The 112,717-nt window shown below is 47.7% G+C and overlaps 6 protein-coding genes, 1 long non-coding RNA gene and 1 pseudogene across 8 annotated transcripts; 4 read left to right on the forward strand and 4 right to left on the reverse strand.

Moving 5' to 3' along the window:
* The first annotated feature begins 12,469 nt into the window (after positions 1–12,469).
* Positions 12,470–21,450, forward strand: LOC120710153 (glycylpeptide N-tetradecanoyltransferase 1-like). The gene is made up of 7 exons (XM_039995817.1): positions 12,470–12,697; positions 14,736–14,941; positions 15,463–15,547; positions 16,497–16,580; positions 17,072–17,372; positions 17,474–17,521; positions 19,663–21,450. Exons 1-7 carry the CDS (start codon positions 12,548–12,550, stop codon positions 21,042–21,044), a joined length of 2,256 nt encoding a protein of 751 aa, XP_039851751.1. The 5' UTR covers positions 12,470–12,547; the 3' UTR covers positions 21,045–21,450.
* A 2,666-nt stretch (positions 21,451–24,116) lies between these two features.
* LOC120707792 (probable magnesium transporter NIPA9) lies at positions 24,117–34,021 on the forward strand. 2 transcript variants are annotated; one of them, XR_005689102.1, is made up of 10 exons: positions 24,117–24,480; positions 24,589–24,687; positions 24,788–24,917; positions 25,062–25,150; positions 25,363–25,419; positions 25,488–25,546; positions 25,720–25,840; positions 26,515–26,663; positions 27,256–27,550; positions 33,908–34,021. XR_005689102.1 is itself a non-coding variant. In XM_039992799.1 (9 exons), the coding sequence occupies exons 1-9, from the start codon at positions 24,370–24,372 to the stop codon at positions 27,470–27,472; spliced, it is 1,032 nt and encodes a 343-aa protein (XP_039848733.1). In that variant the 5' UTR covers positions 24,117–24,369; the 3' UTR covers positions 27,473–27,566. The 2 variants fall into 2 exon arrangements, 1 of the variants encoding a protein (XP_039848733.1); XM_039992799.1 differs by lacking the exon at positions 33,908–34,021 and having other exon boundaries at positions 27,256–27,566.
* A 4,895-nt stretch (positions 34,022–38,916) lies between these two features.
* Positions 38,917–44,090, forward strand: LOC120707793 (casein kinase 1-like protein 2). The gene is made up of 14 exons (XM_039992800.1): positions 38,917–39,329; positions 39,452–39,492; positions 40,044–40,113; positions 40,192–40,340; positions 40,685–40,780; positions 40,882–40,952; positions 41,379–41,440; positions 41,527–41,590; positions 41,657–41,741; positions 41,817–41,943; positions 42,047–42,126; positions 42,219–42,276; positions 42,357–42,493; positions 43,343–44,090. Exons 1-14 carry the CDS (start codon positions 39,254–39,256, stop codon positions 43,643–43,645), a joined length of 1,419 nt encoding a protein of 472 aa, XP_039848734.1. The 5' UTR covers positions 38,917–39,253; the 3' UTR covers positions 43,646–44,090.
* Positions 44,091–44,934: 844 nt separating this feature from the next.
* On the reverse strand, positions 44,935–49,444 carry LOC120707794 (probable cytokinin riboside 5'-monophosphate phosphoribohydrolase LOGL1). Its single transcript, XM_039992801.1, has 7 exons — positions 49,205–49,444; positions 48,977–49,074; positions 48,834–48,864; positions 47,880–47,979; positions 47,706–47,776; positions 47,492–47,635; positions 44,935–45,301 (listed from the first exon to the last, which is right to left on the reverse strand). The coding sequence occupies exons 1-7, from the start codon at positions 49,331–49,333 to the stop codon at positions 45,185–45,187; spliced, it is 690 nt and encodes a 229-aa protein (XP_039848735.1). The 5' UTR covers positions 49,334–49,444; the 3' UTR covers positions 44,935–45,184.
* Positions 49,445–55,453: 6,009 nt separating this feature from the next.
* LOC120707795 (protein IQ-DOMAIN 1-like) lies at positions 55,454–58,127 on the reverse strand. The gene is made up of 4 exons (XM_039992802.1): positions 57,631–58,127; positions 57,303–57,530; positions 56,463–56,576; positions 55,454–56,377 (listed from the first exon to the last, which is right to left on the reverse strand). The coding sequence occupies exons 1-4, from the start codon at positions 57,928–57,930 to the stop codon at positions 55,706–55,708; spliced, it is 1,314 nt and encodes a 437-aa protein (XP_039848736.1). The 5' UTR covers positions 57,931–58,127; the 3' UTR covers positions 55,454–55,705.
* Positions 58,128–72,259: 14,132 nt separating this feature from the next.
* LOC120707797 (mitochondrial carrier protein CoAc1-like) lies at positions 72,260–76,397 on the forward strand. Its single transcript, XM_039992804.1, has 7 exons — positions 72,260–72,754; positions 73,558–73,643; positions 73,738–73,945; positions 74,590–74,719; positions 74,883–75,067; positions 75,180–75,311; positions 75,979–76,397. Exons 1-7 carry the CDS (start codon positions 72,587–72,589, stop codon positions 76,057–76,059), a joined length of 990 nt encoding a protein of 329 aa, XP_039848738.1. The 5' UTR covers positions 72,260–72,586; the 3' UTR covers positions 76,060–76,397.
* Positions 76,398–96,093: 19,696 nt separating this feature from the next.
* On the reverse strand, positions 96,094–100,483 carry LOC120710154 (annotated as a pseudogene).
* Positions 100,484–102,208: 1,725 nt separating this feature from the next.
* On the reverse strand, positions 102,209–102,955 carry LOC120707798. The gene is made up of 2 exons (XR_005689103.1): positions 102,632–102,955; positions 102,209–102,441 (listed from the first exon to the last, which is right to left on the reverse strand). It is a non-coding gene; the product is annotated as an uncharacterized LOC120707798 (long non-coding RNA).
* Positions 102,956–112,717: the final 9,762 nt, after the last annotated feature.

Genomic DNA, 112,717 nt, shown 5'->3' on the forward strand with positions numbered 1-112,717 from the left:
GGTGTGGTACTTCCCTATAATACCACGTCTGAAGTGCTTTTTCAAAAACAAGGATAACGCCAAGTTGATGCGGTGGCACAAAGAAGACCGTAAGGAGGATCACATGATCAGACACCCAGCAGATGGGTCCCAGTGGAGAAACCTTAACCGAGAGTATCCTCAATTTGACAACGACCCAAGGAATATAAGATTTGATGTAAGTGCGGATGGAATGAATCCGTACGGTGAGTTTGGCAGCTCTCATAGTACATGGCCCCTGACCCTATGTATGTTCAACCTTCCTCCTTGGTTGTGCCTGAAGCGTAAGTTCATCATGATGCCGGTGCTTATAGAAGGGCCAAAAGAACCTGGCAACGACATTGATGTGTTCCTGCAACCCTTGATGGATGATCTCTTACTACTCTGGAAAGAAGAAGGTGTACGTGTGTGGGATGAGTATAAACAGGAGTCCTTCAACCTCCGAGCTTTGCTTTTTGTATGCATCAATGATTGGCCTGCACTTGCAAAACTTTCGGGACAGTCGAACATGGGATACATGGCCTGCACCCACTGTTATGACGAGACCGATAGCATTTATTTGAAACACTGTAAGAAGTGCGTATACATGGGCCATCGTCGATTTCTTCCTACCGATCACCCCCTAAGAACCGAAGGGAAGCATTTCAAAGGAGAGCCCGAAACTCGTCCTAAGCCTCTATTCTGTAATGGAAAGCGTGTGTTCTCGATGATCAAGGATGTGAAGGTAGTATTTGGAAAGGGTCCCAGTAGCCAACCTGTTCCCAAGGATGACCAGGGACATGTTCCAATGTGGAAGAAGAAGTCTATATTGTGGAATCTACCTTATTGGCAAGTCTTACAGGTTCGCAACGCAATTGATGTGATGCATCTGTCGAAGAATCTTTGCGTGAACCTACTAGGCTTTCTAGGAGTGTATGGTAAGTCAAAAGACACATTGGAAGCAAGGCGCGACATGCAGCAGCTAGCTGGACGACAAGGCTTGCAACCCGAGAAGAGAGACAAAGGATGCCACTATTTAAAACCTGCCAGCTATAATCTGAGCAAAGAGGAGAAGGAAAGTATGTCCGATTGCTTGAACAGTATAAAGGTCCCGTCTGGGTACTCCTCAAATATACAGGGCATAATAAATGTGAAAGAGAAGAAAATCCAAAACTTGAAGTCCCATGACTGCCCCGTCCTGATGACACAATTACTTCCGGTTATACTGAGGGGTGTTCTACCGGAAAATGTGAGATTGGCAGTTGTAAAGCTTTGTGCGTTCATGAATGAAATTTCGCAAAAAGCAATTAATCCAAATAATCTAATAAAGCTGTAGAAAGACATTGTCGAATGTCTTGTCAGCTTCGAGATGGTCTTCCCACCTTCCTTCTTCAATATTATGACACACCTTCTAGTTCATATTGTGACAGAAATAACTATCCTGGGTCCTGTTTTTCTACACAATATGTTCCCTTTCGAGAGGTTCATGTCCGTATTGAAGAAGTACGTGCGCAAACGTTCTCGCCCAGAAGGATGCATTGCTAAGGGCTATGGAACAGAGGAGGTCATTGAGTTTTGCGTTGACTATCTTCCTGATCTCAATCCGATTGGGCTCCCCGTGTCACACTATGAGGGGCGACTAAAGCGAAAAGGCACACTAGAAAAGAAATGTAATATGAACATCTCTTGTAGTGAATTCAGCCAAGCAAACTTCACGGTTCTTCAGAATTCATCCAAGGTGGCTCCATATATTGATGAGCACATGAATATTATACGGTCCGAAAATCCACAGAAGAATTTTGCTTGGATTACACGCCAACATATAAAAACTTTTGACGGCTGGTTCAGACGAAAATTATTGGGCAACAACATAGTTGATCAAGAACTTCAATGGCTGGCCAGGGGACCATCAATAACCGTCCAGCAATACCAAGGGTACGAAATCAATGGGTATACATTTTACACGAGAGCTCAAGATAAAAAAAACACCAACCAAAACAGTGGTGTCCGTATGTGTATAGTAAACAGCAATGGAGAAAAGAACAACTACTATGGTGTCATAGAGGAGATATGAGAACTTGAATATGGACCCATAGTTGTCCCTCTGTTTCGTTGCGAATGGGTGGCTGGAGGAGGCGTAACGAAGGACCGGTATGGGATGACCATAGTCGATTTAAAAAAGATTGGATATAAAGATGAATCATTCGTTCTAGCCAAGGATGTGACACAAGTGTTCTATGTGAAGGACATGTCGAGCAAACCGAAGAAGAAGTCGGATAAGACGTCTCAAACAGACAAGGCTGGAAATGAGCCGAAACGGCACATAGTTCTTCCAGGAAAAAGAAAAGTTATTGGAGTCGAGAATATTTCGGACAATTCGGAAGATTATGACCAGATTGATGACCTTCCTCCATTCTCAGTTGACGTTGACCCCAGCATCCTTTTATCCAAAGAGGACACGCCTTACTTACGCCGCAATCACGTCCAAGGCACTTTCGTCAAAAGGAAGATTATCAATATTCCAGTAGATAATGATGATGAGTAGTACTTTTATATAAATTATATATTGTATTTTCTCATTAAGTGATGTAATGTAACGCACCGCGTCGTATTTGTCTCAATTCTCGATACTATTCGTCCAATTAGGACACAATATCATCTTCAGATAATATTATATTTTTGCATGATATAAATATTATTTACTTTCACTAATTTTGCATTACTAGGAGTGTTGAAACATTAAATTACAAACAAATAATCAAGTAATTTGCGAATTGATTACATCATTGTATAGGCTATTACTGAAAAGACTTTTGAATATTTTTGCATGGATGAAACAGAAATTTTTTCGATTTATTATGAATAATAGAAGCATACTAACATATAAACTCTATAAGCTATACATAATTGATAATGGTAGCATATTTGTTAATTTACTTCAATTGCTATTATTATTGTGTGGATGTAATTACTATAATTATTGTTCAGCTTAATAAATTAAGATATAAATTTTTATTTTATTATTCCAATTATTAAGTCTGTTATGAATAAATTTAAGAATATTAAAAATTTAGTGTAAATGGGAATCGGCGTGGCCATTTTGCAGTTGGCGCCAGATGGAACACGTTAGTGCCGGCTGGTAAACCTAGCCGGCACTAAAGTTCGAACGTTAGTGCCGGCTGGTAATCCTAGCCGACACTAATGTTCGAATTTTAGTGCCGGCTAGGTTTACCAGCCGGCACTAATGTGTGCCACCTCCCAAACAAATTACCCCCTTCGCCAAATTCAGATCGACGTCGCCCAACCCGCCCGAGTGCACCGCCGCCTTCTTCCCCGGCCGCCTTCTTCCTCGCCCGCGCCGCCGCGCACCTCGCCGCCCCGGTCCGTGCAGCCGCGCCTCGAGGTCATCCCCCGCCGTCGCGGCCGCCCGGCTGTCCCCACCGCCCCCCAGACCACGCCACCCCTGCCTCCGCCGCCGCGCGCCTCGTCGTCCTCGCGCGCGGCCTGTTTCGCGCAGCCCGGCTGCCCCCGCCGCCCCGACCACGTTGTCCCTGCCCCCGCCGCCGCACGCCTCGACGACGTCCTCGCGCGCGGCCCGTTCCGCGCAGCCCAGCCGCCCGGCTGCCCCTGCCGCCTCGAGGTCCTCCCCTGCGCCTCGTCGTCCTCCCCTGTGTAGGTTTAGAATTGTGCACCCATTTACCTAAACATTGGACATGGTAACACGTTTCTTTTTTGATTTCCATGTAAATTGTGTCATGTTTCAATGAAAGCAAACATTATTTGATAGGCAAACATCATGGCTATATTGTATTAGAGCATGACTAATATAATGGATTTATTCACCAATAGCATCTGGCGTAAGGGACGAGATGATGAGCACATGGCCATTATAGCTTTTTAATTTGTGGTAATAATAAGGTTTCATGGCCATCTGAAAGTGCTACAAGCCACCTGAAAATTACTTCTCAGCAAAATAGGAAGATCCTGATTAGCGATTGTAATTTGACATGATATGGACAGTTTGTACATGAGGCCTCGGATGCATGCGTACCCATAGACTTAAATTGATTCATGCTTCCTGCAATGAGGATTCATGCCCATCTGAAAGACTGAAAGTGCTACATGCTACATGAAAATCACTTCTGAACCAAATAAGGAAAATCGATGTTAAATTCAATTCCAACCACTATAATCTAGATCACTAAGGATATATGCAAGCTATTGAGCTGTGTATAGTGTATACAGAGTGAAGTTAACTTGGAGCCAAAATGAGAATCAGCACTTACAGACTACATCAATACTCTATTCAAGCTGGTTTAGTCTTCAGCAGGAAGGCAATAGTTGTGACTGAAGCTTCTATATGATCGAGGCTTGTTAGCTTGTCACTATAATTGATCAGATAGCATGGCCATCAAACCAATGGCCTGGCCATCTGTGGACCCACCTCCTCATTGTCTTCCCCATCCTGCATGACCATTGGAATCGATCCAAAATAAGTCTTCAATTTCTTTTTGTGTGCGTGCAGGATATTCTGGATTTTGGGAGCAGCGTTCTGAGGTAACCGCAATCTCCATATAATTTTATTGTGAGTTCGTTGGTCTGTAGTTTTGCAGCTGCTCATTATCTGTTATCTGTATACAAGATGTAGTTTGCTACATCACTTTCATTTTTCTGTAGAGATTCAACTAAACTTTTTACATCAATAGCAACTGAATGGCTAAAATTAGATTATATTTGGCCTCCTGGTTCTATCAAAATGTTCAGCTGCCCCTTAATGCAAATAATTTCCAGTTTACTTCAAATTAATAGTACATTTATCATATGTGGGTTACCTGCATTGTTTTTCAGCACGTAAACAACTACACCTAGCCTTTCTGATACATGACCATGTTTCTAGCATAATGATGCATACAAAACAGCTGCTATTGTTTTTGCTAATTCAGTGCTATGCACTTCGCTCCCCTGTTTGATTGTGAGCTTTTTAGACATGCATGTCTCCCGCCAAGAAAACTAAAATGATAACTGGATATTTGAGTAGTAGTATTCCTAAATGGGATTTTGTTTGGCCTCAAGCTGGCTCCATGAGAATGTTCAGCAGGTCCTAATGTGTTTTATCTGCCATTTTCTTCAAAGTTAAAACTAATCATAAACCAGCTGAAATACGACTGAATTGTAAACAAAAAAAAAGTTGATGAACCAGCCAAGTTTAAGCAACTGTAGGGCATGGTGAATTGCGTGATGCCTCCAGCGTCTGTATGCATGTGTGTTTACATGGATGCATTTGCACTCCCTGTACTAGGAATTTTGTCTTCACTGCATGCTTGCTGTTGCTGAGATGCCCATCCTTGTGCTGATGTGCTAATCCAAAGCTTGGTGTGTTCATCCTCTCTGCCCCCACGGCTTTGAACCGCAGTCAACAGAAGGTAAGCAATCCCCTACTTTTCCATTTACAATATCTGATAAATTTCAGAAGATCTTAGATTCTGTATAGCCGATTCGGAGAATTACAATGCCTGGTTAGAGATCTGTTAGTGCCAAAGCATATCTTAAAGATCAGAAAATCTTGAGTGGTAGAGTGCACGCACAGTATGTAGCACAAGGAGAAAGGGAGATAAAACCATATAGTTGAATGCCCAGTACTAAGATGTTTTCCATAGTAAAGGCATTATAGTACTGTTTATGCTCAATTCTTGGTACAAATTTCTCCTTAATTCAGCCATGATTCAAACAAAGTATGTGGCTTGCTGTTTTTTTATTGTTTCAGGTAGTGGAAATGGATCCTACGGACAACCAAGACGAGTTAATGCACGACCTCATTCGTGATAGTACTCAGTACGTAGCTCCAGAGTTTGATGAGGACGAGAACGATGGCAGCCAATTTTTAAACTTGCATTATCATGGCGACGAGGACCAAGATATTAGTGGGAAGGAAGAAGAAAATGTCGAGGAAGCCGAGGTATAAAAGTTCAGTGATTCTTTCAGGCATCAGGATAAACGTTTTCTCAATATATATTGTTTGTGACACATGCGGCCCAGCTGCGAACTATTTGTGTTATGTTGCTAGCTTTGTTGATGATTTCAGTCCTTGTGTACGCAGTCGTGCTCCAGCTAAAAATTCTTATGAATGTTTCAGTCAATAAGTTACCTAATATCATGATAATTTTCGATCTGGAACCCTTGCTTGCGGGTTATGCAGGTTACGCATACCTGCCGCGACATCCACTAGTTGCTAGCAACCCGCTTGATAAATTTGCGATTCTTTCAGGCATCAGGATCGACGAAGCCTAAACGGAAACGTGGCTCCAAGAGGAAGATGGTAGGATGTACGACCATCACGGAGATCAACGAAGCAACCGGCGAGCCACTAGCCCTTGGTCAAATTAAGACGACATTTGTAAATCAATTGGGATATCTTGTTAGGGAAAGCGTCCCCATAAAGTACAAGCTTTGGAAGAGAAATAAAGTCTCTGATCGACCTGAAGATATCGTGCCAGATTCAGAGAAAGATTTGTTATGGAAAGAGGTGTCGTTGCACTTCAACTTTCCCCCAGGCAAAGCTGACAAAGTAAAGGGATGGGCATTTAAGAAGATGGCAACTCAGTTCGGCTCGTTCAAGAAAAAATTAGTGGCAAACTTTGTCAACAAGGGCCTCACACCAGATTTTGATAAAGTCTGGAAGAAGCAACGAGAGTGGTGGAATGAATTCGTGAATTACAAGCACAGTGCTGACAGCATGGCAGCCTCGATTCAAGGCAAAATGAATGCTAGCAAAAAGAAAAACTTCCATAGACTTGGGCCTGGAGGTTATAAGGTTGCCATTCCGAAATGGGAAAAGATGGAAAATAATTTAATTGTAAAAGGAATCGTACCGTAAACATTGAGTTGGCCCAAACGAGTAAGGTATTACTTCTATGCTCATGGAGGCACACTAGACCCCGACACTGGAATGTTTGTGACTAGCGACGTACTAAGAGAGGCTGCCCAAAGACTCGAGGACGCAATGAGGCGTACCGAAGAAGGAACCTTCCAGCCCAACAGAGAGAATGACGAGCTGACTTACGCTCTTGGGAATGCGGAACACACTGGAAGGACCCGAGGCGTGGGCGTAGTTCCATGGAAATATGGCTTTTCCGGAGATCTCGAAACCTACCGAAGCCGATGCAGAAGCAAGGCAGTAGTGGCAGAGAAGATCCATAACCTAGAAAACTGGATAATGTCACTTGAGGCAGCAGTTGGGCAACGCGCGGACCAACCAGCTGCCAATGTGGAGATCAGCCCCTCTTCTCAGCGTCGTAGCAGTGTTGCTTCCACGGAGCACCCTAATTTGGGTGCCGATAGGCCGAGGGACCCCATTTACGACATCACCGTTAGGACTCAATGTGAGCTTCTGGTTCTTTATGGGAAAAAGCTCAAAGTTTGTGCTGAGGGTTATGCGGAAGTCCAAGAAGAGGGCGGGACAATACATTGCTAGCCGATTCCTGAAGGATTCGCCAGAGTCTTTGTTGACCGAATTACTGAAGAACGCTGGGAAGACATGGACCTCCCGATCCCTATAAATCCTGAAGAAACAGAACTACAATATGTCGTACAGACATGGATCGCGTGGCCAAAGCGCGACATAAGATTGGTGCAAGCAGACACAGATTCCGCTCGGTGCTCAAGGCAAAGATCACCAATGCCAGCTGACAGGAATCCTAGTGTTGGCCCACCTTCTCCACCGCCTGCACGGGACCCCAGCATGGATCTGCCATCACCAGCCGCACAAAGTGAGCCAATTCCGGCATCATCACCAGTTGCACAACAGAATCAGAGTCAGCGACAGAAGGCATACACGGTATCTTCGGTCCAGCCATCTCAAAAGCAGCAAAGAAAGAAGAAAAAGAAGGCTCCAGAAGAGGAAGAGGCAGAAGAATCGTTTCAAACCTTCTTGCTGAAGCGCAAGCTACTGAGGGAGGCTGCGAACAAGAAGGCAGAAATAGATCCGGTTGCAAAGGCACACTTTGTTAAACACTTCATTAAAGATCCCACCAAGGAGAAAGAAAGAGAGTCGGATTATGATCGGCAGATCAGAAAGTGCTACAGCAACCCCAAGAATCGCCTGATTAATGCAAAGACCGTTCCCCAGCTCGGAGAGCAGTCCAAACAATCGATCCCTCCGTTGATAGTGCCGCATGAAGACTGTCCCGATAAATCAAGAGATCCGTTGACCATGGCTGGGATGATATTGCAAACTGATCTAACAAGGGCTCAATTGCTTGGGGAGGCCCTACAGAATGCCCGCGGCAGGAAAAAGTTTGTACTTGGTGAATCTTTGATATGGCCAGAGTTGCTACCATCCCTACCAACGAGAATGGCCGAGTTACACAAATGGTATGCCGTGCAATCTAAAGCTAGTAAATTAGAGATGTTCCCAGCTCAAATTAAAGATGAGCATTTCTGGCGGGGGCAGATGATGTATATATCGAGTTTGCATCACTCTACGATTTATACCATCAAGATGCCCTTCACAAGTCCCTCGTCAGTGTATGGTGCATGTAAGTAGTGTCTCTCGTTTCATTATTTTAGCCTTGTGTGTTGACTGATCCCCGTTTTTCTTGTGTCCCGTAGGTCAAAAATTCAAATTTGCCGAAAGAAGAACTTCCATAACGTCGGGTTCTTCGACCCCGATATTATACACGAGAAATCGATAGCGCAAAATCCTAGAGACATAGTCAATGTTATATACAGGGGGTTGCGTAAGAATAGCATGTGTCCCTTCATTCTCTTGCCATACAACCATCAGTGAGTCGTTCTTTGTTAGCCTTTTTTTCAATCCCTTCGTATTAATAATACTATTTAATAATTATTATAATCAATATTAATTGGTTATGCGTATGTATATGCACAGCTTTCATTGGATATTGCTTTGTATTCGAATTGAGGAGCACAAGGTCTTGGTGTACGACTCGTTAAGGCAAGATATTCAAAATACCAAGATATCATCGAGGTGGTAAATACTGCATGGAGTCGCTACCTCCACAAACACATAGGCTTGCCCATAGGTGAAATCGAGCCTCTTCATTGGGTGACTGATTTTCTGGTATGAATATACTCTCAATAAATATCACAAAAATTCTATATCGTAACCCACATTTGTTCATAGTGTTGGAGACAGGGACAAGGAAACAACTTATGTGGATACTACATATGCGAGTGGATCAACTCTTTTGCAAGTGAAAAAGGGCAAATGACAGTGGAGGCATTCAATGTACGTGAGCACAATCACATCTGCTCATTATTTTAATTTTTTATTCTCATGTTTTTATCAAAAAATGTGACAGCGTTGGCGGATGAAAGAAGAACTCATTGAAATCGCTCGGATCAGGGCAATTCAAGAAGCTATATGCGGATTTCTACTCGATGAAGTCATAAATCCTAAGGGCGAATTTCATGGCGATCTCCGTATAAGCGTCGCCCAAAAAGATCCGACGACGAGGAAGCTGATACGTTACTATAGTTGATGTGCTTAATAATTTATAATATCTCATGTACTTTTGAACTCCTAAGTGTTCCATACATGACAAATATATATATAATATTAGTGTAATATGTTGTTCTAATAATACTGTGCAATGCAAATAGTACGACTATGTAGTCACATACGGTAGAAATACGCATAGCCATACGTATAAAAACGAAAAGAAAAGAAACATAAAGAAGAAAAAACATTTAGTGCCGGCTAGTTATACCAGCCGGCACTAAACTTGCTGTCAGGACTCGGGCGGGGTCGGGCACGTTAGTGCCGGCTGGTATTACGAACCGGCACTAACATACGCACGTTAGTGCCGGTCAGAGTAGCCGGCACTAACGTCTGTCACGTTAGTGCCGGCCATTTAGTGCCGGCCACAGGGACCGGCACTAAGTCGTCCTGTGACCGGCACTGATGTGCCTTTCTCCAGCAGTGACAATAATTATCCAGCTGAAATTATTCAACCATGGAACATAAAGTTGTCTAGCCAGAGGCAACCATAGTCTATACAGTAAGAAGAAAATTATATGAGTTTGTTACAAGATTACGTACACGAAACAGAAATATTGTGCATATGAGTTTGTATTCATTCCTTAATTGGTGGAGTACTAGGGCCACGTGTACTGGGCTCGTCGGATGCTGATGGACCACTTTCAACTGAAAACAGCAGTAAAGTAGCGGGTAGAGGCATGTGTAAAAGAGTATCTAGAAAGTCTAGCTAAATTTCACTCTCTATAATCTTGTTTAGCTATCCATTTAACTAGAATTCTCTCTCTGTATTTCAGTACACTCCAATAGACCAGTCAATCACATTCCATATCCCTCCATTCCCACAGCCAGAGACATGGCCGGGTCAAAATCAGCCAGCCGCCAATTTGATTGGCGAATTCCTCTTTGGCAGTGAGGTTCCGGCGAGGGAGAGAAGAGGCCGGGGAGCATCCTTGAGGTGAGGGAAACCCATTCCTCACCTAGGCTCAGCGGATGGGCGACCGAAGGCAGCTGGCGGTGTGCGGTGGTGGACAATGAGGTCGAGCTACTGCGGCGCTACTGGAAGTGACGAGGGCGCAGCGACTACGCGGCCGGGGAGGTAGGGTGAGTAGAGGAGGTGGCGCGAGCGGTGGTGAATCGGACCGAGGCGAGAGTTGTAGCGGCGGGGCCCCATCGTTGGAACGGGGATTGTCAGACCTTTTCTTTTCTTTTTCTTTTACCAAGTCGAACGGTTAACGAGCCTTTTGAAGATGCTCTAAAGGTGGTAACAAATTATGTCCGTAGTGATCTCTTCACAATCCAACTTGACTCTTATATATTTTAGCGTATAAAATTAGAGTCTGACTCTTTTAGAGCCCGACTCTTAGATTATCTAGGCTAAATTTTAAAACTCTTTACCACCTCTAGGCATACATGGTGCCAGCTGGATGGACCAAAAAAATTTACGTTGCTAGCCCATAATTTCCACTAAAGCTAAACTTGGTGATAATATTCCAGATAAATCTTCATGATCTATGTGTTCCATACAAAATTTTTGAAGGGTCTTCCAAATATCATGAAAGAGAAAACTACAAAAGTCACCTCAAATGTCACTTAGATTTAAAAATTCTACCAATAAGTCAATCTGTGGCAAATGATAACCCGCTACTTGGATCTACTGCAAAACCGCGCCCATATGCGTGTGCTTAACCGATCTACCTGTTTCCATTATGTTGGAACCACAAATGTGGACATGTCTAATTTATATACTTCTAAGAGCACAACCCTAACACATTTTGATGATTTCACTAAAAGAATTGCTGAGGGGACCTTAAACGTTGCCACACCAAGTTTTGCTATTTTCATAAGAGAAACCTATTTGTTATCATATTTGGTACATAGTCGATAGCCGAGCTCATACAACTATTTGTATTATAAGTTTACAAATTCATCTTGAAGAGATGGTCCAATTTTTTGTTTTCCCCTAAGTCAAACCCTCCACGTTCTCCCTAAGTGAAAGTGTTAGCAAAGTGGACGTTTTATTTTATTGCTAAAAAATATTGTGTAAATTTTGTTTGGAATTTATGTATGTTTTACAAACTTTCACAAACGTGCTAGTTTTGTCAAAATAAATTTACACTTTCTAAGTCAAGCAATTTCTAAGTTTTAACACTGTATTTACTCAATGTTTAGTAGGATGAGACTTTTAATTTCACAAAATTTCATAAACCAATTTTTTTATTATGAATTTTCAGCGTTGAGCGTGCTATATAAATATTGTCGCATGATTTTTTCTACAATAGATCATCGATGACCAAACTCCGCGGTGTCTTTGCATGGCGTCGATTTTGTACCACATGAAAGTTTGTCTCTATGAAAGCTTATTACAATACGATGTGTTTAATGTTTATTAGAAATTGTTGCTTGAAAGTGTAGTTTTTTTTACAATTTTTACCATTATAGCTGGATTTTTGAAAAAAATTGAAGTTATTTTGTGTCTAGCGAGACACGCATAAGATTAGAAAATTTTATAAAATTCTGAACTGGACCTTCTCAAGTAAGGATGGATTCGGATGTTAATTCGAATGTCAGATTTTTAGTCATTTTTCTTCGATTATGGACAAATAAGATATAGAATTTACTATGTAAATTCATAGTCTTGTATTTAACATTGATCTTGTAAAGATTCATGAAAACTAAACCTCAAATTTATCATATATATTCTCAAATAATAGATATAAAAATTCGAATACGGATCGGATACGGATTCGAATCTTTTTTCACCTTTTTAATTGTAGGAAGCAAATAATACATAAAAAAATCTATACAAAATTTTATTCTTATGTGTAATAATATGCTTGATAATATAACAAAATATTATCATAAAATTTTAAACATATCTATTTTAAAATATCAAATTTGTTCTAAGAATTCGGATGTCTCATCCACCTTATTCTCAAGGATCTGAACACAGATGCAGCAAATAAAAGAAAAACTAGGAGGGAAATAGAAAAACCTGCTTGTTAGGTTAGGGTTTCTGCGTCGGCTAGTTTGGACGCAGGAGACCGCAGGGCGATGGGCGCGCCGAAGCAGAAGTGGACGTCGGAGGAGGAGGAGGCGCTCCGCCGTGGCGTGCTCAAGCACGGAGCGGGCAAGTGGCGGACCATCCAGAAGGATCCCGAGTTCAGCCCAGTCCTCTCGTCCCGCTCCAACATCGACCTCAAGGTACCTTCCCCTGCATCTCTGCCGCCGCTCCTCCTGTACCCAACCCTGCTGCCATGGAGCTACCCGCCCGCGTCCTCCAGATCTTAACCCCCCGAATACTTTGCTCCTGAGTCCTGACTCGTGCCTATGGCGCTTGTGATGTTTCGTGCGCCGTCTGGTTTCTGAGCGTGTGGTGCTTTTCCCCTGCATCTCGGCCGCTCTGTTTGCTGTGTGGTAGTTCTAGGATGCTTGGCAGTTCCCCTGGCGCAGTTTCGTCGGTGGCAGATTTGAGGCATCGAAGACGAGATTTTGGATTTTGGGAACTGATAAATGTAAGCGAAGGTTGAAATGGTGGCCCTCTGCTGCGTTTTCCGATTGGATGCTGTGATGTGATTTTGTGCCCAAGGACAATGATGTTGTGGGGGTGGCGGTAGTGGATGAGCGGTGTGGGATTATATGGCGGTGTGAATGTTTTATGATATGGGCTGCATGGCACAAATTTGAGTTGTCCTCATATTCATGATTCATGAACAGTTAATAATCCTAAAATCGAATTCAGTAGTATTGCTGGTCACAGGATGAAGCAGATTTTCAGGAAGAAGCAAATCACAAGACAGATTACTTGTGATTGCCTCTTGCCCATCAATGCAGCCTTTATGCCATTGCTTATTAGGAATCTACTTTATCGAATGGGAACCATTTTCTTGCTTATCAACATTGTTTTGATTTGTTTGTGTTCCTGATCATGTGTTAATTGACTTATTTTCTCAAGTGATTTCATATATCTGATTCACTCTGTTTTATGGGAAATGTAAGCATACGAGCGCAGAGCCACTCTAGCTCTTGGGAATAGGATTCTGAGTGATAAATTTGTTGGATATCCTGGTATGGGTTCCACATTATTCCCCCCCCCCCCCAGGGATTGGTGGGTGGACAGATATTGGCCTCGATAAGTGGCTTAGGGTTTCCAACCTTTGCAATTATAAGACCTTTGATATGTTAGTGGGAATCTGGTAATACGTTCATTCTCTGCTACGTGGTCTTATCCTCTAACCCTTCCATTGCTGCACGCACACTAAGAAACATAAGAAATCCACCAATCTAGTCTGACCAATCGCTCAGGTACATCCAGCTTGAATATGTGCTGATTGGGCATCGCACATCTCGTCACCTTGATCCTCCTGCAGTCGTCATTGTGTTCCTCCTGTGCAGATAGCCCAACAGTGCACAAGAGTACATCAATTTTAGCAATAACATCAAACGAATATTGCACCACAGAATCACATATGTTTGAGCCACAGAATCACCGCGCTCCATTCAATAGAAAAAACATTGAATGATATCCTTCTCCTTGGTATGTAATTCACACGAAGGTGCTACCTTTCATAGACCTTGTTTAGAAAATGTTCTTCATCCATTAAATGTAGCAATTCTGCCATGTTCAGATTACATGATTGTTATTCTGATTATTAAGTCACATCGTTATTCTCTAGATACTAGTAGCATTTTTGGGCTGAAGAACTTTGTGTATTTCTGGTCTGGTTATTTCCCCCCACATACAGTATTATTAGTGGTGCTGCAAATTCTTAGACAAATCAAAACCAGCATTTATTTCTTATAGCAACATCTTCTCACTGGAGTGGATTTGGAAATTCAATTTTGTACACCTCTTGTTTTTTGTCCTTCCCTGAGTCCATAATGGGAACAAGGCACGGCAGCATGTGTTGATCAAATGATTAAAACTGTTCCATGAGTCTGCAAAGATGCTTCTAAAGACTGAAATCACATGATATATTTGGGACCTTTTTTAGTCAATCGACCAGCATGATTTTCATGTACATTTAAGCAAGTTTCAGGAACATGGCATATTTCTTGTGGTTTCGCCTATAAGAAATATGGATAAACATTGTAACTGTTTTCCATCTACAATCCGACAAAATTTATCTGTGAGAAGTAAGATAATTTGTTGTAGCAATGCTATCATTTGATGTATAAGAAAAGCATGGTTGTAGGTCTTTGTTTTAGTTCTCTTTTTGTGATATTCTGTTCTGTATTTCAGGACAAATGGAGGAATCTAAGTTTCAGTGCAAGTGGAATGGGTTCAAGGGACAAAACAAGGGGTCCAAGGACAACTGGACCCTCATGTTCCCCATTGTCTACCTCACAGGCTTCCTCACAGGCTTCGGTTGCCCCAGTGGCAAATAAAGTTGCTGAAGCTCCACCAGGAGCTGAGAAAAAGCAACAGGAAGTGAAACCTCATCCAAAGTTGGTCTCTCATTATTTTCACACTGAAGTTTAGTTAATCTGCAATCTTATCTTTAAATGCCTAGTTATTCTGAACTGTAGATAGAAGTTCTGATTAAAAATGCCTTGATTCAGGGGTGATTGCTTGATGACATGTTGGTTATACTTCTGAGTGAAATCAAGGATGTCTCTAATCACCTCATGCCAGATAGTTGCCTATATTCTCTGTCTTTAGGAGGAATATAACTCTATATGTTTTTTAATGATATGTCACTTGAACTTCCATTAGATTGAAGAACATCTGGGTTGAACAAAGCACTTGTGCATTGGAAATGCAAACATAAGAGTGGACATGGTTTAGCAGGAATATTTGTGGACAAACCAACCAATATGTAGAGAGAACTTAAATAAGACTGTCAAGATATAAGCCAACCCTATGGTGGGAGAGTGAAGAATGCAGCAATGATTCCCATTCCATTTTATTTAAGTTATGGTTCTGATTAACTCCGGAATCTGATTATGGTGTCCAATTTGTCTGCTAGGTATGGTGCCATGATCCTGGAAGCTCTTTCGGAGTTGAATGAGCCAAATGGTACAGAACTTACTGAAATCTGCAGCTTCATAGAGGTTGGATATCTGCACTAATTATTCTCATTTGATTTCATTGTTTTGCAGAAGTTTTAGTTGCTCCTAACCATGTACTGCTTATGACTCTGATATAAAACTGACTCGATATAACAAGAATCACAGCTCACAATATGTTGCATGATTTTGATTTGTCTGTAGGGAAAAGTTTAGTTTAGTTTTGAAGCCTCTTCTTTTTAGAGGATTTTGTTGGTTATAGTTAACTTGGATGACACAAAACACTAACTTTTTTTACGCACGTGGATCATGAATATTTAAGAAAAGTTTGCCGTCACCCAATCTTCAGTACATGTAAAATGTGTGCTCAATTCTGATGACACATTCGATAGATGCCAATGCCATGCACATGCCATTTTTTTATTTGAGCTCCATGGAAGCCTTTTGAAGTGCTGTGTTTCTACTGGAGCTGTTTTGCACTTTGGATTCTGTAGTATATGGTGGAAGTGCTTTATTCTGTACTATTATTAGGAGCAATATGGCAGTCATGCTCTGTTATTTCCATTCAATACCTGATGTACATGTATATCCTGTTTTTATGCTGTATTTAGATATCGCTTAGTATATTCCTAGAATGATGATAAATTGCTTATGCTATCATTGGGATTCTTGAGCGGGTATATTCCAACGAAGGCCTCCTGAGGCGCCGGTGCGTAATGGGGTTCTTGAGCGGGTCGATAATGTAAAGAGGGGTAGAGGTAGACCTAAACTGACGTGGGATGAGTCGGTTAAGAGATACCTTAAGGATTGGAATATCTCTAAAGAGATAGCTTTGGATAGGAGCGCTTGGAGACTAGCTATCAATGTGCCTGAACCTTGAACTTATTTCTTTCGGGTTTCATCTCTAGCCTACCCCAACTTGTTTGGGAAAAAAGGCTATGTTGTTGTTGTTGTGATGATAAATTGCTTATGCTATCATTGGTACCATATGCAGCAAAGACATCTAGTGCCAACAACCTTTAGAAGAGTGATTGGTACAAAGTTACGGCGGCTTGTAGATTCAAAAAAAATTGAAAAGGTGAATCTTCCTTCCTTATCTTAGACTATAGATTTCCCCCTTATCATTTCCTTTTCATCTGAGTCTGGCTTACCTGTTCACCTTTACAATCGGGTATTGGGGTTGGATGGCCAAGGATGGCACGATTCCAACCATATGCATGTTATAGTTTATCCCATAGATTAGGCTGAAATCCTACATGTTGTGAACACATCCAAATGAACCCTCGGTATCCCATTGGCCTTTTCACTTAGTTGACAAATGGGGCTGCATTTCATCTAGGGAGAATATTTGTGAGAATACGATGGGAGAGTAGGGAAACCTCATTGATTAATATTCACAGCAGATATTTACTTTGGAATTTGGATTCAAAATGTATTTCTTTGTACTGTAATCTTTATACTGTATATGGAGCACATGCAATATTCTGGAATCCATAATATAATCTCCGGGGCTTCTAAAGCTGTATGGAACAAGTGCTAATCTAATTACATCCTCTTATCTAAATACAGGTTGATACTAAGTCCTATAGGCTCGCCGATTCCTTTGCGACGAGAACTCCAGCTCCAATAAAAGCTTCAGCTCCAAAACAGAAGGATCCATCCAAGCCATCGAAGGTGTCAAAGAACCTAGGATTGTTTGCCACCTCCAGCCCTGCACTAGAGGCAGCCATGGCCGCAGCAGCCAAAGTAGCTGATGCAGAGGTGAAAGCACATGATGCACATGATCAGATGATGGAGGCAGAAAGGATCCTCAAGATGGCTGAGAAGACGGAGTCTCTCCTCACGATTGCAGCAGAGATCTATGATCGATGTACTTCATCTTCTTCGTTGTCCTCCTTATGTTGCCTTTCACTATGACTTCTCTCTCTTTTTTTTTTCCCTTTGTCATCTGACTTCGTGCTGATGGTTCAGGTTCAAGGGGAGAGATAACCACATTAAATCCGCCGCAAAGGGAGGTCTGAAACCTACCGGAGGCCTCTGTTTTCATGTACATGGATAGGTTGTCCTGGATTATCTGCCCATATTGCTCCTATGTTGTATAATTTAAGTGTTTGTGCTGTACTTGGGATATAGGGTTAAACTAAATAACACCAGTGCACCGCCTGACATCAATCTTTTAATGATTTGTAGAGATGTAGTCGCATCTTGCCATGCCTGCGTCACTTCATACAGTGATCGTGAATCTTGATTGCACTTTTTTTTTGTTGACATGATCAGAGGACAGGGAACGAAGAAGTGAATTGTACTGAGGAATCTTTATAGAAAAGGGTACCAATGAATTAGGGTAGGAAGGCAAACGTTTTCCCTGTTTATCATAAACTATACTACTGTACAATCTGTGCCGCGAACCACCTGTATCTTTCACTTCGACAATGTTGTGTGCTGTTTGACCCTTGTTCTACACGAGTGTGGGAATTTTTCTTTTTCACTGATGCTTAACCTGAAACCTGTGACATGGTTGATGGCCTTTGCCAAAAGAATGCTCCTATAAAGCAGATTCGCCAATAACTGCCTTGTGCCCTGCAATTCGCTTTTGATACGTTGGTTTCGACTTTCGAGTTACTTATGAATATGTGCTAGGACTGGTGTGTGACTCGACTATGTGCCTGATTGGATGGGTCAAGGTTGAGTGCTAAATTTTAATATCTATTATCACTTACGTTTGTGCAAAAGTTTTTGAGTCTTGGTGAAATTTTACGCTATCCCATTAGTACTCCTATTTGGATAGGATAGTGCTAAACTTTAACACTTCGCTAGGACATTACTACATGAATAAAACGGGTACCGCTAATTTACGGTCAACTGTACAGGAGGCTCCTGTACGGTCGATTTCCCGACAGCATTTTTTTTCTGTTTTTAGATTTTTTTTGTCGTTTTCCGATTTTAGAAATTTTTTCTAATAGAAATTTTGGAGAGAGAAAATTTTTTGACGAGAAACAAAAATTTGAGAGACAAAAATTGAGAAATTTTGGAAAAAATTTTGCATTCAGAATAGAAAAAAATGGTAAAAAAATTTTGCATCCGAAAAACAAAAAAATGCTTAGAATAAAAAAATTTGCATCAAAATCAAAAGAAAAAAAGTTTGGGTAAAAAATTTGGTCGGTAAAAAAATTGATATATAAAAAAAACCTACCTCCCCCGCCGACGCCGCTGGCCCGCGGCACCGCCTCCCCGTCGGCGGCCCGCCGCACAACCTAGGGAGGCGGATCCGCCGGCGGGTGAGCAAGTAGAGGCCCAGGGAGCGCGGGATCTAGTGCGGCGGCGGCGGGCGAGCGCGCGGCGGCCCAGGGGAGGCGGGATCTCGCGGCGGCGGGCGACGGGGGAGCACGCGGCGGCCGAGGGAGGCGGATCCAGCGGTGTCGCCGATGGGGGAGCCCGCGGCGGCCCAGGGAGGAAGGGGAGCGGGACTCAGGGGAGGGGAGGGAGCGCGGCTCCCGGGAGGAAGGGGAGCGGCGGCATCGGCCGCAGGGGAGGTGCGCGCGGCTCCAGGGAGGAAGGGGAGCGGGGCTCAAGGGGGAGGGGAGGGAGCGCGGCTTCGGGGAGGAAGGGGGGGCGGCATCGGCGGGGAGGGGAGGGAGCGCAGCAGCGTCGGGAGAGGAAGAGGGAACGGGGGAGGAGAAATGTGCGGAGAAGGGGGAAGGAAAAAATCGACCGCTAGGGGAGGAAGTTACGGTCGACCTTAAACTCAGCATTGTGGAATAAAACCCCCCTATAAATGATCTGGATATTTCTTGCTATAAGGAAGTCCCGGTTCGCTATTAAAAATCTGATGTCGGAACAGCATAAATCAGTGTTTTATGAGCGATCTTCTCTCAAAAAAATCATCGGCACAGATGCAAAGTTACCGGTTAAAATGTTACGGTACGATATTTTTTGCGACCTAGAATTATGTAAATCTTCATTGCCGTAGTTAACAAAGTGCTTTACTTAGCTTTGGGGAAGCTGAAGGCTCCCACAAGGGAAAAAAAATATTAAAACGCTTCTTTTGGCTGGGGCTTTGCTAAATTACTACTACGGTGACGAGGGACGGAGCCACGGAGGGAGGAGCCCACAAGACAAGAGATCTGCCCGCTGCCCCTCGCGTTCCCCTCCCTCCCCAGCGTCGTCGTCCCCCCCCCCCCCCCCCCCCCCCCCAACCAAATCCCCCCAAACCCTACCGCCGATCCGGGCCCAGATCGCCATGGCCGCCCCCAACAGCAACGATGCCGCCAGCGCCAGCGGCGCCGCACCCGCCGGCGAGGAGGACACCTCCATCGAGGCGCTGGCGCGGCGCGTGCAGGAGCATATGACCCTCGCCTCCAACCCCACCGCCCGCCGCCACAAGTTCTGGGAGACTCAGCCCGTCGGCCAGTTCCGCGACGCCGCCGACGCGTCGCTCCCGGATGGCCCCATCGAGCCGCCCACGCCGCTCTCCGAGGTGCGCGCCGACCCCTACCCGCTCCCCGCCGCCTTCGAGTGGCTCACCTGCGATCTCGACGATGACGCGCTCCTCGCCGACCTCTACTCGCTGCTCGCCCACAACTACGTCGAGGACGACGAGAACATGTTCCGCTTCAACTACTCCCCGGCCTTCCTCCGCTGGGCGCTCAAGCCGCCCTCCTTCTTCCGCGCCTGGCACATCGGCGTCCGTGCCAAGGAGTCCAAGAGGCTCGTCGCCTTCATCTCGGGCGTCCCCGCGCGCATCCGCGCCCGCGATGACGTCGTCCGCATGGCCGAGATCAACTTCCTCTGCGTCCACAAGAAGCTTCGATCCAAACGCCTCGCACCCGTCCTCATCCGCGAGGTCACCCGCCGCGTCCACCAGGAGAACATCTGGCAGGCTGCATACACCGCAGGGGTCGTCCTCCCGACCCCCATCACCACCTGCCGCTACTGGCACCGATCCCTCAACCCCAAGAAGCTCATTGATGTTGGGTTTTCTCGCCTTGGTCCGCGCATGACCATGAGCCGCACTGTCCGGCTCTACAAGCTGCCTGATGCGCCGCTCACCCCTGGATTCCGCCGGATGGAGCTGCGGGATGTTGCTGCTGTCACAAGGCTGCTGAGGGCCTACCTTGCAAAGTTTGTGGTGGCGCCGGATTTCGATGAGGTGGATGTGGAGCACTGGCTGCTGCCCCAGGAGGATGTGGTTGACAGCTACCTTGTTGAGAGCCCTGAGACGCATGAGGTCACAGATTTCTGCAGCTTTTACACGCTGCCGTCATCTGTGCTGAACAATGCTAACTATGCGACGCTCAAGGCTGCATACTCGTATTACAATGTTTCCACCAAAACCCCATTGCAGCAGCTGATGAACGATGCGCTGATTGTTGCCAAGCAGAAGAACTATGATGTTTTCAATGCTCTTGATGTCATGGAGAACGAGTCATTCCTCAAGGAGCTCAAGTTTGGTCCTGGAGATGGGCAGCTCCACTATTACCTCTACAACTACCGGATTCGCAATGGCATCAAGCCTTCGGAGCTTGGCCTTGTACTGCTATAGGCAGTCCAGTCAGGACAGTCCTCAGTTTACACCTGTACTTCCACAGCAGGTACCTTGTGTTGCTGGTTTAGTATGTGTGTTTTGTGATTGCAATACCCAGGTGATGATATATGGTCCTCTGCATGCTGTAGGTTGTTCACTGTGCAATTCGGTGGTTTCTCATTTTGTTTATTGGGGTAGTGATTCTCCTTGATATGATTGCCATGGCCATTGATGGGAGTCCAAGATGATTTGCGAGGAGTCTTGAATTAGAAATCATTTTCTTCATTTAAGATTATTGTTTCCCATTAGTGACATTTTGTGTGCGTGGTCCAAAATATGTATGATGGCACTGAGTTTACCAAGAAATTTTGATAGAACTTGTGATATCGATGTCATTTGTGTGCTGTGGCGTTATGGTTGCACATGTATATGTCTTGATGCCCCTGTTCTTTCAACGCTGCCCCTAATTTTGATTATTTTCGTTTTGTTTTTTGATGTTTTGTGATTCAGTAATATGCTTTGTCCACATTGTGCACTACCAGAAACGGACCAACTGTGGCCTTGTGAAATGTCATTACTCATTTGTCCTCTAGGTTGTGACATGTTTCCAACAGTAATACTCAATGCCTCATTGGTTGCAGCACTGAGACACTTTTCCAACTTAGTTTGCTGTATCCTCTTTCTACAAATTGATGCTCTAGCTTTCTCGGTTTGGAGTATGCATCATTGTCTTGTGGTGGGCATCAATGCATTTGGATAATATTAGCTGGTTAAAAGTAGCTCAGCTTATACTTGTACCCATGTCCAGCTAGATGGCTTACCTAACTATTCTACTTCTGAACTTTGCATGCAACAGTCGCTTGAAGTTGCAAGCATTCTCTTGTGGAGAATTGTAGCTCCATTTCATTGTCGCAAGCTCACAATATTTCATAAAAAACCTAGAACTTTATTCGTCGCATACTTCTAGAGTTCTAGTTATGATTTGCGATTGGCCTTTGATGCACCGCTTTGTCAAGATAACTTTATAAATGCAGTTAGGATCAGCTTTGAGCCCGTATCTTTTTGTCCTAGTGATGGATGAGATCACAAGAGACATACAAGGTGATATTCCTTGGTGTATGCTTTTCGCTGATAATGTCGTGTTAGTTGATGAAAGCTGTGCGGGAGTGAATAGGAAACTGGAGTTGTGACGGCAAGAGTCCAAAGGTTTTAGACTTAGGCCCTGTTTAGTTCCCACCCTATAAACCCCGTAAACAAAAAAACGTCACATCGAATGTTTCGACACATGCATGGAGTACTAAATAAAGTTTATTTACAAAACTTTTTGTATGGATGGGCTGTAAATCGCGAGACGAATCTAATGAGCCTACTTAATCTATGATTTGCAACAGTGATGCTATAGTAATCATCTGCTAACTATAGATTAATCATGGATTAATTAGCATTATTAGATTCATCTTGCGATTTACAACCCATCTGTGCAAAAAGTTTTGTAAATAGACTTCATTTAGTACTTCAAATTAGCAAGATTCTTTCGTAAAATTTTTTTGCGTTTCAACTAAACAGGGCCTTAGCAGGACTAAAACTGAGTATATGAGGTGTGACTTCGGCGCCACTCATGAGGAGGGAGATGTTAGTTTGGAAGGTCAAATAGTGCCCAAGAGGGATATCTTTCAATATTTGGGATCGATGCTACAGAGAGATGGAGATATTGATGAGGATGTTAGTCGTAGAATCAAAGCAGGATGGATGAAGTGGCGCCAAGCATTTGGCGTCCTTTGTGACAAGAAGGTACCTCAGAAGTTAAAAGACAAGTTTTATAGAACGGCGATTAGACCGGCAATGTTGTATGGTGCGGAATGTTGGCCTACAAAAAGGCGACACGTCCAACAATTTAGTGTTGCAGAAATGCACATGTTGCGTTGGATTTGTGGGCATACAAGGATGGATCGAGTTCGAAATGATGATATACGGGATATGCTAGGGATAGCACCAATTGAAGAAAAGCTTATCCAACACCGGCTGAGATGGTTTGGACATGTCCAATGGAGATTGCCAGATGCACCAGTGCATAGTGGTATTCTAAAGGACGACGGTAATATGAGGAGAGGCAGGGGCCGACCGAAGTTGACATGGGAAGAAATAATTAGAAGAGACTTGAAAGACTGGAGTATACCTAGAGATTTGTCCTTAGATAGGAGTGCTTGGAAAGCCGCGATTCACGTGCCAGAACCATGAATAATAGTCTTTGTTGGGTTTCAACTCTAGTCTACTCCAGCTTTGTTGATGTTGATGTTGATGTTGATGATCCTAATCTGCAAATCTGTGTGATGTTTTTTTTTGCTTAATATGATGTCTTTGTGTGAAAAGTTGTGCTTAGCGATCAGTTTTACCCACGTTTTAAGACTTCATGGTGATTCAGGAAGCAAAGCTTGAAAAGCAGTATGTCTCGTTCTGAATTCATCATGATCCAATTTGTGCGCTAGAACATCAGATGATGCTGGACCTATCCCGCATCTTACAAAACGTCAGCATCAGTTCTGTAACCTCAGCTGGGAACAGCTCTTGCAAGCTTGTCGTGAACTCGTGATTTTATATGGTTTTGAGTGTCAACTTGGGCGTAGGTTCCAGGAATTCCTCGTTTGATCCGCGTAGCTATGTCTGTGTTACCCTTGTCAGCTATTGTTCACGGAAAATCTCCCTCGACAGTTTTATCAAGTGATCTCCGTTACCCCGGCGTCAAAGATAATGTTGAATTGTTGATTGTGCTTTTACTTGTTTTTCGTTTGTTCAGTTCCAGTGGCTTGTTTGGTTAGCTCTTACTGATCTGCCATTGCGAAGTGACTTGCTACTTGCTGCATGCGCATGTCGCATGACTCAACGCAACACTCGTATCGAGTCACATTCACTGGATTCGTTGAAATCTTATGACCAGATTCGCCAGAATTCATGAAATCCGAAATGGCTTGGGCTAAAATCTGCCAAGCGGTCCCTTCCAAATCCCGAAAGCCCAAAATTTAAGCCCAAGCACCGGAAACTGTATGCGATAGAACGTGGAGGAGAATATACTCGTTGCCGTCCCGTCCCGCACACGCGACCCGCCACCGGCAGCAACGAGCCACCACCAACAGCGGCGCGGCAGCAGCTGCAAGCACGGGCGCGCGGCCGAGAAAAGCGCAGCCCTGCCACGACGATTCGGCCACCTCCCTCCCTCGTGGTCTTGCTCCTGCTTCTCCACCCCTCCAAAAAGTCCAGTAAAATAGAAGGGAGGCGACCCCAATCCCTCCCCCCAGACGCACGGCGCACGGAGGCGTTGGATCGGATCGGCGCCGGCGGGGGCGAGATGTGGGAGTCGGTGGCGCTGACGCTGGCGGGCACCGCCGGCAACAACATCGGCAAGGTCCTCCAGAAGAAGGGCACCCACATCCTCCCTCCCCTCTCCCTCAAGCTCAAGGTATTCGCCCCCGCCCGCCCCCTTCCTCCGACAGACTGCTTTCGCTCCAGATCGCGCCGCCGGGGCCCTTACGAACCGTGGCGTTCCTGCCCCTGTCCGTGCGCGCAGGTGGTCAAGGCGTACGCGTTCAACCAGCTCTGGATCAGCGGGTTCCTCATGGACATGTGCGGCGCCGCGCTCATGCTCACCGCGCTGTCCCAGGCCCCGGTACGTCTTCCGCTGTTCCTGTGCGCCTTTATGAGGCCGCCCTCGAGCGGTTCGATTGCTTGTGCTTGCCTTGCTGAGAGCTGACCGCATTGCATTGCAGGTCTCCGTCGTGCAGCCCATTGCCGGCTGCGGGCTCGCGATACTCTGCGTCTTCTCCCACTTTTACCTCAAGGAGGTCATGAATGGCCTCGATTGGGTTGCCATCACGCTAGCTGGTCTCGGCACCATAGGTGAGATATTCACAACTTGGAACCTTTGCAATTTGAGCTAGTACAAATGGAATTCAAACAGACCTTTATAGGCTCCAATGCTTCTCGATGATTTCACTGGCTGGTGTTTATGCGTTTGGCTGATTGTGTGTTCTCTTGCTTCAGGAGTTGGTGTTGGAGGCGAGGAACAGAAAGTTGATCAGATACCTCTTTTCAATATACCGTGGCTACTGCTCTCCGTTGTCATCTTGTTTGTAGGTACCATACTCTGTGCTGCATAAGTTCAAGTATTACATGAATGGCATGCACTTAAATATGTTGATATGCAATTGACTAGGCTTGTTTTGCTTCAGTTTTGTTTTCGTACTAACAATAGTTAACAGTTACATGTGCATGCCTAATTGTGTTATGCCAATGCTTCCTGTAATCTCCGTAAATAACTTACCATAGTCAATTACCATCTCAGGTACTGCTCAACACTTGGCTTCATATGTATAAAAAGCAAAGGCGTGAGCAAGAGTTGGTGAGTATTTTAAAACTCTTAATGCTTGTTTGCATATTGCAAGTAATAACGCAGCACATACCTTGCAGACTGGACCTGAAGTGATTGAGGAGATCATATATGGCTTAGAATCAGGCATCTTGTTTGGGTAATTTACTACTGCCGGTTTCCTTCTATCATTCTGTATTATAGCCTTTTCTCACGGATGAGTCTCCTCTGTAGTACTGCAGGGGGACTAGTATGATGGTTCCCCATCATTACTTACAACTACTGTATATCAGTGAAGAGATCATGCGACTAACAACATTATTACATATATAGGATTTCTTCAGTGATCTCTAAGATGGGATTTGTGATGTCCGAGATGGGTTTTCCAAAGCTTGTTGTGCCTGCTGCCATTTCTTGTAGTGTTTGCTGTAGTGCCATCGGATTTGTGTATCAGGTATGTCTAGCTTTCTGGAGATGTGCCTACCTGGTTTGTGTCATTCTATGTAACCTTCACAGATTGTATGCTATGTGCCTATCGTGTTTCTAGAAGACATGCAGCAATTAATCTCTTGTACCAATTTTTGAATCGTGGGCCCACACCTTGAAAAGCAGGGTTTTGTGAAGCAGGACCAAGGCCCGGGGGGGGGGTGTGATTGTGAAGTGGGGCTGCAAAGTGGTTGAGCAGATGAGAATTGAAATATATATAAAAGTATGGACAACATAAGCTTTCACTAGCTATATTAAGTTTGGGAGTATAGTGGTGTAACAATTCACTAAAAAGTGTATAATTAGTTTTTCAGTGAGACTGAGTGACTATTATTTTTTCTGGCAAAAATATGTACAGCTTTTATGTGTAAATTGAAATTCCATGGACACTTACCCACCTGAAATTGAAATTTAAAGGACATGGATTATTTGCAAATTTGAGTTGCTTGCCTCACTGTAGATGTTTACTCAATGCTACGTCTATTATAAATTGCACTAGTTATTGGACCTATTTTTTTCTCGAACAAGTGGACCTATTTTATGAAAGTTTTGTATTTTTTTAGGATCAGACGCCAGGACTAGTCCAATAGTTTTCTTATATTGTTCTGATTTCATTTCCTCTCATTGTTTTTTTTTGTGCAGACTCGAGGGCTCAAGCATGGGAGGGCAATTGTTGTATCTACATGTACATCAGTGGCATCTATAGTGTCTGGTGTGGTAGCTGGCATGATTGCACTTGACGAACATCTACCTAAAGCTCCCATGGCTCGGTTTTTTCTTTTACTTGGATGGTAACTGCTTAATGCTGCATTGTATTCTCCTTCTGTACTGTATGATCTTGCACTGCTTGATTTGGTTCTGTTCTCCCTGGCTTCAATCCTTTGCTACTGCATTTCATGATTGAGTTATGGATATCAATTTCATCAAATGCTGATTCGAAAGGGCAGTACTAGCCTACTATGCCTGCTTTGGGATGTTACAAGGTTTCCCTATTCTTGCTAGAATTCAATAGTTTCATGTGTTACAGATGTTCATGCATTACAGATAGGTCCACAAAATTAGCAGTTGTGAGGTAGGCTATGGCTATCTTGGGATTGATGAGTTTTTTTTACAGCTGTCCCTGTCATCTATATGTTTACTCTAATTATATATGATGATATTGCTAGTCCATTAAGATTACCGATAGGCAAAGTAACTAATGTCTTATGATGACCGTTGCAAAATATACAATGATGTCAGCATAGGACTGTAAGGCATGCCCTGTCGGAGTATTCTCATTGAACAACCTTGCTCTCTCTTCTGCTTTCTGTTTCAATTTGGATGATACAGTTTACAAGGATGGCCTACTGCTGGAGAATCTAACAAATTAGCTGTATCCTGCAGGTTCTTCATTATCACAGGAGTGATACTACTTGTTAGTTCAACCAGATTGATTGCACGTCTACCTAGGCCTGTGCAGAAGTTTTTGAAGAGCAACATGGAGCGCACCCACAGTATTAGGAGGCCCAGTTCAGCACGAGGGAAGGACCCCATCCCAACCACAACGATCCATACATCGTCACTACATCTACTTACTTCTCCAACAAAGGAGAAGGCCTAGCAAAATATTGCTGCTGTGGAAAATCTGTTTCAGCACCTCACTTGCGTCATGTCATTGTTTGATTGAGTGTTTACGTGAATTTATTGTTGGAGTATATTGAGGCCATGTGTATAGAGGCCCATCTAGAGGCTCATGTGTAGGTATTATATATACCCATCCTTCTAGAGTTGGAGGAATACATCAATTATTCCCTCCATCATGGTATCATTAGCTTAGGTTTTCACCTCTCCTCTCTCCTCTGTTGCCAGCCGCCGCCGGCTCCTCTGTTGCCCGCCGCCGCCGGCTCATGGTCGGCCGGCCACCGGCCTCCTCCTCCCTTTCCCTCTCCTCCTTCCCACCCTCCCGTCCTCACCTGGTCCACCGCCGCCTGGACCCATCGGGGTCCCCTGCCTGCTCCTGCCGCCGCCGCTGGTGCGCGCGCGGGGGGGGGGGAGGGGGGATCTCCTGCTGGGAAGCGCCCGTCGCCCTGGCGGCGCTCGATCCGCATGCTGGGGGCGCGGCGGACGTCGACTTGACGACTCCCCTGCCCTGCACGGGTGATGAGCCGCCCCTTCCTGGGCTGCCCCCTATTGGGCCGCCCCCTGGGTTTCCTCCCCGTGGGCCGGTGCCCCCTGGGCCGCCGCTGCCCCATCCTGTGGTCGCCGGGCGCGCCGCGGTTGCTGCTGCTGGAGGGAGCGCCGAAGCTGCGCAGGCCGCCACCGCCCACCGCGCCGCCGTCGATCCGGCCGTCCTGCGGGCCGCGGCACAGCTGCTGCAGGCCGCGGACGCCGATCCGGCCGCCCTGCAGGCCGCACTGCCGCTGCTGCAGGATCCCGCTGCCGCTGTGGCCCACCGCGCCGCTGATGCCGCGGGCAAGCGGCCCGCCACCGACGCCGCGCCTGATGCCGCATGGACCGGGCTCGGGATGTCGCCTGCGGATGCGCCGCTCTCCGCCGCCGCTCTCCGCGGGCCGCAGGCCGACGCCGCTCTCGCCACGGCCCTTCTCGCCGCCAAGTCGGAGGCTTCGGCGGCCCAGGAGCGGGTCCGCGTGGCTGCCCTCGCCTGGGAGCGCGAGCGCGCCGCGGCCGACGCCTCCGCTCTCCGGGTCGCCGAGGCTATCGCTTCCTCCACGCCTCCTCCGGCTAGCTGCCCGTCGACACCGAGCCAGGCGCCTCTTCCTCACGCCAGGCGTCGCCCGCTGGATCTGGAGCCCGGTACGACCCGACCGACCCCATGGTCGCCCAGCTCCACCTCCAGGCCGCCGGGGTCCAGAACATCAGGGCCCTGGTCTCCGTCCTCCTCGACCCCGCGTCCTCCTCCTACGGCCGCTGGCGGGACTAGGTTCTGCTCGCCCTCCGCCGCTACGCCCTCGACGACTTGCCGATCGAGGCGCGGGACGTGGCGTGGCTGCGCCTCGACAGCGTCGCCATGTCCTGGATCTTCGGGACCATCTCCCTGGATCTTCAGGACCTCGTCAGGGTCCACGGCGGCATCGCGCGGCAGGCCTGGGTGTAGGGTTGAAAATGGGACGGGAAAATCCCGTCCCGACCGGCTCCGTTTACCGTTTAAACCGACCATAAACCGTTTCCGCAAAAAAATGGGAAAACAAAACGGGAAAACGAGCGGGAACGGGAACGGGAACGGTTGGGGTGTTTTCCCGACCGTTTTCACGGTTCCCGTTTTCAGCCGGGAAAATTCCCGCGGGAATTCCCGTATTTGTCGTAGTCGGCTGTGTTACCTGTGTTGGAAACGTGAATTGTTGTTTGCATGTGTTCCAACGTGAATTGTGAATTCGTGATTCACTTTACCTGTGTTTCTTAGTTATACGAGTCTTGTTTCCATGTTATTTATGCATAGTTGTAATTATTTTATCGAGTTAAATGTTTGAAGTGGTTGTATGTATTTTCCCGTTTTGAGTTATCGATTCCCGATCGTAATCGGCATGCTCCCGACCGATTGATTCTGTTCCCGATATTCCGTAATACCGATTTCGTTTTCCCGTCCGATTTTCCCGTTCCCATTTCCGTTCCCGACCAAAAAATACAGTTGCGGGGACGGTTGAGGGGTTTTCCCGACCGTTCCCGGCCGTTTTCATCCCTACCTGGGTGGCGCTCGAGGGCCAGTTCCTCGGCAATGCTAAGTACCGCGCCCTCCAGCTCGACGCCACCTTCCGCACCTTCGTGCAGGGGGACCTCTCCGTCGTTGAGTATTGCCGGCGGATGAAGAGCATGGCCGATGCTCTTCACGACAGGATCCAGTGTCCGATCGGGTCTTGGTGCTCAATGTCCTGCGGGGCCTGAGCAGCACATACGACCACCTGAAGGGCTAGATCGCCCATTAGAGGCCCTTCCCCACCTTCCTGCAGGTCCGGGACGACCTCGCCCTCGAGGAGATCACCAGGGGTCTCGCGCCCGGATCGTCCTCGCCCACCCCCTCTGCGCTCGTTGCTGCTCCACCGACCTCCTCCGCTGCTCCTGCCACCTCCCTGCTCGGTGCTGCTCCCGCCGGGCAGACCGGAGGAGGGGGGCGTGGACGTCGCCGCCGAGGGAGAAGTGGTGGCGGTGGTGGCACCGGTGGCCCTGCTTCTGGGGGTACCAGTACCGGTGGGGGCCGTCGGGGCGCACCGACATCGGCTCCCGCTCCTGCCCCTGCCTCTGGAGATACGCCCTGGCCATCCTTCAGCAACCCATGGTCAGGGCGCATCTCGATGTGGCCGTTCCAGGGTCCGGGAGGGGGGCCTCGTCCTCAGCTCCAGCCGACGGCCATGTTCACTGTCGCTGCTCCTCTCTTCGCGCCGTCCTGGACTCCGCCCGCTCAGCCCAGCCAGCAGCCGACCTGACTTGGGGGGTGGGACCAGGCCCCACTGGCGCAGTCCTTCAGCACCATGGGACTGACGCCGCCGGCCAGCACCGAGTGGATCGCCGACTCGGGTGCCTCGTTCCACACCACTCCAGATGCTGGTATTCTCTCTTCTGTCCGACCCCCACACCCCGCTTGTCCTTCTTCTATCATGGTTGGTGATGTGTCTTGCCTTCCTGTCACCGCCGTGGGTCCTGCTCCTCGTCTTCCTAATGTTTTTGTTGCACCTCAAATGGTTCACAACCTTCTTTCTATTCGCCAGTTTACTGCTAACAACTCCTGTTCTATCGAATTTGACTCCTCTGGTCTTACTGTGAAGGATTCGGATTCCCGCCGTCCGCTCCTCCGATGTGACAGCCCGGGGCCCCTTTACACTCTTCGGCTTCCTTCTTCCGCTGCCTCGCCTTCGGTTTCTTTGTCTACTGCTTTTGTCGTGACGCCTTCTTCCACCACCTGGCACCGCCGGCTTGGTCACCCCGGCCGCGACATTTTGGCTCAGCTCAGCCGTAGTACCGATGTTCCATGTACTAGGGCTCCTGCTGAGCACCTCTGTCATGCGTGCCAGTTAGGTCGTCATGTTAGACTTCCGTTTTCTTTTTCTTCTTCGCATGTTGCGCATGCTTTTGATCTCATTCACTGTGACCTGTGGACATCTCCTGTACTCAGCATGTCTGGCTATAAATATTATCTAGTCATTGTTGATGATTTTTCTCATTACTCTTGGACTTTCCCTTTTGCGCGCCAAGTCTGAGACCTTCCCCACCCTCCTTCACTTCTTTGTCTGGGTGTCCATTCAGTTCGGCCTCACCGTTAAGGCCGTCCAGTGTGACAATGGGCGGGAGTTCGATAACTCCACCTCCCGGTCTTTCTTCCTATCTCGGGGTGTTCAGCTGCGTATGTCTTGTACGTATACCTCTCCTCAGAACGGCAAGGCTGAGCGGATGATTCGCACGACGAACGACGTCGTGCGCACCCTTCTGATCCAGGCTTATCTCCCCCCGCGCTTCTGGGCTGAGAGCCTCCACACCGCCACCTACCTGCTCAACCGCCTTCTGTCCACTGCTTCTCCTACTCCCACTCCACACCACGCTCTTTTCGGTACCCCTCCTCGCTACGACCACCTTCGGGTCTTCGGGTGTGCGTGTTACCCTAACACCTCCGCCACCGCTTCTCACAAGCTGGCGGCCCGCTCGACTCGTTGTGTGTTCCTCGGGTACTCCCCTGACCACAAGGGGTACCGATGCTTTGACCTCACCTCTCGCCGTGTTCTGATCTCCCGACACGTCGTCTTCGACGAGTCGGATTTCCCATACTCCACCTCCTCCACACCTTCTTCTGATCCCGAGCTGGCGTCTCTGTTTCCGACTGACCCGGTGGTTCAGCCACCGTTACCTGTCTGTCCTTTTCCTGCAGGTTTTCCCGGCACACCAGCACCACTTCCGGTGATCACTGCTGCGCCGAGCGCGGTCCCGGTGCCCGCGGTCGCGCCACGCGCGGACTCGGTGTCTCCCACGGCGCCGCAGTGGTACGCTGAGCCAGTGCAGGTGTACTGGCGTCGTTCGGCGTCGATACCGGCGCCGCCTCCTGCTCTGGAGGCTCCTGCGACGCCGACACCGGAGCCGTCGTCGCCGCCGCCTCCTCCGGCTCCCTCTCGAGCCGAGCCGGAGGTGTACCACCCGCCAGTCATGCATCGGGATCCTCGGCATATCCATCCCATGGTGACTCGGCGGATGGCTTCTCAGGCCGCGACTCTCTCCGCCACCGAGGGAGAGCCGCGGGTCTCTCCGGTACCCTCCTCTGTCCGCGACGCCTTGGCGAATCCTCACTGGCGTCGCGCGATGGAAGAGGAGTACGCGGCTCTTCTTGCCAACCAGACGTGGGACCTCGTGCCGCGTCCGTCTGGTTGCAATGTGGTGACTGGCAAGTGGATCTGGACGCATAAGCGTCGGGCTGATGGCACACTGGAGCGCTACAAGGCTCGCTGGGTTCTCCGGGGGTTCACTCAGCGGCCTGGTGTGGACTATGATGAGACCTTCAGCCCGGTCGTGAAGTCCGCTACGGTGCGCACGGTCCTATCGCTTGCGCTCTCGCGCTCTTGGCCTGTGCACCAGCTGGACGTGAAGAATGCGTTTCTTCACGGCACCTTGTCAGAGACTGTCTACTGCTCTCAGCCAGCGGGATTTGTGGACTCGAGTCGTCCGGATATGGTCTGCCGGCTCAACAAGTCTCTCTATGGACTGAAGCAGGCTCCTCGGGCTTGGTACTCTCGGTTCGCCACGTTCTTGCTGACATTGGGATTCACCGAGGCCAAGTCTGACACGTCTCTCTTCGTCTACCGCCGTGGTGATGAGACTGCCTATCTGCTGCTATACGTCGACGACATTGTGCTCACAGCCTCCAGTCAGCAGTTACTTCAGAGTGTCATCTCCTCTCTATAGCAGGAGTTCGCTATGAAGGATCTTGGTCAGCTCCACCACTTCTTGGGCGTCACTGTTGAGCCTCGCCCGTCTGGTCTTCTCCTTCACTAGCGGCAGTATGCCCTCGATATCCTGGAGCGGGCTGGGATGACTGATTGCAAGCTCTGCTCCACTCCTGTCGACACTCAGGCGAAGCTGTCTGCTGATTTGGGTGATCCGGTGGCTGATCCTACTGCCTAACGGAGTCTGGCCGGCGCTTTGCAGTACCTCACCTTCACCAGGCCGGACCTCACCTACGCTGTTCAACAGGTCTGTCTCCATATGCATGATCCCCATGAGTCACACCTTGCTGCGCTGAAGCATCTCCTCCGGTACGTCCGTGGCACTGTGGACCTCGGCCTGGTGCTTCACCGCTCGTCCTCTACTGAGCTGGTGGTCTACACTGACGCTGACTGGGCTGGCTGCCCGGACACTCGTCGCTCCACTTCCGGCTACGCCGTCTTCCTGGGCGGCAACCTGGTCTCCTGGTCGTCCAAGCGGCAGTCGGTTGTCTCCCGCTCCAGTGCCGAGGCGGAGTACCGGGCTGTTGCTAACGGCGTGGCGGAGGCGTCCTGGCTACGACAGCTCTTGGCGGAGCTCCACAGCCCGCTCGCCAAGAGCACGCTCGTCTACTGCGACAACGTCAGCGCCGTGTATCTCTCCACCAACCCCGTCCAACATCAGCAGACGAAACACGTGGAGATCGACCTACACTTCGTGCGCGACAGAGTCGCCATCGGCGATGTTCGGGTACTCCATGTCCCGACTACCTCCCAGTTTGCTGACATCTTCACCAAGGGGCTGCCCTCGTCGACCTTCTCGGAGTTTCGATTTAGCCTCAATGTAGCCGGTGGCTAGTTGTGGCTGCGGGGGGTATTAACCCTTTGTACTCTACTTGTACTCTTATCTTGTGCAGTCTTGAACACCGCTGCGTCGGTTGTTCAGACTGCGGGGGGTGTTAGCTTTCTTGTTGTCCAGTCTTGAACACCACTGCGCCGGTAGTTCAGACTGCGGGGGGGGGGGGGGGGGTTGGAGTATATTGAGCCCATATGTATAGAGGTCCATCTAGAGGCTCATATGTAGGTATTATATATACCCATCCTTCTAGGGTTGGAGGAATACATCAATTATTCCCTCCATCATTTATGAGTCTAGAGTAGCGTTTAAAGTTTGGGTCGGTTACTCATGATACTGCCCTTTATAGATCTAACAGAAGTTTGGGAAAAAAAATACTGCAGATTTTTATCACGTCTCATCTTGTCGTTTGTCTGGTTGCACAGTGCTAAACTCGTGGCTGGTTCTGTTCAGTACTACCTATTCTCCTAAAAGATTACCGATTGGAATCTCCCAAAAAAAAAGATTACCGATTGGTAGCATCATCTCTTTGTCAAATCAGATTGTTGGCAAATTTGGCAGAACCAAAAAAAAATGAAGCAGTAACCCTTCATTTTTCAACACCTCCTGGGTCCTGTCCGGCTGCCCCCTTTTTGCTTCAAAATTTGAATTCAGATTTTTTTCTGATTTGAATTTGGGCTGCAAATCAGAAGTATTGTGATAAAGGGAGATGATCTTACGAGCTTGGCCAAAAACCAGCGGCAAACCAGGCAACCAGCCGGTTCCTGAATGGTGCCTTGAACCAGAGGCAACCAGGCTGTCGTCCATGTTTGCATAAAACAAAATCTGTACGGGGCATTTGATGCTTTGTCTAACCATTTCAGCTTAAAACTTTCACGGTTCATGTGAGCGTTGGCCGGTTTCGACGGGTCCTCATTACAAAGGTTCTATTCCACTCTCTTCATTCATCCTCATTTGAGTTTTCAGGCTTGAATTGACCGAGGACAAATAAAACAAAACAAAGCATAAGATGTTTGTTTACCTCAAATAACCACTGTGTTGTAGTGTACGTGTAACAAAAAAACTTTTAATAATCTATAGAAAAGATATTTTCCTGGTCCTAAATCATCAATTAAAAAAAAGAACAAGTGGATGGAGTGGTAAAAGTTGAATGGTTGCTCTCAGCGTCCCCATTTTCCATGCTGCCAAACAAAGTGGCCAATGGCGAGTTGGTCCAAAACCGAATGTATTACAAGTGTGTTAGGAATTTCGGATCAACCTGAAGAAGATGCTTTATATAAAAAAGGGGGGGATTAGCTTGCAGATGCTTCCTTCTTGTTCCCCTTGTGACATAAGCTACAAGCGTTATCCTGAAATTGCCCAGGCCTATCACAATTGAATATGGGCATTGCTTGTGTTGGGTTAGGTAATGCTAGTACTAGATAATATAATAGGCATGGTTTTGTTTATCTAATTCAGTTGGATCAACAAGTGAACGCCTGTTACGTGGTGGACTGGTGTCAGTGCACGTCATGGCCAAGCATCAAGAAGTTTAGAGCGTTACGATGTTTCTGCCGTCCAGGGCTAAAATGGTAAAAGGTCCTGGACTTGGACTCTGCCTCGTGCAGCTTATATTACTCGTCTTCAGCCTGGTAGGGCGCCAAACCTTCTCTGCACACAAGTGTAGTGATGTGACTGTACCACAGGATTTCACTTGATCAAGATTCATGATATGATTAATGGGAATTGCGTTGCGTGTTTCCCAACGTAATGTTTCCAGCTAGCATTGCTTAGCCACTTTTATGCTGTCTTGGGTTGCTTGCACAGTCATGGTACGGGCTCTTAAGAGTGCGGTGGCAACACTACAATTTCATTTTTTTTTTCTTGGTGGACAAAGCACCATTGTTTGACTAACAATTCACTGGCAAAGTCTCCTGGTGTCGCCGCTCCCGCAAGCAGTAGCCTCTGTGGGGTGCTACTTTGCAATGCTACCATACGCTGCAGGGCGCAGGCACGTTCACATCACCGCTTCATATCACTCCAAGTGAAGTCTTGAGCAAACAAGTTTATTATAGGCTTGTTACATTTACTTCCTCATATTAGCATTTGAAGAAATCATGGACGGGGCCCTAAAAGATCATACAAAAAATATGATATAGATGTCCCTGGTTTGCTTTTGTTTATGAAGAGTAGTAACACTCAAGCTCAAAATGCCCCACCATGACGTTTTGACCAGGCCAGTGTAGTCGGAATAGCCCTCCCTCTGAAAGAAGCTCGTGATTTCATTTTCTCAGAAAAAAAGACTTATTCAAATATGACAATATCTTTGTCACGCTAGACAGTACTACCGTACCGAAAGGAAAATTGCAATAAAAGTTCGACTAATCATATTTGGTGACAATTATCGGTTAACTAAGCAAGAAAATTATTCTTCACCAAAAAAAACAAGGAAATTGATGAAGGCGAGGGACTAGAACCAAAGAAACAGAATCCAAAAGATGGCCTTTAGGCAGGCTGTACTCTGTTAAGATGGAAAATAGAAAGCTGTGCTTGCATGCTTTATGGTGAAGCGATAAGGTTGCCGAGCAAAATCTCTCTTTTCTCTGACTTCAACGTTAAGCCAAACTTGTCATATGTTTCTTCATTTTTAGTGAACACTAATAAATGTTGAATTTGTCCGACCAAACTCGTATCTATATATCTTGTATAAGTGCAACCCACTAAGAGTCATTAATAGCTATTTCTTTCACGTGGTGAAGCCACATCATCATTTTATTTCCACCCTTGCTTCTGACCTTTCGCAACCCACTAAGAGTTCTCACCTTTTTACTTGTTTTTATTATTGCCATATGAATAATTTTTATGATGCAATTAGCAACAAAACATCAAAAGAATAATGCAAGCGCTAACATCCTCATTCATTTTTATCACACTCATTCATAACATTCTATTATACTATAGTAATGCATATCACGATGGTGGAGAATCCATAACCAATTAAAAATTTCTACATTCCTCCAATGAAACATAGGTACTAAAACCATTAAACAAAATATATTCTTTCCAATTATCAACATTTCACACAACCATGTTGCTCACATTGCAGAAACTTCACTTATTCAAGAGAGTCAATACAAAGTCCAATCTCTTGCTTCATAAAATGATGTAGACATTTCCATTTCCTCCCAAAATAGAATTAAAGCATCCTTATCATAACCATTATGGTTCCTCTTTTTATCTGTTTCAGCAACTAGAACTTCTTATATGTGCATCGACTTCAATATTTAACCATTTCTTATATACAACCATGCCATTTATATCATATGCTAAAATTGGCTGCAACTTCATCACTCCATATTTTCAGCACACTCAGCTTCAAATTTTGGCCTTAAAATCCCGCAAACGCGCAGGGTATTCAACTAGTTGTTATATATTCATCTTCCTGGTAGGGCACTAGCTAGGGTTGTAGGGCACGCGCCAAACCTTTTCTGCATACAAGTATAGTGATGTGATATATAAACAAGTATAGTGATGTGATGACTACACATAAGTATTTTTCACTCCATGTAAAAGGGAGTTGTAGGTTATTTCCCATCAGGCACATTATCTTTTAATTTTCAGCTACCATTGTTGTTGACAGCTTCATGTTATCAGGGTTGTCTACACACGTACTGCTCCCCCCGAAGAGTGAATGGGCAACACTGCAACTCTGCAAGCATTTTTGTTCTGCTGGCTGTGTCTGGTGCTGATTTACTGTGAGAGAAAAGTACTGCTGGTTGGCTGATGCCTGGTGCTGGTTTGGTGTGAGAGAAAAATACTGTTGGCTGATTGAAGCGAACAGAGTGAGGTCATTTTTTTTCCTTGTGAACAAATCACTTGGTGTTAACACTGCATTCTAAAATAAACAAATTTGTTATAAACTTGATGATTTACTTACTTATTAATTAGTGGGCACCGAAGGATCGTACTTAAACGATGAAAAAATATGATTCCCCTAATAATTTAGTTTGCTTATGGAAAGTACAAAAAGGAAGGTACATCACGATTACTTGGTATGATGTTTTTTTACAACCAGGGATATTCGCTTCATATTGAAAAAAGCTTGTATTTCCAACTTCTTAACAATGACAACAGCTCCATCGAAAATTAAAAGAAGTCTCGCACACTAATGATGTGTAGCTGTAATGATGAATTGGTAGAGGCGTATCATTCTTTTTCCAAAATATATAGCACTAGCTCGTGTGTGCAAGAAATACAAAATTATGAAAGCACCAGAACCAGAAGGAAATGAAACGAGTAAATACAAAAGATACCATTCGGTTTTACTGGTTGTAAAAAGGAAAAAAAATATACAAGCTTTATGGTGAACCGATAAGGTTTCCAAGCAAACTTTTTCTTGCTGGCTAAACTTGTCATGACACGTGTTTTGTTTGCTAGCGAACACTTGTAAAACAATGTATTTGTTTGACCAACCTTTGATGGCAACTCTTGGTATACAACACTGTATATAGACTCGCAATTTTTTTTTGTAAATACAATTAAGACTAAGAACAAATCTAAAACTCTTCCGTTTAAATGAGTCAAACATAAAAATCTGCCAACCAAAGTTCAATCATAGCCCAGGTGCCAGAGGAGATATCCACAGCACGTTTCTTCCAAATAAATCCAGAGGAGAAAGAAATATCTCACACCAAGCTCGCAGCTGCTGCCGCCGTTCGGCTTGCTGCTTAGGCTGCTGTTGGCTGCTGGCTGCTGCTGCAGCAGTCCGGCAGCTAGCCGCCGAACAGAGTGAATATAGTACGGTCCTCGCCAAAAAAATTAGGCCGTTCCGACGCAAAATTTTTTTGCGTTGGAATCTTACTAATTTGAAATACTAAATGAAGTCTATTTATAAAACTTTTTACACAGATGGGTTGTAAATCGCGAGACGAATCTAATGATGCTAATTAATTTATTATTAATCAATAATGAGCACTTGGTTACTGTAGCATTACTGTTGCAAATCATGGACTAAGTATGCTTCTTAGATTCGTCTCGCGATTTACAGCTCATCCATGCAAAAGTTTTGTAAATAGACTTTATTTAATACTCTATATGTATGTGTCGAAACATTCGATGTGACTTTTTTTTCGTTTACAGGGTTTATGGGTGGGAACTAAACACGGCCATGATATTAGTACGGCACCCGTTGCGTGCACCGATCAATAACCCTCGAGGAACAGACACCGAAAGCGACGAAATGGAGGGACCAAAACGCAAAACGGCCAAACCCCCCGCAGATAGCCGACGTGGAATATCTTCTATCTTTTGACCCTTTCGCCCTCCTCTCGCTTCGCTTCGCCTGGTTGCTTCGCTTCGTCTACTTCCCAACTCCCCCCCTGAAAAACCGAGGAGGATTGGACTCGCTCCACCCCCGAAGCGTGTGTACTGTGTACGCCCACGCACGGCCATGGCAGCCGCCGCCTCCTCGTCCCCGCCCCTATCCACAAACCCTAGGTAGCTCGAGAGCCTCCCGCCGCCAGATCCCCGAGTCCCGCGCCGATCTGAGCTCCCTAGCTAGATTTCCGCGGCGAAAAGAGCGCGTTTTTTTTCAGCAGTCTTTTTTTCTTCTTCTTTTCCTTCGGTCGGTTTTGGCAAGGAGAGGGCTGGAGTAATGGAGCCCAGGGTCGGGAACAAGTTCCGGCTCGGCCGCAAGATCGGGAGCGGCTCCTTCGGAGAGATCTACCTCGGTGAGCAGCCGCGGCTCGTGCTCGGAGGGTTTTGTGTGTGTGTGTGTGGGGGGGGGGGGGGGGGTTCTTCTTGCTAATGGGTGATGATGAGATTGTTCTCTGTCTGTCGCTTGTGGATGCAGGCACCAATATCCAGACGAACGAGGAGGTCGCGATTAAGCTGGTCCGTGCTCTCTCCCTGCTGGATTGACTGCTCGGATCTTTGTTACACTCCATTTCCGCTGCAATGCTTCCTGCTCTTTGGTGTAACTCTTTGTAGTGCATCCCTGTGACCACTGTTGGGTTCTAGTTGCTAGCTGAGGTTTGGGTTCGGGACCTTGTGTGTGTCAATAAGTAGTTATAGGATGTTATTGTAGCCGTCTAGGACCAATTTCGAGCTCTCTGATTTGGCTTTGGAATCGGGGTCTGCTCGCATTAGCTGCTCTGCTTCTCAATGGATCAATCTTCTGGGTAGTACTTTGTTGGTTATTGTGGCTTTGAGTGGAATTGTGGCTCACGTGGTAGGACTTTGAAAAATGTTTGCATCTTTGAGCACTCTGCAAATCATGGGAACTGCTAATTGAAATGAGATGCACCTGTTGGAGTGTTGCCTGATGGGTCTAAATTAACTGGTATAAACGAGAATTGAGACTGCATAAATGCTAGGTGATTAGGCTTGATTTCTAGCATCAGCTTATGAACTCAACTTTTGATTGCCTATGTTTATATTTGCAGGAAAATGTGAAGACAAAGCATCCTCAATTGCTTTATGAATCAAAGATTTATAGGATTCTGCAAGGAGGAAGTATGGAAGCTTTTGACTCTTTGCGATGTAAGAATGCGTGTTAGGGCATGTGTGGATTGACACTCTTTGTTCGGACAGCTGGAATCCCAAACGTCAGATGGTTTGGTGTAGAAGGAGACTACAATGTCTTGGTTATGGATTTGCTTGGGCCAAGCCTTGAAGATCTATTTAATTTCTGCAGCAGGAAATTATCTCTGAAGACTGTACTTATGCTCGCTGATCAGATGGTACACACAGTGCCATCATTGAATGGTTTATTCTCAAGTTTTAGAAACATTTGTTTTTCCATATTTTGATGAATGAACTCACGATGTGTGTCAGCGATTCACCATTTTGATGGCATATGATCCCATACTGTGTGCTACCCATTAGCACATTGCCCCCTTGCACTTGCACACAGGCACACAAATCCTCATTAATAATTTGTATAATGTTTCTGTGTGGTTCCCACATTAAACCCTCTCCCTCCTGAGTGCTGAGCACCTCTGTTTTTCTTGTTTGTATGCATTATTCTTTTTTCCACCTATATATAAGGCTATAACAGATGTGTAATCTGCCCTCCCACTTGTAGATAAACCGAGTGGAATTTGTCCACTCCAAGTCTTTCCTACATCGAGACATCAAACCAGATAATTTCCTCATGGGTCTTGGCAGGCGAGCTAATCAGGTGGGTGGCACTGCCATCTTTAGTGTGTGCTTTAATTCATTTAAAATTTTGTTGGGTTATTAAACAGGAAGCTTCCTGTTTTCTTCTGTATTTTCATCCAGGTCTACATTATAGACTTTGGGCTTGCTAAAAAATACAGGGATACCTCAACTCATCAGCACATTCCATACAGGTATATAATAATTTAAGCATTCCTGAGATGTATATGTTTTCTGTTCTTTCAAATAAGCATGTTTAGTGTTCTTCTAATCAGCTCAAGTCACTTCCCAAGCATGTTTAGTGTTCTTCTAATTAGAACTTCCCAGTTTTGTCTTCTATCATTTGTTGAGCTAGATCTGGAAATTTTAATCCTGACTTAACTCTTTTGGTAGCATAAGTTCTATCTCGCTAGTACTATAATGCTTAATGAATCTAATTACAATAGTGAATAGTCACATCCCAGTCCTCACATGAGTTTGAACGGAAGAAAAATAGATTAATGAACATATGCCGGCCACACCAATCTGATAGTTGTATCATGCAGACATCTTTAGTTGTTTCTTTACTTTTTTTTTTGAACTACTTACATGCAATCTTAACGAGCTAGTAAATGCTGCAGGGAGAACAAGAACTTGACAGGAACTGCAAGATATGCTAGTGTGAACACTCATCTTGGCATTGGTGAGAATTATAGTGTGTCAGTTCAAGTTCTTTTTTCTTGGTATACCTTATGTCGGGCTAAATTTTGCTCTTGTTTTAATGGCCAGAACAAAGCCGAAGAGATGATCTGGAATCTCTTGGATATGTACTTATGTACTTCCTGAGGGGCAGGTGAGTTTGATCAGTCATTATCAGCTCCTTCTATGTGCCCTTACCTAACATTTCTTTTCTTTACAGCCTTCCTTGGCAAGGTCTTAAAGCAGGAACAAAGAAGCAAAAGTATGAGAAAATCAGCGAGAAAAAAGTTGCAACATCAATTGAGGTATGTTTGGCACATCTTTAGCTGGAATTGGAACTTTTCCCTGGGGAATGTCATTATTTTTTCGACCTATTTCAGGCTCTATGCCGTGGTTATCCCACCGAGTTTGCATCATATTTCCATTATTGCCGCTCGCTGCGGTTCGATGACAAGCCTGACTATTCATACCTTAAGCGACTGTTCCGTGACCTTTTTATTCGCGAAGGTCAGTTTGTTTGCCTTGCTTTCAATTTTAAGGAAATATTAATAACCTTTTGAGTAAAAAAGTTGTATTGTGTGCATGTTCATTATCAAACTCTGTTTTGCAGGTTTTCAGTTTGACTATGTGTTTGACTGGACAATATTGAAGTACCAACAATCTCAAATTGCCACCGCTCCACCCCGTGCGGTGAGCCTCTCCAACTCTTCCTTGATGACTTACCCACCAAATGTTATGTATTCATCTGTAGGGGAAATTCTGATGCCTTGCCTTTGGTACAGGGTCATGTTGCAGGACCTTCTGGATTAGCACCTGCATTACAGAATGACAGGCAATCAGGTAATTTGGTGCAGTCTCCTTAATTTGCTGTGTTTGTATTTTAGCATTTGATCAAGTAAAGCTCATCATTTATCTTTCAGGCCATGAGGAAGCAAGGACTAGTGGTTGGTCATCAATAGATCGACGTCGTACCCCACCTCCCATCACAAGCGTGGGGACACTATCTAAGCAGAAAGCGCCTGTGGGGAATGATGTTACTTCTTCTAATGGTGCTGTGGTAAGTTGTCATCATGTTGTCTGTTGTTTGTAATGGGACTTAAAAAGGTGTGCAAGGTAAGACACCTTTTCATCCTCTAGACCTAGTGTAATATAATTCTAACATTGCACAATGTACACAAACTGTTCTTTTGGGGTGCGAATAATCAAACTTTTTAGTTTGTCTAACTTTTTCTTTGTGAATTCGATAATGAACATATGAAAATCATATGTTATATTTATTGTGGACAGTATTTCCATGATATTATACAAGGTTCTATAAACATTTTAATAGAAACTAGTGGTCAAACTGCATGATGGTGCATGGTGCTCTTGTGTGACTAGGGGATTTTAAAAAACCCCTTGAAAATTATTAGGGCAGAAGCCACTACAAAAGCTTATTGTAGTGGTAGTCGAGGCCTTTGGGATGGGGAATTTGGTAGCAGCATTCAAATACACATGACCAAGTTACCATTAACAGATCCTGGTCATTTCTAAGTTATCTGAAATTTTGGATAAGTTATCTTGAACAAGAATGTGAAGACTAGGAGAGCTGTTTTACCTGTTTTCTGAAATTTTGCGGCCACGAGGGAATTATAACCTGCTATTTCCAATTTTATTCAGCCCTGTATATCAGTATGTGCTGAGTACTCAACTGCTTTCTTGGTCAACCAATGCTGGTTTAGTTGAATAATGCTCATTGTTGTTTTTTGACTTGGTAAAAGTAGTATTATCACATTGATTTTGCATTTGCTTCTTCACGTTGTATTTCTTTGATTAAGCATAATTTACAGTCTTCATTCTGAAAAAATAAACAGCAGAAAAGATGCTCCTCAATTTTGGACTTACTTTGGTCTCTGCTTCTTTTTAGATATCGGCATCGGGAATAAACTTTTTGGGAAGGTCTAGTGGATCTTCAAGGAGACCTGTTGTTTCGAGTAGCCGTGATGTGGTGGCCACTGATAGTTCTGAGCCTTCTCGAGCACGTACAACTGATGCAAGCCCTGGGGCGCTCCGCAGAGCATCAGGTCCTCAGAGAAGCTCACCTGTCCATTCTGCAGAACAAAAGCGCTCATCATCAGGCCGGCATCCATCTAATGTGAAGAACTATGATTCTGCCCTCAAAGGCATTGAAGGTCTTAACTTTGATGGTGACGAGAGGGTTCAGTACTAGAGCTGCAAGAAATTCTACATCCACTCTGTAAAAATCATAATCAGGTGGTTAGCATTGAGTTTCCTGTTGAGTTTTGGATCAACAGGAAATAAAGTGCTGGGAGGAGGATGTGATCACGTGAAGTGTGGTTTATCAGGTGGTCTTCTGGGCAAGGTAAATAAATGTCTGTCTGAGGCGCGTGAAACCTAGCTCATAATGTTATGTAAATGTCTTATAGTTGGTCTACTGTCAGGCGTCCCTGTGAGTTCATCAGTCTGTTTTACTGTTCTATTCCTTTGGATGTTCCATTTCGACTTGGAGTCTTGGGACAAGGAAAACAACACTGGTAGAACTTGTATTTGGAAAACTGAAATTCGAGCATGTAGAATTCTAATCAGTCGATTGAGCAAATTTGTCTGAACATGTTCCTGACTAGTAAATTGATCTGTGAAGACATGTTATTTCACTTATTTGCATGTAACGTCTACTATGCTGGCGATTGTTATTCATCCATTTCTTCACAGCCGTTCTGAGAAATTATTCTAGCACCTGCCTGGATCAATGCACGACCATCCATGTTCAGTGATGGGGCCTAAGTCTGCAGCTACAATGACTATATTTTTTACTCGTAGGGATTCTGACCCAAATACGTGTAATTTGGTACAAAATCTAATTAACCCTTAAATTCCTGGAAACCAAAGGAAAATTGGAAGTATTCCAAGCTGGCAAGTATAGCATTGCCCAGACAGTGTAAAGCTGGCGATGTGACAGCCTCATAGGGGCAGGTGCTGGGCGCAAGATCAGGAGCTGGTTCTCCGATTGGAGATCCGTTTTGATTGCGCTGCTGCTCCTCGTGCTCGAATGATCATGGCCCCTCGCCCTCTTTGCTCATAATATGGTTATGAATTCTGATCGTTGCTTGTGGATCAGCAGTAGGTTGATCTATTAGGGTTCTGAGTCCGTTTTTTATCTTTATATCTGTTAAATGGTGATCAACAGTTCAGCGTTGTGGTGATCGAAATTACTTCTGCAAAATTTCTTCACCCTCTGCTTTGCAAATTTTAGCTCTTGCGTCAAAGCAGGACCATGTTTTGATGAAGTGGATGCAACTGTGCAACCTGTACCCATAAAGCAAAGTATAGCCGCAACAGGTTGCATTCCAACACAGTGAAAACTTTGAAAAAGGTTCAAGTCGTCCTGTTTCTTCATCAGTTCAAACTTGCACGATATAAAATAAAGGAATTCATCCTGTTCACTGAATGGACGAAATGTTTCGAATTCTTGAACAAAACGCAAGGATAACCACACACTGACCACACATAACAACAGTCATAAAATATTTCTCATTGTACAACGTGTATTATTGTAACCACCGCGAACAAAGTGCTGGTGCAGCCATGTATCCATTTGCCAACACTGTTACTGTTGAAGAACATATAAATTCTTACACTCTTGCTTCCCAGATGAAATAAGAATTTTGAGCGCACAAGTAGCATGAATGGCTACTAAAAAGATGTCAAAAGATGATACTTGAAAGCCAATGCCCCCAGCCCAGTAACACTAAACACTAGCAGAAGAACATCCAAGAAACACTGGTGCTTTTCCATTTCCGTAGCCCAGCTCTGACATCTCCCAGCTTGTCCGGGGGGCGACCTCCTGGTGTGATCGAGTGTATTGCTGAGCACAAACAAGAGAATTATCGAAACACTGGTGTAAGTCAATGAGGCAGACGACAAGAATAAAGAGCGAGTGTTCAAACTGTATAATAAGCAGATGAGGTCCTCCTAATTCTGATAGCCCCCGCGTCGCTCCCGCAGGCGGCACGGGGAACCTCACCGCGCCGCCGCCGGGCCCTCGTCCCTCCTCCCCCTCCTCCTCGCCGTCGCCCGAGCTGGGGGCCGGAAGTCCGGAACCAGCAAGGAGGGCGGCGGCGGGGCGTCCCGGCCGGGGAGCGTGCGTGCTGTGCGGGCGGCGGCGCCGCGTTTCTCCGGCGGCTCCTGGGGGCTGCCCCGGTGCTCCATCGGCCGGATCCATGGTCCCTTGGGGCGGATCCGTCGCCCCTCTGGGCGGATCTGCGGCCCGGGAGCCGGGGCCTGTGCGGGGGCGTGCCGGCGCCGGCCTAGCCGAGCGAGTGGCCGCGCGGCCATGGAGGCGCGGCGCGAGGCACTTGGGGCCGTGCGGAGCGGCGGCCTTGACTGGGCGGCGAAGTGACGCGGCACCCGGTGGGGCCGCACCGGTGGTGACAGGAGGCGGCGGAGGTCGCGTGTCACCGGCGTTTCTGGCCGCCGCAGAGGAGCAGCGGCGCGAGGGGGAGATGCGGCGCGGGCAGAGGCCGCGTCGCGCGTGCTGGCGGTTTCTGCCCGGCCGGGAGGAGGTGCGGTGGTGCGGCGTGCCGGGAGGAGGTGCGGTGGTGCGGTGTGGCGCCGGCGTGTTGCCGGGTCGCGAGGACGGCGGAGGGAGATGGAGCTTCGGCAGCGGGCTTTGTGGAGCTGCGACAGTGGTGTCCCTCGGTTGGGGCGGCCGCAGTGATGGTGCCGGCTTGAGGCGACGAACGCGTGCAGTGGGGTGCCGGCACTCCGGGCGAAAGCCCTCGCTAGATTCATTCTGGTGAAATGGCGGCGGCGCCTCCGGGCGTCGCTCTCTCTGTTGAGGGCGTCATTTTGGAGTTGCAACCCTCCTGCACGAGGTCTCTGGGTGAAAACCCGGTCCAACTTCTGGACGAGCGATGGCGGCGCCTGTGGGCGTCGTGACCTCCTTGGAGGCGCCGTCTCTTGATACACCGTTCGGCGACTTGGCCGGCCTGCTGCTCGCGTTTTGCTTCGGCTGGTGGTGACAAATCTGTCGGAGGGCGTGCGGAGAAGGCGGTTGCCTACCTCACGCCAAGACGCCTGCTCTTCTGTTGGTGGCCGGGGGTCATCACTCGGTTGTTGTTCGCCTGCTTGCAGCGTTCCGCGGCGTCTGGAGCTGCGTGGCAGTCTCCAGTGCGGTGCGAGACAGCGTTTGAAGGATGGCGCTAGCGGCAACGACAATCAGTGACGACTTGGCCTGCAGCGGATCGCGGCAGGGTGTTCAGCACGGCTGAACCCTTCCGGTGCGGTACAACGTTGGAAGACGGCGCGGGCATCATCTTCGGTCTTCTGGCTCGAGGGCGGCGTCTTCGTGCGAGGGGGAAAGCAACGTGATGATTTCGAACCACGGCGGTGATCTGGCGGCTTGGTTCAGTTCCTGGGGGGGGCGGGGCACCTCTTCTTGCTGCCTCGACGGCAATCCCTGAAACAAGTACGGAGCGTGGTGCCGTGTGGCGGATTGGAGGTCCCCGCACACGTGAGAGGCGTGCTGAGTGGCGGGTTGGAGGTCCCCGCACACGCGAGAGAGGCGTCCAATGGCGGAAGTGGCGAGGCCCCCGCGCGTTGGATTGCTCCGGACTTGGTGTTTTTTCATGCCGTCGGGCGGTCGGTTTGGGTGCAGCAGCACTGCGGCGTTGGGTCCTGCATGGCAGTAGCCTCCTGGTGTGGTGGTGTCTGCCCCTTCTGCTCCTCTATCAACGCTGGAACACTTCAGATGTTTCGATAACCGCAAGAGTGCGATTATGGGTGGAAGCTGCGGTTGTGCCTTTTCTCCTCTGTCGTTGTTGTGAATAGAGTTTGGCCGTGTTGATGTCCCAATCCAACCGGGCAGTGAGTATAGTTGAGCGGTAACTCGTGTTGACGTCCCAATCCAACCGGGTGAGTTTGTTGTTTTCTTTTCTTTTTGTTTCCTGCCTATGGCCTCCAGGACCGTAGTCTTATATTTTTCTGCTATATCAATAGAAACGCACTCATCGAGTGTGGTTTGTTAAAAAAAAATAAGCAGATGAGGTCACTTCACCTCCATTTTCTTCAGCAATTCATGGGCGGTCGGCGCTGAGACTATTATATCCCTGCAATCTTGCTTAATAAAACCTTCCGTCGCCCCTTTATCAAATAGTATGAGCAACGGGTCATAGTAACCATCAACATTTAGCAATCCAACCTGCAGCATGTCATGATAAGTTGTTCAGTGCCCTTAAGTTGTTTGTTCACAGCCATATAGTAATACTCACTGGTTTGTCATGAATTCCAAGTTGTGACCATGTTATCATCTCTAACAACTCTTCCATTGTTCCATACCCTCCTGATGTCCAGAAAGTCGTCATTTTCATGTGAGCACATCAAATTAAATTGAAGTCCCTGTCACTCTGTCAGTATGTACTAGAGAAAAAATGATAATTGTGTACCAGGAAGAGCAATAAAGGCATCAGCTTGTCGTGCCATCTCAGCTTTCCTTTCGTGCATGTCGGTGACAACCTTTACTTCTCCAACGCTAGCACCGGATATCTAGTTTGAAGTGGAAAATTTTGTTGTTCCAAATGGTTATACAGAGTACTGAAAATAGGCCATAGTTTCAGATCTCTTCTATCGCCATTCTTCAGATATACTTCCACAGCAAGACATGTTTAAAAATGCTGCCCAGGACTCCAGGGTCACGTTGGAACAAGTACATAGAAATAGCTGCTTGTTTGCCTAATTGCCTTTGCCAAGTTCCTAACTCCAGTGTTCAGTTTTTGAGTTACATATAGACCATCATTCAAAACCTATCCTCTACCGCCTAAAAGAAAGTTTATGCCTCTCACTTTCCCCCCCTCAACTTGACATGTCCTATTGGCAAGCTACACATTCAGAATAATTACACCAACCCAGTGGCAGACATTAAAATTCCAAGTTGCACCGCCCTAAAGTCTAAACTGATCGGCTGCCACTCCAAGTCTCCAAGTCGCCTCCCCTAAATCCTAGTTCCAACTCCTCAGTCATCACCTGTTCACAAATTGCTAACCCCCGAAGCAAAGGTGAATCAATCTGGGCCAAGAAGCCTCAGGAATCAAATGGCGACTTGGAGGGCACTACTGACATAGCACTACATGAGCTGCTACAGCAGACTGACGAAAATTTCGTAAAACTGGCATCCACGGTCAAATTTCATAGATATGATTCAAATGAACCATCTCTGTCAGCAAGTACGAAACCGAACGCGAAACAAACTCTGATTCTTAACTGAGAATTGTTTTGCAGTTAGTTAAAGATCATTCTCTCTGATGAATGACTTGGCCGCTAGAGCAGAATTATACTGGAATTGTTATTTCTAGGCGTGCACAAAGAACAGCCAAAAGGGACGGTTGATATTTGATACACACCTCAAGCGGCATGAGTGCTTTTGGAATCACCCTGCAAATGGATCAAACAGAACAGCAGCACGTGAGAATGAGATAGATCACACCCAGTGTTGGAGAACTGAATTAGAGGCAGAATTCTCCAGGGGCGGCAGGTAAGTAGATACCCGAGGACACTGCAGCCGCCATCAAGAACCGTCTGCGCGATCAGGCCCATGAGCCCGACGCTGCCGCCGCCGTAGACCAAATCGATCCCCCTCGCCACCTGCGAAGGGAAAGAGCCCGCGGCCGGAGTCCCGCCGCGGCGAGCGTGAGCGCGAAAGGAAGCAAGCGAAGCAGTCGAGCCAAGGATCGGAATTCTGGACCGGCCGCGGTCGCCACCGGCGGCGCATTACCAGCTCTTTGCCGAGGTCGAGCGCGGCGTCCCCGAAGACCGGGCGGTTGCCGGGGTTGCTGCCGCAGAAGACGCAGATCCTGCCGAACCTGCTCGCCGCCGGCGCGTCCGCCGCGCTGGTGTCGCCCATGGCGTAGGAGCGCGGTGCGGGCGGCGGCGGCGGCGCGGGGAAGGGGTCACGGCTTCGCTTCTGCGTGCGCGTGCTATCCGCTTGAGCTGGGGAGCTTCAAATGAAGGCGGCACGGTACCTCCATCGAGGCTTCTCTTGTCGGTCGTCACGCGACGCGATCGCGTAATTAATTTGCCGGGTCAACTCGAACTGGGCCCCAGATTGCCCCACGGGGAGCCCACATGTCAGGGTGCAGATCTTGCAGTTGCAGTTTGGTCCCTGGCACCTGCCCCCTCTCAGAACCGAGTCCTTGGGCTTCACAAGTTGTTTCCCTCTTTTCTTTTAGAGCAAGACTTATAGTCCCAGCCAGCTGCAGGCTAGGAGCACGCCAGATCGCCATGCTCACCAGATCGCAGAGTGCACATTTAATGCGTTTCAGTGAGAGCGCGAGCGTTTTCGCCAGTTCCCAACGAGCAACTCGTCAGCCGCCCGCTCCAACTCTCTCTCCCCCACGTCGAATCCCAACCGGCTCCACACCGACCATAATATCTGCTCTTAGGAAATTCGGGCTTTTGACAGGTTCATTCATCCATGAACGTGTCAATGTGCTGTGCTCCAAACCTACAGTCTAGGGCATGGTACGCGTGAAAGCATTCAAAGGAATCTTGAATGCTTTCCCCTGGATAGAGAACCGGCACAACAGCATAGCCTTTTTTTTTAGGATAAGAGCCAAGTGATGTGCTAGGCTATAGGCCTGTTTGGTTGGACTTTTTGTGGTTGTGGCTTCCAACCACAGTTCAAAAGCTAATCAAATGCGTTGGCTGTCATGGGAAGCCACAGCCAAAAAGCAGCTGTGAGACAGTTTAATTCTCACAGCACGTCTCCCCCTGCTTCCGCCGGCTGTGAGATCGATTTTTTCATCAAAATTACCCGCTTGCCACTCTTTGCATAGCGTACCGGTTCCTTCTCTATTTTTGTTCACTCCACCACCTCGCTTTCTCTCCCAGACTGAGCGCCCGCACCTTGGGTTCCCCGGCGACGAGCTCCACTGCGGCGGCGGCGCCCGCACCACTGCTCCACCGACGAGGGCAAGGGCGAGCTCCGCCGCGCGGCGAGCACGAGCTCCGCCATCCCGAACCGCCACCACACCGTGAGCCCCTGCTTGAGCCGCCGCCGCCTCGCGATTCCGGCACGCGAGCCACTGCTTGGCCTGGAGGGCGAGCTCCGCTGCGCAGCGAGCGCGAGCTCTGCCAGCCCGAGCCGCCGCCGCCCCGCGAGCCCCTGCTCGGCCCCGAGGGCGAGCGTGCACGCCATGCTGCCGGCCACGGGCGGAGGAGAGGGGGCCGCGGAAGGGAGCGCTAGCTCCACCGCCGCCGGCCGCCGGCGCGCGGGAGGAAGTTAGGGGGCACAGGCGGGAGCGCGAGCTCCGGCCACCGCTGGCGAGTGTGAGGAGTGGGGCACGAGATAGAGGTAAGAGAAGAAGAGAGAGGAGAGATTGACAAGTGGGGTCAGATGACACGTGGGACCTGTGAGCATGAGCTTTTCCAAAAAGCTACAGCTGTTCGACCAAACGACTTTCTGCTTCCTCACCGCACATATCTCACAGCAGCATTTTCATAGCCCACAACAGCTTTTCTCTACAGCCACAGCCCAACCAAACACACCCTATGATAGAGGCATAGGAAACTACATGCGATCTCTTTCTTTACAGGAAGTATATATCCCGGAAGATTGACTGCTGCACTTCAGATCAGATCCTGAAAGAGAACTCACCCGAGATATTTGCTTAGCTAGGGGGGTGAGGTCGGTCATATTCCCCGTAGTAATCTTGCCAATATAAATTCTCGACTTCCTTAGCATCTCCAATAGTTCTCAATCTCTTTTCCTCATTCTTGTTTTTTAGGGAAAAAAACCCCTCTTATAGTTCTCCATTATAGTTTCTCATTCTAGTTTCTTATCTCCTAACAATTGTCATATTGCTCGTCCTTGTACGTAAATATGCGCACGCTTCCGTGACTCCCAATCATCCTCCCTACGGCCACTTCTACGGGGAAAAAATTGTTGTTTACTAGACCGCCGTCACTTCTCGCATCGATTTCGGCTGCCAAGGTGCATCTCCGGCGCAAGTAAGAGGTAAAACGGAACCCCCTCGTCATCCTCATTATTTTTTTGGCAAATTCCAAGCCCTTTCGTGCCCTTAATCGCCAGCAATTTAACTTGCAAGAAGCTTCTGTCCGCCGGCCATAAAAGTTTCCCACGAAATTAACCTTGTAGGGTCATAATTTTTCATTTTTTGAGTAAAAATGGAGAACTGATACTTTTTGTTGCATCCCATAGCTATTAGGGAAATTTGTCCGTGGGACATTGCGAAAGTGGGGTTTTGTATGCAACATATTATCAAAGTTAAATTTGTCTGCAGTACATTGCAAAAGAGTTTTTTGGTCCGCAACACACCACTGCAAATAAACTAATCATTTTCGGCTGGGAGAAGAGGTAAAAAGTCTTATTTGCCCTTGGCCCCACCTGTCATCTTCCTCTCCCTCTCCTTTGCCTCTGCCGTCCTCTCGTTTTCTTCCCCACTAAGCTACTACTGCCTGAGCGCCGGCCACCACCGGGGCGGTGGCGCGCGCGGGGCACGACGGCGGGCGTGCGCGGCGGAGGAGCATGGCGGCGGGCTCCCATCGCCAGGCGCGCGGGCGGATCTCGACGGCCGGATCTGCTCCTCCTCCGGCCGGGCCCCTCCTCCCCAGCAGCTCGAAATCCGGCGCGGCGGTCTCGTGTCCAGGCTCCTCCTCGAGCTCCGTCCCTTGCTCGAGCTCGGCGGCCATGGCGGGGCGTGTAGGCCATTGCGGGGCGGAGGTTGCGACGGCGCGCAGCGCGGCGGCTGGTGGCCGGCTGTCTCCTACCTCCCCCGTCGACGAGGCGGACCCAGGCGGCCGCGGCGCGCGCTCCATGTGCGCCAGGGGCTACTCGCGGCGCGCGCTCGATGGGCGCTGGGGATGGGCCCAGCTCCTCCATGGGCTCCGGGCTCCACGGGTCCGGCGTCCTCCCTACTGCCGCGCGTCTCCTCCTCGGGTCCGACGACCTGCCCCGCCGCGATGTCGTCGCGCACTCCTCCGTCGTCACCGCGTTCCTCCGCGCGGGCTACCCGTGGCGCGCGCTCCTCCACCTCAGCTCCTCCATGGGACGCCGCCTCCGAGCTCCTCCATGGACGCCGGAGAGGGGGGGACCGAACGCGCAGCCCCAACCCGCGCCGCCCTCGCGCCGGCCGAGGCCCACTGCCCCGCCGTGGCTCCGCCGTAGTGGCCGTCGCGCCTCCGCCGGAGTGGTCCCGTGGCGCCGCGCCCTGCTCGTTGTGAGAGGAAAGAGACAGGGCTCGCCGTGCCCCACCGTCTGCCCCCGCGCGTGGCGTGGTCCCGTGGCGAGCGCGCCGTCTGTGGATGGGTGGGAATAGCGGGAGAAGGAAGAAAGAGATGGGGAAGAAGATGACAAGTGGGCCCAGGGGCAAAATGGTCTTTTTACACCATCTCAAAGCTAAAATTGATTATTATACTCAGCATGGTGTGTTGGAGACAAAATTACATTTTTACGATGTGTTGGAGATAAATTCAGCTTTCACGGTGTGCTTCACACAAAACCAGTCTGTCCTGGATACAAATTTTTCTATCTATTTGAAGAGTTGACAAACAAGATTTGGGGAGAAAAAAATTAAAAACTACTGGAGATGCTCGTCTGATCTCATTATTTAGGAAGAAAGGACGAAGTCGCAACCTTTCCATCAGTCACATCAGTTTGTTGTTGACCTTGGCCATGACAACAGCTCGAACGAGCTTATGGGTGTGTTTAGATCCCACCCCGTAAACGCAAAAAAGTCATAAACACATTAAAGTGAAAATGAATCTTGTTAATTTGAAGTACTAAATGAAGTCTATTTACAAAACTTTTTGCATGGTTGGGCTGTAAATCGCGAGACGCATCTAATGAGCCTACTTAATCCATGATTTGCAACAGGGATGCTACAGTAACCATCCGCTAATTATTGATTAATCATGGATTAATTAGCATCATTAGATTCGTCTCGCGATTTACAACCCATCTGTACAAAAAGTTTTGTAAATAGACTTCATTTAGTACTTCAAATTTGGAAGATTCCCACGCAAAATTTTTTTTCGTTTACACTTCCCCTGATCTAAACAGGGCCTATGTTATCATTTACTCCTACCAAGTATGGGCCGTGTTTGGTTCCTTACAAAATTTTTCGCGCACGTTTTTTGAGAAGAGAATCTCGTATGCATATAGTACTAAATAAAGTCTATTTGCAAAACCTTTTCAGGGACGGGTGTAACTTTTCGCGATGAATCTAATGACGGTAATTAATTGATGATTTGCTACAGTGATGCTACAGTATCATCCTCTAATCACGCGGTCAAATGGAGATTCGTCTCGCGATTTACACAGGGGGTTGTGGAGGTGGTTTTGTAATTAGACTTTATTTAATACTCGTAATCAGTGGTCAAAGTAGGGTGAAAATTTTTTCACCCTACAACCAAACACGGCCATGATACTCCAAGGTTTCTTATATTTTTCAAAAAAAAAGATATCAAGGTTTCATCAGCAGCAGTCACCAGACGGAACACAACACTCGGACCAGCAGGCAATTTCACCGGCCCGATCGAGTTGTTCATCAAACCTGCCGCATCTGCCTCGAACCTTGGCTGACAACGATTGTTCCTGGGGCAGGATCTCCGCTCCGCGTGCTTCTTCTCAGCCTCAGCTCGTCCCCCCGACACCGCCGCTTAATCAAACATTCTCTAGCAGCCTGCTGCTGCTGCGCTGCACAAAATCTACACAACATTCCTGCAGTTCCGAGCACGACACGGCAGCGGCGGCGGCGGCGGTTGTCGCCGGACGCAGGCGCCACCGGCGCCGGTGAAGCTTCGGCGAACCTGCCGTGATGCCGGTGCCGGAGACGACACGTCCTGACGCGGATCGCAGCTTGTTTCGGGGACGAGACGTCGACGTCTCGTCTCGTCGCCTTGCGTCGTCCGTCCTCACGGCACGGGACCGACCGGCCTGTTTTTTTTTTTCCTTTGTTTTTTAGTACGAGAGTGTCCGACGACGACGCGGCGCTCCTTCTTCCTGGTAGCCTACAAGAGGCGGCACGCGTCGGTCAGATTAACATACTGCGAGTGACCTGGGACTGCGAGGGATTAGGGAGGCCATCAGTGAATTGTTTAGTCGCTAGGGGCTCATCATGGCTGGAGATGTTGCGACTTGCGAGCACATGGAGCACACACATCTTCCGAACCGAATACACTACTCTGTAGGATCTATTAAGTCCAGATGCTAGATGCCCTCTGTCTCCAAGCACCATGAACGTAGTACCCATTACAGTATTGGCCATGGGAGATTCTGAAGGATTCTGCGGTGGATCTATAGACATGTGTCGCCATCTGCCGACACCAGATATTGCAGAAGATAGACTGATCACAGGGTATTTCTGGCAAACCGATGGTAACTGCTGCTACTCGATCAAAGGAAAATGTCCCTGGTGCCGTGCGCGTAGAGCACTAGAGCACAGATCAAAGAACATTTCAGATTGACAGTACTCTGCATTCCTCATTTTCTACTTCTGTTCCTGCAGCCTGATTGCAGCCACTCCACAAAATCTTCTCCGGAGATATTTTTAACGTATTCTATGATACCCTCTGACATGCATCATGCGCTCCCAAGGTTTGTGGATATATAATTCAAAAAAAAAAAATCTGTTATCAAGTGATTGCTGTTAAACAAGTCAATGATTCACCAGAACAGCAGTAATATATGTGTTAAAATAGTCGCTAACAAATTCTGTATCTTTCATCAGAAATTTTATTGCCTAGCTAGGTATCTATCAAGTGATTGCAGTTAAACAAGTCCATGATTCACCAGAACACAGTAATACATACTGTATCTTTCATCAGAAATTTTATTGTCTAGCTAGGTATTATGGATAAAGCCATAAAGGGAATTGACAAAGAAGAAATTTGACAATTCTCAAATATATATAATTTCCAAAAGAAAACATCTGAATTCTGCAAGCAAGAGAGCATATGCTTTTATAAAGCAAACAAGAAAGAAGTTTGTATCACTTATGACTCATCCCATCTGAAATTGTCAATTCATTGATGCTGATCCAGCACAAAAGTACATTAACTAGTTATCACCATCCTGCATGACTCAAAAACAGTGGTTTAGAAACCAGAAGTAGCAGGTAGAAGCAGTTCAGCCTTTGTACATCAGAAATGCAGATGGTGCCAAAACAAGCAAGGAGGCATTGAAATCAGAGCATACATACAAGTCAACATTAATATGCCTAAAATATAGCATTATGGAAAATACAAGTACTAAGTTCTAAAACAAGGCAACAGGCTGGCCATCATTCTCCTTGTCCAAACTTCTAGTGCCTCGCCCTTTCAAAGTCAAACTGTTCAACCTCTTTGAAGTAACTGAAAGTTCTGAGCCAGCTGTGCTTTGAACATCTACAGAAGATAACGCTGTCCTGCTGTTACAGTGCGTATCAGAAGACCGTTGCCTTTGAAGCGGTGGCTTATGGGTACCAGAACCATTCAACTTAGCTTTGGCCGATTTAGTCCAGTTCATGTAGTTGGGTCCACCTCCATGTCCACAATCAGATCTTCTTTCCGATGTTATGAAATTTGTGCCAGACACTGGGGTGACTGAGGAAGTCGATGGCGAGCTTGCATCACAAACAAAATCTGATGAAGAAGCAGATATTGTGGAAGGAGGTCTAGCTGCCACCCTGGTCGTCATATTGTTTCTTCTGATCTTGACTGAGCTTACATCTGAAAGTTTTGAACTGACTGCATTCATCTCCTCAATGCTCTCTGAACACCGAGAATTGGTAGAGTGTTCAGTATGGGTTTGCTCCATAAGGCGGTTCTCCCACGGTTTTGTTGCCATCCACCCTTCAAAATGGCTCCAATTTTGATTGGTCCTATTACTTCCATGGTGTCTGAGAGATACAGCTGGAGAGCTAGGCCTACCACTGTGGCTTGAACTCCGCTGCAGAAACAAATATTAGAACATACATGAAGAAAATCAACATTTTTTCTTTCCAAATCCAGACTATCGCTGCAAGAAATTATACCTGGTGAGAGAGAGCATAAGCAATTGCCCTTTCTCTCTTTACCGCACCCTCGTGCCTCATGTGTAGCTTTGATTTTAAGTCATCCACAGTGCCTTGACTATTACACCATCCAGCCTGCAATGTGAAGCATGTCATACAAACGTGCAGACACCATCATCGCACACTATCTTATATTTTGCAGGACTGTAATATGATTTAAATGTTTGAAACTAAACAAGTGTGCAGGCCCATTGTCCTAGTTAATAATCTGCAATGAACTAAAAGTTTGTTGGCCATCAAGCATGGCATAAACAAAGTTGCAGGGATGACACTACCAAGATTAATTCAAAGATATCTGGTCAATAGTAAACAATATATCAAATCATCATTACTAAATGAGAGCTCAATATCAAAAATCATTCCTACATCATGGATATAGTGATTTTACTGTTGCAAGTCTGCAGCAAAAGCAACCGACTGCACCAAGTGACAAATTCTAATTTTGCGGATTCATGAAGAGTGCATATGACATTCGTACAACTGCATAATAATAGAGTATGACGCATAATGCAGTTGTAGGGCAAGTCGACTACATAGTCAATACTTAGAACTAAGCACAACGGCACAAGGCAACCAGCCCGCAGTCGCAGAAGTCATGAACGAAACAAACGTGCAGGTCCCCCTTAGGTCAGCCTAAAGCAAGTTCTGAAGGTTTTGCAGTTTATGGATGGCGAATAATACTAAGAACTAAGCAAAATGCGCAAGGCAACCCTGCTGCACTCGCAAAACTGGCCATGAAAGCAACGTGCAAGATCTCTTAAGCCCGCACAAAGCAAGTTCTGAAGGACATCCAGTTTATACCTCGGCTTCCTTGACGGGATCGGCGCGGCCGGTCCGGTCGTCGAGGATGTCCTGCGAGTCACGGCCGTCCGCCGAGATCCTGGCGCGGCGGTCCCGGGCGCGCTCCTGCACCCGGACGAGCGCGTTCATGCACTTGAGCGTGACGGCGAGCTGCTTGCGCACGCGGCGGCCGCGCACCAGCGCCTGCAGCCGCACGATCCCCCGCAGCGCCCTCCGCGCCCTCCGCGCCTGCGCCGCGCGAGCACCGACAAGAAACAGTGAGAGGGGAAAAAAAGGCAGCATTTTCCCTTTCAGCACCAGGAATCACGCGGCTGGTTAGCCTACGTACCAGGAAGGCGCGGAAGGCGGACTGGATGCGGACGGCGGCCCACTCCTGCCTGATGAGGCGGAAGTCCCTGGGCGGCGCGCGCACGACGGCCGCGACGACGGAGCTGCTGAGCGCGTCGGCGGCGGAGGACGCCTCGGACGGCGCCTCCGACGGCGGCGCGCTGCTCCCCCGCTGCGACGACGAGCTCCGCCAGAGCCGGCTCCACTTGCGCCCCTTCCCCGCGCCGCCGCCGGGCCTCTCCCTCTCCGCCGCCGGGCGGAGCCCCACCAGCGTCCGGATCCACTTGCCCGACGCCCCCATCGACGGCAAAACCCCAAACTTTTCCCCTCTCTCTCTCTCTCTCTCTCTCTCTCTCTCTCTCTGGCTCTCTCGCTGCTCCCACGACGAGGAGAGGCCGGGGGGAAACGGCCAAATGGGTGAGGACTCGAGGAGACGTGGGGAACGTGAGCCGGGCGGCGTGCCTTGGCCGTTGTGCGCTTCGGTTTACGAGTCTCGGGGCGGGGAGGAGAGCCGTTCGGGGGCACGCGCGGTTCAAATTTTGAAACCGGGACGAGCACACGAAGCCGGAGAGAGAGAGAGAGACGGGGCCGAGTGGACGTGGGGCCCCACCCGGGCACGCTTTCTTCCCCGTCTAGGAGGCTGGCGTGTGGGCCCGACGAGAGGTGCTGGGCTGTGTCATGTCACGGGCAGTTCCTTTCTTCGGCCGAGGCAGCCAGCGGCCAGCCAAAGGAAGAGCAAACGGCGCAGGCGCGCAGTCGAAAAGACGAAATTTGCGGCTCACGCGCTGACCCTTTTTTTTGCCCCTTGGTCGTGTCGGCCTGTGTCGGGCTTCGAGAAAGACGGGCCGGCCGCCGGGTTTGAGTGGGCGCGGCGCCGGAGGATGTGCGCTTGCTTAAATTTTCTGCCATTTTTCCGAACGCCCATCCGCGTCTTGGTCATTGGTCACTCCTCCAGACTCCAGTGGAGGGCTGAGCACGGGGGCAGCGCGTCGGACCGGCGGTGAACGACTCTGATCATGCGAAAACAGTGGACACCCAGCGAGCATTGCGTGATCCAGTGGTCGTGAGTTCGTGACTGATCGAGCGGATCCGCGACTCCTGCAGGTGTCAGGGATCGGTTTCCTGTTTGGTGCACATCCCTTGCAGCGGCCAGCGGGTGGGTAGAGGGATGGACGAAAGGTTCGGCTGCTTGGGCAACCGGGCCGGGGCGCACGAGCACAGCCGCCGGAGCCCAGCTATGCCCAGCAGGCCAGCACGACGGCATAGTAGCAGCCCAAAATGCCCTGAGACTGATACGGGCCTATAAGTTGGAATGTGTTTGCCATGCCCAAAATGGCCCGAGACTGATACGGGCCTATAAGTTGGAATATATATTTGGCCCAGGCGGTTTTTTATTTTTTTTATTTTTTATTTTCGTTTTTTACAAAAATATATTTTCGTTTTCAAAATTTACAGCAATATACCCCCGCTGCCCCGCAGCAGCGGAGAATTTACAGCCAAAATTTTCGCGGAGAATTTGCGCTGAAGCCCCCTGGAGGACCGGTCGCCTGACAGCGGGGCGGCAGGCCCCGGCCGCCCGGTAGCGGAGAGACCGCCTCCCCGGCCCTATATAAGGGATTGGCTCCCCCACCCCCTCATTTGCCTCACTAAAAATCCAGAAAAAAAAGAAAAGAGAGGGAGGGAGGGAGAGGAGGGGTGAGGGAGAGGCAAAGCGGCGAAGTCCTATCGGATTTTCAAGCCGGCGACTGCAGGTAACCAAAATTTTCTACACTTTACAAATAGATTATGTTGTAATTATTTTTGTTGACACGGTACATTAGCAATCAGTTACTATAGTGAGTAAAGTCAAAACCAGATTTCTAGTTTAGGTGTAGTTACTTGTAGTGATTAGCGTTGACACAGTAGATTAGCAATCATTTTAATTAATGTTAGTAGTGATTAGTGTTAGATTAAGGATTTAGGTTCGGTTATGTATGGATATGTATTTGAACCAGATGGTAGCATGTAACAATATAATTTAGATGTGTGTGATTGTATTGCATTGTTTTGATCTTACGTGGTAGGTATGGCCGGGGTTACTCCTGCGTTGCTGGAACCAACAATAGACTCGGGTCACCGGTCCTTTCTTGCTGTGGTTCAGCACCAACAACTCAACGTGCTGCATCCACATCCACCTGCAGAGTTGGTTCCTGTAGACTCACTATGGGTGCCCAGGTGATATGTCGTCTATTTTCTGTTTTCGTCCATTATACATTTCGTTATATAATGTACTAACGTTTGTGCACTATATGATGCAGGCTGAGCGCGGCTGGTCTTCTTACTGTGGCTCGTCTTGCTGAGAGTGCCTTGATGAAGCTAGACAGGTACAACTTCCTACAAAACGATGTGTTGATGCATTTTATAGCTTTGAAATACCTCATGTGTTTCTTATTCTCAATGTTCGTACTTCATTGCAGCCGGACCTATTGGCAGCCGATGCTGATGACTAAAGCGTGACTAGATCACTCGAGGCATACCTGTTGTGGTTGTTTGGGTACTTCATGTTCAACAACTCACACGGCCACTGTGTGGATAGGGTGCTTGTGCCCTACGCACAGGAGATCGCCAATGCAGATGAGGATGTCATACCCTTATATAGTTGGGGTTCAACGGTTCTTGCATGCACATATCGTGGACTCTGCAAGGCATCACGGCAGAATGATCGCAATGCTGTCCTAACGGGGTGCCCAATTCTACTACAGCTTTGGTCTTACGAGAGGATTGCTATCGGTCGTCCCATGATTGACCAGTCACCATACAAGCCGGATATGTACAGTGACACGGAGGAAGACAGGCCCACCATTGGGACTCTCTGGTACTCTCGACAGGTCTGGACCCGATAAAAGTTTGTATTCTATGCATACTATGATCATACATTGTTCCCTCAATACATTCGTTATGGACACATAATTTTTATTTTTGCAGAAAACATGGGCACATGTACAGACCCGGTGGTCTTATCCTGAGTTTGTTGCGGCATTTGATCGATTGACCCCAGAAGATATTGTGTGGGAGTCATACAGACCTTCGGCTATAGCCACACGTGCACCGCTTGGGATATCTTCGGTTTGCACACAGGACCAGGGCCTATGGATGACTACTGCAGCTTTGGTGTACGACGTTGCAGTTGAGGCCCACTGCCCGGACAGAGTCATGAGACAGTTTGGTCAACGCCAGTCTTTCCCTGTGCGTTCAGCATTGGATCGTGTTCAGCACCACGATCATAGGTAACAAAAACGTATAAGTCCCCATGTACTAATAACGTGTCACTAATTTCTATTTAACGTGCAGTTTGTCAAGGGCTGGACATCCTTTCTCCATCATGTGGGTCACTAGATTACAACCGTGGGTGGCTGCGTGGGATAATACAGACGAGCAGTTGGTTGAGGACACCGGTCCACACACTGAGGCTTCGTTTAGGGCGTACCTGACCTGGTACGAACCTAAGACTCGTTGCCGCTTGACGTATGCTGACATGCATCCACAGCCGCATATTGCGACTTCGCAGGATGGCTATGCACGACACAGGGATGAGGCACTAGCTGGGGCGGTGAGTAATTATTGAAGGCATTTTCAATCTTTTAAGATTTGTGGACTAAGTTTTCTTGGTTGCAGTTCGAAATGTGTAGGTTGCTTGAATTAGATTGCTCACTGAATGTAATGAGGATTCATGGCGGGTCTACGATGAGCATGCCAGCGCAACTCGAGGCCTGGGCCACTCAATGTGATAGAGCCAGAGGCATCCTTCAGGCCTTTGGTACGCGGACGGTGTACGAGGATTCCTACGGATCGTCGCAAGCGTCCACGTCGGTTCCTTATGGTGCCGCAGTGTAGCAGCCTCCCCCATACCACCCATAGTACGAAGGTATGGTGTGATGTTTACCGATCCATATGTTTGTAGGCAATATTTAAGTATGACTCCACACAAGATACGGGTACCCCGGTTCTCAGCCCTATGGATGGTCAGGTGCCTCGCAAGGGGCTCCGTTTCAAAGAACCCAGTTTACCTCTACGACACCAGCTGCAGGGAATTTAGGTAAATATGTGGTGCATAATTTTATTTGCTTATATTTTATGGTCGAAGGCTCATACATTACTATTTACACTTAGGATCCCAACAGTTCACCGGAGCGGGGCCTTCTTCGTATCACCCTATGCCGCCACCAGGAGGATATCAAGGAGTTTATTCCTATCCACCACCACCACCACCTCCAACACAGGGTACATACAATTATTTGTACGGAATTGCATTCACCTATTTAACATTGTTTAAAAAAAAGGTTTTTTGTGATCCATGGGTGGTCTCAAGACAACGACGAGGCCTCCTACGACGACTTTACACGGTTGTTTGCTACGCCTGCCCAGGACGATGATCCCAGCTTGCATACACCTCTGGCTCAGTTACGCCGTCCTTCCAGAGATGTGAGGCCACCGGACCGTCATAGCTGCCCTACAGATCACGTACACGCACAACGTAAGAGAGGTCGGCACGGTAGGGGTGGTTAGTTCTCTATTGTTATTATGGACCTGTCGTCTTGGTTTTCATATTTTGTACTCAAACTTCGTTTATGCTACATTGCAATGCAAGCACACTTTTGCAGCACCAATGAACTGTTAGACCATTATATGTTATATGAATAGTATTACGACAAACTGAGATTTTTTTTTTGAAATTTTGGTGAAGCAAACGAAGGCTGGCGGCCTCTGGGAGGCGGTCACCCCGCTGCCGGGCGGCCTGGGGGGCCGGCCGCTCCGCTACCGGGCGACCGGTCCTCCAGGGGCCTCAGCGCAAATTCTGAGCGAAAATTTTGCAGAAAAGCCCCTACCGCCCCGCAGCGGGGTGACCAGGTCCCGGCCGCCCGGCAGCGGGGCGGTCGAGGTATATTTCTGTAAATTTCGAAAACAAAAATATATTTTTGTAAAAATTGAAAATAAAAAATAAAAAAATAAAAAAACCGCTTGGGCCCAGGGTCTCCATTAGTCCACCTTCTCTAATCCATTGCCACCAGCCCACCACAAAATCGCAAGTGTCTCCGACCCCTGAAGCTAATCTTATAACATCCATTATAAACATTGTCGGTACCCCGGGACCGGCGTATCCCCATCTACTGCGTCTGGGCAAGGACTTGCGTAGTTATCCTAAACTACACACTGAAGAGCAGAGCAGCCGGACCCCTGCGGTCCGGAGTCCACCTCACCGGGCCAACGGCCCCGGACCTGCTCTCTGCTCGGGGGGGGGGGGGGGTCCGGTGACGCCACGTGTCCCAGAGAATGCAGTGCCCGGCGCAGATAGCTTGGGGTCCACGGACCCCCCGGCGCGCGGGGAACCAGCATTTCACCCAGGAGGGGTCCGGAGCCGCCACGTGTCCGCGGGCGCGGGCACGAGTCTTCCGCCGGAAGACTCGCCCACCCACCGCATTTAATGCGGGAGGCTGAGGCGTGCTCTGTCGCCGCAGAGCATGGAGCAGCCTTTGCCAGACTCCACTATTGGTCGCGTATTACCAAGGTGCACAGTGCAGCCACAGGCGCCGCGCGTGCGGTGCACGTTAGTCTGCCGCATTAAATGGATGCGACGGCACGGCCCTTTCCATTATGCCGCCTACGCCGCAAGCTACGCGGCATGAACAGCATGCGTGGCGCAGCCTACCCGGCTAGCTGCAAGCGCCGCACCAACATGACAGGGCAAGACCACGCCGGTCGGAGGGTCTGCGCCGGTCAGTACATCCATGCGGACGAGGCAGTGGGATCCCGGAATAAGATCTTCCCTAGGCGTAGCACCATAATAGCGCTAGGCGTTATTTTATTTAAATACATCCACATTGAGCCCACCTGTCAGGGTCCCAATGGTTATGTACGTGCCTCCCTTTGACTATGAAAGGGGTGCACACGCTAGTCTCAAGATAGGTCGACTCAGACTCTCTCCCTCACACTCTCAGCTCACCAGCTAGAACCACTCTCGAGCAATCTCTTGTGAGCACAGTCAATACAACACACAGTGGATGTAGTGTATTACGCTCCGGCGGCCCGAACCACTCTAAACCTTCTGTGTTCATCGTGTTCTTGCATCTAGATCAGACTAATCCTAGCTACCCGCCGAGTTCATTCTCCCTCAGGACTTAGGCGGGTGCATTCTGCCACCCGGCTGGGTTTACCACCCGACATTTTGGCACGCCAGGTAGGGGGGAAGCTTAGCTAGTTTTAGTTCATCTCTTGCTCGTCTCCATGGTTCGGGTGGTTGAGCACTCCCACCAAGACGACGACGTGGAGATGGTGGAGGGTGTGGCGTCATCCGTGCCACACGCCTCTCGCCTTCCTGCCCCAGGGGTAACTGTGCCCGTGGAGCAGCTACCGATGGCAGCGGCACACATTGCACGCCAGCGAGAATCAGGGCACCCGTCAAAGGCCCCCTCACAAGCTGCAAGCAGCGGGGCGCTGGCGGTAGCTTGGAGTTGCTTTGCAACCCTCCGGCTGCTGCAGCCTTGCCAGACGCCCTGAGGCAGTGGCGGGACGCCATTGACCGTCTCCTCCATCTGGCTCAGGCCTCCCCAGTTCCACAAGGACTGGGCAACGACCTCCGCCTGGCAATGCGGTGGTACCCCGCATCTCCGTGAAAAGGGCGCGAGAACGCCGCCTCAACATCAAGGGCCGCAATCTCAATGCCGACTTGGATGCAGCGGCACCCAAGCTCCCGGGAAACGCCCGGGCACCAGCGGCTGCCCCGGTTGCTGGGGTGGGCTGTGCCGCGCTCGCGGATCATCTCCGCGCGGTGGCCTGGCCGTCCAAGTTTCGTCCACAACTGCCGGAGAAGTACGACGGTACCACTAATCCGTCGGAATGACTGCAGGTGTACGTCACCGCCATCACAGCAGCTGGTGGCAACGACGCTGTCATGGTGAGCTACTTTCATGTAGCCTTGACTGGGCCAGCCCGGACTTGGCTCATTAACCTCACTCCTGGGACGATTCAGCACTGGGAGGGGCTCTGCGCCAGATTTACGGCGAACTTTGCCAGTGCTTATCAGCAGCATGGTGTGGAGGCTCACCTCCACGCTGTGAGGCAGAAACCCGGAGAGACGCTAAGGGTATTCATCGCGCGCTTCACCAAGGTACGAGATACTATTCCTCGTATCTCTAACGCATATATCATTACTGCTTTCCGTTAGGGAGTACGTGATGAGAAGATGCTCGAGAAACTGGCGACGCACGAGGTGGAAGGCGTCACCACGCTTTTCTCCCTGGCCGACAAGTGTGCCAGGGCCGCTGAGGGCCGCGCATGGCACTCAGCCCCCCAAGACGGAGTCGCCGAGGCTGGTGGCTCCAGAGCTACCGTCCAGGGCGGTGGAAGAAAAAGAAGAACAAGAACCGCGGTCGCGGGGGGGGGGGGGGGGAGGGGGCAGGCTGGAGCCCCAGTTGCTGCGGCAGTAGCACCAGCTGCAGCAGCGGCAGCTGGGCGCCAGAATGCGAACGGTAAACACCCGCGCCCGCAGGGTGGCAATGGTGGTTCATGCCCAATTCATCCCACCGCTCGCCACAGCGCCGCTGACTGACATGAGATCCAGAAACTCGCGAAGTGGGTCAGTGGGCGGCGGGAGCAGGACTCCAAGGACGGCTCGCCCCCTCCTCGCCAACGGCCTGGCAAGGAGAAAGCCTCCGATAGTGAGGCCGCTGCCGTGGAGAAGGGGCTGGGGTACCAATCCCCTGCTCGAGAACTAAAAGGCGTCTACAGCCATGGCAACACCGACACTGGCGAGGACGAGCGCCGCAAGAAGTTGTACGTGATGTACGACGGAAGCTCGAAACTCGTCTCCCGGAGAGATGTCGAGACCCTTCGCCGAGAGGTCCTCTCGGTGAAGCCGGGGGTCCCGAGGGCGGCGCCTCACCACAGGTGGAGGAACACCACCATCTCCATCGGGCCATCTGACTGCCCGGAGAACATGGCCGGGGCTGGTGTACTACCTCTAGTCATCGCCCCTGTCATAGCCAACATCAGGCTCTATCACGTGCTGATCGACGGTGGGGCTGGCCTCAACGGCATCAGCTATGCAGCGTTCAAGCAGCTGCAGATCTCGGAGTCCAAGCTGGCTCCCTCTCGCCCATTCTCAGGAGTGAGCCCACACCCGGTGTTCCCTCTGGGGAGCATCATTCTACTGGTCACGTTCGGGACTGAGGAGAACTTCCGCACGGAGAACGTCCAGTTCGACGTCGCGGAGGTAAACCTCCCGTTCAATGCCATCATTGGCAGGCCGGCGCTCTACCGCTTCATGGCCATTGCCCACTATGGGTACTTGGTCTTGAAGATGCCTTCCCCTGCCGGTGTCCTCACCGTGCGGGGTGACCGCACCGCTGGCGGCGGAGGCTGCATGCTCCGAGGAGGATACCCCCTCCACCTCGCGAGCCAGGGCGCCCGCAAGGGCACCTAAGGTTCAGCCGTCTGATCCGGATAATGTACCCGTGAAGACCGTGCAGGTCGGAGCGGGCTCCTCCAGGACCACCCGCATCGCGGGAAACCTGGAGGAGAAATAGGAAGACGCGCTCATCACTTTCCTCCGGGCAAATGTGGATGTGTTCGCCTGGGAACCGTCACAGATGCCCGGGATCCCCAGGGAAGTGATCGAGCACCATCTGAGGATCTACCCCGACGCCAAACTGGTACGCCAGAAACCTCAGAAGTAGTCCGTGGAGCGGCAGAACTTCATCCGTGAAGAAGTCTGCAAGTTGTACACGCTGGCTTCATCGAGGAGGTCCACCACCCCGAGTGGTTGGCCAATCCGGTCGTCGTCCCAAAGGCCAACGGGAAGATTTGGATGTGCATCGACTACACCAGCCTCAACAAGGCATGTCCCAGAGACCCCTATCCTCTTCCACGTATCGATTAGATTGTGGACTCCACCTCCGGGTATGACCTTTTGTCTTTTTTAGATGCTTACTCTGGTTTCCACTAGATACAGATGTCTAGGGAGGATAGGAAACATACTGCTTTTGTAACAGTGGATGGACTTTATTGCTATATTGTCATGCCATATGGACTGCGGAATGCCTTACCCACGTTTGTGCGAGCTATGAACAAAACTTTCTGTAATTTAATTAGAGATATAGTTGAGGTATATGTCGATGACATCGTAGACAAAATTAAGGTAGGGTCAACACTAGTCGAGGACCTGTCCCTCGCCTTCGACCGACTGCGCACCACGCGTACGAAGCTGAATCCCGAGAAGTGCGTTTTCGGCGTCTCGGCAGGGAAGTTGCTAGGTTTCCTGGTCTCACATCGAGGCTCGAGGCAAACCCAGCCAAGATCAAGGCGATCGAGGCGATGAGGCCTCCTGGCCGCATCAAGGACGTACAGAAGCTCACCGGGTCCTTGGCTGCTCTTAGCCGCTTCATTTCAAGGATGGTAGAGAGGGCTCTCCCCTTCTTCAAGCTGTTGAGGTCCGGTCCATTCTCTTGGACTGAAGAGGCTGAACAAGCCTTCCAGGAACTGAAGCAGCACCTCACATCACTGCCAATATTGGTGGCTCCAGAGCCAGGTGAGACGTTGTTTTTGTATCTTGCTGCGTTTGCAGAGGCGGTCAGCATGGTGCTGGTGGCTGAGAGGACAGAGCAAGCCCGCCAGGGGGACACTGGGGTCCCCCCGGCCAAGGATGATGGGCCGGACCACAGACATGGTGGTCCGGCAGCCAATCCTCTGTCTGAAGGTCTGAACCCCGGACGTGGGGGTCCGGAGGAGCCTCAGCCCAAAGGGAACCCAGAACCGCTGGGGCCCAAGGACCTGACGTGCTGGACAAGAGCGAGCCGGACCCGGTGGCCAGGGTCCGGACCATCTAGAAGCCAGTCTACTATGTCAGTGAAGTCCTCCACAAGGCAAAGACCAGGTATCTTGAGATGCATAAGCTTATCTATGCCATACTTATTGCGTCCAGGAAACTGCGCCATTATTTCCAGGCGCACAGAGTTGTCGTAGTGACCTCTTATCCACTGAGAGTGATCTTACACAACTCCAATGCCACGGGCAACATCGCCAAGTGGGCAGCAGAGTTGGCTGAGTTCCAGCTGGACTTCCAGCCCCGCCACGCAGTCAAAAGCCAAATCCTGGTTGATTTCATAGCAGAATGGACTCCTTCCCTAAGCAATTCTAGGGGTCCGGACCTTAACGCCGGACTCCCAGAGCCGGAAGTCAGAACACCAGTCTTCACCAAGCCCCACTGGACACTCTTCTTCGACGGGTCCATCCGCAAGTAGTGGGCCGGAGCTGTTGTGGTCCTCATCGACCCATACGGAGATCAACTGAAGTACATGGTACACCTTGAGTTCAAGGTCACCAACAATATGGCAGAGTACGAGGTTTTGATCTTTGGCCTGACAGAAGCCCTATCTATGGGGGTCCGGCAGCTCCTTGTAAAGTGAGATTCTCAGCTGACCATTAAGCAGGTCCGAGGGGAGTGCAGTTGCAACAATCCCCAGCTCGCAGCATACCTCATACATGTGAGGAAGCTCGAGAAGGACTTCGACGCCTTGGAACTGCAACATGTTCCCCGTGAATTCAACTCAACAGCAAATGACCTCTCCACGAGAGCATCTACCTGGGCACCCGTGCCCTAGAGCGTCTTCGAAAGACGGCTGCTGAAACCTACCACCCAGCCTGCCGAACTGGGTGAAGGGGATCGATCTAGCACCTCGAAGCTAGCGATCCCGGCGGCAATCCATCCGTGGAGCCCGCCAGGGGTCGTGTGCGCTACCGAGGATCCTGGAGACCTCATAGGGCCACCCCCAATTACTCATGGAAGTCCCGATGCATGGATCTCTGAGATCCGGTACTACTTGAAAGACAATATCCTTCCTGGAGATGATGTAGCCGCTGAGTACATAGTACGATTGGCTAAACGCTACGCGGTGGTAGAAGGGGATCTCTACCGCCGTGGCGCTAATAGTATCCTCATGCGGTGCATTTCCCGGGAAGAGGGCCTTGAGTTACTCGCGGAGATCCATGGAGGCGAGTGTAGAAGTCATTCCTCATCTCGCACGCTTGTTGGTAAGGCCTTTCGGCATGGCTTCTACTGGCCGACAGCACTCCAGGATGCAGCTGAGCTGGTAAGGTGCTGCAAAGCATGCCAGTTCCATGCAAAGCAAATACACACACCGGCTTAGGCTCTACAAATGATCCCGCCCTCATGGCCGTTCGCCGTATAGGGCGTGGATATCCTGGGGCCGTTCCCCCGGGCCGTCGGCGGGTACCGGTTCCTCTACGTCGCCATTGACAAATTCACAAAGTGGCCGGAGGTTACCCCTGTGGTGAACATCACCAAAAGATCAGCAGTCGCATTCCTCAAGTCCATTGTGTGCAGATTTGGCGTCCCAAACCGCATCATCACGGACAACGAGACCCAATTCAAAAGCAGACTCTTCCAAGAGTACTACGAGGACATCGGCATCCAGCTATGCTTTGCGTCCGTAGCACATCCCCACAGCAATGGACAAGTCGAGAGGGCAAATGCAGAGGTCCTCAGGGGACTCAAGACCCGCACCTACAACTGCTTGAAGAAGCATGGTGCAAGATGGGTTGATGAGCTTCCGTGCGTGCTATGGGGCAACCGGACCACGCCCAGCCGAGCCACCGGAGAGACACCATTCTTCCTGGTCTACGGGGCCGAAGCATGCCTTCCCCCGAAAATCCACCTGGGCTCACCACAGATCCAGGCCTTTGATGAAACCATGTAGGAACAATTGTGGCGTGACGACGTAGACTTCATTGACGAACGGAGATGGCGAGCAGCAATCCGCAATGCACGCTATAACCAGGTGCTTAGGCGCTATCATCAACGGTTCGTGCACAGTAGGGAGCTCCGGGCTGGGGACCTGGTCCTAAGGCGATTCCTGAACCGAGTAGGGCTCCACAAACTCTCCCCCAGCTGGGAGGGTCCCTTCATGGTGACAGAAGTATGCCGGCCCAGATGCGTCCGCCTTGCCACAGAAGAAGGAGTGTCGCTGCCCAACCCGTGGAACATAGAGCATCTGCGTAAGTTTTACGCTTAGACAGAGCAGGAAATGAACTTTTCCTTTGTAATAAGATAGAATCAGCGTTCGGTCCAGAGCCGTGGGGGTCCGTCCTCATAAACCCGGCCTCTGGCGTTCATCGTACCACCGGCTAGCATTAACGCGCGGCCCAGAGCGATAGAGGCCCGCCCTCATAAACCCGGCCTCTGGCATCCATCGCGCAAGCCATGTATATCAAGTTGCAAAGGAAAGATTTGCTCCCAGTCCTGTCTTTGTGTCAAATTTTATTTTGCATTTCGATTCACAAACTTTTCCCTTTCTGACCCCCGCGCGGACTTCCACCCCTATCGTTACAACCAAGATCCGAATTGAGTTGCCGGACTGCCGTACAGGTCCGGACCCCCTTTCTGCCGGGAGAAGGGTCTGGACCCCTAGGGACCCACTCTGGAGAGGGGGTGCTTGTTTCCTGGGGTGCTCTGGAGTCCTGTGTAGCCGCTTTGCCTGGTTCCGTACCCTAAGCCTACACACTCCACCACCCTGTAACGAGTGCTCTAGTACCCGGAGCTGGGTAATTAGGGGCCCGGACCTCGTTCTAACTCAAGGGTTGGCTTCCTAACTTCTACACGGCAAGTCCGGTTGCATATCTCAAAGGATCGAGTACGACAGACTGACCTCCCCCACTGCTAGGAGGGGTCCGGAACGTCGGGAACCTGGTCCGAAGAAGAGGTGCTTGTTTTCTGCTTGTCTACGGCAGCAGACGACCCGTTGTACGTGCCCTTATGGTTATAAACGTATAATCATTGTAAAGTATATTTGATTACGAATCCAATCATATAAAATTTATATTATAAAAATAAAAAATTATTGGTTAAAGATTATAAAGTTTGAATCTTGATATGCGTGTACGCCTTATAAAAGTAGATGGAGGGAGTAATACTCTAAAAAAATTGTGAAAGATTAGAAAAGCATGGCATGCAGATTTCATTTTGCACCATAGGATTATTTGGAATTAAGAGCTACTCCCTCTGTACCAGAAAACAAATCATCCTGACAATTATAGGACAAATTAATAAAAAAATTGAAATGACCATATTTACTTCTATTTATTACTCATATTTGACACTAATTAATTCTTACATGCACCTACACTTTGTAATTTGGATAAGATGATTTGTTTTTTTGACAAATTTCGAATCTTGGAGTGATTTGTTTTTTTTAGGGCGGAGGGAGTATACATTTTTAATTCACTCTCATTTCACAAAAACGAGACATGCCAATTTTTACCATCTTTATTTTGCACCAATAAATTTCATACTAGTAGTACGTACTCCCTCCATCTAATTTTCTAGGGCGCACGAGCAAAATCTGTTTTTATGGGCAGTGCTGTTTGGTTGGGGAGCCAACCGTGATGGAGCGGCTCTATCTTTGTTTGGTGTCCCACGGAGCGAATATTCGCTCAATATTCGGGACCGGCTCGCTCCTCCGAAATGACATCCCACTTCAACATCGTCTCCTTCCATCTCGAGCTCGCACCAGCCTCTCCCCGCGATGACTGCCTGCTCGGAGCCGGACCTCGCGACTCCTGCCTGCCCGGAGCGCATGCAGCTGGGCGGCGACAACCCCAAGCTCTGGCTCCCATAGGCGTGCGGAGATGAATCAGGTGCGCCCGGCTTCGATTTGGGCAACAACGCGATGAATCTGGCAGAGACGCGGCGTATCAGGCGGCGGCGCAGATGAATCAGGCAGTGGAGGACCGATTTGAATGGTGGCTCGACGAATTGGGCGGCGGCTGCTACGAATTGGGCGGCGGCTTCGATGAATCCGGCGGCGGCTGCGACGAATCGGGTGCGGAGGACCGATTTGAGCTGCATCGCGACGAATCCGACGGCGGCGTGGAATCGAGTTGCGCGTGGCCAATTGGGGCGGCAGCGGACCAATGGGTGGCGGAGGACCCTACCGATGGCCACATTGCTACTGCGGTGGGGCGGAGCATGCTCGCAGCGCCGCTCACGGAAGGGGAGGCCAGGGAAGGGGAGGGAGAAAGGAACATGAGCCTGTCGATCCTCATCCCTCCTACCATACAACAAATGGAATCATTCCATCAGAGCCATTTCATTCTTCAAATCTAGAAGAGAACCGTTCTATTCCATTTCACCCTCCAACTAAACAGCCCATCACAGTTACTGCAGGCTCCAACGATGGCGCAGGCCCAAGGCTGCCTTGGTCTCTGCACTACAAGTGCATACGCCATAGAAATAGATGGAGGGAGTATCAAGTACTCATCGACCAGACCCGCCGCAAGGTTGTGTTTACTTCCAAAATTTCTCTCTCCAAATTTCACTATTCATCTATTACATTAAATTTTTTACCTCATGCATGGAGTATTAAATATAAATAAATAAAAAATTAATTACATAATTTTAATGTATACGACGAGACGAATCTTTTAAGCCTAATTAGGTCACAGTAGGACAATAATTACCACAAACAAATGAAAAATACTACAGTGTGCCACAATATCCGATATGACTCTTTTTACCCCTGTTTTACGGATCTAAACATACCCATGATGATTTTCCGGCTGAGGTGTGAAAAAGTGAAAGCGAACCTTCGAGTCACACGACACGACCTACCTCAAGCCGAGTCGGTTTCCGGCTGATATTTAACGATAACGAAGATTCCCCCGCATATTACTCGTCCGCGACCGCGCCCCTTCCCTCTTGAGGAAAACACGCACAAAGCGAAGAGCCACCCGCAAGCCGTCCGCGCCCGCCGGCTCGCCGCGGTCAAATTCGTCGGCGGCTGCGGCGGCGGGGGCCGGCGGCGTCGCCGTGCCGCGCGGCGCGCCCGGTCTGGTGGGATCCCCTTCGGACCTCCGCAGATTCCCGCGCGGGGGTGTTTTGATTTGAATGAGAGGAGCCCGGCGGCGGGATGGGCTCCTCCTCGCAGGGTTCGGCGGCCGTGGCGGCGGCCCGGGTCGACCTCTGCGCGCTCGACCTCATGCCCGTCTTCGCCAAGGAGATGATCGCCGGCGGCGTCGCAGGAGCCTTCTCCAAGACCGCCATCGCGCCGCTCGAGCGCGTCAAGATACTGCTGCAGGTTCGTGCGGTCCTCTCGCTCGTACCCGTGGAATGGATAAACCCGTGTAATACTAGTACGTCGGTTTGTGGTCTCCCTGCGTGAGCGTACCGGTTTGTAGATAAATTTCCTGGGATTATATTTTATTTATTCCCTAGTGTTTCCTAGTGATGCGGGGATCCAAATGTTTGTATGCGCAATTAAAACTAGTCTGCCGGTGTAGTCGCTGAATGTGAATTGCTTTAGACAAGACTTGGTTTCAAGATTCCTAGTCAAAAGATTATTTCGAATTCTGTCACGTCTCAGACTCTCAGTATTAAATGTGGAGAACGAGGCGCTTTTTCTTAGTCTGAAACTATGGTAATCACAGCCCTCTTTGTGAAGAGTTAGATTGATTTTGCCGCGTAAGCACTCCGTGCTGGTAGTTTTAGGATGCTAGAGCATAATCATGTATTTTGTATCGACGAAATTGGTGCCACCAGGAGATAATTTTTTTTTCGATACGAGGATCCACCCCATTTCCATTTCATCAACGGAAATACCAGAGAGTTCACAGTAGCATATAAGAAGTGGGACCACCAGGAGATAACTAAGATCCTATATAAGATTAGATTTGTGCTAGATGGCTTCCATTTTCTCGGATGTAGAAATGTCCTGATATTGATGGTGTTCAGTGAAAATTCTTCTTGTCATGGCTCTGTAGATGCTACATGCTATGAAAGCTATCCAATTGCATGATTACTTTTGAACATCCATTCTAGGCCTGATGTTATTTTGAGATTAATGCATGTTATTTCTCATTCATATTTATTCTGCTTTTGTAGACTAGAACAAATGAGTTTGGATCTCTTGGAGTTCTCAAATCATTGAAGAAAGTGAGACAACATGATGGAATCAAGGGATTTTACAAGTACGTAGCAATTCGAACCAATATAGTATTTGGGTTGAATCGTTGTGGTATGATATAATATTGCTTGCTAACCTTATATTGATGCTACCTCCAGGGGAAATGGTGCTAGTGTGCTGAGAATTATTCCTTATGCTGCACTACATTTCATGGCATATGAGCGATACCGGTGTTGGATCTTGAATAACTGTCCCTCACTGGGGACAGGGCCTTTAGTAGATCTTTTAGCTGGCTCAGCATCAGGGGGAACTGCTGTGTTGTGTACTTATCCCTTGGATTTGGCCCGGACTAAGCTTGCTTTCCAGGTTTTTACTTCACCAGTTATTATGTCTTCTTGATGGCAACTCCTTTGTTACCATGCTTTTGTCATTCTGGATTACTGTCTTAAGTCTTTACAACATCTATACTTCATTTTGGAGCAAGGATCTAGTGTTAAGATAAGTTGCTTCATGTAACAGTGATCGATAAATTACTCAACTAAGTTTTGATCTCTGACAATCACATTGCATCATGATTAATTTTTATGTGAGCATCTGAATTGGTTAAATAAAAAAAGATGTTAGATTATTTGTGAGTACATTTTTCTATTTTTCTAAGACACATTGGTGCTTAAATTTTTCTGTCAAAGTTCATGTCAATGTCCATAGTAAGACTAATTTGTCAAATAAGGTAGTAGTATTTACACATGTACTGCATGTAAATGCTAGCTAAACTCAAAACTGTGTCCAAGGTCCTTGTTAGGACCATATCGGGTTCATGTAACGGTAACTGTAGTTCTTTTGGCTAAACTGGTGGGTAACTGAAATTCTATCTGGTACCCACCATCCTATATTCCTATTAGATCATCTTCGACATAAAAATTCTTAGAATTGCCTGTGGTATCTATTCCAAACACCAAACAGAAGCAGCTTTCAGCGCTGAATAATGGTATGATTATCTTTGATCATAGGTCAATAGTTCAGACCAACTCAGCAGAGCTTTGAAAAGAGCAAGTCCTCAGCCAACATATGGAGGAATAATGGATGTCTTTAGAGGTGTTTACTCAGAAGGTGGAGTGCGAGCTCTTTACCGAGGTGTAGGTATGGCTTCGTTCATATTGTCATTAATGCCTATTCAAGCACTTGTAAAATCTCTTGTTAGGTCATTAAAGTGCTAACCAGTGTAGATTTGGGCCCAGCCATATTTTAATTATTGTCTGGATTCTGTTTAGTGTTGGGGCTCATCTGAAATATTCTCCATCAGGTCCAACGCTCATGGGAATACTTCCTTATGCTGGTCTTAAATTCTACATATATGAAGGACTGAAGGCACATGTACCAGATGATTACAAAAATTCGGTAACATTGAAGCTGTCATGTGGTGCTGCTGCTGGTTTATTTGGACAGACTCTGACCTATCCGCTAGATGTTGTCAGGAGACAGATGCAGGTACAATATTTGAACAGTCTCCGTTTATGATTATCATTGTAAGAAGATATTGTTTTTCTTGTTTGTTATTTTTAGCATTCTGACTGTTTTGTATTTGCTTCCCTTTTTGTAGGTTCAAAATCAGCAACAGAACGGACAATTTGGTGGCCCACGAATAACAGGCACATTCCAGGGTCTTATAGCCATTAAACAAACACAGGGATGGAGACAATTATTTGCTGGCTTGAGCCTCAATTACATCAAGGTATTTATGAAGATATTCCTTGATATTTAGGTTCGGATTATTTGACTTTGCATGCTTAGTTGTTTACCCTGATGTTCTATCCCAACTCCTAAGTGGCATGATTACAAAAATGCTGAACAGAACCTATTGCAACTAGGGCCACTATAACAGTGTCTGAAAGTCTTGCATTCTTGGTTTGAAGAACTTGTATTCTGTTCCTTCATTGTGAATACTGCTGCATATTTTTCCTGTCCGCGTGAAATTGTAAGACATTTCTTTTAATATCTGTTATTGGAAAATAAAAGTAGACTAGCAACTTCTTATTTCTGTGGGAACCTTATCAGTTTGTACCTTTTCATTTTGGTGTTTTATGCTCTCTTTAAAACCCTTTGTCAGGAAACCTCTATAACCTTGTTGTGAGCTTGAACACCTTTTATTAGTAGACCTGGTTCTTCTTAGTAGCTTGTGAGTTTTCTTGTATATCTGTGTTGGATGCAGCAAATTCATATTTTTAAACTGAAATAATTATATTCTCCCTACTGAATAGAATATTTTAGTGATTTATCTTGGTGGCGGATGTAGCGAATTCGTCTGTTTACTTGTTGAATACTTCTTCGACTTATATTTAGATGGTTACTATGATTGTCATGTTATTATGTGTAATCTTAAAACATGGGTCCTTTTATAGGTGGTGCCCTCAGTGGCTATTGGTTTCACCGCGTATGACACCGTGAAGCATTTTCTGAAGATACCTCCGAGAGAGAAGTGAAGCTCTGGCCATGGCCCTGCTTAATTTTGGTTGATCTCTTCTCCAGGCGGACAGCTAGCAGAACAAGGATTTCCGAGGCTTGGAAATGCCGTATGAAGCTGCAACCCAATGAAGCAGTGTCGTCCGCAACTCTGTTACCAAGTACTAATTGTTTCATGTAACAGCTACCTGATATATTCTTTCATTCTAGTGTTCCCCACTCATTTACATCTGGTGACAAGATTACAGAAGCTTAGCCTTAACCACTACTTGTCTTCTGCTCGAGTTTCCTGTAATGGCAAATTCCATATTTTTGCATAAATGTTGTTTCGTATGTGCACCTTGGCTTGTGATTCTAAGCTATTCGCTAGACCATGGATCTTGTCAACGCGTGCCTGCCGGTCGTGGGAACTGGAATTAGGCGTATAGGGTTCTTATAGCTTACAGTTATAAGAACCCTGGCAGGGACAAAATCTGGTGTGTTTTTTTAGGATTTATTGATGGTTTGCTATGGGTACACATACGGTTCCAATCTTTGGGAGTGGTTGCGTGCGTCCTATGTACATACCCTCTTAAAAAAAGGGCCTGAACTACTCATGCCGTGTTTGGCTATCAATCGTAAGTTCAGACTTGCAGAGTCGAGCAAGTAGCCTAGCACTGAATAGACCTGAAATTTGCACATATGAGCATAGGCGTAGCCGACATTTAAACTTTGGGCGTGTGCCCATTCGACACTATGAATTTTCATAATGCCATAGATTCTGTACGAGTAAAAATTTGCCTGAAATATAATACAGATATGGTAATAAGGTTCATAACGTCATAAATGAACTAACCGGTTAAAAATTTGCCAAAATTACGACTGAAACAAAAAAATGCCAGAATGAAAATTCATATATTTCAGTTTTGAAATAATTTATTACATTCATAGAGTATTAGATTTTTTTACAATTAAAATAAAGTCAAATAAAGTTTTAATCTCCCATCACAAGCTACACAACCGATGGTTGTTTCAAAAGGCTGGAACTAGAGGTCGGAGGTTCGATACTAGCAGGGACAAATTCTAGTGGGTTTTTTCAAGATTTATTCTTGGATTGCACAATGAGGGTGTGTTCGCATGTTTTCCGCACAACGAGATTGCGTTTTCCGCACAACGAGATCGTGTTCAGTGGTATTGCATGTTTTCCGCACAACGAGATCGCGTTCAGCACAGAAGATGCAAGGGACGACGCGCAGTGGTCCGGTCACCCGAGACAAGTATGCATTGAAGGGGAGTGTTGGAAATAGCAATGCATACTTGTGAAAGCTTCTAGAATATTAGAGAGTATGCATGAACCATGGTTGCCATGCTTCATGGTAAATGTGGAATACTCTAGAAACTAGATATTTGTATGGTTAGATAAGCATGAGGAAAATTATAGAGTTAGATATTTTATAGGAAGTGGGTAGAAGATGGACACATATGAAAAAAATCATATGAGCTATGGAGTCCATGGCATAAGAGGTCTTAAGTAGGAGATGACAAAGATGTCAAGTAAAAACCATTTGGAGATGACATAGGTAGCCGCCATAGAGAGTTGAGTGACATACCATTGGATGGCATGAGTTGAGTGTGGTAGGGTAGTCACATAAAAGTATAAGAGTCTCATATTGTATGAAGTTGAGTTGTGAATAAAAATTTGAGTTCCAGAGTTGGTTTCCTATATTAGTGTTGATGTGAAGATATCCACAGAGAAAATAGTGTGGGTAAGGGCACACATAAGGAGTCGGTGCCAATGTTAGGGACATCGATTTTTCAACATTGCAAGTAACCAAAGATTTTATCAATTAGTTTTAGATGTACAAGTAAATTAAATGCATCAAATAAAGTACAAATAATTTCAAATAACCTTAATCTCAAAATTTCATCGCTAAAAAACTCTTAATATTCTAGTGCATTTGAATTTGATTGGATTAACATAACATACTCCGAACACATGTTTGTTGGGTGCACGACAAGGTGCAATAAATATATATTGCATCACATCAGAATCTGGAAGTAAAGTACAGAGATATATTAAGGTGCAACAACAGTCATCCGAACGTCACGACGGATCCTCCGTCAGCTCTTGTGCAGAGCAGACTCACCATAGACAGCACATTAGCTCCGCAAATGGGCTCGTAAACCTCAGGGCCGCGCCTGATCGCTTCTCATAAGTCTCATTTGTTGAAGTAGTAGACAACCTGTAGGTCGGCTTACCCTCCCTAATTCTCATATGATAGATTAGAGCCTCTCGGACCTCAGGAAAGCGCATGACCTCTAGGACAGCGCCGAAGATTTGGTCAGTAAAACTAGCTCATATATGCCACCTGCGTTGCTTGAGTAATCCCTAAGTGCTTTGTAGATGTCAAATATGGTATTCTGCCCGAAATGTAGGACCGCCTAGTCAGCTTGTAGGCTACGATGGTGGTAGCCAGCCTCAAAGGGAAGCTCCTCAACTTGTACCTGTGAGCCGGCGCACCAGCATGCACCAGCATGCACTATCTGTGGGTGCATGTCTGATCCTTAAATCTGTACCAAACAACATTCGACTTGAAAGCTTCGAGGTACAAGTTAGGATAGCTGAACCACACGCGTATGCTGCGGCTTGAATGTTCTCCTGCTCTCAAGCCACTGCACACTCCCTTGTAAAGGATGGTTTCGAAGTGTCTATGTGGTGGGTACACTACTTTGCCTTGAATCATTAGAATTATCCACCTCAATATGGATTTTACCAAAGTGCATGTTTTGAATCACCTGTGCACTTCCGATTGCCAGACTCAACACAGGGAAACAGAAGTGATTTGCCATCAGTAACTGCAATAATTCTTCTAACAAGTTAATATATAGCAGACACTTTCAGTAAACAAAAATGTTTATGGTAAATTTGGGTACATCATGCTTTTACATATAAAACTAGATGTATAGTGGTGTTGCAGTAATTCTCATCTTTATTTGAAATACAAGATAAACTAAATGCATTAATGTATCGATGAAAAGCTCAACTGATCAATTAGATCAGTGTATTAAATGAATATATGGAGTAACTCACGATCATAAGACTACAATTATCTTGTATCTAGGAACAACAACTAATGGACACAATATATATTATAAAACCATGACTAGTTACACTTGCAATAACAAAAGATTGCAACTTTCTCAAAAGTCAAAACCCAAATAGAACAATTAGACAGGACAATCTATCAGCCAAATGCATCATTTCACAACCACATTCCGACAAGCCACATCAGAGGTCTGCAAATAGGTTCTTGCGTGCCTGGCATGGGCTGAGTCTGATGATGACGTGCCACATGAGATCGAGTTGTGAATGCTGCAACTGGCTGACAAGTGAGTCTACCTAGGTGTTCTTTTAGGTTTTTTAAAAGTTGTAGCATCTTGTTATATACAATGCCACATACTCATTTTTAGCTTACATGACACTATAATAAATGAGAGAGAGGAGATAGGGGAAGAAATCGGGTCTCATGCAAAACTCAATTTCAATACGAAATCCAATACACTAGACAATATTAAATTTGCATTGGGAGAAGGTAGTGTCTTCATGATAGTGGAAAACAAATGTGATAGGGGGAGAGGATTGAGAATAAATTTATTAGAGCCCACAATAAAAAACCATGAGTTATAGAGTGTAGTTTCTAACGGAGATGGCTTAGTTATGTGGCATCACAGATATCATCTATGGACACCATAGGTTGGGATTACCCTAAAACGCAAGGACAATAGTTGTAATTTCTTGATACATGGGGCCAAGAGTTGTAGTTCCATGAAACCAACCCATAAATCAGTCAACCAAATCATTTCCTATAAACTTTTAGTTTGTCACAATGACAAATGGCTGATCCAAATTTCATATAGTTTTAAGTTTTTCTAAAAAAAATCAATACCCCTGTAGCTAGCAATTTTAATCTAAAAAAATATGGATTGCTGTGATCATATGAACTTTTTACAACAGCCCCATGATAGTTCTAGTTAGTTACCACTTACCACTAACAGCAATCACAATTTGAAGCATGAACCAACCATGGTTCTTAAAGCGTTAAGACGAGGCACGGCGAGCGACCTCGTCTGCAAGGCGAGGCGACGCCTAGGCGAGCAAGGCGACGCCTTACCCATATGCCACAAGGAGGAAATGAAAAGAAATAGGAAATAAAAAAAGTAAAAAAGACAAAGAAGAGGGCAAGGTACAGGCTGCTGCCCAGCCCAACAGTTAGGCCCAGCCCAACAATAGCATCTCCACCCTCCAGAACCCTCTCCCACTCAATGAGCTCCTCATCCGCGCCGCCGTTGCCCTCTGCCCAGCACTCTGCCCTCTCAGCTCTCCCTCTCCCTTCGCGCCGCCGGCCCGCCGTCGCTCCTCCTCCCGCAGCCGCCGCCGGTCTGCCCTTGCTGCTCCGCCAGACGCCGCCGCTGGCCCCGCGCGACACCACTACCGGACCCGCGCACCGTCGCCAGGCCCTCGCGCCGCCGAAGCTCGTCGGCGCTCCCTCTCCCACCTTCCTCACCATGCTCAGGTAGGGCACCACCCCCTCCCTCTTGTCCCCCTTCCCCCGCAGATCGTCGAAATCCTTCCCCTCCTCTTCCTCTCCCTCCTCCCTCACCCTCCCTCTCAGTTGGCTTCTCTTTTGGCATGGCGTCGGCGGACGCCTTGGATTTTTGAGCGCTTGGACGACTAGGTGTCGCCTAGGCGACGCCTTAAGAACCATGGAACCAACAATGTTAGCAAAAATAATAATCTACTTAGTGATTGAATGGTCCGATTATTCAAGAAACACTTGGCAAAAAAATCCTTCGATCAGCTGCTATTTATAACACAGGTACAAAAATTATGTAGTCACCCAAATATTATAGAATTACAGATAAACGGAAAACAAATCCTCAAAAGCCCCCTTATGTTGTGTTTAGTCTAAGTCGTTTGCTAATTTAAGACGTTCCCTCCCATTGGTACATCTACTCTTCTTAATATATTGTATGTTTCCTAGTGGTGCCATGTCGCTGATCAGACTAATGTTCAACACAGTTTGACCAAATCGTTCAGCCTAGAACTGCGCATGACGAGTAACTTAAATGTTGTTCATGCGCAGTTTGGTGAATCCGTGGTTGAACAGGGCTACCATGTAGCCAGAAAACTCCATTAGTCTATCCCGGTTAGGATAAAACAACTCCATATCCCACTATAACATAAAACGATTTTAGTAGTTATCATGTGCAGTAGAGCATATCCCAGTTAGCATTAAAAAAAAAGGATTGTGACCTATGTGGCGTCGGATAGTACTGGATAAACTCACGAGTATAGTGCGACACTCAACTTCTCCGCAAGCCGGCCAATGTCTATTCCTATTACAATGTTATGCTCATCTTGGAGAAGAAGGTCTTAAGAAGGAAGGCAGCGAACAGCATCACGCCTTGCTCGATTAATTCTTCCAGGCTGGGCCGACAGACTTTAGATTGGGCTTGCGGGCTCGCTGAGCTTTGGGGTGGGCCGAAGTAGTAGTCCTTGATAGCATGACAGCCGGGCACGTCGTCCCTGCGCGCTAGCTAGCTGACACAACAAGACTCCAGGTCGAGTAGGCCATGTTTAGGTCTAAATTTTTTTCTAAAGTACATATCACAGCGAATATTTGACACATATATAGAACATTAAATGTAATTAAAAAACTAATTATGCAGTATAACTGTTTTATATTAGATGAATTTTTTAAGTTTAATTAATTCATAATTAGACATAATATAATTTGTTAAACAACAACAAAATATGCTAAATTACCAAAACTCAAATTTTCTGGCGAACTAAACACAGTCTCAAAGCCGTGCTCCCCTCCGGCGCGATACAGCATGAGACAATGAGGAGATCGAAATGTGAAGAGCAGTGACATGTACTGTGCTATGCAGTACTCCTGGATTTAAGGCCTCTTCCAAAGGCCGGCGATGTCGCCAATGAAATTATTTGTTTAGTTGATAAACAGTGCAGGGTCAATCGCGCTCGCGCTCTCCTTTTCGGCTAGCGTGAAGCTCCTCCTTCTCACACTGCACGCACCCCGAGACTCTGCTGCCACTGTGCCGGCCTCCTCTTTCCTCTACGCTGGTGGCGAAGTCGGCAGTGCCGCTGGAGGAGGCCTAAGTAATGGAATTTCAGCTCCGATTGAAGCGAAAGCTCGTGGGAGACGATCGACATGTCTGCAGGCTGCAGGTCAATTACATTGCATGATGGATGGTGCCATGGACGTGATCGGCGCCCCAGCCCGGCCCGCTGCAGGCATGTGCCGTTGTTGCTGGCCAACGCACAACCGGTCACGAGGCTGGATGCATGCATGCCTTTTGCAAATTTTGTTGGCAAAGTTGTCACGAAGGATAGCCATAGGCGCCGGAAGCGAGGGTTAATTATGATCTCGCGATCTTTCGATCGGTATCAACTCGATCACTACTGATTGTCTGAGTGTCTGACTCTGACAGTTGAGTAGAGATGTAAACGGATCGGATATGAGCAGATATTACTGATATCGTATTTATTTTCATATTTATGTTCGAATATAGATAGTGTTAGTTTTTGCCGAATAAAATTGTAATGGATATCGACATCATAAAAATGTAACTTTTGAGCATTTGGATACGGATCGGTTATAGATACTGGATACTCGAAATCGGATACGGACGGATAGAAATCTTTCCAGACCGGACACATGAGGATAAAAACACTCTCTGAACTAATTGCAAACATTAAATAGAAGATATTTTTTCCTTTTAAATTTTAATGTTCACTGCCCAGAAGGTCAAGGCTTCCAAACAGGGCCCATAATCGAGCAAAATAAGCCATCACAGAATAGCCTTAGCACCATCAATAAATTTATAGCTAGATCAATCACATATGAAGCATGATAGAATAACTTTACTAATAGCAACATTTAGCACATAAGAGTATAAAAAAGGCTCTCTGAACTAATTGCAAATATTAAATAGAAGATATTTTTAATTTTCCTTTTAATATTCACTTCCCAGAAGGGTCAAGGCTTGGGCTTCCAAGCAGGGCACATAATCGAGCAAAATTATGTGCCATCACGAAATAGCCTTAACACCATCAAATAAACTAATAGCTACATCAATCACATATGAAGCATGATGAATTTCAAACTTACTAATAGCAAGATTTGGTTGGATACATGAGCCCATGAGCCTTAAAGGTGCCTGCTTCCCCCATCCCTTGGGTATGATGCACTAGGGACCAGCTACCTGTTAGCATTGATCTCCACCGACTCGGTCCAATGACTGAGTCGGGCCCTTGACTCGGTTCTCTGGTCGGGGGAGCCCAACCCAACTGGGTTGTGGATCCCTGTCGCGCCGGCACTATATAGAGGAGGTGGGGGCTGCAGAGGCACGCACGCCAAGAAAGAGTCGTGCCCACACGCCCACCTCTGCGACTTGACCGACCAAGGAGGTGCCGAAAGCGACGGGAAGACCGCCGCCCTTGTTCCACGACACCGCCGCCCCTGCACTGCTGCATCGTCGTCACTGCATCACGCCGGTCTCGACCTCGGACGACTCCGGTGTACCACGAACTCTACGGCAGCGCCATGGACATCGACAAGGTATTTTCCTCAACAGAAAGTTAGTTTCCCACTCGATCTACTCCTAGGCGATCCAATAGTTCTAACAATGGTATCGGAGCCTCTCTAACGAATAGAACAAGATGGGGGAAAGAATCAAAGAAAAGATTCGATCTCGAATCGAAAGGAAATTTAAACCCTAACCCTAGAGAAAAGTGGCGGCGGGGCTTACCTGAGCTCCACCGCAGGCCATAGCCGCGCGGCGCAGCTCTGCGTGGCAAGGGCACGCCGCGCGGAAAAGAAAGCTCGGGCCGCCGCTTGTCTCCGGGACGCCGGTAACGAGTGCGCGCGGGCTCGGGGCACCGCCGCCAGGCCGCTCGACGGCGGCGCGCTCTCGCACGGGTGGAGCACGCTCACCGGCGAATGGGCTGACGGCGGCGCCGGCCACGTTCCTCCCCGGCCACCCTTGGCTGCTACCTCCGTTTTCACAAGAGAAAGTGGAGGAAAAGAAAGGAAACTCTAGGGTGGATGGTCAAGAGCCCCGGCTGCCCGAGCTTGCGACGCCGGCGAGAGCCCTGGCAGCGGCGCCGCCGGCTTGGACCGGCAAAGGGGGGAGGAGAAATGAAGCTATGGTTACGGGGGAGTCGCCGGCCAGGGTTTTGTACAGCCGTAAAGTGCGGACGACCATCGGATACAATCCGACGGCCGGGAGCAGCCGGCGACCGAGCAGACCGAATTGAGCCAAGGCGGGGGCGGAGTTTCCCGGCCCAGGCCCAGGTTGTGGCCTGGACGCGGAGTGCGCGCCGAGCTGGGCCGAGCCAGGCTAAGAGTGGGCGTGCATGGGCCGCATGAGCGCGCGTGTGGGCCGGCCGCGCACGTGCAGGTGCTGGGCCGCCAAGCCGCGCCCTAGGCTGGGTTGCCTGTTTGCACAGTCAAGCTTAAGAATTAGCCATATTCTTTTTCAGAAACCTGTTTCAATGATAGTTTGATGAATTTGATTATGTTTTGATCTCCTTTCAATTTTACACCAATGTGTAAATTGTTTAGGAGAATAAAAGAATAAAATAATGTTTCTCGATATAGAATATTCATGTTTCTCGATATAGAATATTCATGGTTTCGCTGCAAAGTAAAAGTCTCAACCTCTATTTAAATTAGAACCAACAGGACAATTTAAATAGAGGAGAAGATAGATATTGGTTTAAAGTTAATTATGATATTATTATTTTCTGACCAATGTTGATGATAACAATATTATAATTTCATTGTGATTTTGAGTTCAGTGTTAATTCTTTGACATTTTTGCATCAAAGTGATCAATTTTTCAGGGAATAGAGAAAGACAAAGAAAAGCTTATGAATGAAAGAAAAGTTCTCCGCTGCAATAAAGAAAGATAAACTCAGATGAGTTTTTCCCTGTGGGAAAAGGCAGCCTTTAAGTTTAAGGTTAAGAAAAAACTTCCGCTGTTGTAAGTTAAAGGTTGTTTTGGCACCATTTTGCCATTGTAAGTGTCAAGTTGAGCATTAATTTGCTCTTAAAAGAAAAGAAATTTAAAGTTTATTATGATGTTGTCATTTTCTAACCAAAGTTTATGATGGCAATATTATAATTTTTATTCTAATCATGTGTTCTATTTCTGCCCAACGGTGATATAGGATTGAAAGTAAAGGAAAGTTGTATGTTTTAATTTTGACCAACATTAAATTAAATTAAGACATACAATTTGTCGGGTATCACAATTAGGGACACCCTAATCGGAGTACTAAGACCGCTTTTAAAAACACAAAACACCTGTTAAGGCAACTAGGCCCACGGCCTCCTTCCAATCTGGAAGAAAGGAAAGGACTCAATGAAGCCCAGCACACGACCCATTCACATCCCCCTCGAGCGGGTGACTCGTTCTCCGCCTCGCTCGAGGGTCCCTCTCGGGCCCGCTGGACAATCTCCGCCTCGCTCGAGGGTAGCGGATCTACCCTCGAGCGGATGACTCATTCTCCGCCTCGCTCGAGGGTCCCTCTCGGGCCCGCTGGACAATCTCCGCCTCGCTCGAGGGTAGCGGATCTACCCTCGAGCGGATGACTCATTCTCCGCCTCGCTCGAGGGCTCCCTTCGGGACCCTCGATCACGCAACGCACCTCCGCCTCGCTCGAGGGTAGCGGATCTACCCTCGAGCAGGAACTCATTCTCCGCCTCGCTCGGGGCCGTCTCTCCACACAAAGGACAAACGGCCCCGCCGCCCAACCGCTCGCCGTACGAAGACATTGAAAGCCAGCCACTCCGCCATGGCTCAAAGGACGGGCGGCGTCAGGCCGCCACTCCCACAGTGGATGTGACCGGGATCCCATCCGCTGACTCCGGTCACCATTCCGCCATCCCGGATGTTATAGCAGTGCCTTGGGACCTGCAACGCGGAACAAGACGGGCTCAGCACTGCTCCCATTACTGTTCTACCAACACCGACCATCCGGACTCGCCTCCCACTGGGGAAGGGGTCCAGGACTTCCACGTGTCCCCCCGGACCTTCTAGTGTGCACGCCCGCACTCCGACCAGGGGGTCCGGGGCCGTCGCGCGCCATTACTGCCGCTGGTGCATGCAGGACCCTAGTCCGCAGCACCCACTGAACACCACCGCGCCGTATATAGAAGACTCCACCAGCGACGACCACGCCGCCTGCAGGGACGCTGCTGGACGACCGGCGCGATCTTCGCAGGACCGAGGATGATATCCAGGACGACTGCGACACGCGCCGCCTTCCCACAGTATACTTCCTACAGTGTTCGACCACTGTACCCCGCGATTCATGGGGAGGACGACGACTTCCATGCCCCACTCATGTGTCCCGCCCCTTCTTGTAACTATAAAAGGAGGAGGCGGGCTTCCTTTAGACTCTCTGGTCTGGACTCTAGTCTGCTTGGTATCACTGATTTCTCTCTTCAAGAGGACGTTCAGGGACTACTGAGCACTCATCTCAACCGACTCCACTCCTAGCTGAGACTTGGGAGCTTCTCTCCCTCTCTCGTCTTGCTTGTACCCCCTACTACAAGCACTCCAGGTGCAAGATAATACAGTGCCCTCGCACACCCCCTTTGCTGGACGTACGGCCCCGCGGCCGGAACCAGGATAAACCGTGCGTTACTGTGTTGCCTCTTACATCATCATCTGGGACGAGAAGACACGCAGCATTTACTAGTTGGAATCCGGGCCCCGGGGTCGGGACACCGACACAATTCTTTCCAAGTAGAGAGAAATTAACAAACAAAAGTTGATTCCGATCAGCGCTACATATAAAGTTTTGAGGTTACTCAGCTGTATAGTTGAGGTTAAGAAAGAAAAGTGCTTGTTTCATTCTGACTTTTAATTAATATGGAAAAGAGATGCAACTGTTTTCAAAAAGTTTTTGGTTTCTCTCACTAAAGTTTTACGGATATTGTAATTCTTTAATTTTTCTGATTAAATTGAAACCAATGGGAAGATTTAATCAGAAAAGAAGGTATATGTGCATGTTTTAGTCATTGTGACTAAAATTTTATCACTATAAAGTGTTTTTTTGTCCTTCAATAGTAAAGATAATGGTGACATAAGTTAGACATATGTTTGAATTGAACATGTGTGTTAGCATGATTTTTGGATTTATTTCTGAAATTATGGCATTGATTGTTACCAGTGCAATTAAAGTTTCATATCTTGCATGGTTGGGAAAGTTTTTTTTTTTGTGATGACTCATATGCTACTTGAGTATCACATAAAAGTGAAGAAGTCTGGGGGGCTTTTAAGCTATCCCAGCAATTTTCATGCACTACTATAGTGGCATGTTGAATTAAAAGAGTCGAAGGACAAAAGATAGTTGTATATGAACCAAAAGTAAAGACTGCAAGCCTGCAAGCATGACTTGCAAAAGTAAAGAAAAATGAAGAACTCTTATGAGCTTTTGAAATGGAATGAGAAAATGGTACTCCTATAGTTTTGCATGACTTGATCATGTGGATAAACCAAGTAACGAAAGGCTTCTCGTTCAAAAGTGTTAAAAAATAATAGTTTCGAAATTATGGCAGCAAAGTTTGTGCCATATTTCGAGAAGAAGAAAGATTAGAAAGATAAGAAATACATTTACAAAGATATTCTCCTCAAAGTTAAAGGATGATCTATTAAAGTGAATATGACCGAAAAGGGAGTACAACGGTCATAACGTTGATACCCCAACCATAAAAATAAGCGAGATTCTTGGAGTTTTCAGCTCCAAATATAAAGAACAGAAAGTTGATCCTCAAAGCAACCAAAAGAAAAGGTAGTGTTTTAAGCATGGTGGTGCTTAAAGCACCCTTTGAGGCTTGTAAAGAACAAACCCAACCAAAAGCTTGAAAATATTCCATCTTTGCAATAGATGGGATAATCTGGGGGAGTAAAGTATGCCGAGAACTAAGGCTGATCAAATACTACAATTGTCTCAACATATGTTTTGACATTGTATGATTGTCGTAAATTGAGTTGTCTCATTCATCGACGTGGCGAGAAGCCATGGAAGATGTAATGAGACCTAGAAGCTTCAAACTTGTTTTTGGAACATAGAATAAGTTTCTAACGGAGCCAAAACAGTAGGCTATAATTGGTCTACAAGATTAAAATGTGACTCCAGAGGGAATGTGGAAAGTCGCTAGGCACGACTTGTGGCAAAAGGCCTTGTGCAAAGAAAAGGATAAGATACAATGAGACATCTTATGCAGTCTTATGAAAAGATTCTTTTATAATCATAAAGACATTGGTGTCATACTACTTTTAGAATTGCATTAGATGGATGTTGGAAAGAAAAGAACATCGGGATAACATCTAATGAAATCAGATCACAGAATAGTGGTATCTAAAGTTTTATGGGAACAAAAAAAAAGTTTTGGGTTTTAAGTAATGGTCAAGATGACAAATTGCAAATATGCAAAGTTCCAAGATGGGAAATCCCTTTCCCACAAAGCTCAAAGAAGGTTATTATAACCTCTAGTTTTGATAAAAATAATCTCGGTGAAGAATCATTCGCTCTAGGAATGGAAGTTCTCCGAGATAAAAGAAAAGGGGTATTAGGAATATCGCAAGAGCATACTTGAAAAGAGTTCTAAAGAGAAATAGTATGCATGCGAGAAAGTCTAGGCCCGTCCTATAGTCAAGGGTAATAGTTTTGGAATTTTGAGTATTCCAAGAACCGTAATATGATCGATCAAAAGAAAGTGCTTCCATGTGCTTCAGCTGTTGGAAGCAGAAATAGTGCTCAAAAGAATTTACCCTGACATAGAGTATTCGGGACATTTTTGCAGATGTCCAGTCCAGCAATAGATCACTGGAATGGAGTTATAGAATATTTTGCAATTTTGTAAAGTATTGTAAGCCTCATGCTAAGTAAGAAAGGAACATGTACTCTCAAAAAGGTTATGAGTAAAAAGAATTGAATTTTGGCGAGATGTTTAGTGAAGCCCAGAGTAGTAGCTAACACTCGCGCTTGGAGTTTTATTATGGAAAAGCTCCAAAGCAAAATAGTTGTGATATCGTGGGTCGTGTACCCAAAGTTTAGCATGATATGAGACTACAGGATAGGCAAAATGGTTGAGAAAATCTTTACCCGGAATTGATAATGGTAGTCAACAGCGATATACCATTCGAATGTTTTCACTTCTATAGCAACATGTCAAGTGTGCTGCCAAACACATTGACGGTTTAGTTATATGTTGCAAAGGAGAAAATCCAGAATCATATGAAAGCATTGAGCATCAAAGTATCAAGCAAATGCTTGCCGATCCACTTACTAAAGGTCTACCGCCCAAGTCGACATGGGTTTTACGGGAGGCCTATGATTTCTGGATTACTAAAGGGCCCAAAGAAAAGTTAAGGCCTTGTTTCAATACAGAAAGGTGTATTGTGGCTGTTAATCTGATAGTAAATGATAACTGTCATGACGAGGCACGCCCTACGTACCAATCTGCAATGAGATGAGGCCAAGAGCAAAGCAAGTAAAGAGAAAATAAAGAGTTACGTTCAAGTTGAGAAGTCTAAAGTACAAAGTTGAGACTAAGGGGGAGAATGTTAGTATTGATCTCCACCGACTCGGTCCAACGACTGAGTCGGGCCCTTGACTCGGCTCTCTGGTCGGGGGAGCCCAACCCAACTGGGTTGTGGGCCCCTGTCGCGCCGACACTATATAGAGGAGGTGGGGGCTGCAGAGGCACGCATGCCAAGAAAAAGTCGTGCCCACTCGCCCACCCCTGCGACTTGACCGACCAAGGAGGTGCCGGAAGCGACGGGAAGCCCGCCGCCCCTGTTCCACGACACCGCCGTCCCTGCACTGTTGCGTCGTCGTCACCGCATCACGCCGGCCTCGACCTCGAACGACTCCGGCATACCACGAGATAACGGCAGCGCCATGGACATCGGCAAGGTATTTTCCTCAACAGAAAGTTAGTTTCCCACTCGATCTACTCCTAGGCGATCCAATAGTTCTAACACTACCCTCCACCAACAGCTCCATTATAAACATATTAAGCATTTAAATAACAACCACATGTAAAAAAAAAGATATCTAAGATCTTACCATGTCCTTGTCAAGTGAGGAATTTACAAAATCAAATTGCCATAGCAGTACCTATGAGGCCAAAAATCAAAGGACCTATGCAGTCAAGAAAAATATTGAGAATAGCTCCCACTCAAATTGACAATGAAAAACATGATGGATCTAGAGATAGAAAGACATACTTGTAGCAGCTACCGCTCATTATTTGAAAAAAGAAAAAAAAAACACATCCACATTTGTGAAGTTTCATTCGATAACTATAGAGAGAAATAAACAATGCTATTGATCTAGCAGCACCTATGAGGTTAAAAAGATGCTAAAGCACTCACAAAATCTCCATATACCAATTCAAAAGACTGATCAAAATTAAACTTACCTGATTATATAGCATCATTGATCCTTGCATAAAGTTGTTGCAGTTTTGGATATGGAAACAAAATAGCTGAACAATATGGAATTTAAAAGAAGCTTGGATACAAAAATAGACAACACCTACATTCATCTAGAGCATATTTGGACACTGAATCGGATTATGACCACAGTCTAGATTGAAATGGTACTAAAATGCACCTATTCTATATTACTAAAAGTGCAGTGCTTATTTTAAAGATTACCTGCAGGAAATTGGTGGCTATAGTGACAGGTTAAATAGAAGCACTACCTTTAGGTGATGCACGGCTGGCTACCATGACTCTCCATCTTGCTGATTGCACTTATCACCATCAGACATGCATTTTGGTTGATGTCCCTGACTCCCTGTGGTACTTGGTAATTTTGCATTTCTTTTCGAGTTGATTTTGTTGTCTTGGAAATGGAGGATAAGAGCGAGCCTATAATTTTGGGAAGACCTTTTCTAGATACTGCAAGGGCTGTCATAGATGTGCAAGATGAAGCCATAATATTAAAAAATTATAAAAAATGTAAAACAAATATCAATAGTGATTTGTCGTACTTTCAGAATTAACTCAATACAGGAAAGAGACAAATATAATCGACAGTGATCACATCATTCAAAACGTTTCAGATATGGTTTAAATAGAAAATCTGTAGCAAATTCCTCGAAAGAGACTCAAATATAATCGACAGCAATCACATCATTCAAATGTTTCAGATATGGTTTAAACACAAAATCTGCAGCAAATTCCTCTTCATGACACGGCGATACACGGCTTCGGCCCCGCATGTGCACGCAGGCACCCTCACATCCATTCATCGCCTGCCAGACTAGACGTTGCGCTTGCGAACGCGCAAACCAGCGCGACGCCCATGGGCCACAACGCTTGGAGTAGGCGCCTTTTTCTTTTTTATATTTAAAAAAATAAAAATTTCAAAAATATATGTTCGTTTTGAAAATTTTCGAAAATACCCCCGGTCGCCCGGCCCAGGGGCGACAGGGGTCCTGTCGCCCAAGCAACGGGCGACAGGACCTTAATGTAATTTTTTTTTGAATTTGCAAAGAGGTACCTGGCCGGGGGAAGGGGGCCTGTCGCCCCCCCAACGGGCGACAGGGGCCTGTCGCCCCCCCCCCCCCCCGAGGCGACAGGGGGTCTCCCAACCTATATAAGTCCTAGCATCCATTCCCTTCTCATTTGAGCCTAAAAATTGCACCAAAAATTCAGAAAAAAATGGGGTGAGGAGAAGAAAAGCGGCGAAGCTCTGCCGAATTCCGCACTTGTGATCTACCGGTAACTTCCGTATGAATCCGTTGATATTGTATAACAATTTTATTTAATTAGCGGATTATATGAATTAGATTTGTTGCTTTAGAACACTCGTTTAGTATTACAATTTCAGTACTATTACAGACTTGTTTTTAAATTAATTATGAATTAGAATAGAATTATGACAGTACCTTATTGATATTGCAGCATAAGGCAATGGCTGCCTCCAATTGTGGAGGATTTTCATGGACCGAAGAAAAATCTAGTATAATACTTGATATCATGACTCATCTTGTTATCAGTAAGAAGTTGGATCCGTTAGCGGATGGTACGATAGAGATGGTGTTGTCCAAAGTATTAGAGTTTAAAGATTTGACATTATTTCGAGGTATTACAACGCAAGATGTAAAGGGACACCTGCTAGAACGTCAGAAGATATACATGAGAGTATGTGAACTAGCGAATCATCCTAATATCATTGGATTCTTACAAAGTTCTTGTAAGATATGGATGCGGCCAGAAGTGTATGAGATGCACATTAAGGTAACTCTCATTCAGTTCTAATCCCGGCCGTCATTTGGAATCCATATGTTTGAAACAGTAACATTGTTGTTTAATTATATGCTAGGATTACCCCGAGGACATGGAGTTGATTAACAAATCGATACAAAATTTCCGTAAATTGGTATGTATCTTCGGTGGACTTATGCCGCAAACTAGGCGAAGGAGGTGGAGAAGATCTTCGGGCGATAGTAATTGGCCTCCACAAGAACAGATGACCGGAGGTTCGTCAAGTCATGCTGCAGCACCTCAAGCACCAAGTTGTATTAACTTGGATGACGACATGGATGACTTCTTCCCCTCCCCCCCAAACCATGGCCTCCAACACATGATGTTCCTTCCCCTGTACATGAACCTAGATCCAGAAAAGAGAGAAAGAGAAAGGGAAGAGGTTCGTCAAGTCATGCTGCAGCACCTCAAGCACCAACTTGTGTTAACTGGGATGACGACATGGATGACTTTATGCCCCCCAAACCATGGCCTCCAACACATGATGTTCCTCCCCTGTACATGAACGTAGATCCACAAAAGAGAGAAAGGGAAAGGCAAGAGGTTCGTCGAGCCATACTACACCACCTGCAGCACCACCACCTGTCAACTGGGATGACGACCTAGATGATTTCATGTCATGATCTATAACATATGATGTTCATAGGTTCAAGATGTATTCGCATTTAGTATTGTTAATGTTGTATTATGCTTGTATGTATGTCTCGTACCTAACTTGCATTCACTGGACATGTACATAATGTCGAGTTTGAATCATAGTTAGTCCTAATGGAATAGCGAAGCATAAACATACCATCTATTGTATGTAATGGAAAATACGAGAGTGGTCAGATGTGAACGTTAAAGTGTACAAATAAGCGGTCCACAGCTATCTCATTACAAATAAACATCAGAGATACAAACATCGGATATATCTAACCACCCTTAGGGCGTCGGACCCTCTTAGCCCTCTGCTGGGCACAGACATGGCCCTCGGAGTAGGTGTGACGATCCGGAGACCTCACCTGTCGCTCAGGACGCAAAAGGGGTTGCGGTGTCTGCTGCTGAGAGATCCCAAGTGGTGCTCCTCCTAACTGTGAATACCCCAAGACATCGGGGTCACCGTGCGCGCCAGGTGAGTCTGGAGTCAAGCTGTTGAGTTCGTCTAAGGTGAAGCCCTCGTTATCTGGAACGAACGTACTCGAAACAAACCCTGCGTAACATATAAACGTAAACCAACAAATGTTGCGTGGTAAATTAGTGAGTGTATTGAGAGAGTGTTTTGTACCAGGTCGAAAGGAGGAAGAATAAGGCCCGGCGCCCGCATCGGGGTAGAATCCTACGCATAAAATGCGGATGTTAGCATACGCTCGTGTCTTTCGTCGTGACATGTAGAAACCTAAATATGAAACATAAACTAACATGTGTAGGCCGGTATCTGTGGCCCCGGTATCATCTCTGGATACGGTCCGCCAACTGGTGGTGTCCCTCTAAACATTCCAGTATGGCCGAACACAGTAGCTGGATCATATCCTGTTTGTTATATTAGTAAATATGTAGGACCCTTGATCTAATTTTAAAGAGATATCTACGTTACCTGTAGTTGTGTAGTACTGCGACGTCGGCCCGTGCACGGTCGCCGGACGCGGGAACGACGACGAGGCCTGGGACGACCCGTGGCTGTATTCGTACTGCACACGGCTTCCCAAGTTGTGCACTACCTGACGCAACTGGTCACGCTGCCTCAATCATGCCTCTGTCTGCTCAAATTGGGTCATTGGTGATCCGGCACGTACCCTCGTCAGGTAAGTCGAGCAGTCCGTCTCCATCATGTTGCAAAGGCGAAACAACATCCAGTCAGTAAATGAACAGTTAGAAACACATGAATTATCTTATGAATATTAATATATATATATATATATATGCAAATATGATCAAGAGACTCACCGCGCCAGCTAGTGCCTCCACGTGGTGCCGGGCATAGCCATCCTGAGGCCTCACCTGGTGTGGCTGCGGGTGAGTGTCAACATAAACCAGACGAGCCCTAGTCCGGGGTAAGTACCAGGTGAGGTAAGCCCTAAAGGAGCTGTCTGTGTGTGGTCCTGTTGGATGGACCAAGTACTCGTCTGCATGTTCTCATTGGTCCACCCACGGCTGCATCTTGGTGAGCCAATCATCAGAGCACGGCAAGCCACTCCTTGACAACCTTCAAAAGTGGACCACGAAGAATCGTTAGATTCGACACGAATTTACGAGCCAAGTTCATTCATAATTACCTGTGGTCCTGGCGACTGACATGCTCCAACGCGGTGGGCACCGGAAACTCCTGGCGCTGCCCAAACTGTCTCCTGACTCTCCAAGGGCAATATGCCTCAACCGCGATGTCGTAAACCACGACGGCTGTAGTAAACCACAGGCTCGCATTCGTGGAGCAGTGCGAAGACAGGCCTGTTGGTGCACGGGTAGCCACAACCTCAGGGCTGTAAGGCTCCCAGACAACGTCCTCGGGCGTCAGCATGTCGAGCTCCGAAACAAACTCAGGATATGCGCGTCTAACCTGCGTATGCGCCCAGGACCTCTGCAGTCCGAATAAGTAAAATTAAAAGTGCGCTAACGCATCATGTAACAATGAATAACAAAATTAGATTTGTTGCGAACGTACCTGACGCCAGATCCAGAGAGTTCCCATAGTGGGCCTGTCGTCCTCCTCGTCGCCGTACATGGCCTCGTGGTAAGGCTCGTGGCTGACGATGGGCCGACCAACGGCTAGCCTCTCGTACGACCAAAGTTGTAGCAGTAGTGGGCACCCCGCTAGGATAGCGATCCCATGTGTCTTCATGCAGCCGTCACAGAGTCCACGGTAACTGGCTGCAAGTACCGCCTCACCCCAGTTGTAGGGCGGTACGTCCTCGTCCCCATCCGCAATCTCCCATGCATACGGAAGGAGAATCCTATCCACCGAGTTGCCATGAGTGTTGTTGAACATGATGTAACCAAACAACCAAAGTAGGTACGCCTCCAGCGATCTGGTCACACTGTACTCGTCGGCATCCGCAGCCAACAGGGTAGGCTGCATAAACAATTAAGATTAATGGTTTGAACTGACAATGCAACATGTGAATTGTAACAATTAAACTTAAATATGCAATGAATACGTACTGTAAACTGTAGGAACCAGGTCTTCGAAGGACCTGCTGCTCGCGGGTGTGGGTTGATCGGACCAGCTTCTTCCACGCGGTCAACCAGGGCAAAATGGGCCTCGAGGTCATCCTTCCACGAGGCCGCCACCACACGCGGACCTACAGCCTCCCCGACGATAGGGAGGCCGAGGAGGTAGGCCACGTCCTGCAGCGCAGGAGTCATCTCCCCACACGGGAGGTGGAACGTGTGTGTCTCCGGCCTCCATCTGTCAACGAGCGCCGTCAGGAGGGATCGGTCTAGCTGAATAAGCCCACCCTCGACAAGACGGCACAGAGTCAGTAGACCGGACTCACGTAACCTGCAAAAAACAAAATTGTCGAAACAAAGGAATACCGACGAATACATAAGTGATAAACAATAATATTTCATTACATACCTGTCAACCCAATCGTGGTGTATAGAGATCGCCTCCCCAAGTGGACGAGGACGTAGCACCTCTAGGGCTCAGTGCTCAACTGCTGCAAAGAAAGACCGGTGGCTCGAGTCGATAACTGGGTCTAGCAAGGAGTCCATCTTCATACCTGCATTAAAAAATATATGCGAACACATAGGTACATATATGTTCCATACAAACTCCACGCATGATATTTATACATTACAGATAGGTTCGATACAAACTCCATGCACGATTACTACATATTACAGATAGGTTCGATACAAACTCCACGCACGATTACTACATATTACAGATAGGTTCGATACAAACTCCACGCACGATATTTATACATTACAGATATGTTCCATACAAACTGGACGCACGATTACTACATATTACAGATATGTTCGATACAAACTCCACGCACGATTAGTATATAGGTACAAACTGCACACTGGTGGATCATGACACCGAGTGCCTTCCACGAGCAATTCTTGCCGATGGTCGTCTGAATATAGGAGGTGCTCCATCTCTGGGATTTCCAGAAGGACCGACGTCAGCAGCATCGTGAAGTGCATTCTGAGGACACTTCTTGTAATTGTGACCTAATGCTCCACATTGGCTGCAACGCTTTTGTGCCTTGCTTGCTTCGGACTCGTCCATACCATTCCGAATACGACGTGTCTGACGGCGGCCTTTGCCTTTCTTAGTGGCTGGATCAGGAATAAACATCTTATCCTCATTATCCTGAATGAAAGGTCCCACTATTCCAATCCCGTATACCTCATGTCCCCAAGTGGATACAACTGCTTCCTTGCAGAAGTAAGGTGAAACAAATACTCCTGGTTGCAACCCAGACTCTGCACATGCCGCAATGAGATGCGAGCATGGCAAATGCAATAACTTAGGCTTCATGCAGGAGCAGAAGGCTTTGCCATCTACTGTAATCAAACTCTCCTGTACCACCATATCTCTACGGATACCACGACCAGTTCTATCCTTGCATAGAACCTCAAATCTATGCTCCATTGTACCTACCGATATGACGCGGTGCAGTTTAACCTTTTCAATCTTCTGTTGCATATATTGTGTCACTCTTATGCAAAACTGAATTTGCGGGTTGTTGATGTTTATGCTTGCAGTCATGTAACGCTCTCTGAAATACTTCATGCACCCATACATGATGAACTCAACAATTCACACAAGAGGAAATGCACGACAAGAACGCATTACCATATTGAAACACTCTGCATGGTTCATTTTGTGAATACCATACCGTATTCCATTGGTATCATAAAGGAATGACTATTTCTCCTTAGATGCACCTCGAATCCAGTGTGAAAATGGCTTCTCAATTGAATCCCTAGCCTCTGCAGCCTGACTCGTGATTGTTCCTGATGCCCTTACCTTCACTAGCTCTACAGTCAACTGATCAAGCATCTGCCATAATGCATTGAATTTTCTCTGTTGATTTTAGGTGCACAACCTCTTAAACATGTTCTTAAGATCCTTGTTCTTGAAGTGGTCATAGAAGTTTGCACCCATATGCCTAATGCACCACCTGTTTTGGACATCGGGCCACAATGGAGGCGTTGTCGCAGTTTCACGTTGCAATTTCAGTATTGATTGTAGCAGAATTGCATGCCTATCACTAATAAGGCACACATCTAGACGTGCAGCAACAACATTAACCTTCACTCGTTCAAGGAACCAATACTAACTGTCTAAGTTCTCATTCTCAACAAATGCAAATGCGAGCGGGACTATTTGTTTGTTGCAATCTACGCCGATTGCGGTGAGTATCTGACCTTTATACCTTCTAGTCAGAAATGTGCCATCAATGCAGATCACCGGAAGACAACACTGAAATGCCCTAACACAGGCACCTAGGCAAAAGAAGGCTCGTTGCAGAATGGTTTGCCCCCTAGTCACGGCTGGTACGAGGTATGTGTCATAAAAGCTTCCAGGATTTCTAGTGCAACCTGGGATAACATACGAGGTAGGTTATCATATGATGTCTCGTATGTGCCGAACCGCATCTCGAACACCCTTTGTTTAGCCCGTCATGCCTTCATATAACTAATGGTGTACTGGTAAGTCTGCTCAATGTGTCGAACAATTATTTTTGGCTCATAATTTAGGTTGTCCATAATCAACCCAAATATTTGCTTTGCAATAAAGTCGCATGATATATTGCGATGCGAGGGAAGAACATCTGACAGCAAACAAGTGTGCTCTGTCACATTGGAACATTTCCAGTTCGACTTCCATTTTCCCTTGAATGCATGTACTCGCCATGGACATCCATCATTCACACACTTCACCTCATATTCTTTACTGCCAGACTTTACTACTCTAAATTCTCATTTCAATGATATTGCCCATAGTCTCACAGCATTTTTTACGGCTTCAATGTTTGGATATGTTGCACCTTGCACTACCTCATTCCCTCTGTACTCCCACTCCTGATTTCGTACGTCTTCTGCGACATGATTGCCAAAACCATACTCATTCCACTCTTTTGGCAATGAGTACTCCTCGTCATCAGATGAGCCCTCATATTCTTCCATCTCTATTGCAGTTTGGTCTTCTGCCTCCATCTCGTCCACAATGCTATGTATCATCTCTCCCTCATCAGCAAGGCCCTGTGGTCCGATGTTTTGGTTATCTATCTCTTCTGACTCATCTTGCTCAACATAGTTGGTCTCTCTTCGAATACTCGGAGTTGCTTGATCTGCACCATGTTGGATTTCATTTTGTGTCTTCTCCCGGATTTGAACAAGAATGGCCAGAGGCCACCCACGCTCTAGAGCTGCTTGCATGTACTTCTGCCAGTCATCAGTGCTGTGTATCATCATCAATTCCCATAAACCACTTTCTACCTCCCAATTAATAAGAGACCGGACGGTCATCACATATGTCTCCGGATCAACACGGAACCCACGCTGCAGCCACTTACATATGGAACCAAAACTCCTCTCCAGAGGTTTATCTATGCCGTTAAATGTGTACTTAAAGGCAGAAATGTCTACTCCATTTGGCCCATACAAAACATTGTAGTCACCAAAAAATACTTGAAACTGCATCTTGCTCGACATATCTGTATATCACAGAATACTTATCGAGTTATACTCTTTACTTCACTACCTTATTCAATAATCCGTAAAAACTAAGTATGGATTTCAACTACAACATATAAGTATTCATAACTACGTGATGACACTCAAATTCTATACTGCATATGCGAAATTCTATTCTAAATCGTAATTAATTTATAAACACATCTTTAATAGTACTGCAATTGTAATAATAAACGCGTAGTACTAATTTTCTAAACTAATTTACTACTATGTAACTAAAGTATCATTAAACTCCTAATTAAATGGTTCTACTATAGCACTAATTAAATTAAATTACTCTACAATAACAATGCAAAAATATATAAGCTAAATGTACTAACCTGCAGATCACAAGTGCACAATCTGGCAGGGCTTCGCCGCTTCTCTTCTCCTAACCCCTCTCTTTTTTTTTCTGGATTTTTGGTGAAATTTTTGGACTCAAATGAGGTGGGAATGGGGGTAGAATGTTTATATAGGAGGGGAAGGGCCGGTCGCCCGAGGGAGGGGGGCGACAGCCTCCCCTATCGCGCCTGTGGGTGGGCCCCCCGGTCGCCCGAGGGGGGGCGACAGGGCCCCCTGTCGCCAGGGGGCGACAGGCCCCCCTTGCACCCGCGCGTCTCCGGCTAGGGACCTCGTTGCAAATTTGAAGAAAAAGAAATTACATTTAGGGTCTGTCGCCCCCATAAGGGCGACCGGAGTTTATTTTTGAAATTTTTCGAAATGGATATATATTTTTTATTTTTTTTAAATATAAAAAAGAAAAAATCGCCTTGGAGTAGTCGTAGCAGCCGGTGGGCTGGTAACAGGCACTGAACGCTTACGCTCGCCACGGCCCATGTCTTCCTGTCCAGCCTGTGCAGTCGGCGGCGGCGTCAGCTGCGGCTCTTGCTGTAGCGCTTCGAATCTGGAGTCCAGGGATGCTTTGCGGTCAGGATCCGACAGGACGTCCCACGCTTCGGCTACCAGGCTGGCGGCTTTGGAGGAGGCGGCATAGCACGGGTCAAGGGGGTGGGAGCGGTTGAGCAGGTCGGAGGCTTGGTGATAGTATGATTCGACGACGGCGAGGTCGCGGGCGGTTGGGAAGGTGGGGTCGAGGCCAAAGACAGAGAGCCTGTTCGGCCTCAGAGTAGGGGTTGGGGGGCCGTACAGGAGGCTGAAGGGTGGTGCGGAGGGCGATGGCAGCGACCAAGAAGGCGTGGCCGCCCGGGGCGCATGGGTCGAGGCCAAGGGCCTTGATGGCCAAGTCCTTGCAGCGCTCGATTTTGGCCCGACAGGAGATGCCTGGCGTCGCTCACATGCCGCAGCGCCTCTTGGCGGAGGGCGGGCTCCTTGGCCCGACGCCGGGGGATGGAAGGATTCATGGCTACGGGGGGAGGATCGGCGCGCGGTCGAGTGGGCGAGATGCCGAGACGGCGGACGGTAGTGGCCGCCGGATTGAGGAATTAGGATTTGCTGGCGCTTTATGTATTCCGGGACTTTGGGCCTTTTACATGGGCCTGGCGCGCTGGCAGGTAGGACGTCTCGTGGCGTCCGGGGCGTCCTCGCTGGCGTCCGAGGTCGTGGCCAGCGCCGGCTCCGGGGCGGCCGCGGCGGCCAAGTATACGGCGAGCTTCATGCCGCTGCTGCAGTGACCGGCGACGCCGACGCCGCAGATGAAGTAGTGCTTGACGGTGGTGGCGCCGGTGCGCGCTGTCGCTGCTGAGCGCCTTGCTGGAGGAGCAGGAGGCGTAGTCCGCCGCGCGCGCTCACCTCGTCCGCCGTGTGCGACCCGCCGGCGGAGTTGAACACTGGACGGACACAGCAAAAAGTGCATCAGCGGACAGCGGTGCAGCGTGCAAACCAAAGTGCACCGTGTTGTTTTACTGACAGCAGCAGGGCTACAGTCTCAGAACACTGTTCTGCTGCTAATTATGGCCGATACATCTCTCACTGACATGCTACATTTCTGTCTGGATGAAGCGTCAAACATGACCGCTGCAAAAAACGCAATGAAATATACATAATTAGAAAATGATTTTCAAGACTTCAACCGTTGGGCAGCGCGAGCGGCGGCGACCAACGTGCCCGTGGCGCCCTTCTGCGTGTCGCGGTGCGGCGGCCACGACGGCGTGCCCGGCCGGGAGCGGTATGCGTACCTGTGGGCGGGGAACCCCGCGCGGCAGTGCCCAGGCCAGTGCGCGTGGCCATTCCAATTCCACCAGCCGCTGCTCGCGCCGCCCAAGGCCATCGGGGACGTCGGCGTCGACGGCTTGGTCGTCAGCCTCGCCGCGCTCCTCGCCGGCACACCGTCAGCAACCCGTACGGGGACGGGTACTACCAGGGCGAGAGCCAGGCGCGGGGCTGGAGGCCGCCACGGCGTGCGCCGGGATCTTCGGGAGCGGGGCGTACCCCGGCTACCCCGGGAAGCTGCTCAAGCAGGGCAGCGTATGTTGAGAAAAAAATCTATGCGTTTGGACATGTAAGAGCTTCAGAGTCACATGCAATCCAGCGTTTAGTCCAAGTGGTGGAGCTCTATCTAATAAAAAAAAAGTCATTCATATCTCTTTCCTCCATCTCGTGTGGTGGTGTACTGGGTTAAAAAAATATGTTAATTTATTTGGAGCACCGGGTGCAAAACAGAGCGGTAGTGCTAGGATGGTGCTATAGAGCGCCCCCTCCTCCAACATGTGGAGCTCTTAGCAACCCCAAAACCGCACGCTGGAGCTCCTCTAACTGAGCACCGGAGCTAACCTTTAGCTAAGATTAAAAAAATCATTCATTCCCATCCACGAGTAGCGCATGGCGTGGGGAAAAGCTGAGTAGGGGAGTATTTTTTATTGTGGGTCCAGAGCAGTGCTAGATTTTACTAAACGTTTGAGTAAAATGTGACAAACTAGTACTATCTAACGTGTCAAAAGATAGCTCATCTTTCTTTGCTATACGTTAGAGTTGCCGGGCGCTCGTGAAGGTGCGCAGCGGTGGGCGGTGGCTAGGCCTCCGCCCGGCCGCCCCCGGGGGCGCAAGCAACATGGGACACGCCGGGGTGGGGCATGAATTTTATATTTTGGTCCTCGGAATCAAGTGGGCTACTTTTATTCCCGTTAGAGGGTAAGTTAAACTTTAACGCCTTATTAATCTCCTACGTTGAATCCAACGTGACTAAATTTAGTTTTGGTTACATTTTAGCCGATGGAGCCAAACAGGCGTACAAATGAGTACACCATTCATCACAGGATTTTCTACTTATCCACACTTGCATAGCTGTAGACAACTAAATATTGAATACGAGCAAGAAGTTCCACAATATGACTTCTCACGTGCTGATAATTCTATGGAGACCTGAGCTTCAAAAGCACGGTCTTCGCAGACGGCGGAATCTGGGAAATCTTCTGCGTCAGGAAAAGCAGACAGGAAGTTGGATAAGTGATTGAAACTAGGCCCTTCTTAAAATGCTGGGCTTGCTAAGTAATAAACAGGTAACAATATCATTCGATCAATAAGGTGAATAGCACTATAAGATTCCGCAGTTCAAGCTAACCATGCCAGTATGATTGGAAAAGAAAAAAAACATGCACAAACCTCATGACAGCAACCACCCCTTCCCTGGGAAGAAGCAAAGTAAAAAAGCAATAAGCAAAAAAAATTACTAGTGTGCACAATATGACTTCTATTCATGAGGAATGCAAGGAAGCAAAATATGTAAAACTTCTGATCTAAACATTAGAGCAACCAAAATAGCTATTCCTGAGGAATGACAAGTTCATGGTCCCAAGTTAATAGGATAAGATCAAAATCAGATCAACAGCACAGAGATCAAATTCCAGAAAGAAAACTCTGAACCGGCTGATCTGGACCGAACCGGAACCTCCCAAACCCCATACCCAGTTCACCCCCCTATCCACACAAAGGCTTACCTATGCATAGAGAAAATCGAAGTCGGCATAACCAACCCCTAGGTCGGATTGGTTCTCACATGCTTTCATGTACTCGGACTGCAGCCCTCTCTCCAGCTCAATTCTTTTCTTCTCCAGGATTGTTTTCTTAATCTCTAGAACAGAAAGGTTGAAACTCCAATATGCTTTCTGAGCACGTTTGTCACGAGCTATTGCATCATTTCTCTCTGCTTCAGTAGTGTATGCAGGTTGGTATGGTACTCGCAAGTTCCGACTACCATACTCATAATCTGGATAGCGCGGGAACTGGGTGAAAAATAGTATTCAGAAAAAGTTAGAATTGAAGAAAAACACTTGAAAATGAAAGCCGACAGCAGTCCTGCAGAAGCAGCTGCAACTCACAAAGAGCCCAGGAATATCACTCAAACTCGAATACTGACAGTGGTATTTGGTGCTGCTAGAATACATTGCAGCTTTTCTAATTTCTTCTATATATATATAGCAGTAGTGGGACTACAATTACTGGTGTGATATCCTCCTAATGACTGCAGGCATTAACTCTATGATTGCCTATTATTCCTTCTTAAGTACTAGCTGAAAATCTGCGCCTAGACACTTGACTGAACCAAGACAGTCCAAACACAGGGTTACTGCTAACAGAAAATCTAGTGTTTCAATACTACTCAGCCCTCTTCACCTAGCAAGGTGAAACTTTGGTGAGCTCTTTTCTAAATCAAATAAGGATAACAAATCAGATAAATGAAATGTTGTTAGCAGACTTCACAAGTGCAGAAATCAAGAAAGTTTTAGACCAAATTAGGGACCTCAAAGCTCCTGGACCTGATGGCATGCCAGCAATTCTTTTATAAATGTTGGCATATTGTGGGAGAGAAAGTAATCAAGGAAGTTCTTCAGGTGTTAAATAGTGGAGATATGCCAGCTGGATGGAACAACACAAACATTGTCCTTATACCCAAGGTAAAGAATCCTACTGAGCTGAAAGATTTTAAAAACGAAAAAAGAAAAACACATGATAAGAGGGGGAGAGGACGAAAAGATAGATATATCAGAGGGTGCGGTCAGAGGATATACCCTGTTGCACTCCTCGGTTCCTATGCATAACATCAGGTCCTACGTCTGCAATCTCATTGTCGGGGAGGAGCAACCGCCTCTTCAGCTCCGCGATGGCGGCTTCGAGAGGGACTAGCTCTTGTTCACATTGCAGCATACATTGATTAAACAACCGTTTGTAGGCCTTCTCAACCTCGATCTTAGTTTTATTTTTGCAATCCAAAACTTCAGGATTTAACAATCTGAATCCAACCCTTCCAGGACGGGTCCTTGTCTTGATTTCTGCTGCATCTAGGAGGGATGACCGCTCGTCCAAATGAAACTGAACCAGCTGGTACCCTTCAACCTGATCAATACCCCTATTTCTCAGGACATCGTTGGCCTCCGCGAGGCTGGAGATGGTTTCGATGTCACCCATGGTGGCGGACGGCTGCGTGGGAGGGTCGGATGGAGGATGCTCAACCTAAGATTTGTATCATCATTCAGATATACAAATCAAGCAAATTAAGTCATAATAATAATAATAATAATAATAATAATAATAATTGATGATACAACTTTTATCAACAATAAACACCTCAGATCCATTTTTAAGAGGAAGTCAAAGCTTTCGCAGCAGCAACATACACTTTTTTTAATGAATGTGATTGACAGCCATACAGCTAAGAAGAAAGTAAAGCCTACTGATCATCAACCTCTACCGATATTAATTTTAGTGCAGCTCTGTGTTCGGACAGATAAGTAACAAGCCAAGCAAATATGGATATATGAATTTGAAAAGGAGCCATTCAAAGTAAAGTCTTTTTATGTGAAAGCAAAGCCAACACTACAGTTACCAACCTCCTGAGTCCAAGGGCCTTTGATAAGCTCAAGATCAAGATGCTTTTGCCAGCGATGCAAACAATGCACCTTTGTCCTATCACAAAATAACTCAGCTGCAAAAATAGATACTAGATAATTATGGTGAGTTTGCCAGACATGTAAACAGGGAAAGCTTACAAGAAATTTGGCAAAACTCATTTGGGTACATGCTATCTTCTTCCACTCCTGTTATGTGAAGCACTGACCAATTGCCATTAACTACAAAAATTCCTACAAAGGGTCAAAAACACTGCTTGTGAAGGTAGAGTAGTCATTTGAGCTTCCTACAACATGACTACATGAGTACCAAGAAAAATAATAATGAAACAGACTAAACCCAGCCATCTAGGTGTATTTAGGAGTTTGTTTACACAGCTACAGGATAGTTAACACAATTAGTGAAAATGTTTTGGTTCAAGATAGTAAGGACATCCATGTCTGGTAGCTGATACAGCAACAGAATAAGGAAGAAACAATCAGCTAATATGTTTTGAATCAAGATGGGAAGGACATCCATAAAAAAACTAGAGAACTATGAAGCCCAGTTCATCAACCAAAATGAGACAAGCATGTTCTGCTTAGCTATCCTACTTAGTTGCCAGGGAGGAGCTGAGGAGCAAAATGGAACCACAACATCTGTCCATGAGTACTAGTAATTTCAAACAGCATGCTGCAGGAATGTAAACATTCATCGAGTTGTGAAATATCATCTATGCAAAACATCGGTAAGTTCATTATTACCTTGGGTCAAAGTCCACAGTGAGCTTGATCAGAGGTCCAGGAACCGTTGATCTGAAAGTCAAAAGCAAGAAATTGTTATCACCTATAATAACTGGTATATATGCATAAGTGTGAGGTCTCAAATCCACATCACCGTCACTTAGAAGATGTGAACATATAGCTGAAATTTACCATTCTGCATGTGCAAGTACAAAACTATCTAATGATATATATTCTGAATTTCAATAAGTACATATTCTGAATTCAATAGGACTAATATTTAAACTTTAGATGGTGAAACAGATTCATCTGTAGATGGCAAGTTATTAGATGAGTGTAACATCTTCCAGCCTGACCAAATGAATAGGGAGAATGCCAAATCAGAAGTTTTACTTAAACAAATAAATAGTGGTAACCTCTGATTAGATTTCATTTCCTAGCAAACTGAAGAAAGTGCTGTGAGACCTTCATGCAGTGTCAACTTCCTGAAATTTATTATGATCAAAGGGACAGTACATAAATAAATAGTGTTCCACTTTCACAGCTTATTAATTTTGTGTTCTGCTGAGTGTTGACTCATAATTGTGCTGGAATTTTCCTCTAGTCCATGCCATTAGATGGGCAGTTAAGCTAATTTATGCAACAAAATAAAATGGATAACTAAGTCCAAGACGAGTCACTGCTCACAGTAGCATTAGATCAGGCAGCCAAAAGGATGTGCTATGCTCACCTTGGGTGCTCGGAGAGGATGGATGGGGTGATCTGCTTGTTTTTGCGCGCCTTGGAGAGCAGCTTGTCGTAGGTATCATTGACCTTGTCTAGCTCCTGTTCTTCTCCTGCTCGGCGGCAGGACCTTCTCCTTCACTTTTTTTTTCCGAAAACGCAGGAGAGCTGCGCTTCATTGCATTAGAGAGAGAAAAAGGTCCCCATACATCTCCCACCTCTCATACGGGGACCAAATAAGAGAGACGGGTTCAAAACTAAAAAACCAGACTAGCCTATGGCAACAATAATAACATGACCAGAACACCTTGATCAAGAACCTAGATTATATTAGCCAAACCTAGGCCCTGCAGCTTTTTAGCGCCGGCCAGACACCAAAGGCTATGTTCATCTTTGAAAGCACACATGATGGCACTGACTGAAGGGGTTACTCCCTCAAAAACACAGGCATTTCTGTGATTCCACAGCAGCCAAGCTCCCAGAATAATGAGAGAATTCACTCCTCTCTTGTACTCTTTTTTCACCCTCTTCATCAATTTACGCCACCATTCCGCAAAGCTGCACTCCTGCTGTCTAGGAATATAGTCCCCCAGATTGAGAGGCTGTAAAAGGTTAAACCACACCTGTCTTGCCACCACACATGAGACTAAAAGATGCTGCACTGTCTCCCCCTCCTGATCACAAAGAGGGCACCGATCAGGGTGTGGTAGTCCTCTCTTGGCCAGCCTATCCGCTGTCCAACATCTGTTCCGAATTGCCAACCAAAGAAACACTTTGCACTTGTTAGGAGCCCAAGATTTCCACAATCTTTTCCATGGTTCAAAGGTAACAGACCCCAGGAAATAGGATCGGTATGCAGATTTAGAAGAGTAGCATCCCTTTGCATCCAGTTTCCAAATGTGCCTGTCTTCTTGCTCATTTAATACAATACCCTGGACACAATCCCATAATTTCAGAAATTCCCTGATACCAACCCATGAAAGACCTCCTCGAATTGCAGCTACCCAACCATTGTTGGTTAGGGCGTCTGCCATAGTTTGCCTCTTACGGATCCTGGGAGGCACACTTGCAAAGACCAAAGGTGCCAAATTCTCAACCGAAGTACCATGCAGCCAATTATCTGACCAGAAGAGAGTATTGTTTCCATTTCCCAGCTCCGTCTTGACTGCAATAGCAAACAGGGCTAAGGAGTTGGGATGCGAGGGGAGTTCCAAATCAGTCCAAGGACGATCCACTCGGGTTTTCTTGTGCCATTGCCATCTTGCTTGCAGCGCCCATGCCATAACTTCCAGGTTGATAATTCCGAGTCCGCCCAGATCAAGAGGCCTCATAACTTTCTCCCAAGCATCCAGACAACAGCCTCCATTCGCTTGCTCTCTCCCTTTCCAGAGGAAGCCCCTTCTGATCTTGTCAATTGCCTTAATAAACCATTTTGGGACGTTGATGGCAATCAAAAGATAGATAGGTACAGCTGAGAGCACAAACCGAACCATGGTAATCCGCCCTGCCCTGTTCATCAGAGATGCTTTCCACCCTGGCAGCTTATCTGCCACTTTTTCAATCCAAGGCATAAGATCATTTTTCCTCAGTTTTTTGTGAGACAAAGGCAGACCCAAGTAGGTACAAGGAAAATCAGATATGGTGCAAGGGAGGGTATTACTCACAGCCGACAGGGAACCATCTTCACATTGGATTGGGATGATGCTACTTTTGTGAAGGTTTGTTTGTAAACCAGAGGCTGCACCAAAGACATTTAGAAGACCCCTTGTAACCTGCAACTCCTCATCAACTGGTTTTATAAAGAGAGCAACATCATCAGCATACAAAGAAAGGCGCTGTCCAGAAATTCTTGGGGACAGAGGCTAAAGAAGTCTCTCTTCTCCTGCTTTCACAAAAAGACTATTAAGGACGTCCATGACAAGGATGAAAAGCATGGGAGATAACGGATCGCCTTGTCGGAGTCCACGTTGGTGCTGAATACTTTCTCCTGGTTCCCCATTCAGCAAGATACGAGTCGAGGAGGTAGACAGCAAATTAGAGATCAAGTTGCACCACAACCGACCAAAACCCAAATGAGCGAGCACCTCCAAAAGAAACGACCATGATACGGAATCAAAGGCTTTAGAGATATCCATTTTAAGAAAAAGACTAGGGACCTTTTGTCGGTGGAGGATCTTCACAGTTTGCTGGACAAGAATAAAATTATCATGGATACTCCGCCCGCGAATGAAAGCGCTCTGATTGGTGGCCACCATAGAATTTAGATGGGGTGCCAAACAGTTAGCAAGAATTTTTGTCACCAGCTTAGCAAAGCTATGCATTAAGCTGATAGGTCGGAAATCCTTGGCCATCGCTGCATCCAATTGATGGAACTGATTTTGGCAGCAAGTGTTCTGCTCATAAGAAGCAAGTGTTCTACACAGATTGAAAAAAATGCCTAATTCTAGGACCAAGTGTTCTACACGCACTGAAATTTTTTTAATTCTAGCAGCAAGTGTTCAACACATATTGACAAAAAACTAATTCTAGTAGCAGTTGTTCTACAAATATTGACAAAAACATATTCTAGCAGCAAGCGCTCTACAAACATTGACAAAATCTGATTATGGCAGCAAGTGCTCTACACACAAAAAAACTTATTATGGCAGCAAGTGTTTAATAGAGCTAGCTGTAGAAACATTGCAGTGCAGAGAAATTCTACGAGCCTGAAACTGTATGACTAATCAATTGCATATATGACATAACTAAGGTCAAGGTGGAGGGCCCAAAGCCAATGCACGTAAGGAAACTGCAATGCAGTTGGATTAACAGGTCAGCGACAAGTAGATGACTAGGTGTGGCACTCTTCTTTATTTAGTCACCAAAACATAGTAGACAACGCACGTGGCCGTATCAAGCAGAGCAAGCAGCACGCACATGGCCGTAGACATCGTCGCAGCATGCAGCATGCAACTAGTGCTAATTACATTGAGTACCATATATTAATCGGCTTGCAGTATCGGCAAAAGGGGTGCACAATTCAACTAATGCTAATGAGAAACACATCATCATCATCGCAAAGCTACCACTCCTAGCATAAGTATCATCAGGAAAGCCCTTGACAGGAAGGACGGCACAGAGTGAAGACGAAGAGATGAATGTTTTACCCTGAGACGCTCGGAGAGGAAGGACTGATGGGGTGATCTGCTTGTACTTGGCACCTCGGAGAGCAGGTTGCTCCACTTCTTCTCTTCTTCGCTCGCTGCAAATGAACCAAAGAAGCATCAGAAGCAGCAGCACGCAGCAGACAAAGCGGATCTGCGTCCAAGAAATACGTACAAGAAAGGTAGGCCTAGGGCGGCGGCGCGTGGAGGAGGCGAGGCCGGGCTGGGGCGGCGTCTACCTCTACGCCGACGACGTCGTCCTCAGGCCGCTCTCCTCGACGAGGCCACGGGCGGCGGGAAGAGCTTGCGAGCCGCGGAGGAGGGCGGGGGTCCGTGTGGACGGGCGAGGAGGGGGCGGACGGCCGAGGACGGGAGCGCGGACGGGCGAAGACGGGCTGCGGGGAGGCGGACGAGGTCGAGGCGGAGGCGACACGGGGGCTCGATCGGGAGGGGGAGTAGGGTTTCACCCGGGCTGGACCCTATCTTCAGAGTACCTTCCTTCGGTCTGCCCCTCGCGGATCCGAACGTGGGCGCGCACGTCGCCGCGGCGTGCTCCTTGACCCGCGCGGGCCGCGCCACGGGCCCACGGCGCGCCCATCCAACAACAGCTCGTTCGAGTGCCACGGCGCGACCTCGCCGCCATACAGGTACAGCACCGTTACCGTACCGGGTGGACACGCGCATGTTCGGGTTGTGCGCGTTGACAGTGGCGTCGGGCGGCTGCATGACGTTGTAGTGGCGCACCACGGCGTGCGTGACACCGCGAGGGGGATATGGGTGACCACTGCCGTCCGATGCGCGTGGTGATTCGTGCACGGGAGAGAGGTTACTGTCCTGCATGTCAGGAATAGCTTAAACCAGTAGGCAGTACCGCTACCTTAGACTCGGGGTCTCGGGGACAATTACGCTACGTACTACGCCCATGGACCAACACACTACACTACTTACGGCACCAACATCCAGGCGAAGCCATGAGCGAGGAGGACGGCACCCAGGAGTATTAATTAAGAGCTCGATCCGTGACGAACATCGTGACCAACCACGAGCGACGCAGCCGCGGCCGAAACGCCCCACGCACGCCAAGGGATATCCGGGTAGGTGTAGGTGAGCCTGCGGCCAGAGAAGACGCTAACGCAGATGTAGAGATATAGAGGATAGATGAGTGTGAAGAAAAGTAGTATAGAGGAGAGAATCTCGATGACTAGGTTAGAGTATTTCTTTTAGAGGATGAATTTAGAGTACGACAACTGTGGATAGCCTGAGGGTGTTGAGGTGGGAGGCGACGCAAAAACACCAAACAGCGAATGCGCACCCATCGTTCCTTCAGCTTGTTCAGCTGGTTGGTCAGCCGGGGCGTCTATTTCTATGCGCGGAGCTATTGCAGAAGCCTCCTGGTCCTCCGCCCCGCCTTCTCGATTGCGCCGCCACCGTCGCCGCCACGCCGCCTGCCCAGCCCTCTGCCGTCTTCTTGACACCCCCACCCCCTCCAATCCGCTGCCGATAACCGCCCATCGGTTGCCCTACCACGCCCGAGAGTGCCACCGCGCCCTCCACTGGCTTTACCGCCACCACCGTCCCCGGTCCCCTCCTCTAAGGTCGGTGGCCATGGAGCCGCCCACTACCACAGAACAGGCCTTTGGTTCAGTCCATTTGTCCCGGCTGCCTTTGGACCCGGGACCAAAGAGTGCTTTAGTTCCGGGTCCAACCGCTAGCCGGGGCGGCGTGGGGGCACATGGGCCTTTTGTCCCGGTTGGAGCCACCAACCGGGACCAAAGCCCCTACATTTGTCCGGGTTGGTGGCTCCATCCAAGACCATTGGTCCGAGGGGCCTTTGGTCCCGGTTGGAGCCACCAACCGGGATCAATGAGTAAGATTCAATCCCGGTTGAAATCACTGCCCGGGACAAAAAAGGTGATGGCCGGCCTCTCGCTCCTTGATATTTTCAAAGTCCCTCGCTCCTCTCTACCCCTCTCATTTCTCTACATCTCCTCTCTCTACCTTATCCCCCTCTCTCTCTTGCTTGAAGTGCGAGCAGCTACGGGCCGCCGCTGGCCGCGGAGTGCGCGAGCCACTGCCGCCGCCGCTACGGAGCGTGCCGGAGCGGGCCGCCGCCGGCCGCCGCGGAGCGCACAAGCAGCTGGCCGCGGGCCACCACCGGCCCAGGAGCGTGCGGGCCGCCGTGAGGAGCTGGCCGCGGGCCGGCCGCCGCCTCCGCCGACACAAAGCGTACGGGCCGACCGCCGCCGTCGCCAGGAAGCGCGTGGGTCGCCGCCGCGTGGAGTGCTCCGGAGCGGGCCGCCGCTGGCCAGTGCGGCAGAAGCGCTCGAGCCGCGGGCGCCGGGCACCACGGGATCCGTCCGTCGGTGATTGTTTTTTCTTGCTTTTTTTGAATAGAGATTCCTGTGGGATTGTATGGATTGTATCTATCTTGTGATGGTGTGATGGTTTCTTCGAATGATTTGCTTGATCTATTGATTTTGTATGGGTCGATTCAATATTTGTTGATTGATTCTTTGAATGATTTGTCAACACTACTGGTGGGGATGCGAGGGGAATGGTTGGGGATGCAAGCGGCGTGGATGGCCTGGCCAAGCCCCGGCGGGCGGCGCGGCCAGACCCGGCGAGCGGCGGCGTGGTCGGCCTGGTGGGCGGAGGCTGAATTTTTTTTTGTCGTTAAAAATTACATTGGTCCCGGTTCGATAGTCGCCGGGACAAAATGGTTGACGCATTAGTCCCGAACTGGCAGTCCCGGTTGAAAAACCGGGACAAAAGCTGGTTACCAACCGGGACTATATACACTGTAGTAGTGGCCCCTACCCCCGGCAACCGCTGAACCGATCCATCGCCTCGACAACCGCCCCAGGCACCGGCAACCTCACCGCCCCCACCTCCCACCCATGGGTTGCTCCAACCCCCCCCCCCCCCAGCTCATCGGCTGTCGTTCCCCCTCCCCTGGCTCGAGGAAGAAGGACAGGAGACCCGGAGCATCGCCTCTGCGATTGGATGGGTTCCAATCGCACTGTGCGGTGAATACATTCTCTTTTTTCCCCTATGGACCAACTAGAAATTTATAGAAGATTAAATTTGCTATATAGCATGGGGAAAAAATGGTTTCCTATATATGGAACCGCCACCGCCACCACGGGTCTCCGCGTCCCCCACATTTCCCTCTGACTTCCTCCCTCGCTCGTCGGCCCCACCGCGCTCGCGGCCGCGGCTGCTGTCGCGGTGTCGCCTCGTCCCGGACCAACAGG

Source organism: Panicum virgatum, chromosome 5K (assembly GCF_016808335.1).
Source record: "Panicum virgatum strain AP13 chromosome 5K, P.virgatum_v5, whole genome shotgun sequence".
Taxonomy (NCBI): domain Eukaryota; kingdom Viridiplantae; phylum Streptophyta; class Magnoliopsida; order Poales; family Poaceae; genus Panicum; species Panicum virgatum.

What these genes read in the sequence shown, in the direction of transcription:
- LOC120707794 (XM_039992801.1), bottom strand. Translation starts at nt 49,333, where the DNA reads ATGGGCGACACCAGCGCGGCGGACGCGCCGGCGGCGAGCAGGTTCGGC. An exon ending in TCGACCTCGGCAAAGAGCTG is followed by an intron (nt 49,075 to 49,204) that starts GTAATGCGCCGC and finishes TTCCCTTCGCAG; the next exon opens with GTGGCGAGGGGGATCGATTT. An exon ending in TGCCTTTATTGCTCTTCCTG is followed by an intron (nt 47,777 to 47,879) that starts GTACACAATTAT and finishes TCTGGACATCAG; the next exon opens with GAGGGTATGGAACAATGGAA.
- LOC120707793 (XM_039992800.1), top strand. Translation starts at nt 39,254, where the DNA reads ATGGAGCCCAGGGTCGGGAACAAGTTCCGGCTCGGCCGCAAGATCGGG. An exon ending in TGACCTTTTTATTCGCGAAG is followed by an intron (nt 41,944 to 42,046) that starts GTCAGTTTGTTT and finishes TCTGTTTTGCAG; the next exon opens with GTTTTCAGTTTGACTATGTG. An exon ending in CCACCGCTCCACCCCGTGCG is followed by an intron (nt 42,127 to 42,218) that starts GTGAGCCTCTCC and finishes CCTTTGGTACAG; the next exon opens with GGTCATGTTGCAGGACCTTC.
- LOC120707792 (XM_039992799.1), top strand. Translation starts at nt 24,370, where the DNA reads ATGTGGGAGTCGGTGGCGCTGACGCTGGCGGGCACCGCCGGCAACAAC. An exon ending in GAATCAGGCATCTTGTTTGG is followed by an intron (nt 25,547 to 25,719) that starts GTAATTTACTAC and finishes TTACATATATAG; the next exon opens with GATTTCTTCAGTGATCTCTA. An exon ending in CCATCGGATTTGTGTATCAG is followed by an intron (nt 25,841 to 26,514) that starts GTATGTCTAGCT and finishes TTTTTTGTGCAG; the next exon opens with ACTCGAGGGCTCAAGCATGG.
- LOC120710153 (XM_039995817.1), top strand. Translation starts at nt 12,548, where the DNA reads ATGGGCGCGCCGAAGCAGAAGTGGACGTCGGAGGAGGAGGAGGCGCTC. An exon ending in GAAGTGAAACCTCATCCAAA is followed by an intron (nt 14,942 to 15,462) that starts GTTGGTCTCTCA and finishes TTTGTCTGCTAG; the next exon opens with GTATGGTGCCATGATCCTGG. An exon ending in ATTCAAAAAAAATTGAAAAG is followed by an intron (nt 16,581 to 17,071) that starts GTGAATCTTCCT and finishes ATCTAAATACAG; the next exon opens with GTTGATACTAAGTCCTATAG.
- LOC120707797 (XM_039992804.1), top strand. Translation starts at nt 72,587, where the DNA reads ATGGGCTCCTCCTCGCAGGGTTCGGCGGCCGTGGCGGCGGCCCGGGTC. An exon ending in GCGTCAAGATACTGCTGCAG is followed by an intron (nt 72,755 to 73,557) that starts GTTCGTGCGGTC and finishes CTGCTTTTGTAG; the next exon opens with ACTAGAACAAATGAGTTTGG. An exon ending in GGACTAAGCTTGCTTTCCAG is followed by an intron (nt 73,946 to 74,589) that starts GTTTTTACTTCA and finishes CTTTGATCATAG; the next exon opens with GTCAATAGTTCAGACCAACT.
- LOC120707795 (XM_039992802.1), bottom strand. Translation starts at nt 57,930, where the DNA reads ATGGGGGCGTCGGGCAAGTGGATCCGGACGCTGGTGGGGCTCCGCCCG. An exon ending in ATCCCGTCAAGGAAGCCGAG is followed by an intron (nt 56,577 to 57,302) that starts GTATAAACTGGA and finishes TTCACATTGCAG; the next exon opens with GCTGGATGGTGTAATAGTCA. An exon ending in CTTATGCTCTCTCTCACCAG is followed by an intron (nt 56,378 to 56,462) that starts GTATAATTTCTT and finishes TTGTTTCTGCAG; the next exon opens with CGGAGTTCAAGCCACAGTGG.